This window comes from Trichosurus vulpecula, chromosome 3 (genome assembly GCF_011100635.1).
Source record: "Trichosurus vulpecula isolate mTriVul1 chromosome 3, mTriVul1.pri, whole genome shotgun sequence".
Lineage (NCBI taxonomy): Eukaryota > Metazoa > Chordata > Mammalia > Diprotodontia > Phalangeridae > Trichosurus > Trichosurus vulpecula.
In genome coordinates this window covers 440,860,509-441,004,687 of record NC_050575.1, presented here as the reverse complement: position 1 = coordinate 441,004,687, position 144,179 = coordinate 440,860,509, and the positions used below count along the sequence as shown (strand labels likewise).

At 37.0% G+C, this 144,179-nt stretch overlaps 2 protein-coding genes and 1 pseudogene across 2 annotated transcripts; 2 read left to right on the top strand and 1 right to left on the bottom strand.

The window, feature by feature from the left end:
- The first annotated feature begins 26,248 nt into the window (after nt 1-26,248).
- Nucleotides 26,249-26,881, top strand: LOC118843426 (ubiquitin-40S ribosomal protein S27a). The gene is made up of 2 exons (XM_036751073.1): nt 26,249-26,259; nt 26,354-26,881. The coding sequence occupies exon 2, from the start codon at nt 26,371-26,373 to the stop codon at nt 26,839-26,841; it is 471 nt and encodes a 156-aa protein (XP_036606968.1). The 5' UTR covers nt 26,249-26,259; nt 26,354-26,370; the 3' UTR covers nt 26,842-26,881.
- A 46,573-nt stretch (nt 26,882-73,454) lies between these two features.
- LOC118842855 lies at nt 73,455-128,878 on the bottom strand (annotated as a pseudogene).
- On the top strand, nt 128,868-129,444 carry LOC118843569 (ferritin heavy chain-like). Its single transcript, XM_036751262.1, has one exon. It carries the CDS (start codon nt 128,877-128,879, stop codon nt 129,426-129,428), a length of 552 nt encoding a protein of 183 aa, XP_036607157.1. The 5' UTR covers nt 128,868-128,876; the 3' UTR covers nt 129,429-129,444.
- The last annotated feature ends 14,735 nt before the right edge of the window (nt 129,445-144,179 follow it).

The window sequence follows — 144,179 nt, the reverse complement described above, 5'->3', positions numbered from 1 at the left end:
TACCTGGATACTCAGTAGATCTAATGGGAGAATAGAAATGATTAAAGAAAGTTTAAAAAGTATGTACTAAAATGGGTATCTGAGGGAAAACAATAGTACTCAATATACGCAGATCCAGACAGGTAAGTATTAGCCAGTAAGGCAAACTCACAATGAGCCTTGGCCAAAGAAAAATAGACATGGAGGAGGGGAATGATAGCAATATATTCTCCCAGGGAACTTTGTCAGGAAACAAGAATTAGTGAAATCAAAGGAAGGAGCACCACAGAAATTGTAGTTCTGGGAGACCTTCTGAACATTTGGGTAAATGGGGATAAATGGAAAGAGAGCAATGTAGTCAATTATTAAAATTGAAAATAAGGAGAGCCATTGCTTGGAATAGATCAAGGGAATGAAGGCTGCATAGGGGAAATACTTAAAAAGAACTAAGCAAATGCCCAGTTGTAAGCAGACTTGGAACAAGTAATTCTTTTAATTGGAGCAAAATCCCTTTTAGTCACTGAGATGAAACAGAAGACAATTTGACATTGAGTATAGTAAATGTGTGCAAGAGTGTCACTCATCTCCCAAAATAAATATTTTACCTTCCTCAGTGAAAAATAAGAAGATAAATTCTGGGAAAGAAGCCTCCCATTTATGGAAAGCTGCTGGTAGTTATTCTTTGTGGCACAGGCCAGAAAAGAACCAGGAGATGAAGGGTGGAATATTAGCTTGAGAAGGGACATAATTACAGTCCTTCCAGAAATAGACACTGCTCTCCTTCCTCAGTGATCAAGAATCTATGCAAATATTGGTTCTCTGGAGCAAAACTTTGTTTGTCTTGAAAAAATTAGTATTCTGATTTCTAGGATAAGCACACAATATCAGATGGTGATTAGGACCAAGATTTTGCTATCCATGTTCCATATTCAAGCACTGGATTCTTAGTTGAGGAGGGGGCTAAGTTTTGAATTGTCCACCATTGCACAGATGCAGGATTAGGGAGTTGGACATTTTATATTTTAGTGGACTTCTTACTTTCAAATGCATTTCCAGTGCATTAATCCTTTCTAATGTTCTAATTGTTAATCTATATTTGTAGGGACATGATTTTTGCCCAGGACAGCTTTTCCTACATGACAGAAATTAGTTCACTGTTTTATCATTATCATTTTCTTTTATGTCACTATTAATATGATTTCTTCTTTGATTCACTCAAAAAAATGATACTATCCCTACTAGGGATAATCTTCAGGAACATTTATAAAGAACAGGATAGAGACCGTCAGGATTAAGTGGATGAGCTCACATCTTTCAGCCTGTTAGGGGAAGTATGACTAAGCCTACAATGCTTTAAGATTTGAACATTTTCATACGATATTAGAATTTATCTGGCTAGAATCACTATTACTCTTCTTGTTGTATTTCAATCTGGTGAACCAGGCTTTACTTAATCTGAGTACCATCTTCCTCTTTGTTCCCAAAGTGTTTTCACAAACACACACTGACACAGTCACACACACAAACAGACACACTGAGTTGAAGAGAGTGGTACTACACAGGATCCAACACACTTGGCAGCTGTAGCTCCACAGGGTGCATGGAAAAGCCACATGGAAGTCAGAATTGAGCTCATAATGAGGCTGGATTGTAGTCACCACACAAAATAATATTCAGATGAAAACAGTAAAGATAGAACTAAAGAACTTTGGAGGCCAACTCAAAACAAAGGATGTGAAAACTCTCTCTCTCTCTGTCTCTCTCTCTCTCTCTCTCCCTTTCTCTCTCTCTCTCTCTCTCTCCCTTTCTCTCTCTCTCTCTCTCTCCCTTTCTCTCTCTCTCTCTCTGTCTCTCTCTCTCTCTCTCTCTCTCTCTCTCTCTCTCTCATATATACATATATTATATATACTCTTTTACCACTTCTCCAGAGGTACAAGTATCAACTTCTCATGTAGAGATGTAAAAAGTTTAACGTTATTGAATAACACGTTTTTAAATTTCCTGTTTACCTTTTTATGCTTCTCTTTATTCTTGTATTTCTATTCAGCTCTCAGCTCTGGTCTTTTCACCAGGAAAGTTTGAAAATTCCCTATGTCATTGAATATGCATCTTTTCCCCTGAAGGATTATGCTTAATTTTTCTTTGTAGTTGATTCTTGGTTGTAATCCAAGCTCCTTTGCCTTGAAGAATGCTATATTCCAAATCCTCTGATCTTTTAATGTAGAAGCTTCAATATCCTGTATAATTCTGACTGTTGTTCCACAGTATTTCAATTTTTTTCTTTCTGGTTATTTTCAGTATTTTCTCCTTCACCTGATAATTCTTGAATTTGGCTACAACATTCCTTCTGTTTTAATTTGGGGATCTCTTTCAGGAGGTGATTGGTGGACCATTTTACCCTCTGGTCCTAGGACTTCGAGGCAATTTTCCTTCATAATTTTTTAGAAACATGCTGTCCAGGTTCTTTTTTTATGAACATCACTTTCAGATGCTTGAACAATTCTTAAACTATCTGTCCTGGATCTATTCTCCTGGTTAGTTGATTTTCCAATGAAGCATTTTACATTTTCCTCTATTTTTTTTTTGTTATTTTGATTTTGTTTGACCAGTTCTTGAAGTCTCATAGATTCATTAGCTTCCATTTGACATACTGTATATTTTATGAATTTGTTTTAGTTTTTTTCTTTTGGAGGGTGTAAGGCAAGGCAACTGGAGTTAAGTGACTTGCCCAAGGTCACACAGCTAGTAAATGTGTCAAGTGTCTGAGACCGGATTTGAACTCAGGTCCACCTATCTCCAGGGCCAATGCTGTACTTACTGCACCACCTAGATGCCCCAAATTATTTTCTTTAGTTAGATTTTGTATCTTCTTTTTCATTGTGCTAATTCTACTTCCTAAGGAGTTTTTTTTTTCCTTCAGTGGATTTTTGCCCCATTTGGCCAACAATATTTTTAAGGAATTGTTTTCTTCAGTCAATTTTTGTCCTTTCTTTGCAAGCTGTTGCCTCTCTCTTGCATACCTCTCATGTCTTTTCCCAATTTTTCTTCTTCTTCTCTTATTTGATTTTTAAAATCCTTTTTGATCTCTTCCAGGAAGACCTTTTAGACTTAAGGCCTATTCATATCCCTCTTCTAGGTAGTCATTTTGACAATGTCATCTGACACCTTTGTAGTTTATGTTTTGATATTTTGTGTTACCATAGTAGCTTTCTATTGTCAAGGATCTTTTTTGTTTATTGCTCATTTTCTTTTGCCTATGTTGTTACTTTTAATGTTGAAGTCTGTCCTGGGGCACCAGGAGGACTGTCCCAAGCTTCTCATGCTGGGGTCTAAGGGCTTGCTCATTGGCTTTTATGGTCTGGTGTCTCAGGAGCTGGTGGCTTGATTACTGTGCTGGGGTGGCCTTGCCTAGTTATGTCTGTCGTTGCCTGGGATCTTGAGTTGGCTTTTTGCCTTCCGTGCTAGGGCTGAAGTCCTCACAGCCAGCCTGTTGAGCCAGGAACAAGGTACCTGGGTTGCTGATCTGTGTCGTTGGTAAGAGCTTCTTGCTGGCTTGTCTAGAAACTATCTCTGCTGGGTTCCACTTACCTTTTACACAAGTGTGATACACTTTCTTGAAGTCCTTTTAAGTTCTATGAAGCTAGAAAAGCATTTCACTCCATCTTTTGGTAGGTCCTATCACTCTAGAATTCATTTAGAGGCTTAATTTGATATTGTTTCTAAGGGAAAATATAGAGAGTTCAGGCAAGTTCCTGGCTTCTCTCTACGATCTTGGCTCTACCCCCAAATATTAGTCTGGAAGACTTGATGGGACCTGAGCATTCCAAGAAGAAAAGGTGATGAAGAATAGAATTCCAGACAGAAGATATAGTTTATGGAAATGGAAATGAGGCAGTTTACTGAATATTTGAATTTGGGAGACAGGATATAAACCACTTTTTCCCTAGAATATTCATGGGTGCTAATAAAGATTAGCCATGAAAGATATGTTGTAATAATATTGTGAAGGCTTTTAAATAGTAATAACTTATGTCACTAAAAAAGATTTGTAACACACAGTTAGTTAACTCATTAGACAGTGTGCTGGGCCTGGAGTCAGGAAGACTCATTTTCATGAGGTAAAATGTGACCTCAGCTACTAACTAGCTGTATGATCCTGGACAAGTAATTAACCCTGTTTGCATCAGTATCCACATCTGTAAAATGAACTAGAAAAGGAAATTGCAAATCAGTACAGTTTCTTTGCTAAGAAACTCCAAAATTGGGTCACAAAGAGTCAGGAATGAATGGAACATTTGAACAAAATCATGCTTTATAATTTGTGAATCATGTGGCATATATTTTTTTGTTTGATGCTCACTAAAATCCCATCAGGGAGTTATTATTATTATACCAATATTATAAATGAATAAAATAAGGCTAAGAAAAAGTAAATAACTGACCAGGGTCACACATAGCAAATACATTACTGAAGGAGAATTAAAACTCAGGTTTTCATGAATAGAACTCCAGCACTTTGCCACCTAAAAGATTTTGAAAGACTTTAGAATTCCTGGTTGCTAGAAGAGAGTCAAAAAGATATCATTCTGTTGGGGTCAAAGCACAAAGTGTGTGACTACAGCTGATCAGAACAATACATGCTCAAAAGCCTCTACCACAGGTTAGACACATGTAATTCATGTGAACTTCCTAAATGGAGAAGTTTTTAAATCTGTACGTCTTGCTTTTTTTAGTTGTTGCAATCTTACTGTGCTCACATACCTGAGTGGTTTTTTTTTTGAAGTGGGCACATCATGGTGGTTGTTCTGTGCCATTTTCTTCCATGTACCACACTTAATTGTAAAATGCTTCATAGAGATCATGAGAGTGTCATTGCATCGCTTCTTCTGACCTCTGTGTGAGTGTTTGCCTTGTGTGAGTTCTACACAAAATACTCTTTTAAGCAAACATACATTTGGCATTCAGTGTGGCCAGGTCATCAGAGTTGTGCTCCCTGCAGTAGAGTTTGAATGCTTGCCAGTTCAGCTTGAGAAAGGACCTCAACGTCTGATAGCTTATCTTGCCAAGTGATCTTCAGAATATTCCCAAAATGTGTCAAATGAAAGAGATTCAATTTCTTGGAATGATACTGGTAGTCTGTAAAGATTTCACAAACACACAACAATAAGGACAGCACCATGGTTATGTACATTGGTTTTGTAGGCAACCTAATACCCCTCCTCTCACTCACTTTCCTTTGGAGCCTACAAAAGACTAAGATAGCTCTGATAATGTGTGCATCAACCTCATTATCTGTGTGTACATCCCTGGAAAGTATACTGCCATGGGAAGTGAACTTATCCATAGCATTCAAAATTTCCTTATTTGCTGTAAGCAATGGCACCATGTATGGATTGCTTGGGGTTTGGCTTGTGGAAAACGAAGAACTTCTGGTTTCTTGATGTCAATTAGAAGACCCAAATTAGCACAAACAGAAAAGAATTGATCTGTTGCATTTCAGCCTCAGAAGCTGCATAAAGTTTGCAATCATCTGCAAACATAAAGTTTCACACAAATTCTCTCTCCACTTTAGTCTTGACTTGTATCCTTTTCAAGTTAAATAATATACCATCCGTATAGTGGCTAACCTTGGTTCATTTCAATTCTAATTGAAAACACCCAACACCACTGAAAAGAACATGTGAAAAAGTATGGGAGCAAGCACAGAACCCTACTTTAATCTACTGGTGATTGATAAAGCATGAGACCATGAAAGCTTAGGCCATGGTTAGTTGTTAGATTGGGAGGAATTCAGAAAGGTTAGTGACAGCATGCTTGCATGAGTTATGGATAAAACATGATAGGTATAAGCCCTACTCATGTAATCAGTGTGGGAAAGAATTCCATCAAATATCAACTTTATGGGAGGGAGGATTCTGGGAAGATGGTTGAGTAGGTCAGAAAATTCCAAGCTCTCAAGATTTTCCTCCACAGGATAGATAAAATAGTGCCTTAGGGAGAACAAAATGTGGGTAAAAATAAATAAGAATAGGGCACAACAGGGGTCTTCTTAGGACAATTTGAGAAGATCTAAAGAAAAATCCTGGGATGAGGTTTGGTCCTAGTGGAGAGTAAACACCTCCAGGCTATCGTCTACATTAACAACAAGGGGCAAGCTGCTTAAATAATAAGTAGCAAGCCCTGGGGTTAGTTGGTTTGAGAGGCTGCCTCAGCCCCAGCCACAGGAACTTTTACCCCCAGTATAGTGAGAGGATGTGAGTGTCTGAGCTGGGGAAGTTTGAGGGAACTTCTGCTGATAATGAATGCCAGACCAAACTGTTCTTTAAAGAACAGGGTGGGCAAGAAGGAACCATTATATTGTTCAGTGCAGAAGCAGTGGGGCAGAATGTCCCTGGCTGTGGGCACTTACAGAAGGCTGGAAGTTTGGTCTGGTTCCAGGCTAGAAGAAAGATCTGAAGATCTTAGGCATGAGGCATCATCCCCCATAACCCAGGGCTAGACCTCATTACATAAAAGTGAGTTATTATTACAAAATATGCACAGGAAAAATAGAAATAATCCAACCATAGAAAGTTATTATGGGAATAGAGAAGACCAGGTTTCTTCTTCAGGGGAGGATATTGAAGCAAAGAAACTCCCATCTACCCCAAAGAGTAATGTCAAATTGTCACCTGCCCAAAAAATAATTCATAGAACAAATAAAAAAACTTTGAAACTCAAATGAGAGATGGAGGAAATATATATATAGATAGATAGATAGATAGATAGATAGATAGATAGATAGATAGATAGATATAGATATAGATATATAGATATATGTATACATACATATATATGTATATATACATATATGTGTGTATACATATATGTGTGTATGCATACATATACACATATATATATACATATATATGTGTGTATGCATATATATATACACATATATATGTGTGTGTATGCATTTATATATATATATATATATATACACACATATATATGTATATGAATGATTCAAGAAAAAGAAGAAGAGGGTGAAAGGAATGTCTACCAATTAGAAAAGGAGATCCAAGTGAAGCTATGGATGGAAGTTAGAAGGCCTGTCTTCTGATTTGTGTTATTTGCTCTGTTTATGTCATTTCTGTTTGTATTTTTTCTGACGGTCGGGCTGCTGACTTTTCTTCCTGAACTAAGTGAATGATATATGTATATTTACTTAAAGTGAGATTGTAAACCCTTTAAAGTTGCTTTTCTTAGAAAAGCAGATCAAAGACCCTGTGGTAGCAGCCCTCCAGTGCATTAGTGTTTTTGGTTTTACACCTCCAGAGCAGCTGCATTTTTGCTACTGTATGTCTCTTAAATTCAGAAGAAATTAAATGGTAAGGGGATGGGGGGGAGAGGACAGGGAGGGATCTCTGGATGAGAGAGCGAAAGAATAGTTCATAGGGGTCTATAGAAAGGTATTTATATTTATGGAAATAGGAGGATAGGGGAGGGATCTTTCAAGGGGTAGGCTAAGTAATATGAGGGCAAGGAAGCAGGTAGAAGTAAAGCACAGGAATCAGGAGGGATCAGAACAAAAGATATGCACAAACATATAAACAAAGATCAGCAATAGAATTTGTTTGGGGAAGCATATATCTATATCTATATCTATATCTATGTATGAGTATAAATGTGTAGGTATATATCTACATCTATATAGAAATATATGCACACTTAATTATGCCTTTGGGGTGGAGGAGAAAAGGGTGAAAAAAGAACAAATTAAAAAATGCACAGCATAGAATAAAAGAAAACTTACAAGTAAGCAAAGAAAAGATGGACAGTTCTCAAAATGTGTAGTATTTATTACATGGGCTTTCTTGAAGTGAAAATTTATCATTACATATTTTGAAACCACCCTTATGTTTTGCTGTGCACATGATATGTTTCATTTCTTTTCTTACTTTGAATTTAAGTTAAAATATTTAAATTTATTATATCTTTTTTTTTCTTTTCCCTATTCTGTATTTGTGTACTGGTTTTTGACTCTAAAATAAAATTTACAAAAGAAAAAGAAATCTTATTGTTTGATGAGTTCAGGGAGCATTTCAGACATATTTCAAGTCCACCTGTTCATCAGAGAATCCACAAAGAAGAGAAAATCTATTCATGTAACCAGGGCTAGGAAAAGATTAGGTCAAAAACCAGTATTTTGTGTTGATCAGAGAGTCTACACTGGAGAGAAATCTCATTTGTTTGATTAGTGTATGAATAGTTTCAGTCATAATTCTAATTTATGTGTTCATCAGAGAATACAAACCAGGCAGAAACCATTTGAATGTGATGAGTGTGGGAAAACATTTATTCACAATATAATTCTTCATGCTCATCAAATGTTCGACAAAGGAAAGACACCTTAGGTATATGATATGTGAAAGAAAGAATTCAGTCAAAAATCAAAACTTCATTCATCAGAGTTCCCCATGAATAGGAAAAAAATATCACTATTCATAGTCAATGGAAGATATTATTAAAATGACATCTAAATAACCCTAGCCACGTGCACTAACTACTTTGATGCATTAATAATCTTTCAACACTCAACGTTTGGCAGTAAATTTTTTCTGTTAATAACAAACTTTCTGGTTATTTCCTGGTCAAGGGGAAAATTAAACTCATGGAATATATGCCCCAGCCTCTACTTACTCAGATTCCAAATTTCCTGAAAAGGAGGTCTTTTTGCAGTGTATTTCATGTATGTACTTTTTCTTTGACCTCATAATATTCCATGAAGCCTCACATACTACACTGAGTCTCTTGACCTAATTTTTCAATCTTCCAATATGTGCCCCTTTATACAAATTTTATTCCTGTATTCTCCTGTACATTGATGTCAGACTTTGCTCACATTTTTATAAGACAATGGAAAATTCCCTCTTTATCCATATTTATATCAGTTTTTCATCCATCATAACCCATTTCTCCTTTGTAAACTCTCAAAGAAGGAAAAAGAAAATACACAGCTCTCTCACAAACACATTTCCTCAATACTAAACATACCCTCAACTCCTCAGATTAAAAGTATTAAGCAATTGTCCACCTGAACAGCATTTTATCATACCAATGTAGTAGAGTTTTTGAGGTTGTGGCATTTAAGTTAGAGAGACAGAGAGAGAGAGATAGAGAGAGAGAGATGAAAAGAGGAAAGAGGAAGTAAAATAATATCAATTATAGAAAAAAGTATTGAAAGAATCAGGAAATATGATAAATCATAAGCCTGATAAAGAGTCATAATAGTCGCAAGGGGGAATATTTTTGGACATGTTCTGGGAAGCTCATTTCTAAAAGAAAAGTATGTAACTTTAGATTAACCATGTTCATCCTTCAAAAGGGGAAAGATGTAACAGTGCTTTAAGTGAGGAATAATTCAGAGAAAGTGATGTTCTGTTTTAAAAAAAATACTGATAGGGAAATAGAGGAAACCTGGACATACTCTGCCATGCACTGGAAATGTAGAGAAAGCTAATTTCTATTTTATTATTTAATATATTGAATTATCCATGACCCATGCAAGTATGCTTTTTTCTAAACTTTTAAAATTCTTACCAACAGCATGACTAACCATGAATACAGCACACTCATGGTGGAAAAAGCTACTTACTTTCTGACGGATATGAGATAGATATAATAAACAGAATGAGGTGAACATTTCTGCAAGTGGAAATGTACAAATTTGTTTTGCCTCATTATACATATTGATTATTTCTTATTTGTTTTTATCTCTTCTTTTTAATTGGGGTAGTGGGAGAGAATGAAATAAATGAATATTAGTGCAAAGCTGGAATTTTATTTGATAAACAATAAGGAGTCAACTTATTTTAGTAGTGAGAAGGCTTACTTAGACCTATGCTTTAAAAAAATGAATTTGGTAGCCATACGGATGATGGATTGAAGATGAAGACTGCAGGAGACACTATCCGTAAGAACCCTAATTCATAAAGAGTTATGAGCTGAAGCATTCATAAGAAGTGGGTTTTAATTTTTGTGTGAGAGAATTTCAAGTTTTAGAGAAGAAGAAATATGTTATCCAAGGATTTATGGGTTTAAACACAGAAGAGGAAGAAATGAGTTGTGCAAGATTGCAGGGATAGTACTTATTGCATCAGCTTGTTTTGCAAAGATTGGTTTGCTAAGAATGCAAGGCTCTGGAATGAAGAAGCAGACCTTAAATGGTGGATTAAGAGGTTTGCTTGGAATTCTGAATTCCATGTTGAATCTGAAGAGTAGATAGAGCAGAAAGATTGCATCTTCAAAACAGTTAAAATATTTTGTAATCAGAAAGGATTGTGAATATTTACTATGTACAGAAAATAGTGCAATTTTCTAATTTCCATCATAGAAAAATGACATTTATTAATTTTAAAAATTTGAATTTCATTGCCATCTTGGCCACTTTCATTTGATATGCTTTGGGGATAAACTTCAGAAATGTACTCTTAAAAGCATTATCAGTAGTGATGAAATACATACATACATATATATATATATATATATATATGTATGTATGTATGTATGTATGTATAATGCCACTGCAGAAGGCTCAGATTGTAGTCCCATCATTTTTATGTAGAGAAATTTAATAGTACTTTCTTTAAGTAAAATTTGTGTCTAAAAACAGACACTGCAGTGTGAGGAAGAGGGATTTCTAATGCTTTGTTGGAAGAAAGGACTGACTGCCAAGATTTACTCAAATGCCTGCTGAGCAGGGAGAAGACACAAGATGGTTCATTTTTGCCAACAGCCAAGCTAAATTCCATATGTGAATAGTCAATTGGCTGGAAGCTAATTAATCTGGGTGGAGATAACATCATTAGAAGAAATTCTATAAATTCTAAAGAAAAAGAAATAAGAGTAGACAGGGCAAGAAATTAGAATTGAGACAAGTCACTTCATGAAAACAGTGTTATCTGAATGCAAAGATGTTCATAGCCAACTAGCATTTCCTTCCCATTCACTGTTTTTCACACTTTCTTCAGAAAGGAAGCTAGGTGGTATAGTTAATAGAGTTCTATATTTTAAGGCAGAAAGACTTTCATTATACTTTTAGATAGCTCTAATTGTTAGGGAATTTGTTTTTTTGTTTGTTTTTTGGAGTTTTTTTGGTAGTATTGTTACTTTGTTTTGTATTTTTTCCTGACATCAAGCTAAATAGACCTTCCAAAAGTTGCTTTTCCTTACTTATGGAACCAAACAGAGCAAGAAAAAATCCTCTTCTAAATACAACACTTCAGATACAGATAGAAACCTATCATGTTCCTCACTCCTCTACCCTGAGGACTTCAATTTCTAGGCTAAATGTGCCAGTTTCTTTAACCAAGCCTCCTGTTACATGACTTTGTGAAACTTCATCATTATCCTCTTCTTGAAACTAGCTCATCAAGGGTATTCTTAAGCCACAACACTCAGAAAAGAATGTAGTGCTTGTGGTTACGTGTGATGGGGTGGGCCCATTGGCCCATATTCTTTTTGTTGTTGTTTTTTTTTTTTGGCAGGGCAATTAGGGTTAAGTGACTTGCCCAAGGTCACACAGCTAGTACATATGTTAAGTGTCTGAGGCTAGATTTGAACTCAGGTCCTCCTGACTCCAGGGCCGGTGCTCTACTCACTGTGCCACCTAGCTGCCCCTGGTCCATATTCTTAAAAGCTTTGCTACTCAATGCAGTCAAAACTTCCTGGAGATTAATTTTGTTTTGCCCCATCACAATGCTGACTAGTTTTGAACTTAGGATTTGCTAAATCTCCCAGATTGTCTGTTTATTTTAAAAAGGGCCGTCTAATCACACCTGCTAACTTTTATACTTCTGAAATATATTTGTTTCACTATATTGTATCATTAACTATTTTTTAAATAATTAACAGCGCTCTCTAGATTTTCCTGAAATTGTCAAGATATTTCTATACTTATTTTGGAAGAAAGACTTTTGATTTTAAAGATTTTCCCCATTTCTTTATTTACCTGCTAGTCATTATACACTCCTCACAGTTTATCTTTTTTCTGAGCTGAAGAACTATATTTCATTGTGTACCAAATTTACAGTAAACTACAATACTTATAGTATGTATATATGTGTTTTGCCTGTTGGAATCCATTGTAGCACAGTACCTTGAATTTATGCTAATAAAGAAGATATAATGGTCTTTTTGAAATCTACATCTACATAATGCACTTATTGTGCTATACATGGTATTATTTGTTATATATCAAGAGAAGTTAAAATAAGACATTTGAGTTTTAAAATTGCATCATTGATGAGTGGTTTTCATATGAAATCCCCTGACAATGGACTTCTGATAGGGTTGTCAAATGATTATAGTGATAAATTAGAGAGAAATCAATGAGTTGGGTGATGGCAGATTTATAGGAGATGTAAAGTCTTATTAAGCATTACAAAGAGACTAGCAAAGCTCTGTCTGTGTATGTAAACTGCTTCAGTTGCACCTAAAATATTTCTAAATCATCATTTAGAGAGAATACGTAAAAGATTATTTCTAAATCTCTTGCTGAAGGAAAGAATGGTAGAACACTCTAGAACTTGCTGGCAAAGCAAGTAGTCTAAACTTACCATCCCACACACGAATGTTAATTAGTTGTATGATGATGTAGGAGGATGAAACCTTGCTGGCATGGTGTTTAGAGTCTTGAAGACATATGTTCAAATGGAGCCTCAGACACTTGCTAGCTGTGTGACCCTGGGCAAGTCACCTAATTCTGTCTGTCTCAGTTTTCCTCATGTGTATATGAGCTGGAGAAGGAAATGGCAAACCACTACATACCTTTGCCAAGAATACCCTAAATGTGGCCATGGAGAATAAGACATGATTGAATAAGAGTGTCAACAACAATGAGATTTGGAAAGAAAGCTTTATACAGGTCACAGCAAGGATGCTGCGTCAGATATTCATTGCTCTTACTTCATGACTGTATTTTGTCACCTTTCAATTGTTCGTTTCTTGTTATCTTTTACTCAGCATCTCTTTCATAACTTTGTTTACAGTTAAGTATAGCTTGCTCACATCTACCATGTACTCTCCTTAGTCCTGTAAGTGACTCTCATTTCTTATTCTTCAGAGAATAGAAGGTTTCATGCTGTATAGTGACACAGTAACTACAGTATCCAATCAGTCAGTCTACTCTAACTTGGTAAAGTAACTCTACAGAAATGTCAACTACAAATATTAGTTTGACTGGTTTTACATCAAGGGTGTACATATGATGTACACTACCTCAGCCAAAAATGGCATAAAAATGAACCAAATAGCTAGTAACACAATTTGGCCCTAAATAAATGTTCTCCTCTCCTTGCCTCACCACTAAAACCTAGCCATCAGCACCCTATGATACTCACACACTATTGATTTCAACTTCCTAACACACCTGTTCTCTCTATTAATAACAAGAGATTCCAACATAATTTACTTAATAAATTTGGTGAATTGCATCTTACAAAGAGAACAAGCAATAGAAAAAATATACCTCATTAAAAGAGATAATTAAAGAAACTGTGGTTTCTAAATGGTAACATGGACAATGATACATTCCTCATGTGGGAAAATAGATATGACAATGAATTGTTGTAGAAGATGTGAAGTGGTCTGACTATTCCAGAGAACAATAAACTATACGCAAAGGACTATCAAACTGCACATATTCAGTGACTCATCAATATGAATACTAGATTTGTATCCCAAATAAAAAGGAAAAAAACACCCTGCATATGCACAAAAATATGTATAGCAGCTCTTTTGTGGTGGCAAAGAATTGGAAATTTGAGGGGATGTCCATCAACTGGGGAATGGCTGGGGGGAAAAAGACTGTTGTGGTATATCACTGTGTTATAAGAAATGGTGAGAGGAATGATTTTAGAAAAAAAAACTAGGAAGGACAATATGGACAGATGCAAAGTGAATTGAACAGAATCAGGAGATCATTATAAGTAGTAACAGCAATATTGTAATGATTATAGACTATGAAAGAATTAGCTACTTTTATTAATAAATTTATCCAAGAAGATTCAGAATGATTCATGATTAAAAAAAAAATTTCTATCTACCTCCAGAGAAAGAACTGATGAACTCTAAGTGGAAATTCAAGTATAACTTCTTACTTTATTTTTCTTGCTTTTTTTACAACATTGCCAACAAGGAAACAGGTTTTACACTAACCATATGGAAAAGACTAATACTTTTACTTCTCCTTCCATTTATTCCTAAGTTTCTTGAAATGGTTTCCTTTAGTTGCTGGCACAAACCAAATCTTTTCTTTCATCCTTGGAATATGACCACACTTTCTCTGGATGTTCTTCCAAATCTTCTAACCACAGGTATCTCTATTGTTAATGTATTTTTGCTTAGTGGGAAGATCTTTCCCATCCATTAATAGGCCCATGTAACCTGCTTAAATTGCATAGAAGTCTACATCATATTTGGTAGGAGGAGCTTACTGAAAGGATGGAGCAGGAAGGGTGAATCAGAGCTCAGCGGAAGTGGGATCAGAGCAGTTAGAGTGGTGGGACAGAGTGGAAGCATGGAAGGAGGCAGCTAGGATTGTGAGTGTTGGTGGGAAGGCCTGATCAGGGGGGTTGCTTTGGGATGGAGTTGATCTCTGCAGTTATAATGTCTATTAACTTCTTGGTTGCTATGATGGATTTGGTTTAATGGTATTGGGATTTCACTTTCTGGTGTCTGAATAAATGTTTTGCTTCTGCCTTCCATATGGACAGCCTGTTATATTTTCTGATTCAGAACCACACCAGCATATTCATAGCAATAGCAACCTCTGTGAATATTGCCTTGGCAATACACTATCCTTCTCCTCTGCTAGGCCATCTTCTCTTTTTACTCTATACTACTTCATTTGATGACCTCATCAGCTCCCACATATTTAATTAATATCTATATATGCTGATGATTTTGAATTCTAACTTTCCAGTCCCAGTCTTTCTGCAGACTTTCAATTTCAAATCTGTAACTGATTTACAGACATATTTTTGCATATAAAATCATATTAATCAACTGTCCACATTAGTCATGTTATGAAAGAAGAATCAGAACAAAGGGGGAAAATGATGAGAAACAAAAAAACAAACAAAAAAAGGAAAACAGCATTTGGCATTTGGACAACATACTTCTTTCTCTCGGTGTGGATAGCATTTTCCATCATAAGTTTTTGTTTTTTAATTGTCTTAGATAACTATATTGCTGAAGAGAGCTAACAGTGTCATAGTTGATCATCATACAAGGCTGTTTTTATAATCCATAATTTCTCCTGGTTATACTCATTTTACTCAGTGTGAGTTCATATAAGTCTTTGCAGATTTTTCTGAAATTTGCTTGCTCACTATTTCTTAAGGACCAATAGTATTGCATTACATTCATATACCACAACTTGTTCAGATATTCCCCAATATATGGACATCCCATCAATTTCCAAATCAAGAGGTCCTGGGACCTTTTTTATGATCTCTTTTGAATGCAGACCTGGTAGTATGTTACTTCAGAATTGTTTTAATTTAAAATTCTCTAATCAATGATTTGATTTCTCATATGACTATAGATATAGAGAGCTTTATTTTTTTCATATGACTACAGACAACTTTAATTTCTTCATCTGAAAACGGCCTATTCATACCCTTTGGCCATTTATTGATGGAGGAATGAGTTGTATCCTTATTAATTTGATTTATTTAACTATATGTTTTAAAAATGAGTCCCCTATGAGAAATACTGCCTGTAAAAAATATTTCCAAGATTTCTCCTTCCTTTCTAATCTTTGTTGTATTGGCTTTGTGCAAAAAATTTTAGACTTCAATTTAATTCCATTTGGAATTTCATAGTATTTTCTTTCTCTTCTTTGGTCATTCTCCATAGATTTGACAGGTAAACTATTTCTTTGCTCTCCCAATTTTCTTATTGTATCACTCTTTATGTCTAAATTTTGCAACCATTTTGACCTTATCCAGGTATACAGTGTAAGATTCTGATCTATGTCTAGTATCTGCCATACTATTTTCCAGTTTTCCCAGTTGGTTTTCTCAAAAAGTGACTTCCTATTCCAGAAACTGGGGTCTTTGCATTTTTCAGGCAGTAGATTACTGTGGTCCTTGACTACTTGGTCTTGTCGGCTTAATCCATTACATTGAAGGACTGTTAGATTTCCTAGCCAGCACCAAGTAGTTTTCATTATTGTCACTTTATAATACAGTTTTAGATCTGGTATGGATAGGCCAACTTCCCTTGTACTACTTTTCATTCCCTTGATATTCTTGAACATTTGTTCTTCCATGTGAATTTTGTTATTATTTGTCCTACCTCTATGAAATAATTTTAGTAGTTTTATTGGTACAGCTCTGAATGAGTAAATTAATTTAAGTAGAATTTCATTTTTATTATATTAGTTCATCCTACTAGTGAGCAATTGTTATCTGTCCAGTTGTTTATTTCTGACTTTATTTGTGTGAAAAGTACTTTGTAATTGTATTCGTATATTTCTTGGGTTTGTTTTGGCAAGTTTTGGCAGTCTCCCAAATATTTTATATTGTCTACTTTCATTTTAAATTGAATTTCTCTTTTTATCCCTTGCTGCTGGGTATTTTTAGTGTTATATAGAAATTTAGGTTAATAATGGATTTATTTTACATGGATTTATTTTATATCCTACAATTTTGCTGATGTGTTAATTGTTTAAAATATATATTTTTGTTGATTTTCTAAAATTCTCTAAGTATACCATCATATCATTTGAAAGAGTGGTAGTTTTGTTTCCTCATTGACTATTCTAATTTAATTCATTTTTCTTGTCTTCTTGCTAAAACTAAGATTTCTAGGGCAATACTCAATAATTATTGTGATAATGGGAATACTTTTTCAACCCCAGTCTTATTGGGAGAGCTTATAGTTTATGCCCATTTCAAATAACGCTTGCTGATGATGTTAGATAGAAAATGTAACATCATTTTAAGGAAAGTTCCATTTATTCTTATGTTCTCTAATGTCTTTAATAAGAATGGGTGCTGTAATTTGTCAAAAGGGTTTTCTACATCTATTGACATGTTCACATGATTTTTTTTTATTGATATGGTCAATTCTGCTGATAATTTTCCTAATAATGAACCAGCCCTGTGTCTCTGTAATAAATTGCACCTGGCCATAGTGCATTATCCTGGTGATAAATTGTTGTATATCTTTCTCAATTTTTTTTTAAATTTTTGCATGAAGATAAATTATGGAAGTGTATCTACTACATTTGTTCCCTCTTTTGGCTCTTTTGGGGTTAGGCATTAGGACCATATTTGTGGCCCAAAAAATAATTTTTTTTCTTACTTGTGTGCTTATTATTTTTTTCAAAGGAGTTCATGTAGTATTAGCATTAATTGTTCAGCAAATATTTGGTAGAATCTGACCATGGCAATATTTTTTTTCAGAGTCCATTTAATGTTTCATCAATTTTTTTTTTCTAAAATGGAGTTCTTTAAGTGTTTCATTTCCTCTTCCATTAATCTGAACAAAATTGATTTTTTAATGTTCATCTGGGGGCACCTAGGTGACTAGAGAGAGTGTTAATTTCTTCATCAAAAAATTGCCTGGTCATATACTTAGACCATTAAATAAATGAGGAATGACATGTATTCTTATATATTTGTCTCAGTTATCTACATATTTTAGAAATGAGGCCTTCAACAGAAACACAGACTGTAAAAATCTTTCACAGCTTTCTGCTTGCCTTCTAATCTTGGTTGCATTGGCTTTGTTTGTGAAAAACCTTTTTTTAAAAATTTAATGTAATGAAAATTATTCATTTTTTTCATTTTATAATGTTGTCTATCTCCTTTTTGGTCTTAAATTGTTTATTTCACCATAAATCTGACAGGCAAACTATTCCTTGCTCTCTCAGATTGCTTATAGTGTCAGCATTTATATCTAAATTGTGAACCCATTTTGACTTTATTTTGGTATATGTTGTAACATATTGGTTTATGCCCAGTTTCTGCCACACAATTTTTGAGTTTTCCCAGCAGTTTTCTGTCAAATACTGAGTTCTTATTCCAGAAGCTGGAGTCTTTGGGTTTATCAAAGAATGCTATAATCATTGACTACCATGTCTTGTGTACCATACCCATTCCATTGATCCACCACTCTATTTCCTAGCCAGCACCAAGTGGTTTTGATGATTGCTGTTTTATAATACAGTTTTAGATCTATTGAGGCTAAGCCACTTTCCCTTGCATTTCTTTTCTTTAATTCTCTTGATATTTTTGACATTTTGTTCTTCCAGATGAAATTCATTGTTATTTTTTTCTAGCTCTATAAAATATTTTGGTAGTTTCATTGGTATGACACTGAAAAAATACATCAATTTAAGTGGAACTGTCATTTCTTTTATACTCACTCAGCCTACCCATGAGTAGTTCATATTTTTCCAATTATTTAGATATGACTTTATTTGTGTGAAAAGTTTTTTAATTGTGTTCCTAGTGTTCTTGCTTTGTCTTGGCAATAAGACTCCTAAATAATTTATATTGTCTACTATTACTTTAAATGGAATTTCTTTTTTTTTCCTAATAGGTTTTTTTTTAATTTATAGAAATGTTGAAGATTTATGTGGGTTTATTTTTTTTACTGCAACTTTGCTAAAGTTTATTATTATTATTATTATTATTTCAAGTAGATTTTTATTTGAATCTCTAGGATTCTCTAAGGAAACCATCATATCATCTGCAAAGAGTGATAGCTTTGCTTCTTTATTATCTAAAAATAGTAACAAAATTTTAAAAGATCAAGAATATCAAATAAAATAATGAAAAAATTATAAAGAAGGATGTTTACCAGTACCAGATCTTAAACTATATTATGCCAGTAAGTATCTAACCTATCTGGTCCTGTCTACAAAAGAGAAAAGTAAGCCAATAGAATAGGGTATTTTTCTTCTATTTTATTAATTCAATTATTTTTAGTTTTCAGATTTATTTCCATAAGTTTTTGAGGTACAAATTTTCTCCCCATCTCTCCCCTCCCCCCAACCCAAAGATGGCATGTATTCTAATTGCCCCTTTCCCTAGTCAGCCCAGCCTTCTATAACCCCCCTCCCCTCTTATTCCCTTCCCCCTTACTTTCTTCTTTGGCCAGATAAATTTTTATTCCCTATTGCCTGTATATCTTATTTCCTAATTTCATGTTTTTAGGACTTTGAGCACCAAATTCTCACCCATCTTCCCTCCTCACACACCCTCCCTGATAAGGCAAGCAATTCAATAGAGTTTATACATGTGTCATTATGCCAAACAGGCCCAGGGCTAAAGCATGGCTACTGAAGCAATCCCCAGACTTCTCAGCCAAGGATGGGAATCTGTTGGAGCTATGTGAGACACCAGCACAGAGCCTGAGGCCATGGCCCTAGTTACTCCTGAGGCCTCCAGGTACAATAAACAGGTTTAAACCTGCCCTTGTGAGCTTCCAGGAGCAATGATGACCAGGTAAAATGGCTCTCATCCCTCCCTTTCTCAACCAGATAATACGGCCTCAGGAGATACTCTGAAATAGAGGAGCCAGAAGTGAGGGTTCAGTATCCTGGTAGCTCGGGAAGTTGGGGAGTCCCCCTATTGTGATGCTGGAAGGAGATGAGGGCAGGAAGAGTGGTGTCCCAGGGGGCCCCACCTCAGAAGAACAGCAGTAGTCCTTGAGTCCCAGGGGGTGGAGGCAACAATCATCAACACCGGGACCCCAGAAGTGCACTTGTACAGCCGAGGGAAGTGGCAGACACCAGCACAGACAACTGTCAAGATGACCTAGGCTGTCGTGCAGCCCTTGGGGAAGAGGAGACTTCCAGCAGTCAGACCACCCTTCCCCCACAACTCTTGAAACCAAAGGGCACAGCACACAAAGTCATTTAACCCCAGAATTAGAAATTCACTTTAGAATCCAGGGGGAAAAACACCATGAAAAGACAGAGAAAAAAAGCAGAGACTATTGATTCCTATTATGGAGACAGGGAAGATCAAAATGCCCATTCAGAAAAGGACAGCATTGACACTATACCCAAGTCTGAAACCTCTTAAGGGGATGTGAACTGGTGTCCAGTCCAAAAATTATTCCTGGAAGGGCTCAAAGGGAATTTAAAAACCAAATTAGAGAAGTAAAAGAAGTGAACAAATCTTTAAAAAGTAAAAGTGGCTAAACAGTTAAGGAGGGTCAGAATATGATTGGAGAGCATAATTCCATAAAAAGTAAAATTAATCAAATGGAAAAGGATATACAGAAGCTAAATGAAGAAAATAATGTGTAGAAAATTAGAACTGGGCAAGTGGAAGGAAATGACTCTGTGAGACAAAAAGAATCAGTCAAACAAAATCCAAAGAATGAAAAAGTAGAAAAAAAAACATGAAATATCTAATTGAGAAAACAACTGACCTTGAAAGTAAATCCAGGAAGGATAATCTAAGAATTATTGGTCTACTAGTAATCCATGATGAAAGAAAAAGAGCCTGTACATTCTCTTCGAAGAAATCATGAGTGACACTGTTCTGAGGGACTGGAACAGGAGGGTAAAATACTCATCAGAATAATCCACCGCATATCCCATGAAAGAGATCCAAATTGAAAACTCTAAGGAATATTGTAGCAAAATTCCCAAATTATCAGAGCCAGGAGAAAATAATGCAAGCAGTGAGAAAGAAATAATTCAAATGTTATGGAATTACAGTAAGGAACACAAAGGATCTTGCAGTTTCTACTGTAAAAGACAGGAGAAATTGAAATATGATATTCTGAAAAGCAAAGGAGATTGGACCACAACGAAGGATCAACTACGCAATAAATTTAAGCACAATTTTTAAGGCAAGGGGATAGACATTCCATGAAATAAGAGAATTCCATTCCTTCCTGATGAAAAAGCTAGAGCTCAAGGGAAAATGTCATCTTCAAATACAAAACTCGAGAGAGAGATAAATGAAAACAGGAAAAAGAACAAACCTATTTTACTCAATAAAGGAAAATTATTTGTGTCCTTATGTAGGAGTATATTGATTGATATATGTTTTATATATTACATGTATATGTATATGTGTATATATATATATATATATATATATATATATATATATATATATGTCAATCTTGAGATTGGTACAGTTATTATGAAAATGAAGAGGAATAGACTGATGCTGTCAGTATAAAGTAACTGATGTGATGATATAAAATAACGTAATTAAGGGGTGCAAAAGTATTGTTCTGGGAGAAAAGTTAAGGAGGAGGTAGAAATGGTTAAATTTTGTCATATGAAGAGGCAGAAAAACATAGAGGGAAAAATGGAGGAACAAAAGCAGTGATTGAGCTTTACTTTCATTTGATTTGGTTCAGGGAGGGAATAACATATTCTGATAAGTGTAGACATCAAACTTGTCCTACATGCAGTAGGAGGGAAAAGGGGAAAGAAAAGGCAGAATGGATAGCATAGAGGAAGAAGTAGGAAATAGAAAAAGGTTAGGATAAGGTAGGGGTGACATTAGGTGAAGAAAATTGAGGACAGTGTCAATATTAGGAAAATGGATTAATATTTACACAAATGCAAATTGCACAGATTAACAGAAGAAGTAAAATACCTAAATAACCCGATGTCAGAAAAAGCAATTGAGGAAGACATCAACCAATTCCATAGGAAATAATCTCCAGTTCCAGATGGTTTTATACATGAATTCTACCAAGCATTTAAAGAATAATTAATTTCCATGCTTTATAGACTCTTTGGGAAAATTGGTGAAGGAGTCCTACCAAACACTTTTTATGACTCAAATATGTTACTAATACCTAAACCAGGAAGAGTCAAAACAGAGAAAGAAAATCATAAACCAATTTCCCTAATGGATATTGATGCAAAGATTTTAAATAAAGTGTTAGTGAAAAGATTGCAACAACTTATCATGAGAATAATACAAAACAACCTGGTAGGTTTTATTCCAGGAAAGCAAGGCTGGTTCAATATTAGGAAAACTATTAGCATAATTCATAATGTCAACAACAAAGCTGGCAGAAACCATATGATTATTTCAGTAGATGCAGAAAACACTTTTGACATAATACAGCACCAATTCCTATTAAAAACACTAGAAAGCACAGGAATAAATGGAGTCTTCCTTAAAATCATAAGTAGCATATACCTAAAACCACAAGCAAGCGTTATATGTACTGACGATAAGCTAGATGCATTCCCAATAACATCAGGGGTGAAACAAGGATGTCCATTATGACCCCTCTTAATCAATTTGGTAGTAGAAATGTTAGCTTTAGCAATAAGAGAAGAAAAATAAATTTAAGGAATTAGAATAGGCAAAGAAGAACCTAAGTCATCACTCTTTGCAGATGATATGATAATTTACTTAGAGAATCTTAGAGAATCAAGTAAAAAACTACTTGAAATAATAAAAAAAAACTTTAGCAAAGTTGCAGAATATAAAATAAACCCACATAAATCCTTGGCATTCCTATATATTATTACAAAGCACAACAGCAAGCAATAGAAAGAGAAATTCCATTTAATGTTACTGTAGACACTATAAAATTTTGGGGAGTCTACCTGTCAAGACAAACCCAAGGCCTACATGAACATAATTAGAAAACACTTTTCACACAAATAAAGTCAGATGTAAAAAAATGGTAAAGCATCAATTCCTTGTGGTTAGGCCAAGTTAATATAATAAAAATGACAATTTTATATAAATTAATTCACTTATTCAGTGCCATGCCAATCAAACTATCAAAAATTATCTTACAGAGCTGGATAAAATAATAACAAGATTTATTTGGAAGAATAAAAGGTCCAGAATTAACCAAAAATAATGCTATGGTAGGTAATCTAGCCATACCAGATATTAAACTGTCCTATAAAGCAGCAGTCATCAAAACTACTTGGTACTGCCTAAGAAGTAGAGAGATGGATCAGTGGAATAGGTTCAGTACACAAGACTCAGTAGTTAATGACTATAGCAGTCTACTCTTTGATAAACCCAAGGAATCCAGCTTCTGGGTTAAGAATTCACTGTTTCACAAAAACAGCTGGGAAAACTGGAAAATAGTAAGGTAGAAACTTGGTATAGATCAATATCTTACATTGTAAGCCAAAATAAAGTCAAAATGGGTTTATAATTTAGGAATAAAGGCTGATACTATAAGCAGTTTGGGAGAGCAAGGAATAGTTTACCCATCAGATCTATGGAGAAAGGAAGAATTCATGACCCACCAAGAGACAGAGAGTATTAAAAATGCAAAATGGATAATTGTGATTATGTTAAATTGAAAAGATTTTGTATAAACAAGACCAGTGCAACCAAAATTAGGAGAGAAGCAGAAAACTGGGAAAGAATCTTTACAACTAATGTCTTTTATAAAGGCCTCATACCTAAAATATACTGAGAACTGAACCAAAATTATGGGACTACAAGTCATTTCCCAATTGAGAAATGGTCAAAGGATATGAAAAGGCTGCTTTCAGAAGAAGAAATTAAAGATATCTATAGCCATATGAAAAATGTTCTAAATCTCTATTGATTATAGTAATGCAAATCAAAACAACTCTTAAGTACCCCATTTGTCTAGTCAGATTGGCTAACATGACAAGAGAGGAAAATGATAAATACTGGTGAAGATGTCAGAAAATAGGATCACTGTTACATTGTTAGTGGTGTTGTGAACTGATCTAGCCATTCTGGAGAGCAATTTGAAACTATGCCCAAGGTGCTATAAAAATTTGTATACCCTTTGACCCAGCAAACCATTACTAGGGCTGTATCCCAAAGATATCAAACAAGTGGGAAATGGACCAGTATGTACAAAAATATTTATAGCAGCTGTTTTTGTGGTAGCAAAGAATTGGAAATCAAGGGGTTCTCCATCAACTGGGGAATGTCTAAACAAATTGTAGTATATGGAAGTAATGGAATATTATTGTGGTATAAGAAATGAGGAGCAGACAGTTTTCATCATAACTTTGAAAGACTTATATGAAGTGAGGCCGAGTGAGGGTAGCAGAAGCAGGAGTACATTCTTCATGATTACATACACATGGTATCTGTAGGGACTAACTTTGGTAGACTTGGTTCTTCTCATTAATGTAAGGTACAAAAACAACTCCAATAGGGTCATGATATAAAATGATATGCGCATCCAGAGAAAGAATTATGGCATCTGACTGCAGATTGAAGCAAACTATTTTCTCTCCTTTTTTTTTTCCTTTTTTGTTTTCATTTCTTCTTTCTCATGATTCATTCCATTGGTTATAATTCATCTTTACAACTGACCTATTATGTAAATAAGTTTAATATGAAGGTATAGGTAGAACCTATATTAGATTACATGCCATCTTCTGGGGGATGGGGAAGGTGAGGGAGGGAGACAAAACTTGGAACTCAAGAAGTTGTGGGACTGAGTGTTGTAAATAAAAATAAAAAGAAAATAAATTTTAAAAAGTTTCAAAAAGAAAGGGTTTTATAACTTTATCCTACACAAATGTGCCAGTGCATCTAAACACAGACTAGCCAGTCCAAGAGCTTATCTATGAAGTATCCTATAGACCCCCCCAGGAAAGTATTAGTTAATAAATAGTGAGTTTGAGAAATATGATAAATTTGGTATAAAGTTATGAGTTAGTTTTAATGATAGGCTTCAGTTAACCACACATTTGCTGTGCCTCTGATTATACTAAAGAGTATGAAAATAGTTCATTTTGTAGGAGCAAATAACTAGAAATTAATGGGGTGACCCCCAGTTTAGGAACAGTTGAACAAATTATGACATATGTATATATTGGAGTACTCTTGTGGTGTAAATAATTTATAAAGGTGGTTTCGGAGAGAACGACAAGACTGAGAGAACAGTTTGTAATACCAAACCAAAATTGCAAGCCTACACAATTCTGAAAGACTTGGTTGGTTATTTTTCTTCATTCTAAAAGAAGCCCAAAATGACATCACTGTATCAGGATCAAAGTACAGTGTATCTGACTCTGGAAGGTATACTGTCCAGGTTTCACAAGCATAAAATGATCAGACCAGCACAATGGCTCTGTGGACTTTCAGTTTGGTAAGCAGCCTAAGACATCTTCTCTCCCACAGTTTCCTTCAGAAGGCTCTGAAAGACTGAAGAACACTGTTGATCACAGAAGACTAAAAATGAGGACTGCTACTCCCATCATGACAGAGTTGCTAGACTAATAGGCAGAATGAATTCTACATTTTTTCTATATGAACAATCCAGGTATTTGTTTTGCTTGACTCTGTTTGCTATGGGTTTCTTTTTTTCTTTTTTACAGGATATAATAGGAAGGAAACAAATCAATTTGAGAATTACAAAATAACATTAATCCAATTAAACATCAGTTAGTAACTTCTAGAGTTATCATAGTAATGATTTCATCTGCCTAAGGTAGCCGAAGTAACAGGAAAAAATAGCATTCTAGATAATTAAACTGACTGTAAAGGGGAATAGATTTGATATCATTTACCAATATATTAATTTAATGCTTGAAATAGCAAATTGTTCTTTCCTGTGAAAAAAAATGAAGAGGAGTGAAATAGACATTAATCTATTTAGATTAATGTCTAAATTAATAGGTTCGATGTCTAGTTTCAACAAGCAGTTAATCATTTAATGTTAATATGGCATGTGGTCTCTAGTGGAGTTAACCTCCTCTTCTACTCGCTCGTGAACTTGTTCTCGACACTGCATTATTGAATATTTTTTAACTATTGAAAATAGAAGACTAGATGACATTTACATCAGATATTAAAGTGACATAAAAGTGTTTGGGATTGCAAATAAGCTGGATGACAGAATTAGAATCCACGATGTTCTTGGTAACCTCTAGTACCAGCATGAAATAATATAATAATAAAGCTTGACTTTGGGGAACAAAGCATGGGGTTTAAACGTAAATTATCAAAGAGGAAGTTTTAGAGATTTATTTAAAAAATAAATATATTAGAATTTAACCTCAATAACATTTGAATGTGTTGCAGCAACCAAAACATTAATTCAAACTTGTTTTACATCAGGAGAGGCAGAGCTTTCAGAAACAGGGAAGTGCTATGTTCTCTACAAACTGCCTTTGTTAGACATCACCTGAAGTTTTATTTCTAGACCTGGAACCCACATTTTTAGGAAAGTCATTCATTAGTTTCTAGATGAGGGAGACCAAGAGATTATATAAGTATAAGACATTTTTCTTAGAAAATAGATAGCTCAGGGATCCGCCATCAGCGGGTGAGTGCGTGCACGCTTTGCGCTCCTTTGCGGAGCGTCCTTGCTTCCCACCCGCTGCCTTTGACCATCCCTTTTACCTGTCCTCTGTCCTCAGGTGGACCCAGTGCCACGATGCAGATCTTCGTGAAGACTTTGACGGGGAAGACCATCACTCTTGAGGTCGAGCCGTCCGATACTATTGAAAATGTCAAGGCCAAGATACAAGATAAGGAAGGTATTCCCCCTGATCAACAAAGATTGATTTTTGCGGGCAAGCAACTGGAAGATGGGCGTACTTTGTCTGACTATAACATTCAGAAGGAGTCTACCCTTCATCTTGTTCTGAGACTTCGTGGTGGTGCCAAGAAGAGAAAGAAGAAGTCTTACACCACTCCCAAAAAGAACAAGCACAAGAGAAAGAAGGTTAAGCTTGCTGTTCTGAAGTACTATAAGGTTGATGAGAATGGCAAGATTAGCCGCCTTCGACGAGAGTGCCCTTCTGATGAATGTGGTGCTGGAGTCTTTATGGCTAGCCATTTTGACAGACATTATTGTGGCAAGTGCTGTCTAACCTACTGCTTCAACAAGCCAGAAGACAAGTAAATGTATATGTGTTAATAAAAAAAGTCAACTAAAAAAAAAAAAAAAAAAAAAAAAGAAAATAGATAGCTCAGAGTGGACATAGCTACAGTTTCCAAGTATTTGAAGCACTGTTATGGGGTGAACTAGGAGCAAAAGGGCCTTGAAAAAAAAGTCATAGCAATGAGACAAAAATTGAAACAAATAGAACAAGGAGGCCTGTGTTCCTTGATTATATAATATGTGGCAGAGGAAAATGTAAGGGAATGAGAAAAGAGGTGAGGGAAAATCCTATAAATTCTTTTAAAAGGCAAATAAATGAAAAATGCCAAAAGATTTATATGTACAAATATTTGTATCAACTCTTTTTTCACAGTAAAATTTAGAAATGAAAAGGATGCTCATCAGTTGGGGAATGGCTGAACTATTTATGGTATATGATTGTGATGAAATGCTACTGTGACATAAGAAATGACCAGCGGGATGCTTTCAGAAAAACCTGGGAAGAATTAAGTGAACTGACGCAAAGTGTAGTGAGCAGAATCAAGAGAACATTGTTCACAGTAACAACAATATTTTAATGAGGATTAACTATGAAACATTTATCTACTCTGATTAATACAATTATCCAATAAAATTCTGAAAGACATGATGAAAAATGTTATCCACCTCAAGAGAGAACTGATGAAGTCTGAATGTGGAATGAAGTTACACACACACATAGACACACACACGTGCACACACACACACACATACACATATATGTGAACAGTAATGAAAGAGAATATATATTGATTTTTGTTTTTGTTCTTTTTTGAGCATGTCTAAAATAGTAATATATTTTTCATTATTTCATATGTATAATTAATATTATATTGCTTGCCTTCTCAATGGGTAGGAGAGTGACTGGAAGGAGAGGGATTGGAAGGAGAGAATGAAAGAATTCAGAAATCAAATTTTTAAAATAAACATAAAAATGATAAATTTGTTAAAGAACAAAGGTAAGTAGATGGTTTTATGTTTGCTTCTGAAGGTAATAGTGAGTCATTGGTGGCTATGGAATAGCAGATAATACAAACAGACTGGTGCTTTAGGAAGATTCATTTGGCAGATGAGTACAGGACACACTGAAAGATGCAAAGACTTGATGTAAGGAGACCACATAGTCATCAGTTGCAGTGGCACAGGTGTGAGATAAGGAGATCCTGTACTAGGATGGTGACAATATCAGAGAAGAGAATGATATGTATACAAAAGAGATTAAAAAGATAGAAACAACCATAATCGGCAACAGGGTTCAAATGTGTAGAGAAAGCAAAAGGAGTCAAGAGCATATTGAACCTGAAAGCCTGGACAATTGTGACAATGATGGTGACCTCTATAATAATACAGTATCTTGGAAAAAGAGAGGGTTTGGGAAGAAAGGTAATGATTTCTATTCACTATATTCATTTTAAGGCGTATATAGAATACCCATTTTGAGATGAGCAGTAAACAGTTGGAGATGGGAGATAGGAAGAGGGGACTGGGAAAAAAAATTGATGTGAGAACCATATGCAGAGACATTGTATTCAAATCCATGGTAGGCAATGAGATAACTAAGTGAAATAGAATAGATAGAAAAGAAAAGAAAGCCAAGGCAAGAGCCTTGAAATATTCCTATACTTAATGTACATAACATGGATGAAGATCCAGCAAAGTCAGAGGAGAAGGAATCATCAGAAACATAGCAGGAGAGTCAAAAAGGTGCCATCCTAAAATCAAAATAGAACCAAACAAACATAAACACCAGAGAGAAGAAGGCTGAGGTCAAGCAAATGATCAACAGTGACAAAAGTTATAGTGACGTCAAGAAGGAAGATGATTTATCATAGCTGTCATTAGATTTCTGAAGAAAGGAATCATTGGTAACTTTAGACAGATAAATTTTCTTTTTTTTTCCTTTTTTTGGCTGGGCAATTGGGGTTAAGTGACTTGCCCAAGGTCACACAGCTAGTACATATGTGAAGTGCCTGAGGCCGGATTTGAACTCAGGTCCCCCTCACTCCAAGGCAGGAGTTCTGCTCACTACACCACCTAGCTGCCCCAGAGAGATAAATTTTAGTCAAAAGATGATATCTGCAGCCAACCTTCCTGGAATTAAGAAAACAACATGAGGGAAAAATTAGAAAAAAAAATGAATTGTATATGATTTTCATGAGTAAAATAATGAGAAGGAAGAAAGATGTCAGATGATATCTAGTAGAAATGAATGCATTAATTGATGGTAATTTTAAGAACGAGAGAAGATATGGACATTTTATTTAGCATAAAAGAAGCATTAAATGTGAAAACACTGCCAATTAAGGTAAAAGTGGAGATGACATAGAGGGAAATTAAAAAAAAAATAGATGATAGGATAGTTGGATCACCCATGAAGATAGAGGAATTTGTCTGGACAAGGAAAACAGCATCTCTTCATCTGAGCTGTAGATAAAAAGAGACAATGTGGGGAAGCATTTAGGGGAGAAAAACACCTTTTTTATCAGTCACTTTTGGCTAACCTAAAAAAAAACCTGGTAATTCTGTTCTCAAAGGTAAACCCTGTTCTCCAACTTGCTTATTCTTTACCAAGAAAAAAAGAGATGTCCTTTGTGGATTCATATCTCAGAAACCACAGAAACAACAGTAATTAGAAGTGGAAAAGGAAAATTACAAGATGTCCCTATATTCAGACAATGTAATTGTGCTTGTCTGTGTCTCTGGAGAGCACAGACAATACTGAATAAATGTTCTTATCTGTTAAAGCTAAAGTAAACTGAGAGAAAATCAGGGAGGCTGGTAATAAAATATTTTGTGGGATGAAAGAGGCATTGTGAGGCAATGAAAGTAACACCAAAAAGGATGATAAACCAATAGTTTCCAGTTCTAATCTCAGCTATGTCCTTTATTAGGTATATGACTTTTGTGAAATGGACAATATTGTTAGATGTAATTTTAAAATATATATATTTTTATACATTAATTCTTTCAACACATCTGTATTTATTGGCATTGGACTACTCTAATCACAATTCAATACAATCATGCCATTGATAATATACAACACTTATCTGTGTGCTTCCATAAATTCTTCAAAGTCAATCAAAATCATTTGCAAAGCACCTACTCTATGTCAAGTGTTGTGCCAAGTACTGAGATTACAAAAAAAAAAAATAAAAAGGTCTCAACTTCAAGAAGTTTACAGTCTAATTGGTAAGATTATGTATATTTGTGTGTATGTGTATACACACACACACACACACACACACACACACACACACACACACACATATATATATATATATATATATATATATATATATATATATATATATATATGTATATATGTATAATTAAGAAGGGTTAGGGAAGGCTTTCTTGTAGAAGGTACCATTTTTAGGTTGGATTTGAAGCTAGAAAGGTCACTATTGAGAGCAGAGGATGGAGGGCATTCTAGGCATGGGGACAGCTAGAGAAAATTCACAGAGGTGAGAGTTGGAGTATCTTATTCATTGAATAGCCAGAAGGCCAATTTCACTGGATCAAAAACACTGCAGGATATTTGGGAGCAAAGTGTAAGAAGATGGGAAAGATAAGAGGGGTCTAGGTTGGCAAGGGCTTTGAATGCCAAACAGAGGAATAAAGATTTGCTCCTTGATGCAATAGTAAGCTAATGTGGTCTGCTTAGTAGGGAGTAGGGTGACATGATCAAACCTATGTTTTAAGAAAGTCATTTCATCTCTGAATGGAGAATGGATTAGAGTAGGTAGAGACTTTAGGCAGTCTGATACAACAACAAGCTAATATAATCATCCACGTTGGGGGTGATTAGTGATTGCACTATAGTGACAACAGGATCAGAGAGGAGAGAAGGGCATATATTTGAGAGACATTGCAAAGATGAAATTAACAGGCTTTCACAATAGATTAGATAAGGAGAGGTTCAGAGATAGTGAGGAGTCTAAGATGCCTCCTAGGTTGTGAACCTGAAGAACTAGGAGGATGTAGTCGCCCTCCATAGTAATAGGGAAGGTAAGTGAGGTATTTAGGGAGAAAGATATGGAGCTGTGTCTTAGACATACTGGGTTTAAAATGTCTACTAGACATGCAGGTTGAGATGTCTGAAAAATATTTGGAGATGTGAGATCATAAGTCAAGAGAGAGATTTGGGCAGAAAAAAAAGATTTTAGAATGATCACCACAGAGATGGTAATAAAATCCATGGGAGCTGTTGAGAAAACCAAGTAAAATAATATAGAGAGAGAAAAGAAGAGACTACAGAACAGAAACCTCAGGGACACCAACAGTTAGAGTTTGTGATCTATAAGATCCAGTACAGAGGATTCATTCAATAAGTTGGGGGCTTTGCTCTAAAACTTTTGATATAATATTCATTGATTAGGCCTGGCTCCAATGCTAATTGATTTCCTTACATTCTTTCCTTTTCTCCTTCCTCTATTCCATTTTCTCTTTTCTCCTTTAAAGTATGTATCATATGTATCTCTGGTTGCATCCTTTAAAAAAGTTCTGTTTGTCACTGTAATGTTGTTCTCTACTTATGCCCCCTTAAAAACAATCCCCACAGCCTACTGGGTTTTCAACTTTAATTCGTTGGAAGAAAGAAGATTCAATGACTCATAGAAATACCATGTCACTAGAAGTCTTTATTTTAATGGACTTCCCTTGTGGTAGTAGTAAAGAACCTCAAACGAAGTAAAGAGATGTTAATTAATTGGGGTATGGATAAACATGTTGTGATGAAAATATATAATGAAATGTTATGTAAGACACTTTGAGAATGAACAATTCAGAAAAGTATGAGAAGATTTATATTAACTGAAACAAAGTGACATAAGTAGGATGAAGATATTAATATTTAAGTAGGATATAATAATGTAAATTTAAAAAAAAAACAAAGCAAAGCAAAATACTATGTAATATGACTTTGGAATAGAGTTGATAAAATGTTTTATGTCTATTAACATAAAAGCACAAAAACATGCACTTCTCCCTTCTATCATTGCAGAAGTAGGGAGTGTTTGGGGGATGAGCAATGCATAAACTTTCAAACTCACTTCACAAGAAGGTTTGTTTTGTTGAAATTATTTTACCTCATTTTTATTCATTTTTTATAGAAAATTGGTCAATAGGTGTGAAGAGAGGTGGAGACAAGATGGTGGTGTAAAAGCAGGTACTTGCTTGAACTCTCTCCCAAACCCCTCCAAATATCTGTAAAAATTTCTCCATACAATTCTCAAGCTACAGAACTGACAAAATAGCAAAGAGAAACAAATATCCACCCCAAGACACCCTGGAAGGTCAATAGGAAGGGTCTATCACACCAGGCTGGGAGCAGGCCACAATCCAGCATGGGCCGTGCTGGCAAAGATGGAACCAGAGCAGGCCTCAGGGTACAGAATCACTGGAAGCTGTGGCAGTTTCCTGACTTCTCAGCCCACAAAGCCAAGGATAAAGCAGAAAGTAAGTGACAAAACTCTGTTGGACCTAGGTGATAGAGAACCATGATTCAGTCCCAGCACTTGGGCAATGGAGGTGGCAGTGGTGGCTGCAGCAGCAGCAGCAGTAGTTGATTCTCGAGCTCCAGGTCCAAAGACAATGGGGAGATCAAGTGGTTGAACAGAGGGGAACTCCAGACCTTCCTGATGAAAAAGACAGAACTGAATGGAAAATTTGATTTCCAAATACAAAACTCAAGAGAGACATAAAAAGGTAAAAGGGGGAAAACCCCCACAAATCTTATTAATCAATAAGGGCAATTTATTTCCATCTTTACATAGAATTGCATCATCTTATTATGTTTTATATGTATACATATATATGTCAATCTTGAGAATAGTACAGCTATTATGACAATTGAAAGGGATATATGTAGAATGTGAATGTGTATAAAGTAACTGATATAAGGATAAAAAACAATTAAGAGATATAAAGGGAGGGCTTTTAGAGAGGAGGTAAGGAGGGAATAGAAAAGGGTAAATTACACCAAATGAAAAGGCACAAAAACACATTTTACTAGAGGGAAAGAAGGGAGGGAGAAGAGCAGTATTTGAGCTTTCCTGTCATCTGATCTGGTTCAAGAAGGGTATAACATAACCTGATAAGTATAGAAATCTAATTCATCCTACAGGAATTAGGAGGGGAAAGGGGGAAAAAAGGGAGGGGGGTAGTCAGAATGGTGGGGAGAAATAGCAAGTGGGAAAAGGTAAGACAAGGGAGGGGAATAAAGAAGGAGGGTAAACTGAGGAAGGCGGCAGTCAAAAGCAAAACTTTGTTGAGGAGTGGAAAGGGAGAAATAAAAGCATAAACAGGGGGAAATAGGATGGAGAAAAAGACACAGATAGAAATCATAACTGTGAATGTGAATGGTATGAACTCTCCATAAAACGTAAACAGATAGCAGAATGGATTAAAAACCATAATCCTACAATATGCTGTTTACAAGAAACATATTTGAAACAGGGGGATACACACAGGGTAAAGGTAAAAAGGCTGGAGTAAAGTATATATAAAATTGACCATGTACTAGGGCATAAAAACCTCACAGTCTAGTGAAGAAAGGCAGAAATAGTCAAAGCATACTTTTTAGATCATGATGCAATAAAAATTCTTTGTAACAAAGAACCATGGAAGAATGAGCTAAAAATTAATTGGAAACTAAATAGTCTAAATCTAAGGAATGAGTGGGCCAAAGAACAAATGAGAGAAACAATTAATAACTTCATTCAAGAGAATGACAACAATGAGACAACATACCAAAACTTATGGGATGCAGCAAAAGAAGTCCTTCGGGAAAGTTTTATATGTCTAAATGCTTACATGAATAAAATAGGGAAAAAGGAGATCAATGATTTGGGCATACAACCGAAAAAGCTAGAAAAAGAAAAAACTGAAAATCCCTAATTAAATACCAAATTAGAAATACTGAAAATCAAAGGAGAGATTAATAAAATTGAAATCAAGAAAACTATGGAATTAATAAATAAAACAAAAAGCTGGTGTTATGTAAAAACCAATAAAATTGATAAACATTTGGTTAATTTGATTAAAAAAAGAAAGAAGAAAATCAAATTACCTGTATCAAAAATGAAAAGGGTGAGTTCACCTCTAAAAAAGAGGAAATCAAAACAATAATTAGGAATTATTTTGCCCAATTGTATGCCCATAAATTTGACAACCTTAGAGATATGGATGAATATCTAGAAAAACATAAATTGCACAGGTTAACAGAAAAGGAAGTAAAATTTCTAAATAACCAACCCCATCTCAGAAAAAGAAATAGAGCAAGCCATCAATGAACTCCCTAGGAAAAATCTCCAGGCCAGATGGTTTTACATGTGAATTCTACAAAACATTTAAAGAACAATTAATACCTATACTTTGTAGACTATTTGGGAAAATAGGTGAAGAAGCAGTCCTACCACATTTGTTTTATGACACAAATAGGGTAATAATACCCAAACCAGGTAGAGTCCAAACAGAGAAAGAAAATTATAGACCAATTTTGCTAATGAATATTGATGCAAAGATTTTAAATAAAATATTAGCAAAAATATTGCAGCAACTTATCACCAGAATAATACACTATGACCAGATAGGAATGCAAGGGTAGTTCAATATTAGGAAAACTATTAGCATAATTGGCCATATCAACAACAAAACTAGCAGAAACTATACGATCACCTCAAAAGATGCAGAAAAAGCCTTTGACAAAATACAACACCCATTACTATTAAAAACACTAGAGAGCATAGGAATAAATGGAGTCTTCCTTAAAATTAAAATAGCATCAACCTAAAACCATCGACAAGCATTATTTGTAATGGGGATGAGCTAGATGCATTCTCAATAAGATCAGGGGTAAAACAAGGATGTCCATTATCACCCCTCCTATTCAATTTGGCACCAGAAACGTTAGCTGTAGCAATAAGAGAAAAAAAAGAAATTGAAGGAATTATAATAGGCAAAGAAGAAGCTAAATTATCACTTTTTGCAGATGATATGTTGATTTGCTTAGAGAATCTTATTTAATCAAGTAAAAAGCTACGTGAAATAATAAACAACTTTAGCAAATTTGCAGGATATAAAATTTACCCACATAAATCCTCTGCATTTCTATACATTACTAACAAAGCTGAACAGGAAGAGATAGAAAGAAAAATTCCATTCAAAGTTACTGTAGACACTGTGAAATATTTGGGAGTTTATCTGCCAAGACACACCCAAGGCCTATATGAACACAATTATGAAACACTTTCCACACGAATAAAGTAAGATCTAAATAAATGGAATAATATCAGTTGCTCATGGTTAGGCTGAGCTAATATAATAAAAATGACAATTTAGCCTAAATTAATCTATCTATTCAGTGCCATACCAATTGAACTACCAAAATTTTTTTTTTTTGCAGAGCTGGATAAAATAATAACAAAATTCATCTGGAAGAACAAGAGGACCAGAATATCTAGGGTATTAATGAAAAGAAATGCTAGAGAATTTGGCCTAGCAAGACCAGATATTAAACTGTACTATAGAGCAGTAGTCATCAAAACTACCTGGTACTGTCTAAGAAACAGGGTTGTGGATCAGTGGAATAAGATAGGTACACAAGATGGAGAAGTCAATGGCTAGCAATCTACTCTTTGATAAACACAAATAGGCCACCTTCTGGGCTAAGAATTCACTATTTCACAAAAACTGCTGGGAGAACTGTAAAATGGTAGGGCAGAAACTGGGCATAGACCAATATCTTACACCATATACCAAAATAAAGTCAAAATGGGTTCATAATTTAGGAATAAAAGCTGAAACTATAAGCAATTTGGGAGAGCAAGGGATAGTTTACCTATCAGATTTATGGAAAAGAAAAGAATTCATGACCCAACAAGAGATAGAGAGCATTACAAAATGCAAAATGCATAACTTTGATTAAGTTAAATTGAAATGTTTTTGTACAAAAAAAAGCCAATGCAAGAAAGATTAGAAGGGAGGCAGAAAACTGGGAGAAAGTCTTTACAACTAGTGTCACTGATAAAGGCCTCATTTCCAAAATATACAGGGAAATTAACCAAATATATAGGAATACAAGCCATTCCCCAATTGAGAAGTGGTCAAAGGATATGAACAGACAGTTTTCAGAGGAAGAAATTAAAGATACCTATCGACATATGAAAAAATGCTTGAAATCACTACTCATTAGAGAAATGCGAATCAAAACAACTCTTAGATACCATCTCTCTCCTGTCAGATTGGCTAAAATAACAAAACAGGAAAATGATAAATGTTTGAGAGGGTGTGGGAAAATTGGAACATTGTTACATTGCTGTTGTAGTTGTGAACTGATCCAGCCATTTTGGAGAGCAATTTGTAGCTATGCCCAAAGGGCTATAAAAATGTTCATACCCTTTGACCCCACAATACCACTCCTAGGGTTCTATCCCAAAGAGTTCCCACAAGTGGGAAAGGGATGTGTATATACAAGAATATTTATAGCATCTCTTTTTGTGGTGGCAAAGAATTGGAAATAAGGAGTATGTCTATCAACTGGGGAATGGCTAAACAAATTGTGGTATATGAATGTAATGGAATACTATTTTCCTGTAAGAAATGAGGAGCAGACAGACTTCATTACAACCTGGAATGACATATATGAACCGGTGCTAAGTGAAGGGAGCAGAACCAGGAAATCATTATACACGAAGACAGACCCATGGTATCTGTAAGGACTACCTTTGATAGAACTGACTCTTCTTATATATGTGTATATGTGGAACCAACATTAGATTTCATTCTATCTTGGAAGGTTGTGGGGAGCAGTGAGAGCAGAGAATATTTGGAACCTAAAAACTTGTGGAACTGAGTGTTGTAAACTAAAAATAAAGAATAAGGGTGTGGAGCTAAGATGGTGCTGTGAAAGGAGGGAAGTACTGGAGCTCTGTGACCAGAATGGTCTTTGTTTTCTTTGGGTGGCTCAGTTTACCTCATTGGGCCTTGCTGGGTCTGTTGCTCCTCTTCTGGGACAGGAAGCCCAGACAACATGCCAGGAAGCAGAGAACTTCCTGTTTGCTGAGTCATGGGGCTGGCTGAGGGGAGGTGTTAACTCCAGAGCAATGCCCTGTTGGGTGTTAACCTAGGGGAGGGGCCAACTCAAGAACCAATAGGCCCCAGTCATTCAGGCGGCGCTTGATGATGTCAAAAACTTTATAAGAGGGGAGAAGATGGCTTGAAGATTCCTCTTTCCTTTTCCTGTTGGCGCGGGAGCAGTGGCAAGTGTGACTGTGGGGCAGCCCTTACTGTCGGGCTGAGTTCAGATGTTGGTAACTATGAATTGTATTGGGTCTGTCTGTTGATATTCGTAATTTGTTTGCCTTTTATTCTGAAGTTCAGGATGCTGGTTTTGTTTTCCCCTAAACTAAATGAATGTTCTGAACATCAGGGTACTGGCTGTTTGTTCCCCTGAACTAGCTGACTGTAATCTGTATTTGGTCTGTCTCTTGATGCTTTCCTGTATGCTTCCCTGAACTAACTGAATGCTGACATTTTTTCCCCTGAACTAAATGAATGTTGTCTGTATGCTAACTGAACACTGGAATAAAGTAAGCTTTCCTTGTTTAAGCAGATAAAAACAACCTGTGCTTTCCAGGCGTGACAGCAGCCTCCTGGGTGCTGACTTTGGGGGAATCTTATGCCCCCACAAGAGTTGCTAGCTGGATTGTTAAAAGAAGCTTTCACACAAATTCTGTCAGATATGTCTAAAAAAATGAATCTGATAATATTTGAGAGAGTAAGAAGCCACTCAGTGATTGAGAGGGGAAGGAGGGCTGGGCACACTGAACGGCACTAGACCACACCACCGGAGAACAACAGAGGAACCTTGCCAGTGCACTGGTCTTTGAAAGTGCAGGGTGAGCAAAATGCAGAAATAGGAGCAGGCCCAGGGAGGAAGTACCGGCTTGTTTCAACAATCTGTCTAGTAGCTGTTGTGGGGGTGAAAGAACAACACAAGCCCAACAACAATAATGCTACCAGCACGCTTAAAAAGCCCAGCATCTTTTGATCTGCTTTACTAAGGAAAGAGACATTAAGGGGTTGACAATCTTACTTTAATTCAGCATACAAACTCCATTCACTTAGTTCAGGGAAAAAACCAGCATCATGAACTTTGGAGTAAATACAAACAAATTACAAAGATCAACAGACAGACCAAATACAATTCATAGTTACCAAAATATAGGTTCAGCCCAGGAACTCATAACAAGGACCGGCACAGAGTCATGCATGCCACCGTGGCTGGGGTAAGAGCTCAGTGTGTTGGTAAACAAAATGGGCTTCTAGCACTCAGTTCAACCAAGTGCCCTTGAAGAGTTTGGCCTTTGTTTCCTTGATTAGATTTGGGTGTCCTTGGTGCCTCCTTGCCTCAGGGGAGGGCCTAGTTTACACATGAGTTTGAGTGACATGTTTTGGACATCAGAGGCTTTTAGACAATGTGGCTTTAAGTCACGTCTTTGTGATGATTCTGGGTCACGTGGGTGAGCCACAGGTGTGACTCACCCTTAACCCTGAAAAAGACATAAAACCAGGGGTTGGTGTTCTCTTTTTCAGAGCTCTTACCCACAGCAGTGGTGGCACGAGTGACTCTGGGCCAGCCCTTGTTATGAGCTCCTGGGTTGAACCTAGATGTTGGTAACTATGAACTGTATTTGGTCTGTCTGTCAATGTTTGTAATTTGCTTGTATTTGTTCCAAAGTTCAGGGTGCTGGTTTTTTCCCCTGAACTAAGTGAATGGAGTTTGTATGCTGAATTAAAGTAAGCTTGTCAACCCCTTAACATTGCTTTCCTTAAGAAAGCAGATCAAAAGAACCTATGCTTTTTTAGCATGCTGCTATCATTCTTGCTGTTGGGCTTGTGTTGGTCTTTCACCCCCACAACAGCTCCAAGATGGATTAATGAAACACGTCTATGACAGCAATTGAGCCCCAGTCCTTCAAGACCAAGACAGCAGTCTGTGGGAGCTATGGGAGACACCAGTGCAGAGTCTGCAGCCACGGGAGCAACTACCCTGGAGGCCCCCAGCCCACACACAGTCTAAAGATTTGAAATTCGCCTTCTTGAACTGCTGGGAGACATAATGGCCAGGTAAATTGGCTTTCCCTCCCTCCTTCCCACACTTAGAGAATTCTATCTCAGGAGAAACCAAGGAGCCAGAAGTGGGGCCTTGGTAGCCTTTCAGCAAGAGAATTTGGGGAGAAGACCCTTCCTGTGGTGGCAAGAGACTAGTGAAGGAAGAGAGGTGTCCCAGCAAGCCCCGTGTCAGCAGAGCCCCAGGGTATTGGAGAGAGCAAACGTCAACACCAGGACCCCAGATGTGCCTTTGGACAGCCAGGGGAATTGGCAGACCCCAGCACAGACAACAGCTGAGAGCACCCTGCTGTAGAGCAGTCCCATGGAAGAAGAGGCCTCCATCAGCCAGACCACCATTTCCCCAAACCTTACAAAACCAGAGGCCATAATGCACAAATCCAATGAGCAGGCCCACAAAAAGCCTGGTACAGAGCCCTCTGAGCCCCAGAAGCAGAGATCCACTTTAGAAGACAGGAGGAAAAAACACCACCATGAAAAACCATAGTAAAAACCCAATGACCATTGAATCTTATTATGTAGACAAGGAAGATCAAAATTCAAATTCAGAAGAAGACAGCATGGACACTATACCCACATGTGAAACCTCAAAAAGGTCTCCAGGCCAAAAAACATTCCTGGAAGAACTCAAGGAAGACTTTAAAAAACAAATTGGAGACATAAAAGAAGAAATGGAAAAAATAGAAAAAATCGCCAATAAAAACAAATGTTTAAATAGCAAAATTGGGTAAATGGTTAAAGACATTCAGAATATAAAAGGAGAAAATGTCTCATTGAAAAGAAAATCAACCAAATGGAAAAGGAGACACAGAAGCTAAAGGAAGAAAACAATACATTAAAAATTAGAATTGGGCAAGTAGAAGCAAATGACTATGAGACATCAAGAATCAGTCAAACAAAATGTAAAGAATGAAAAAAAAAATAGAAGAAAACGTGAAATATCTAATTGGTAAAACAACTGACCTGGAAAACAGATCCAAGAGAGACAATCTAAGAATTTTTCATCTACAGGAAACCCATGATGAAATAAAAGAGGCTGGGCAGTATCTCCCCCGAAATCACAAGGAAAACTGCCCCAGGGTCTGTTTCAACAATCTGGGTAACAGCTGTTGGGGGGTGAAAGACCAACAGAAGCCCAACAACAAGAATGCTACCAGCACGCTGCAAAAGCCCAAAGTCTTTTGATCTGCTTTAATGAGGAAAGCAACATTAAGGCATTGACAAGCTTACTTTAATCTGGCATACAAATTCCATTCACTCACTTCAGGGGAAAAAAACCAGTATCCTGAACTTCAGAGCAACATACAAACAAAGTACATGTATAGACAGACAGACCTTCTCTGATTCAAATCCCAATACACAGTTGCCAGAGTTTAACAAAGTCCCAGGATCCAGGGATTATGAGCTGGAGGGCCCTTAGCTATAGCTGCCCAGAGTCTCTGCATCAGCACGCCACCAAGAGTGAGTGCCCTGAGCAAATAGCTCTGTCTTCTCTTCTTATACCATTTCAGACATCATGAAACCTCATCTGAATGACCAGAACCTAGGCTCCTATGATTGACTCTTGAGTTAGCACCTCCCCTTAAAAGCCTGGAAGCTTCACACCCACATAGGCTTAGCACCTAATAGTGGTTTGGGCCTGGGGCTTAGTACCTAGTAAGACTCAATGAAATACGCTGAATTAATCAAAGGAAACAAAAGCCAAACTCTTCAAGGGCACTTGGTTGAACTGAGTGCTAAGAGTCCATTTTGCTTACCAACACAGGGTCTTAGAACCAGAGCACAAAATCATTATTGAAAAACTCCGTGGATCACCCCCTGAAAGAGATCCCAAATTGAAAACTCCAACAAAACTAGTGGAAACAATATGATTATCTCAATACATACAGAAAAAGCTTTTGACAAAATACATTCATATTAAAATCACTAGAAAGCATATGAATAAATAGAGTCTCTCTTAAATTTATAAATAGCATCTACCTAAAACCAGCTAGCATTATACATAATGGGGATGAGCTAGATGCATTCCCAATAAGATCAGGGATGGAAGAAGGATGTCCATTATTACTTCTTTATTCAACTTGGTAATAGAAATGTTAGTTTTAGTGATAAGAGAAGAAAAAGAAATTGAATAAATTAGAATAGACAGCAAAGAAACCAAGTTATCACTCTGCAGATTATATGATGATTTACTTGGAGAATTCTAGAGAATCAAGCAAAAAAAACTATTTGAAATAATAAATAACTTCAGTAAAGTTAAAGGACATAAAATAAACCTACATAAATCTTTGGCATTGCTATGTTTCACTAATAAGTGCCAAAAGGAAGTGAAAGAAAGAAAAATTTCTTTTAAAGTTACTGTAGATACTATAAAATATTTGGAAGTCTTCCTGCCAAGACAAACCCAGAATCTGTATGAAAGCAATTACAAAACAGTTTTCACACAAAAGAAGTTACATCTAAATAAATGGAAAAAAATCAGTTGCTCATGTTCATGCCTACCTAATATAATAAAACTGACAACTTTACATAAATTTTATTTATTTAGTGCCATACCAATTAAACTACCAAAACATTATTTTACAGAGCTGGATAAAATAGTAAAATTCATCTGGAAAAACAAAAAGTCCAGAATATAAAGGAAATTAATGAAAAGAAATGTTAGGGAAAGTGGCCTACCACAACAGATATTAAACTGTATAATAAAGCAGCACTCATCAAAAGTACTTGGTACTGGCTAAGAAATAGAGTGGTGGATCAGTGGAATAGTTTAGGTACATAAGACATAGTACTCAATGACTATAGCAATATACTCCCTGATAAACCCAAGGTGTCTGGCTTCTGCATTAAGAATTCACTATTTTGAGGGGCAGAGCCAGGATGGCAGCTGGAAAGCAGGGACTCACTTAAGCTCTCCCCCATATCCCTCCAAACACTTGTGGAAAATGCCTCTGAGCAAATGCTAGAGCTTCATAACCCACAAAATAGCAGAGGGAAGCAGGTCTCCAGACCAGGGCAGCCTGGATGGTCACTGGGAAAGTCTATCACATGGCGCTGGGAGCTGAGCACAGCCTAGAGTGGACTGCACCAGTAGAGACAAGACCCAGAGTTGGTCTGGAGCAGGCCTTAGGGCTATGAATCATTGAGCTCTGGCAGTTACCAAACTTCTCAACCCATAAACACCAAAGACCAAGGAGCATGTTGTTTAGAAAACTGCTAGATCTCCTTAGAAAATTGTCCAGCCCCAGCATTGGGGGTAGCAGAGGTAGTGCAGCACTGTTGCCAGCAGCAGCAGAAAGTTCCTGCAGCTGCTTCCAGAGTCTCTGGCTCACACTGTGGGAGGAATCAAGCAGCAGCCCACAGCAGGAATTCAGGGATTGCTTTGCCTTCATTGGATCTGGATAGCAATCCTGGTTGGCACTTCTTGGGGGAGGAAGAGTGCTGCTGTGGCAGAGCTGGAAGTGACAGTGGAGTAGAAGTAGCTCTGAAAACAGCAGCACAGTCCCTAAAGCTTGGGACAAAGAACTGTCTACTTTACAAGCAGTCATACCCTGACAAAAGGCTCAAAGGTCAAGTAGTTGATTGGGAACACGGCCAGGCAGTGTAAAAGGAGGCAGACTGAGACTCAGACTCAGACTCTAGAATCTTTTTGTGGTGACAAAGAAGATCAAAACATACAGCCAGAAGTCAGCAAATACAGACAGCTGACATCAAAAGCTTCCAAGAAAAATTTGAATCAGTCTCAGGCAATGGAAGAGCACAGAAAGGATTTGGAAAGGAAAGCAAGAGAAGGAGAAAAAAATGGGAAGTGAAATTAGAGAGATGCAAGAAAACTATGAAAAATAAGTCAATGCAAGATGGCAGCTGGAAAGCAGGGATTTGTGTGAGCTCTCCCCCAGGTGCCTCCAAACACCTATAAAAAATGTCTCTGAAAGAATTTTAGAGCTGCAGGACCCACTAAATGACAGAGGGAAGCAGGGCTCCAGCCCAGGAAATCCTGGATTGTCATGGGGAAGGGTCTATCACACAGAGCTGGGAGTGGAGCAGAGCAGAGCTCAGCATGAGCTGTGCCAGGACCAACCAGACTCAGAGCTGGGCAGTACAGGCCACACAACCCTGAATCATTGAGTTGTGGCAGTTAGCAGAATTCTCAATCCACAAATGTCAAAGACAACCAAGAAGGTTAGTGTGTAGAACTGCTAGAAAGGAGTGAAAGGAGTGCGGGGTCGGGCCCAGCCCTGTGGGTGCAGAAGTGGTGCATTTCTGGGGCTGCTTCCAACTGCAGTTGATTCTGCAGGTGGGAGTAATTAAGCGGTGGACCAGAGCAGGAGTGAACAGCCTGCTTGGGTCTGAGTTGCAGTCGGGGTTGGCAGTGCTTGGGGGAGGAGGAGAGCTGGGGTGGCAGAGCTCGCTGTGTAGAAGTAACTCTAAAAACATCAGCACAATGCCCCTAAAGCTTGGGACAAAGTCCTCTCTACTCTACAAGCAGTCATACCTTTACAAAAGGCTGAAACAAAAAGCTGGAAACATGAACTGGAAGCGAAAACAGACCCAGATTCAGAATCACACTTTGGAATCTTTTTAAGGTGAGGAAAAGACCAAAACATACAGCCAGAAGAAGTCAGCAAAGTCAAAGAGAAAAGCCTCTAAGAAAAATATGGATTGGTCTCAGGCCATGGAAGAGCTCAAAAAGGATTTGGAAAAGCAAGTAAGAGAAGTAGAGGTAAAATTGAGAAGAAAAATGAGAGTGATGCAAGAAAATAATGAAAAACAAGTCAATGACTTGCTAAAGGAGACCCAAAAAAAACTGAAGAAGAAAAAAAAACCTTAAAGATAGACTAACTCAAATGGCAAAAGAGCTCCAAAAAGCCAATGAGAAAAACAATGCCTTGAAAGGCAGAATTAGCCAAATGGAAAAGGAGTTCCAAAAGACCACTGAAGAAAATACTACCTTAAAAATTAGACTGGAGCAAGTGGAAGCTAGTGAATTTATGAGGATTCAAGATATTATAAAACAGAAACAGAGGAATGAAAAATGGAAGACAACCTGAAACATCTCATTGGAAGTACCACTGACCTGGAGAATACATCCAGGAGAAATAATTTAAAAATTATAGGACTACTTGAAAGCCATGATGAAAAAAAGAGCCTGGACATCATCTTTCAAAAAATTATCAAGGAAAACTGCCCTGATATTCTAGACCCAGGGGGAAAATAGAAATTGAAAGAATCCACAGGGAGCCAAGATGGTTGCCAGAAAGTAGGGACCTGCATTAGCTACAAGCCAGGTCCCTCCAAACACCTATAAAAATGGCTCTGATCAAATTCTAGAACTGCAGGACCCATGAAATAATAAAGGGAAGCAAGGCTCCAGCCCAGGACAGCCTGAATGGTTTGTGGGTAACATCTATGGCATAGACCTGGCAGCAGAGCAGAGCAGAGCCCAATGTGGGCCATGTGGACCAACCACAAGTGAGAGTTGGGCAGGACAGGCCCTAGCGCCCTGAATCAGTGAACTCTGGCAGTGACCAGACTTCTCAACCCACAAACACCAAAGACAACAGAGAAGGTTACTGGGAAAAGCAGCTGGGACAGAATGAAAGGAGTGGTTCAGCCACTGCTCCAGGGCCGTGCTGGTGGTGCAGCTACAAAACTAAGGCTGCAGTTACTTTCAGCCCCAGGCCCACCCGGTGGAAGGAATTAAGTGGTGGATCTGAGCAGGAGTGCAGAGCCAGCTTAGATCTGATTCCCATCTGGCTTGGCAGTTCTTGGGGGAGCAATAGTGCTGGTGTGCCAGAGCTTGCTGTGTAGCTCTGAAAATGATAGTGCTACCCCTCAAGCTTGGGGCAAAGTACTCTCTACACTACAAGCAGTCATGAAAAACTAACGGGTCAAGTAGTTGGCTGGGTACATGGCCAGGCAGCAAAAACAGACTGAGATTCAGATACGGACTTTGGAATCTTTCATTGGTGACAAAAGAGACCAAAACATACAGCCAGAAGAAGTCAACAGTCAAAGAGCCTACATCAAAAGCCTCCAAGAAAAAAACATGAACTGGGCTCAGGCCATGGAAGAGCTCAAAAATGATTTGGAAAAGCAAGTCAGAGAAGTAGAAGAAATATTGGGAGGAGAATTGAGAGTAATGCAAGAAAACCATGAAAAACAAGTCAATGACTGGATAAAAGAGAACCAAAATATACTGAAGAAAATAACACCTTAAAAATAGACTAACTCAAATGGAAAAAGAGCTCAAAAAAACCAATGAGGAGAAGAATGCCTTGAAAGGCAGAATTAGTCAAATGGAAAAGGAGGTCCAAAAGACCACTGAAGAAAATACTAGCTTAAAAATTAGATTGGAGCAAGTGGAAGCTAGTGACTTTATGAGAAATCAAAACATTATAAAACAGAACCAAAGGAATGAAAAAGTGGAAGACAATGTGAAATATCTCATTGAAAAAAACACTGACCCAGAAAAAGATCCAGAAGAGATAATTTAAAAATTACTGGACTACCTGACAGCCATGATCAAAAAAAGAGCCTAGATATCATCTTGCAAGAAATTATCAAGGAAAACTGCCCTGATATTCTAGAGCTGGAGATTAAAATAGAAATTGAAAGAATCCACGGATTGCCTACTGAAAAAGATCCCCAAAAGAATACTCTTAGGAATATTGTTGCCAGATTTCAGAACTCCCAGATCAAGGAGAAAATACTGCAAGCAGCCAGAAAGAAACAATTTGAGTATTGTGGAAGCACAATCAGGATAATACAAGATCTAGCAGCTTCTACATTAAGGGATGGATGGGCTAGGAATATGATATTCCAGAGGTCAATGGAGCTAGGATTAAAACTGAGAATCACCTAACTAGCAAAACTGGGTATTATGCTCCAAGGCAAAACATAGATTTTCAATAAAATAGAGGACTTTCAAGCTTTCTCAGTGAAAAGACCAGAGCTGAATAGAAAATTTGACTTTCAAACACAAGAATCAAGAAAAGCTTGAAAAGGTAAACAAGAAAGAGAAATCATAAGGGACTTACTATATTTGAACTGTTTTGTTTACATTCTTACATGGAAAGATGATGTTTATACTTCATGAGACCTGTACATTAGGGTAGCTGAAGGGAATATACATATATATTGACAGAGGTCACAAGGTGAGTTTAATATGAAGGGATGATATCTAAAAAAAAATAAGGGATGAGAGAGGAATATGTTGAGAGAGGCAAAAAGGGAGAAATAGAGTGGGGTAAATTCTCTCACATAAAAGTGGCAATAAAAAGCAGTTCTGTTGGAAGGGAAGAGAGGGCAGGTGAGGGGAAATGAATGAGTCTTGCTCTCATCGGATTTGACTTGAGGTTGGAATAACACACACACACACACTGAATTGGGTATCTTACCCAACAGGAAAGTAGAGGGAATGGGATAAAAAAGGGAAGATGAAAGAAGGGAGGGCAGATAGGGGGATGAGCTAATCAAAAGGAAACATGTGTGAAAAGCGACAAGGTCAAGGGAGAAAACTGAATAAAGGGGGACAGGATAGGAGGGAGGGAAATATAGTTAGTCTTTCACAACAGGGGTATTGTGGAATGGTTTTACATAATGATATACATGTGGCCTATGTAGAATTGCTTGCCTTCTTAGGGAAGGTGGGTCGGAAGGGAAGAGGGGAGAGAATTTGGAAATCAAACTTTTAAAATCAGATGCTCGAAAGAAAAAAATCTTTTTGCATGCAATTGAGAAATAAGATATATAGAGAATGGGGCATAGAAATCAATCCTGCTCTATAATAAAGTAAGGTGAAAAGGGAATGGGGGGGTGAGTGGGGTGACAGAAGGGAGGGACTTACTGGGGAACAGGGCAATTGGAAGATATTCCATCTTGGAGTGGGGGTAATGGCAAAAAAGGGAAGAAAATTTGTATCTCAAAATCTTGTGGAAATAAATGTTGAACATAAAATATTAAATAAATAATAAAATTAAAAATAAAAGAATTCACTATTTCACAAAACTACTATAGCAGTAAATGAACATAGACCAATATCTTGCACCATATACAAATATAAAGTCAAAATGAGTTTATGATTTAGGTATAATGGCTGATACTATAAGAGATTTGGGAAAGCAGGGAGTAGTTTACCTGTCAGATTTATGACAAAGAGAGTAATTTATGACCAAACAAGAGAGAACTAATGTTACAAAATTCAAAATGGATAATTTTAATTATGTAAATTTGAAAAGTTATTGTACAAACAAAGCCAATGCAACAAATATTAGGAGGAAAGAAGAAAATTGGGAAAGAATTTTTGCAACCATTTTCTCTGATAAAGGCTTCATTTTCAAATTTTACAAGAATGGAATCAAATTTATATGAATACCAGTCATTCTCCAATTGAGAAGTGGTCAAAGGATATGATCAGGCAGTTTTCAGAGGAAGAAATTAAAGATATCTATAGTCATATGAAAAACTGCTCTAAATCACCCTTTATTAGAGTAATAAAAATCAAACAACTGTTAGGTACCACATCTCACTTGTCAGACTGGCTAACATGACAAAACAGGAAAATCATAAATGCTGGAGAGGTTGTGGGAAAATTAGAACACTGTTACATTGTTGGTGGAGTTGTGAACTGATCTAGCCATTCTGGAGAGCAATTTGGGATTATGTCCAAAGGGCTATGAAAATGTGCATATCCTTTGACCTAGCAATGTCACTTCTAGGGCAGTGTCCCAATGAGATCACAGAAGTGGGAAATAGACCCGTATGTTGAACAATATTTATAGCAGCTCTTTTTGTAGTTGCAATGAATTGGAAGTCAAGGGGATGCCTATCAATTGGGGAATAGCTAAACAAGTTCTGGTATATGAATGTTTTGGAATGGCATCGTGCTGTGAGAAATGGAGAGCAGACAGATTTCATAATACCCTGGACATACTTATGTTATCTGCTGCTGATTGATGGGAGCTGAACCAGGAGAACATTATACATGATTACAGATACCCAGTATCTGTGATGACTGACTGACAGAATTGGCTCTTTTCATCAAAACAAAGTTCAAAGACAGCTCCTAAAACTCAGGACGGCAAAAGCTATGCACATCCAGAGAAAGAATTATGGAGTCTGAATGCAAATCAGGGAAACTTTTTTTTTCTCTCTTTTTTTTTGTTTCTTCTTTGTTGGTTTTGTTTCTTCTTTCTCATGATTCATTCTAATGATTATTATATTTTTTAACACTCGACTATTTGTAAATAAATTTAATGTGAATGTATATGTATAACCTATATTGGATTGAATGCTGTCTTGAGGGCAGCGGGAGGAAAGGGAATGGGAGAAAATTTGGAACTCAAAAACTTGTGGAACTCAGTGTTGTAAAATAAAAAATAAAAAAATACATTTAAAAAAAACAATGAAAAAAATAAAAGGAACATAAAACTTCTACTTGGAAGAGCAACTGACATGGAAAATAGATACAAAAGTGACTATTTAAGAATTATTGACCTACCTGAAAGCCATGATCAAGAAAAGAGCTTGGATAGTATCTTTCAAGAAATCATCAAGGAAAACTTCCCTGAGGTCATAGAACTAGAGGATAAATTAGTCATTGAAAGGATCCACAGATCACCTCCTGAAAGAGATCCCAAAATGAAAACACCAAGGAATATTGTAGCCAAATTGCAGAAATATCAGGTCAAGGATAAAATACTTCAAGCAGGTGGAAAGAAACAATTTAAATATGGAACCAAAATCAGGAGTACACAGGACAACCATTCAGCAGAGCAATTTGGATCTGCTCCCAAAGGGCTATAAAACTTTGATACACTTTTGATCAAGTGATAGCAATATAAGGTCTGTATCCCAAAGAGATCAAAAAAAGGGAAAAGTACTCAAGTGTACAAAAATATTTATAACAGCTCTTTTTGTGGTGGCAAAGAATTGTAAGTTGAGGAGATGCCCATCATTTGGAGAATGTCAGAACAAGTTATGGTATATAAATGTAATGGAATACTGTTATCCCATAAGAAATGATGAGCAGGAAAACTTCCATAAAAGCTAGAAACACTCACATGAACTGATGCAGAGTGAAGTGAGAAAAAACAGAAGAATATTTTACATAGTAACGGCAAGATTGGTTGATGACTAACTTTGATAGGCTTATTTCTGCTTAGCAATGCAAAGGTCTAAGAAAACTCCAAATGACTCACGATGGAAAATGCTATTCACATCCAGAAAACAACAACAACAACAACAACTGTATACTTTAAATGGAGATTGAAGTATAGTATTCTCTCTCTCTCTCTCTCTCTCTCTCTCTCTCTCTCTCTGTCTCTCTCTTTTTCTTTCTCATGGCTTCTCTAATTGATTCTAATTTTTCTTTGCAACATGGCTAATATGAAAACATTAATATGTATGTATGTATATACATATATATGCATATATATACATGCATATATATATATACAGAGAGAGAGAGAGAAAGAGAGAGAGAAAGAAAGAGAGAGAGAGAGAGAGAGAGAGAGAGAGAGAGAGAGAGAGAGAGAGAGAGAGAGAGAGAGAGCCTCTATCAGATTGCATGCCATCTTGGGGTGATGGGGGAGGGGAGAGATGGCGAGAAATTTAGGAACCTAAAATCTTAAGGTAGTGAACACAGGAAACAAAAAATATATAGATAAATATATTTTAAAAAATGAAAGTGAAAAAGAATACCTATTCTCTGTATTACAAATCCAACAATTCAAATTTCCTGTTTTTCCCTTTGATCTTCAAAAACAAAAGAGCAAGAAAGCACAAATAATAACAATCAATCCAATCAATAAATATGCTGAAGGACCTACTACGTGTCTGGTTCTGTGTTAATAACTGAGGATATAATGGTACAACAGTCCTTGACCTCCAGGAGCTTATATTCTAATGCCTAAGGCAACAGAGATATATGTAGACACTTAAAAATGCACATAACACATATACAAGGTAACTTTGGGTAGGAAAAAAATGAATAGGTCACCAGAAGTACCGTATTGCTGACTGTCTCTTCAAAAATCTATAGTCTTTACCTAACTTTAGTGTCTCATTTTCTTTTAGATATCTTCATTTTGTAGCTAGATTTTTTGTTTTAAATCTTTTTTTTAAATGCAATTTATTTATTTAACATATTTGGTTTTCAGCATTGATTTTCACAACAGTTTGAATTACAAATTTTCTCCCCATTTCTACCCTCCCCCCCACTCCAAGATGGCTTATATTCTGGTTGCCCTGTTCCCCAGTCAGCCCTCCCCTCTATCACCCCCCCTCCCCTCTCATACCCTTTTCCCTTCCTTTCTTGTAGGGCAAGATAAATTTCTACGCCCCATTGCCTGTGTATCTTATTTTTTAGTTGCATACAAAAACTTTTTTTGTTTTTGAACATCTGATTTTAAAACTTTGAGTTCCAAATTCTCTTCCCTCTTCCCTTCCCACCCACCCTCCCTAAGAAGTTGAGCAATTCAACCTAGGCCACACATGTATTATTATGTATAACCCTTCCACAATACTCATGTTGTGAAAGGCTAACTACATTTTGCTCCATCCCAACCCATCCTGCTTTATTGAATTTTCTCCCTTGACCCTGTCCCCTTTCCAAAGTATTTGTTTTGATTACCTCCACCCCCATCTGCCCTCCCCTCCATCATCCCCCCGCCTTTTATTTTTTTTTTTATCTTCCTCCCTCTTCTTTCCTGTGGGGTAAGATACCCAACTGAGTATGTATGGTATTCCCCCTCAGGCCAAATCTGATGAGAGCAAGGTTCACTCATTCCCCCCCTCACCTGCCCTCTCCCCTCCTCCCATAGAACTGCTTCCTCTTGCCACCTTTATGCGAGATAATCCACCCCATTCTATCTCTCCGTATCTCCCTCTCTCAGTATGTTACTCTCTCATCCCTTACTTTCATTTTATTTCTTTTAGATATCTTCCCTTCATCTTCAACTCACACTGTGTCTGCTCTCTCTCTTTTACATATATATATATATATATATAAACACACATATATATACACATACATACACATACATACATATACACATAGATACATACATATATACACATTCACTTATACATATACATAAACATATATATATCTACATATATATATATATATATATATATATATATATATATATATATATATATATATATATATATATATATGCATATTCCCTTCAACTACCCTAATACTGAGGTCTCATGAATCATACTCATCATCTTTCCATGTATATTGGAGGTCAATGGAGCTAGGATTAAAACCTAGAATCACCTACCCAGCAAAACTGAGTATCATGTTCCAAGGCAAAATATGGAGTTTCAATAAAATAGAGGACTTTCAAGCTTTCTCAGTGAAAAGACCAGAACTGAATAGAAAATTTGACTTTCAAACACAAGAATCAAGAGAAGCATGAAAAGGTAATCAAGAAACGGAAATTGCAAGGGACTTACTAAAGTTGAACTGTTTTGTTTGTTTTATATCTTAATTTGCATCAACTACTTAAAAGTGTGTGCTTAATATATTCCTTAAGCAGGTTTTTAAAAAATCTATTCAACTTTTAAAATTTAGATTTTAATATCATCAATCCACTTTAGAAGTGATTTTACCTTATTGTAATCTTAGTCTCTCTTTAAACTTCTTATGAGAAATTAAGGTTTTTAAATGGAAATATAAAATGATACCTATATCATAGAAAATAAAATGAGGGACTTTAAATCCTTGAATTAATCTTGTTGTCTATGTCTCTATCCATCTATTTCTACCTATCTATCTGTCGTGTATCTATCTATCTACATATATATCTACATACATATGAGTATATATATATGTATATTTATACGTGTGTGTATACAGATGCATATAAATGTGTGAAGGAAAACCCCAGCCAAAAAAAATATCCGCAAGAACTGATTTTATGTAATATCTAAAGAAAGAGACAGAGGAGAAAGAGGAGAGAGTGAGAGAGAAAGAGAGAGAGGGAGAAACAGAGAGAGAGAGAGAGGGAGAGAGAGAGAGAGAAGCAGAGAAAGACAGAAACAGAGTCAGAGACAAAGAGAGAGGCAAAGACAGAGAGACAGAGACAGATAGAGATTACTATAACTCAAAATGGTCTATTATATTTTTGGACAACTTTGTTAAAATGATTTTTTTCAATTCCAGCTAGAATCTCTCTCTACTCTTTCCAAGAATTTCTCCAAAAGTTTGTCCTTTGGACCTAACTGTTCAGGTCATATCTTTCATCAACAGGAATGATTTTTAAATGCTTGAAGACAGTGATTTTGTTAGAAGAACATAAAGGAAAAAGAAATGTTAGGTTGTAAGCAAGAGTCTAGTTTAAGTAATTATGATGTAGAAAGTAACGATTTAATTATCATCCAGACTATGTGATTAATGCAGATAGTGGGAATCTAAAATTAGCTCTTTCAATTTACTCTCATTTGATGTTCTTGTTGTAATAAACAACAAATAAAAACATTGACATTTAAAGGTCTTTGAGGCAATGGGACTATTTATAATATTATTTGTATTGCCAACATTATTATTCATGGAGAGGTAAGTGACTTTGCCAGGGTCGTGTAGCCAATAAGTGTGGGAGGAAAAATTTAAATTTCGAGCTTCCTTATTCCATGTCCACTAGTCTTTCTAATTTGAGCCACCCTAATTAACATATGAGAATACAACTATTATGCTTCTTTAGCCATTGAGGAATGAAGGAGTTTATAGGAATGGTGGAAGCTGTCCTTTTGGTATTATTTTCCTCTTTTTATTTTTTAATTTTATTTCTTTTTAGCTTACAACAGTCAGTTACACAAGTTTTTCAGTTCTAAATTTTCTCCCTATCTTTCACCCCCCCCCCCCAAGGTAGCATGTAATCTGATATAGCTTCTACATATACTTTCACATTAAATTTATTTACATAATAGTCAAGTTGTAAAGAAGAATTATAACCAATGGAATGAACCACGAGAAAGAAGAAACAAAACCAAAAAGAAGGGAAAAAGAGACAGAGCATATAATTTGCTTTAATCTGCATTCCAACTCCATAATTCTTTATCTGGATGTGGATAACTTTTTCAATCATGATTCCTCTGCAGCTGTCTTTTAACCTTATATTGCTGAAAAAAAAAAAAAAAACAAGTCTATCATGGTTAGCCATCACAGTCTTTTATCCTTGTTACTTCTTCCCTCCATTCTAACCACTGCTCCTGCCTTTCCTTTTCCCTTTCCCTGCCTACTACCTGTAGGACTAGTTTGATTTCTATACTTCTCAGAGTATGTTATTCCCTCCTTGAACCAAATCCGAAGACAGTAAAGCTCAAACACTGCTCTTCTCCCTCCCTTCTTTCCCTCTACTATAATATATTTTTGTGCCTCTTCATGTGATGTAATTTACCCTTTTATACCTCCTCCTTACCTCATGTCCCTGAACCATCCCTTTGCACTCCTTAATTACGGTTTTTATCATCACATCATTTAATTTATGCTCACATCTTCTATATATGTATACCCCTTTTAATTGTTGTAATAACTGTAACTTTATCAAGCTTGACATATATATGTATCATATATAAGACAGTAAAATCCTGTATACGGATGTAAACAATTTACCCTTATTGAATAATAAGGTTATTTTTTCTCCCTGTTTACCTTTTTATGTCTCTTTTGAGTTTAGCTTTTGAAGATCAAATTTTCCATTGAGTTCTGCCCTTTTCATGATGAAGATCTGGAAATCCCTTATTTCATTGAATGTCCATCTCCTTGCCTGAAAAAGTATGCTCAGTTTTGCTGTGTAGTTGACCCTTGTTTGTAGTTCAAGCTCCTTTGCCTTTCAGAATATCATATTCCAAACCCCTGGTCTTTTAATGTAGAAGCTGCAAGATCCTGCATGATCCTGACTGTAGTTCTGCAATATTTGAACAGTTTCTTTCTGATTGTAGCATTTTCTCTTTGTCCTCATAATTCTGTAATTTGGCTACAGTATCCTTTGCGGTTTGGGATCTCTATCAGAGCGTGATTGGTGGATTCTTTCAATGACTATTTTATTCTCTGGTTCTAGGAGCTCGGGGAAGATATACTTGTGATTTCTGGGGAGATACTGTGCAGATTTTTTTTTCATCATGGCTTTCTGGTAGACCAATAATTCTTAGATTATCTCTCCTGAATCTATTTTCCAGGTCAGTTGTTTTTTTCCAATCAGATATTTCACTTTTTTCTATTTTTTTCATTCTTTGGATTTTGTTTGATTCATTCTTGATTCCTCATAGATACATTAGCTTCTACTTGCCCAATTCTAATTTTAAAGAAATGTTTTCTTCATTTAGCTTCTGTACCTCCTTTTCCACATGGTTAATTTTACTTAGTGTTACTTTCAAGGAATCATTCTCTCCCATTAGATTCTGAACCTCCTTAACCATTTTGCCAATTTTACTTTCCAAAGATTCATTCTCATCAGTGAATTTTTTCCATTTTTTTATTTTACCTCTCTAATTTGTTTTTTTTAATCATCCTTGAACTCTTCCAGAAATGATTTTTGGACTTGAGACCTGTTCACATTCCCTTTTGAGGCTTCATATATGGGTAGTTTTACAGATTTAGATAGTGGGCTGAAAGACTCAGGAGTAGATGTTACTAATCCCACGGGCTCTGAGCTGCTGTGTCAACTAGCTACAACAGACTCCTGTCCTGGGTTGGGAGCCCTGGGGATGGACTCCACAGCTGGTACTTCAGTCCTGGGTCTGCTCCCACTCCTTCTCTGGTATGGTTTACTTCCAAGTGCTCAGTACTCTCCTCCCCCAAGTTTATTTTTCAAGGAATCATTTTCTCCTATTAGTTTCTTTAGTTTTTATTTTACCTCTCTAATTTGGCTTTTTAAATCTTCTTCTATTTCTTCCAGGAAAGCTTTTTGGGCTTGGGACCAGATTTTGAGGTTTCAAATGTGAATATAGTGTCAATGCTGTCCTCTTCTGAGTTTGTATTTTGATCTTCTCTGTCCCCAAAATACAGTTTAGTGGTTTTTTTTTTAACTTTTCTAGCTGGGTTCTTCATGGTAGTTGCATTTTTCCTGGAGTATTAAGTTGGTCTCTGCTTCTGAGGCCCAGGGTCCTCCATTCCAAACTTCTTGTATGGGGAGCTAGAGGCCTATTTACAGGCTTTGTGTGCTGTGGCCTCTGTTTTTGTAGGCTAGAAGCTATATACTGCTACAGCTCACCTGGTGCTGAGCAGGAGCTTGCTGGTGTGCCAAGGACTAAGGCTGTGTTTGTAAACAAAATGGGATCTTAGCAATCAGTTCAACCAAGTGCCCTTGAAGAGTTTGACCTTTGTTTCCTTGATTTGATTTGGCAGTGCTTGATGACCTCCTTGACTCAGGGGAGGGCCTAGTTCACACATGAATTTGAGTGACATGTTTGGGACATCAGAGGCTTTTACACCACATGGGTTTAAGTTGCCTCTTTGTGACGATTCTAGGTCACTTGGGTGAATCACATGTGTGACTCACCCTTGAGCCTGAAAAAGATATAAAATCAGGGATTGGCTTTCTATTTTTTGGAGCTCTTACCCCTAGCAGTGATGGCTTGAGTGACTCTGGGCCAGCCCTTGTTATGAGCTCCTGGGCTGAACCTAGATGTTGGTAACTATGAATCATTATTTGGTCTCTCTGTCGATGTTTGTAATTTGTTTGTATTTGCTCCAAATTTCAGGGTGCTGGCTTTTTCCTCTGAACTAAGAGAATGGTATTTGTATGCTGAATTAAAGTAAACTTGTCAACCCCTTAACATTGTTTTCCTTAGTAAAGCAGATCAAAAGAACCTGTGCTTTTGCAGCATGCTGGTAGTGTGCTTGTTGTTGGGCTTGTGTTGGTCTTTCACCCCCACAACAGCTGCTAGCCAGATTGTTGAAACAAAAGCCCAGTGATGTCTTTCTAAGTTTCCCCAGAGTGAAGGTGTCACAGAGTGAAGTGTGGGGGATGGAAGGTCTGGCTCCTGGAAGTCTCTTTCCCCTAGGACTCTGCTAGTTAGCACGGGTGGTCTCAGCTGTAAGTTTTTGCTGATGTCTTCCAATTCCCCTGGCTATGCAAAGTCACACCTGCATTCCTGGCGATGGCACTTGCCACCACCACCCCCTGGAGCTTCAGAACTCCCACTGGTCTGATAAGGTGGGGCTTAGTGGGATGCTTCCCTTCCTTCACTGGTCTCCTTCCACCACCACAAGAAGGGCCTGTCTCCCTAACTCCCAAACTAAAAGACTTTTGAACCCCAACTTATGACTCCTCTATTCCAGGGTTTTTCCTAGGGCTGTATTCTCTGGGTTACTTAAGATCAGGAAGGGAAGGATAATAAGACCACTTCCTCAGTCATCACGGCTACCAGAAATTCAAGACAAAATCTTTAGCCTGTAGGCTAATAGGCAGAGGAGCCGCAGCTGCTCTTGCTGCTGCAGGCTCTGCACTTCTGCCCCTTTTAGCTCTGACATGCTCCCATCCTGTGCAGAGAGTCCTGGGGATCGCCACCACAGCCTGCAGGCTGGGCCTGCTCTCATTCCGGTATGGTGCTGCTGTATGTTCTGGGGTGTTTCTGCCCCGCCCCCACCCCAGCACTCTCCCAGCATGGTACAACGGATCCTTCTCTTTCTGGACTCTCCAGGCTTGGCAATCTGCCACACTCTGTCTCTTAGTGGATCCTGCCTCTCTCAAATCTGTTCATATTCACTTCTGAAAAGGTATCTGAAAGAATTTGAGTCCTCAAGCATGTCTCTGTTTTTACTCCGGCATCTTGTCTTTGCCCCCATTTTTCTCTTTTTCTAAGGTTATATGTGAACAGTCATGAAAAATATAGTTTCATGTTATTCATGTTGTAAAAGAAAACACAGATTAAAAAAACAAGAAAAATAAAGAAAAAGTATGCTTCAACTGGAATTCATACTCTATCATTTCTTTCTCTTGAGATGAATAATATTTTCATCATAGTTTATTCAGAATTTTCTTGGATCATTGTATTGCTGAGAACAGCTAAATTATTTGCAGTAAGTAGATCATAATACAATGTTACTGTTTATTTACAATGTTATGCTCATTTCACTTTATATTAGTTTATGTAAGGCTTCCCAGTTATTTTTGAGAACATCTTGCTAATCATTTCCTACACCCCAACAGTATTCTATTATAATCACGTACAACAACTTGTAAGCTATTCCCCAATTGATGGAAATACCTTCAATTTCCAGTTTTTTGCCACCATGAAAATAGCTGCTATAAATATTTCTGTATATGTATTTCCTTTTCTTATTTTTATCTATGTATTTCTCTCCATCCTATTTCCCCCACTTCTTCCTGCTCTCTCTCTCTCTCTCTCTCTCTCTCTCTCTCTCTCTCTCTCTCTCTCTGTCTCTCTCTCTCTCTCATTTCACCCCATCCATTTGCAAACATGATCTACTTCTGACTTTTACATTCCCCAATCTGCTGTCCTTTCTATCAGTCCTCCCACCTTCTTCTAAACTCTTCCTCTCCTATTCTCATGTATGGTAAGACAGATGTCTATATCTGACTGAGTATGTTTGTTTTCACCATTTTGAGCCAGTTCTGATGAGATTAAGGTTCATATACTCCCTCCCACTTGAGATTAAGTTTCATATACTCTCTCCCACTTCCCCAATCTTCCCCTCCACTGTCAAAGCTCTTTGATTGAATTGTTGTGCTTCATTTACCATTTGGCCTATTCTGCTTTTTAAGGTGTGATTTCTTTAGTATTGTATGTATGTGTATGCCTCCTTTATGAAACTGTTGATTGTTTATTTTCATGAATGTATTATATCACTCTCATTTAATTTCCCATTCTTTCCTCTACCTCTCTTACTTCATTTCTAAAATCTTTTTTAATGGATTCCGTGGCCTGAGGCAAATTCATATTTTTTGATACTTCTGATATAGTTTTTTGATGTCATTGTCTTCTGAATTTGTGTTTTTATTTTCCCTGTCACCACAGTAATTTTTATAGTCAGTATCATTTTTTCTGCTCTTTGCTCATTTTTGTAGCCCATTTCTTTATTTTTAACTCTGTGCTAAAGGCGAACTCTCACTCTGGAGTGGGAGGGGCACTGTACCAAATGTCAGTATTTCTATACAGCTATTTTTAGATATAATTCTGGGGACTTGTAAATTTTCTGTTATTCCAAGGTCATGTGATCTAAGGAGAGGTATGTTTACTACTCTCCTTGCTTGGGTTTCATCAGTGAGCAACTACAAACAGTTTTTTTTTCTGCCATGAAACTGTGACCAGGGTTTCAGCATCCTTGTGGCCAAAGGGCAGGTTTGTGCCATAGCACCCTGGGACTGAGCCCTAGGAAAGTGACTCAAATCCAACTATGGGTAATTCAACAGAGTACTACCTCCTGTATATCAAAGGAACCCCTATAATGTTCCTCTGACTAGTTGTCTGATTCTCTTACCATCTAAGAGCTGAGATGTCTGATAACTGCCACTACAACCACTAGCTCAGTTGCCTCCAAGTCCTATTGCTGGTTTGCTGGGGCTTGCCTTCACTGGACTGCATTTAAATTTCACTCTGCTGTGAAAGACTTTTTCTGCAGACCTTCTAAGCTGCCTTGGGTTGGAAAATCATTTCAACGTTTTGTGACTTCTGCCACTCCAGAATTGGTTTTGAAATATCATTTAAAGTTGTTTAGAGGGGTATTTAGAAGAGCTCAGGCTAGTCCCTGCCTTTTCTCTACCATCTTGGCTCTGCCCCTCCATCTAGCGTCTTTCTTTAGTAATTTTAGGCCAACCGCATTTAATCAAGCTTTCTGTAGAGCTTGGTTATTTTTTGTTGTTGTTGTTGCTGCTGCTGCTGTTGCATCGTTCTGCTTTAAAAAGTAATATTAATATCATCTTCTGAAATATTTCACCAACAATGTTTATGTTATTGAGAAGTATTTCCCTTCACTTCTGTGTTCCCCCGCATAATAATGGCATACAGGGTGTTGGTTTCTATGTTTTAGTTTCTTTTTTTGCATTCACTTATTTGGATGTCCTTTAGAAATTCTGATATCCTTTTTAAATATCCATTCCTTCACCAATTTCACATTAATTTGTATTAAAAGGCTTGCACGAATTAACTTTATCAATTTTATATGCGATTTTCTCAATTTATACATTATTTATATTGATATTTTATGTAAGTAGTGGACTATGTGACTTGATACATAGACCTTCTAAGGGAATTTTTTTCAGTGTTAATTACTTTCTTTCTGTTAAAATATAGTCAAGGTCTTTTCAATTAAGTGTTTACAAAGATCAGAGTTCTTCAGCTTTCCTCTAGAAGATGATTCAGTGAAATATATATTAAATGTCTTATGGGGCAAACCTACTCTGGTAGGCACTGAGGATGCAGGACAAAAAACAAAAGATACTATAATCAAGGAGTTTCCAAATACTGAGTTAGTAAAAACATGCACCAAGTTAAAACATGTACCAAGTAATTATGAATTTAAAGAGCTATTTCAAAGTTCTTCATAGAATGTGACCTTCCAATGTTGGTCTAAAGGAAACTAGGGGTTCCCAAAACTAGAGGATAGGATGGAAGTATATATTGACATGGGGGAACCACATTTGTAAAAGTACCAAATTGGGGAATTCAAGGATAAAATGAACAATGAATAATACTGTTTCTTGCACTGAAGGGTTCATGAAGTGGAGTGATAAGTAAGACTTTAAAAATTGTTAGAATTCAGATCTTAGAGGTTTTTAATTGCCAGTCTGAATATAATTTTTTAAAGAGCCATGACAGATCCAATGAAAATTTCTGAGTGCTTATAGAGGTGACATGTTTACATCCATGTTTTAGGAATACTTGTTTGGTAACAATGTACAAAGTATTAAAACAGGGTAAAGACAGAGAGACTATCTCAATTTTACAGATGAAAAGTGATGAGAACTTGAACTGTGAAAGAAGCCCTGTGAGTACATAGATAGAAATGGGTAGGGGAGATATTGTAGAGCTAGGAGACACAAGAAACAAATTGTGCGTACGATATTGGAGAAGACAGTCCAACTATATCCCAAGTGTTGAAGCTAGATTTCAGAAAAGGTGGTGGTAGCATCAACAGACTTGGAAAAAACTTAGTGCCATGTGAGTTTGGGGTAGAAATTTGAAATGTGTTTTATTTTTGATATGTTGACTTCATGATGTCCTTGAAATATTTAGGTGGAGATGTATAAAAATTGTTTCAAAATATGTATTTATTATGTAGGCATGTATGTATTTATTATATAGGCATGATGACTATGAATGCTGAGTGACTTGTCCGGGGTCACACATCTAGTAATTATCTCAGGATAGCTTTGAAATCAGGAAGATTAACCTTACTGGTTCCAAGCCCAGTTTTCTCTCCAGTATACCATCTAGCTGCCCCACAACAATTGTAATATGAGGATAATAATGTATCCCATTAAATAATATATCTTGTTGATCCTGAAGACATGACTAAAAATACCCCCATGTTCTGTGATTGATTTATGCCTGTGTTTCAACAGTCTGGCTAGCAGCTTCTGTGGGGGTGTAAGATCCACCCACAGCCAGCACCCAGAAAGCTGCCAACACCACAGGTTCTTTTGATCTGGTTAACTAAGGAAAGCAAGGTGAAGGGGTTGACAATCTTACTTTAATTCAGCATACAAATATCATTCACTTAGTCCAGGGGAAAAAGCCAGCACCCTGAACTTCAGAGCAAATTACAAACAAAGTACAAACATCAACAGACAGACCCAATACAGATTCATAGTTACCAACATCTTGGTTCAGCTGCGGGAGCTCTGAACAAGGGCTGGCCCAGAGTCACACGCACCACCACTGCTGCGGGAATGAGCTCCAAGGAAGAGGAGACCAATGCCTGGTTTTATATCTTTTTCAGCGTCGGGGGGAGGGGGGTCACACATGCAACTCACCCATGTGACCTAATATCATCACAAAGAGGCGACTTAAACCCACATGGTCTAAGAGCCTCTGCTGTCCCGGACATGTAAACTAGGCCCTCCCTGGAGTTAGCCCTACCTTGGGCCCCACCTTAGTTGCCAATCCACACCCACTAAGGTTTTACAACTAATAGGGGTTTGAGCCTGGGGCTTAGCACCTAGTAAGGCTCAATGAAATACATTGAATTACTCAAAGGGAACAAAAGCCAAACTATTCAAAGGCACTTGGTTGAACTAAGTGCTCAGGAGCCCATTTTGCTTACCAACACACCCTGGAAAATATGGCAGCTAATTAAAAGAGTAGATTTCTATAGTGGTTGACTATTGTGTCTTGTGTACCTATCCTGTTCCACTGATCCACGACACTGTTTATCAGCCAGTACTAGCATGGTTTTATAGTACTGTTTAATATCTGGTATGGTTAGGCCACCTTCCCTCACATTTCTTTTCATCAATTCCCTAGATATTCTATACATCTTATTCTTCCAGATAAGTTTTATTATTATTTTATTCAGCTCTGCAAAATAATTTTTGGTATTTCAATTGGTTTGGCAATGAATAAATAAATTAATTTATGTAAATTTTCATTTTTATTATATTAGCTCAACTTAACCATGAGCAACTGATATTTTTCCATTTATTTAGATCTGACTTTATTCTCACGATGAATGTTTCACAATTATGTTCATATAGGCCCTGGGTTTGTCTTGGCAGATAGACTCCCAAATATTTTACAGCATCTACAGTAACTTTGAATGGAATCTCTCATTCTATCTTTTGCTGTTGGGCTTTGCTAGTAATGTTTAGAAATGCCGAGGATTTATGTGGATTTATTTTATATACTGCAACTTTGCTAAAGTTGTTTATTATTTCAAGTAGATTTTTACTTGATTTTCTAGGATTCTCTAAGGAAATCATCACATCATCTGCAAAAAATGATAATTTAGCTTCTTCTTTGGCTGTTCTAATCTCTTCAATTTCTTTTTCTTCTCTTATTGCTACAGCTAACATGTCTATCACCAAATTGAATGGCAGGGGTGATAGTAGAAATCCTTGTTTCACCCTTGATCTTATTGAGACTGCATCTAGCTTATCCCCATTAAAATAATGCTTGTTGATAGTTTTAGGTAGATGCTATTTATAATTTTAAACAAGGCTCCATTTATTCCTATGCTTTATACTGTTTTTAATAGGAATGGGTGTCGTATTTTTTCAAAGGCTTTTTCAGTGTCTACTTAGATGATCACGTGGTTTTTGCTAGTTTTCTTGTTGATAGGTTCAATTATGCTGATATTTTTCCTAATATTGAACCAGCCTTGCATTCCTGGAATAACTCCTACCTGGTCATAGTGCATTATTCTCATGATAAGTTGCTGCAATCTTTTTGCTAATATTTTATTTAAAATTTTTGCATCAATATTCACTAAGGAAATAGGTCTATAATTTTCTTTCTGTGTTTTGAGTCTTTCTGGTTTGGGTATTAGTTCCATATTTGTGTCATAAAAAGCATTTGGTAGGACTCCTTCTTCACCTAATTTCCTGAATAGTCTATGAAGTATAGGAATTCATTATTCTTTAAGTGTTTGATAAAATTCACATATAAAACCATCTGGCCCTGGAGATTTTTTCCTGTGGAGTTCATTTATGGCTTCCTCAATTTCTTTTCCTGAGATGGGTTTATTTAGGAATTTTACTTCCTCTTCTGTTTACCTGGGCAATTTATATTTTTGTAGCTATTCTTCCATATCCCTAATGTTCTCAAATTTATGGCCATACAATTGGGCAAAATAATTCCTAATTACTGTCTTAATTTCCTCTTCAGTGGTGGTGAATTCACCTTTTTCATTTTTGATACTGGTAATATGATTTTCTTCTTTCTTTGTTAAATCAAATTGACCAAAGGTTAATCAATTTTATTCATTTATTCATAAAACCAGTGCTTGGTTTTATTTATTAATTCAATAGTATTCTTGATTTCAATTTTATTAATCTCTCCTTTGATTTTCAGCATTTCTCATTTGGTATTTAATTAGAGATTTTCAGTTTGCTCTTTTTCAGTTTCATAACCAATTCATTGATTTCCTTTTTCTCCATTTTATTCACGTAAGCATTTAGAGATATAATACTTCCCTTAACATCTGCTTTTGCTACATACTGTAAGTTTTGCTATGTTGTCTCGTTGTTGTCATTCTCTTGAATGAAGTTCTTAATTGTTTCTTTTATTTGTTCTTTGTCCCACTCATTCTTTAGAAGTAGATTATTTAGTTTCCAATTAATTTTTAGCTTATTTGTTCATGGTTGTTTATTAGAAAAAAATTTTTATTGCATCGTGATCTGAAAAGGATGCTTTGACTGCTTCTGCCTTTCTGCACTGGATTGTGTGGTTTTATGCTCTTGTACATGGTCAGTTTTTGAGTATGTGCTATGTACCACTGAGAAAAAGCATATTCCTATTTATCCCCATTTAGTTTTATCCAGAGGTCTATCATTATCTGCCTTTTCCAAAATTCTGTTACCTCCTTAAATCCTTTCTTATTTATTTTGCGGTTAGATTTATCAAGTTCAGAGAGGGGAAGGTTGAGGTCTCCCATCATTATAGTTTTGCTGTCTATTTCTTCCTGTAACTCCCTTAACCACTCTTTAAGAATCTGCATGCCATACTACTTGGTGTATATATGTTAAACAATTATATTTTTTCATTGTTTATGGTGCCTTTTAGCAGGATGTAGTGTCCTTCCTTATCTCTTTTAATTAGATCTATCTTTGCTTTGGCTTTGTCTGAGATTAGGATTGCTACCCCTGCTTTTTTTTTCACTTTAGCTGAAACACAGTATATTCTATTCCAGGCTTTTACCTTTACCCTGTGTGTATCCTACTGTTTCAAATGTGTTTCTTGTAAAAAGCATATTGTAGAATTATGGTTTTTAATCCATTCTGCTATCCACTTCCGTTTCATGGGAGAGTTCATCCCATTCACATTCACAGTTATGATTACTGTCTGTGTCTTTTTCTCCATCCTATTTCGCCCCTGTTTATGCTTTTATTTCTCCTTTTCCCCTTCCACTCCTCATCAAAGTTTTGCTTTTGACTACTGCCTTCCTCAGTTTACCCTCCCTCTTGATTCCTTTCCCTTATTTTAACGTTTTCCCCTTGCTACTTATTCCATCCCTTCTGACTACCTCCCTCAATTTTTTCCCCTCTTTCCCCTCCTAGTGCCTGTAGGACGAGAAAGATTTCTATAATTATCAATGTATGCTATTCCTTTCTTGAACCAAATCCAATGAGAGTAAAGCTCTAATACTGCTCTTCTCCCGTCCTTCTTTCCCTCTACTACAATATGTTTTTGTGCCTCTTCATGTGATATTCTTTACCCTTTTCTACTACCTCCTTACCTCTTCTCCCAGAACCATCCCTTTATATCTTTTGCTTACTTTTTATCCTATCAGTTATTTTATACCGATATCCGCAGTCTAAGAATATCCCTTTCAACTGTCATGAGTATACTGTTCTCAAGATTGGCATTTTTATATATCACACATAAATCAAAATAGTCTTGAATAAGGATGTTATTAATTAGCCTTATTGAGGAACTGGGGGGTCCCCCCCCATTTACATTTTTATGTCTCTTTTGAGTTTTGTATTTGGAGATCAAATTTTCCATTGAGCTCTGGCCTTTTCACCAGGAAGGTCTGGAATTCCCTTATTTCATTGAATGTCCATCGCCTTGCCTGGAAAATTATGCTTAGTTTTGCTGGGTAGTTGATCCTTGGTTGTAGTCCAAGCTATTTTACCTTTCAAAATATCATATTCTAATTTGTCCTGTCTTTTAATGTAGAAGCTGAAAGATCCTGTGTGATCCTGACTGTAATTCCATCATATTTGAATTGTTTTCTATCTGCTTGCTGTATTTTCTCCTTGACCTGGTAGTTCTGGAATTTGGCTATAATATTTCTTGGAGTTTTCAATTTGAGACTTTTTCAAGGAGTGATCAATGGATTCTTTGGATGACAAATTTTCCCTCTGGTTCTAGGATCTGTGGGCAATTTTCCTTAAGGATTTCATGCAAAAACCTGTCCAGGCTTCTCTTTTCATCATAGCTTTCAGGTGGACCAGTAGTTCTTAGATTGTCTCTCCTGGATCTATTTTCCAGGTCGGTTATTTTTCCAATCAGATATTTCACATTTTCTTCTATTTTTTTCATTTTTTTTAGATTTTGTTTGACTGATTCTTGATGTCTCATAATCATTAGCTTCTACTTGCCCAATTCTCATTTTTTTAATGTTTTGTTTTCTTTCTTTATCTTCTCTATTAACTTTTCCATTTTGCTGATTTTACTGTTCAATCAGACATTTTCTCCAATTATATTCTGATTTTCCTTAAATAATCTCCTGATTTTAACTTTTAAAGATTTATTTTCCTCATTGATTTTTTTTCCATTTTTTCTTTTACCTTCCTAATTTGATTTTTAAAGTCCTGCTTGAGTTCTTGTAGTAATGCTTTTAGATCTGGAGACAAGTTCACTTTCCCTGTTGAGGTTTAAGCTTTGAGTGTAGTGTTCATGCTGTCCTCTTTTGAATAGGTATTTTGATCATCCCCATCTCTATAATGTGAATGAATAGGCTTTGAAAGCTTCTTGCTATTTTTTTTCATGGTGTTTTTTTTTTCCTCTTGGTTTCTGAAGAGGATTTCTACTTCTGGGGCTCTGGGGGCTGTGTCCCAAGTTTGATGTGTTGGGATCTAGCTTTATGGCTATGGCCTCTGGTTGCATGAGGTGTGGGGTAGGGGTGGTCTCACAGCTAGGGGGTCTCCTCTTCCCCAGGACTGTCCTACAGAATGGGTGATCTCAGCTCTTGTCTGTGCTGGTGCCTGCCACTTCCCCTGGCTGTACAAAGCAAAGTCTGGGGTCCCAGCACTTAAGTTAGTTAGGTCCACCCCCTGGGGTTCAGTTATTCTCCTTGTTCTGCTGAGGTGGGGCCTGCTGGGACACCTCTCTTCCTGCACTAGTCTCCTTCCACCACCACAGGAAGGCACCTCTCCCCCACTTCTCTCGCTACTGAAGCCCCCCTTCTAGCTCCTCTGTTTTTCCTGAGGATTTATTCTCTGGGTTTACTCAAGGGAGGGATATGAACCACTTTACATGGCCATCATGGCTCCTGGAAGTTCAAGAAGGTGAGTTTCAAACCTTTAGACTGTGGGTTAGAGGCTTCCAAGCTAGCTGCTCCCACAGTCACAGTCTCTGCACTCTGACAGACTCTTGTCCTTGCCTGAGAGGCCTGGAGCTCCATCACAGCTGTAGCCAGTACTTCTGCCCTGTGCCTATTCCTGCTCTGGTGTGTTGCTCACCCAGCACTCTCCCAGAGCCACAGGTTGTCTGGATTCTTCTGCTGTTCCAGGTTGGTTTGGTCTGGTGCCAATCTGCGAGCCCAGCACTCCTACCTCTCTCAGTCTACTACTGGCTTCTGACACTCGCAAATCTGCTCAGATTTACTTTTTTAGACATATCTGACAGAATTTGTGAGAGAGCTCTGGTACTTCTTTCACAGTGCCATCTTGGCTCCACCCCCAACATTGTTATTTTTAGATCCTAATTTCAGGCTATCATAGATATTCATTGCCTTGGGGGTAGGGATACATCATGCAGAATAAGAAATATTATGACAAACACACACACACACACACACACACACATGCTTATATGCGTATGTGTGTGTAGGTAGACAGGTATTCAGAGACACAATTCAAAATATAAGGCAAGGTCCTCACCACTTGCTAATCTTTAAGGACCACAAACTGAGTTAAATAATGAGCAAACTAAAGTATAGGAAAGAAAAATTTGAATTGACAAATTATAGAGTTTTAGTTGTCCTGAGGGTCCACTTAATCCAAAATGTTCCTGAATAAGAACCTCTTCCGTAATACCTCTTATTAAAGATCTCTAATGAAAAATGTAGTACATTTTCTTTCTTCATTTTTTTTAATCTTCCTAGCATCTGGAACATTGATTAGCATATAGCATGCCTTCCACAATTGTGTGTTGGTTTAATACCATGCAGGAAGATTCCCTTCATATAGAGCATGAATTCACATATTCAATGGCAATCTGATGATTATTCCATGATGTCTCTTACTAGTAAGTCTTCTCTTCTCTGATGGTGTTGTCATGGAATAATATAATTACAGCTCAAGGAACCTTTGTGGTCATCCACTTCATCTTTTTAAATTATGGTTGAATTAAGAGGGCGTTTTACCTCTATGATTTAAAAAATAGAAAGTAGCAAAATAATGCTTCAAACTCTGATGATTTGACTTAAGGATATGCATTTTTTTCTACTCTACAATACTTTTTTGGCCATAAGGACATATTTTAAGTTTATATATTCAGAACACATAATTCAGGAAAATGATTTGAAGATAAAATTTTTGGCTCAATTCGTTGAAAAGCATAAAAAGACAAGATTGTCCAATAACGAAATTGCATACTTAAAAAAGGGCCTTGTCCCTGCAGATATTCAAACATGCTCAGTGATCTATCAAAGAATCAGTTAAAATAATTCAGAAATACTCTGCGGGATAAGATTGTATACTGGAAAGTGCACTAGATTCCATTTGATTGTAAGTTCCTGGAGGAAAGGATCTGCTTTTGCTTCTTTTCACATACCCAGGATTTAGCATGGTATCTTATGTAAAATTGGCACTTAAACTGTTTATTAATCATTGATTTATTTTGTTCAAAATCAAAATATCTGTGTTAGAATTTCACCTGTCATCTACTTGTGTGATTATGAACAAGTCACTTAACCTAAATATTCCTATCTGTGAAACAAGAGTGTTGGCATGTTCAATCTCTACTTCTCCCTGCAACTCTAAATCTATAATCCTTGTGTGTTCAGTACCTGCCTCTAAGGTATCTCTACATGTTGTTTTCCCATTACCTTGTATTCTCTGTCTTGTCTCAGTTCCTTTTCATAAGTTGTCCCTCTTATCTGGGTCCCTTCCCATTCTTATCTACACATCTTAAAATTCCTCATTCTAAATTTTTGTCCCATTGTCTCCTCACAATAAGATCTGTAATGATTACCACAATTGTTAGTACCTCCCTCATAAATTAATTTGTATTTATTTTGCATAATTTCGCATTTACTTATGAATATATTTGTTGTCTCCCCCTCAGCAAAATAGAAATTTTAGAGACCAATGCCAAAATAAGTGGCATATAGCAAGCATTTAATAAATTCTTCTCAAATGCAATTGAATTATTTTTAGAATGCAACAGTAATATTTAAAAAGTCACTCATGAGTATCCACTATGGGCCTTGCATGGTAACCAATTACATCAGAGACAGAAATGAAGGAAAGGATCAGGACACTGCTTTAATGTAGTTTTCTATATACAAGAGAAACCTTTAAAAACAACTCTGTAAACAGGTCTGTCTTGCTGAATACATTTAAACATTCAAAAAACTCAGTCTCAAGATAACATGGAAATGCTAAATAAATATACACAGAATTATTTTTATTGGCATATTAGTAATGGAATTTGAATGGAAATAAATCAGTAAACTATACTTGCCTTTAAAAAATTCAATTAGCTGACTTTTCACACTTTGACTCTCTTTGAAAGTTTATTTATTCCCGTTAGATAATTAAAAATCTCAAAGTGGTGATTGAGAGATGCATTAGCACTGTGGAATTTCCAGAGGGACCCTGTAACACCTTTACTTGATTATGTGATTTGAGAAAGTTTTTTTTTTCTATCAAAGTCCATGTCTTGCCATTTGTCACTTTACAAGCAGCAAAGCTATGCATCCCCAAATTAATTTAATATTTCAACCAAACACAGATTGATGGATGAGATGACCTCTCAAGATTCCTTTCAATTCTAGGATTATGGGATTCAATGGCTGATTCATTGGGGACAATAAATAGAAGTGGCTGATTTTGACAACTTTTGCAAAGGTTTGAAAATTGAAGGGGAAGGTTCTTGATGAGAAAGTGCAGGAGAATTTCTCTAATACTGAGTACAAGGCTTACTAATCTCATTGCAACCAATGAAACCTATTTTCATTAGTACTTTCTTATTGAGATGCTGTGATATAACCAAACTACCTTGTATGTATACAAATCTGTTTTCTCAATTCAGAGTTCCTAATTTTAGATCCTAGATCTGAAAGGAAATAATGGATTCTTTAAGGCAGACGTGTCAAAAACACCATCCATCATCAGTAATATTCTCAAGTGGGTTCTACCTATATAAAAAATGTAATTAGGAAACATTTAAGGAAATAAAAATATAATAGGTAATATTAACATGTAGTTTTCTAAAAAACATGAAGCTGGAGAGATACTTATTTATCATTCAGTGCCCTGTTACTGAGTCTAACACTGTTTAAGCCAACAGAACTGAGAGGGCTAAGAAATATTTCACAACTGATACATAATAAAAAAGGAACAAAGAGATTTTAAAATATTACAAATTTTCAGCAATTTCACCCAATTGGTGTAGAGGCATATTGGTCCAATTACTATGTAAAATAATTTAGAATTGTATAAGAACAGTGATTAAAGTATTTACACATTTTGATGCAGCGATCAAACTTCTGGACTTGGAATACATTATGAGCATGATTTTTTTTTAATAAAAGAGATGTAAGCAAAGATTGAATATATACCAATATAGTGGAAGCACTTTAGTGGTAAATAGTGAATAATAACAGACTGGGTTCCAATAAATTGAGGAATGAGTAAACAAAGAACAGCATACAAAGGTAGTATAATATTATTATACTGAAGATTGAAAAATTTCTGACAAATACAAGTAGTATAATATTATTGTACTGATGATTGAAGGATTTCTGACAAGTACAAGAAGATTGATATGAAATCACATAGAATGAACTAAGCAAAGTCACAGAATATATGCTATGTATAGAATAAGGTAAATGAACAGAACATCCATAGAAAAACAATGTATGAGCAATCCTAAAAGCCAATTTGGTCCTAGAGACAGGTATTTTAAGATATCTTCCTCTTCTTGAAAAGCAGTTGGAGGTGATGGTGCTAGGAGGGTAGAATGTGGCAGTAACTATTTTGGTTGTTTTTCTTAGTATTTTCATCTTTTTCGTCTGTTACAAGACAAGTGAGTGGCCATTTCAGGAATGAAGGTAGTGTATATCAATAAATTATTTTATTACCTAAAAAGAATAAACAAAGCATTATCAAATAGGGAGTATGCCTAGTCAAAAGAACGTTGTGTATATGTATGCACATAAATAAATTCAACAATCGTCACATTGTTAAACACATGTATGTTTGTCTACATATGTCTTTGTAACAACAATATTACTTGCAGCTGTTGTGGAGGTGTAAGGCCAAACACCAGCACACAGGAGGGCTGCTAGTAGAGGTTCTTTTCTATTCTTTTCTAAGGAAAGCCACTTTAAAGGGTTTATAATATCACTTTAAATATATATACATATATATATATATATATACACACACACATATATATGTGTGTGTGTATACATATATATGTATGTGTGTGTGTGTATATATATATATATATATATATATATATATATATATATATATATACACACACATATATCATCCACTTAGTTCAGAGGGAAAACAGCACACTGAACTTCAGAGAAAACTCAAATATAAATTACAAACAGAAATTATATAAGCAGAGGAAACAACAAACATCAATAGACAGGTCTTCTGACTGTCTGTCCATAGCAATACATACATAGTTACCAGAGAGGGAAGCACCAACATCTGGGTTTTCAAAGCCGGGGGTGGGGGTGCTCCTTAATGAATACCCAGAGTTCTGTCTGTTCAAATCACATGAACACTCTTCCAGTAAGTGAGCCCCCAAAGCAAAATGCTAACCTCAGAGTATATATACACTTCTTCAGGGTCAGAGAGTGTCACAACCATGTGACTGAAACTCATGTGATTTAGTCTTTCTTGTGACTTAAGCATGTCGTCAGACATTCTTGTTTCAATCAGACTCTTGATTCAAACAAAGACAAGGCTCAATCAAAAGCACTGAATTGCCTTAGGGCTGAGAAGCACTCGAAAAGACAAAAAAAAACATCAAAAAGTCCCACTTTGCTTGCCATTACAGTGTGTGATAATGTCACCTCGTGATCACTATTTTATTTTTACATTCCCTGGCTATTGCTCTAGTTACTCTGCTGTAGGTTTCCTTTGGTTCTTGGCCTTTCTTTCAGTGGGGCCTATCTGGCTTACCACTTCACTTACATATGATTTTGGTAGTGGGTTTCATTATCAATTTAGTTCCTTCAATCTGACAGCTGTCTTTATTCTTTGCTAAGTATCTAAATGAATGTGATACAGAAAGGGTGACACATATTTAAAGAAATGGACTAGGCAAAGGATAACAACAAATTTGAGTTAGAAATGAGAATACCTTTCCTAGGTGAAAGGGTTGGTTAGAGAATACTTCCTATAGAAGGTGTTACCTTAGCCGAGCCTTGAAGAAAGGGAAGAGCTTTAGTCAGATTATAAGTAATTCATTTGGAGTTGTAATAACAAACAATTCCATGTTAGACCACCATGGGAAGGATTTCAAGGTTCTGATTATTCCCAGAGAAGCTGATCATGGAAGTTCTAAACCTGCAGAAAGATAGAACACAAACTTAGAAATCCATGTTTTTTCTACCTTCAATTTACCTTTTCTCAAACTACCATAAAGACATCTAGTTTTGGGATTTGGTAAAAATCTTAGAACTTTTCAGAGTCTAACTTTACAGGAATCAAAATCCTTTAACTCAAACTGAGAGCAAACTGTAAGTCCTGTGGAATTAATTGGAATTAATGGCAAGCCTTTGGGTGACTCCACCAGGGCCATGGGACCTTGATCAGCATAATAAATATAAAAATATGCTTGAACAGCATAATAAAAATATTTCTGATCATGTACCAGGCCACTAGTGACATTATAGAAACATTACTGAGTTCCACTCAGATGCTGGTTAAGGGCAATCATGCTGACATTTGGGCATGTAAGTGATATGTGAACTCTTATTTTCAGAGACAGATTGATTTGAGTTTTCATGTTCGGGAGATCTACCTGCTCTTTTTGTGACCTCCTAGGAGTTCTTATGAAACCCAAACAATCAGCTTTTGACAATCAGTCTACACTTGAGTGAAAACTGAAGGATGTTCCCATCCCTCTTCCTAGAGGAGGAAACTGATGAATCATTCTTGTTTCAATGTGGGGCATGTGGGATGGGGCAGGTTTTGTTTTTTTTTTTTTTTTTTTCCCATCTTAATACTTCAGATTTCCTGGGATTATGCTTACAGGAAATTCCACTTAAGTACCTAATGCTTTCCTGGCCATATGATATACATTAGATATACAAAGCCAAAAATGAAACAGTTCCCTCTTTCAAAGAGCAATCATCATAATTTGTTGACATGGCATGTCTATAGATAGGTAAATACATTATTTAGCACAGTTTTATAAGATCATTTCAGAAGGTAGAGAATAATAGCATTTCAGGTGGGACAGGACAGGGAAAGCATCTTGTAATTAATTATACCTACACTTTTCTTTAAAAGGAAGAGAAGAATTTATTTTTCCCTATTTTTAAATTGAATTTTATTTTCACTTCCACATTCTCTCTCTCCTCTCTCCAACTTCCCTATCACATTGAGAAATCAAGAATAAGTTAACAGAAAAATTCTACTTTCTGAACTGGGAAGAGAGTGAGCACATTTCGTGGTGAGCATTCATATTGTGTTTATGGGTATCAAATAGAAAATCATGGATTGCTCAAACTTAACAGAAACTGAGGAATGATCAGTTCCTACTTTCTTATGTTGGGGAAACTGAGAATCAGATGCCATAGAAGATTTACTGAAAATCAAGTCATTGGCACACCATACTAGATTATGTCTCCTGACTCATTCTGAAACCTTGAACCTTTGCTGATGCAGCCTAACATGAGTTGCATGAAAGGAGAAAAGGTAGATAATCCTCTTCCTCCCACTATTCAGATCAAGATACGCACTGATGCTTGACCTTAAAATATTGAGGTTATTGACTAAGAAATAACTCTTCTCCTCTTCACTTAATCTCACCTCACTCAAACATGTTTGTCTATCATTGCTCCTTTTACCACTATTTCATGTGAATAAGCCCTTCTCCTTATAAGGCAAAGCCACTACATACAGCCTTTAATCCCATGTTTTCATTTCTTCCTCAGAATATTACCCTGTTATCCTCATTTTCTTTCTTTATAAAAAACAAGTAGGAAATTTTATTAGTATTTTTCTATGATTAGTTTAGAATGATCTTTTCTCTTGCCTGATTGATAATATTTTTTGAAGCTAAATTACAATCTTTTTGTTTTCCACTTTTTCAAATGCACTGCATTCTTCTTATAAACTGAATTCTCTGGTTTTGTTATCCACCTACTTAAAGGAAACACATGTATTTAATATGATTCCTCAAAATTTAGCCCATACAACACAGTTATTTTATCCAAATATCTGAGTTGCAAATTGAGCCTCTCCCTCCGGTGAAAATATAGTTGAAGAGCCAAGACCACTAGGCATTTGAAGTGAGGACCATACATCCTGAGCTACCCAATCAGTTGTAAGTGGAGGAGAGCTGACTACTCAATATGCAGAGTTACCAGAAATTACTGGTCCCAAACCATTGCTTCTGCCAACTATCGCCATAAATACAGTAGGAACACCATCTCCTTCACACTCTGCTTTAATCTTTAGAGTTTCACCTGTTCCTCTATGGGCAGACATTACAACAAGTACACAGGGAATTACATAGTTTCCAGAAGTCTTCTTAATTTTTTTTCACAATGACCAAGTTCAGAAATTGAGCCCATCAATACCACAACTCTGCGTGGACTTTCCACTTTATGAAGCAACTCCAATCTTTATGCAACCCATTCAAAGTTTTTCTTCACCATCTGAAGGCCTTCATGAGTTACTTCCTTAAGGTCCCAATATGACTGTTTTTGGGTTCGATCACCAGATGGCCAGAGCCTCCAGGAATCATTATCAATAACATCAGAAAGAACAATTTATTTTTCAGTTACATCAACAACAAATTGAAACTTTATGTCAACCAGTGTACAGTTCTGAGGTAACGAAGATTGTTTCCAGTATTTTAAAAATAGCCTTTGTGGAAAGACTAATGACATCCACTTCAGTCTGACCTATGTTAAGTCCAGCAAAACATCATTTTGCAGAAATACCCTGTTTTTCAGACCACTGTGTATCATTGTTGGCATTATCTTTGAAAAAAACTCCACTTTAGGTGGGTAGAACTCATATCCTTCTTGGATACCAGAATTTCTTTTGATAAACGGAACCAGTTACAATTCTTCTAGATACCCATTCCATTGAAATCATTTCACATTGAGGTGTAATGAAAGCTATCTCCTCACATTTTGTAATGAAAGAAGTTTTGACGCCTGCTTCCTGTAACAACTCAAAAATACAGCCGGTAATTTTGTTTGAGTTTGCAGCTTTTCCATCCAGGTGACTTTTTCTAGCTGCATTACCTGCTGTAATCTGGTCTTTAGATTGCAACAGGACTTTCCCAAAACTAGCCAACAATACACAGACTTCTTTTGTTTTAATCCTCTTAGAGCTTCTTACCAATCTCCAGTACTTTGGCAGTTACAATTTCTCTAGTTGTGGTGGTACCTAATGGGAAGACAGGAACCTGAGGAAAAGAATAGAGTATCCTCCTTTTCTCTACATTATTTAGCTGTTCTCCTTTTTCTTACAAACATGTCCATGTATTCCCCATAATAAAACAAAAGAAACAAAAACAAACAAAATTATACTTGATGTAAGTAGCATTTTATATCTCTCTTCCTTTTTGTGCCTAAATTCCTTAACCTTAACAAGACATCTATAACAGGTACTTTCACATTTTATTCTGTCACTCACTTCTAAATCCTTTGCAACATACATTTTAACCTTATTGTTCAACTGAAATATATTCCTGCTAAGTTTGCATTGCTTACTTGATTTCCATATCTGAGGAAATAAATTTTTTCATTCTTCCTCCTCATGATCTGTCTATATCTTGTGACATTGTTAAAGACATACTACTAGATCCTAAGTCTTCTCTAGGTTTTATTAATACTGTTTTCTTATGAATTTCCACCCCATTCTCTAACCACCCCTGTCTCCTTTGTTGGTTTTTCATAGAAGTCATGATCACTAAATGTTGTTTTATTCTAATCCTCTGTATCTATATGCTGTCTCGATTGCTGATCTCATCAGCTCCCACAAATTCAGTTTTTATCTCTACACAGCTCATTTGCACATCTATATTTTAATTAAATTTAATTTAATTTTAATTAAATTAAATTTAATTAAATAATCTCTCTCCTGAATTTCAGTTTCTCATCATCAATTTTTTTTTATGTCTTACACTGTGTGGGGTGGATTCAGTTCGGTATCAGGGAGAAAGACCTTGATTTGGAGTCAGAGGAACTGGATTTGATTCCTGACTGTGCCATGTAATATTTTATTACAACCCTCAAGAGTCACCTTATCTCTCTTGACCTCAGTTTCCTCTTCTTTAAAGCAAGGCAAGTGATGCCTGACCAATGTGAAATGTGTATACAAATGCATGCAGGCCAATCAGAGAAATAATTATTTGGGCTCTCTCACATTTTGTTGGTTTTGTAACTGTGCATTTTGAGTACTTCATTAACCAAGATTACAAACATCCAGAACTTCTCATACTGAGTAAATGTTGGGCGTACATTTCTCTGTTATCCGTAAAGACTCCACTCGATGGGATAGATAGTCATAAAAGAGCTTTCTTTTAATATCTCAATGTTAATGATGTACCTCTTGGGCCATTCATACATTCTCACTCATCCATATATACTCACTCAACCATATAATTCTCATTCATAATTCATGATAAACCCACAACCAATTCATACTTACATGTTTTCTTTAAATGTATATAAAATGATTCTGGGACCACTTCCTCACTTCCATTTTCTTTGTCACGCCAGGTCCATAGAAGGTAACTTACTGGCATCACTCAGTATTCTGGAAGTGACCCTGAAAGGAAGAGTTAATGGTTACTGTTGTAGTTTTTGAATATTATTTTTCCAACTTACATGTAAAAGTAAATTTCGCATTCATTGAAAAATTGAGTTTCATATCATCTCCCTCCATTCATCCCCTCCCCACTTGCTGAGATTGTAAACAATTAGATATGTTATTCATGTGCAATTATGCAAAACATTTATATATAAGTCATGTTTTAAAAGAAAACACAGGCTAAAAAGCAGAATAAATGAAGAGGAAAAGAGTGTGTTCTAAGCTCCATTCAGACTCTACCATTTCCTTCTTTGGGGACAAAGAGAATTTTTCCTCCTCAGTCTTTGGGAATTGTCTTGGATCATTGAATTATTTAGAATAGTTAAATAGTTCACAGCTGATTATCATGCAATATTGCTATTACTATGTACAATGTTCTCCTGATTCTACTCACTTTACTTTACATCAGTTTCTGCAAGTCTTTCCATTTTTTGTGAATATAATCCTGGCAATCACTTCTTATAGCACAATCGTCTTCCATTACAGTCAAAACCACAACATGCTCAGTCTTTCCTCAGTTTGCAGAACTCCTCTCATTTTATTTTGCCAATACAAAAAGAACTGCTATAGATATTTTTGCACATAGGAGTCCTTTTCTTTTTATTTTGTTTTAAATCTGTCTGGCATACAGAGCCAGTAGTGGTATTACTGGGTCAAAAGGTATACAAAGTTTATAGCCCTTTGCACATAGTTCCAAATTGTTCTTCAGAATGGTTAGATCAGTTTACAACTGCACCAACAGTGCATTATTGTTCCCATTTCCCATATCACTCCACCATTTATCATTTTCCTTTTCTGTTATATTAGCCAATATGATAGGTGGTAGCTCAGAGTTGTTTTTTTGTTTGTTTGTTTCTTGGTACTTGATTTTCTTTAATTGATTGTTTATTTATTTCTTTGTTTATTTATTTGTTTACTATTTTGAGTTTTCAGCATTGATTTTCACAAAAATTCGAATTACAAATTTTCTCCCCATTGCTACCCTCCCCCCCACTCCAAGATGATATATATTCTGATTGCCCATTTCCCCAACCAGCCTTCCCTTCTGTTACCCAACTCCCACCCATTCCTTTTTCCCTTGCTTTCTTTTAGGGCAAGATACATTTCTAAGCCCCATTGCCTACATATCTTATTTCCTAGTTGCATGCAAAAACTGTTTTTGAACAGCTGCTTTTGAAACTTTGAGTTCCAAATTCTCTCTCCTCTTCCCTCCCCAACCTCCCTCCCTATGGAGGCAAGCAATTCAACATAGTCCACATGTGTATCATTATGCAAAACCTTTCCACAATACTCATGTTTTGAAAGAGTAACTATATTTTGCTCCTTCCTATCCTGTCCCAATTTATCAAGTTTTCTCCCTTGACCCTTTCCCTTTTCAAAACTGTTTGTTTTTGAAAACCTCCTCCCACTACCTGCCCTTCATTCTGTTGTCCCCCCTTTTTTCTCTCCTTCCTCCTTCTTTCCTGTGGGGCAAGATACCTAATTGAGTGTGTATGTTATTCCCTCCTCAGGTCAAATCCAATAAGAGCAAGATTGACTCATTCCCCCTCATTCGCCCCCTCTGCCCTTCCTACAGAACTGCTTTTTCTTGCCACTTTTATGTGAGAAAATTTACCCCATTCTATATCTCCCTTTCTCCCTCTCTCAATATATTACTCTTTCATCCCTCTGCCCTCTGCCCTCTGTCTATATATATATATATATATATATATATATATATATATATATATATATATTCCCATCAGCCCTTAAACTACCCTAATACTGAGATCTCATGAATTATACACATCATCTTTATATGGAGGAATGTAGACAAAACAGTTCAAATTTAGTAAGTACCTTGTGATTTCTCTTTCTTGTTTATCTTTTCATGCTTCTCTTGATTCTTGTGTTTGAAAGTCAAATTTCCTATTCAGCTCTGGTCTTTTCACTGAGAAAGCTTGAAAGTCCTGTATTTTATTGAAAATCCATATTTTGCCTTGGAGCATGATACTCAGTTTTGCTGAGTAGGTGATTCTTGGTTTTAATCCTAGCTCCATTGACCTCTGGAATATCATGTTCCAAGCCCTTCAATCCCCTAAGGTAGAAGCTAATAGATCTTGTATTATTCTGATTATGTTTCCACAATGCTCAATTTGTTTCTTTCTGGATGCTTACAGTATTTTCTCCTTGATCTGGGAACTCTATAATTTTGCAACAATATTCCTAGGAGTTTTCTTTTTGGGATCTTTGTCAGGAGGTGATCAGTGGATTCTTTCAATTTCTATTTAACCTTCTGGCTCTAGAATATCAGGTCAGTTCTCCTTTATAATTTCATGCAAGCTGATATCTAGGCTCTTTTTTTTATCATGGCTTTCAGGTAGTCCAACAATTTTTAAATTATCTCTTCTATATCTATTTCCAGGTCAGTGGTTTTTCCAATGAGATATTTCACATTGTCTCCCATTTTTTCATTCCTTTGGTTCTGTTTTATAATATCCTGATTTCTCATAAAGTCACTAGCTTCCACTTGCTCCAATCTAATTTTTTAGGTAGAATTTTCTTCAGTGGTCTTTTGGACCTCCTTTTCCATTTGGGTAATTCTGCCTTTCAAGGCATTCTTCTCCTCGTTGGCTTTGTGGAGGTCTTTTGCCATTTGAGTTAGTCTACGTTTTAAGGTCTTATTTTCTTAAGTATTTTTGGGTCTCCTTTAGCAAGTCATTGACATGTTTTTCATGGCTTTCTTGCCTCACTCTCATTTCTCTTCCTAATTTTTCCTCTACTTCTCTTACTTGCTTTTCCAAATCCCTTTTGAGCTCTTCCATGGCTTGAGACCAATTCATATTTTTCTTGGAGGCTTTTGATGTAGGCTCTTTGACTTTGTTGACTTGTTCTGACTGTATGTTTTGGTTTTGTCACCAAAGAATTATTCCAAAGTCTGAGTCTGAATCTGAGTCCGTTTTTCTTGCCTGGCCCTGGTCCCAGCCAACTACTTGACCCTTTAGTTTTTTGTCGGGGTATGACCGCTTGTAGAGAATACTTTGTCCCAAGCTTGAGGGTCTGTACTATTGTTTTCAGAGCTATTTCTACACATCAAGCTTTGCCACACCACTGCTCCTCTTCCCCTAAGAACAGCCAACCTAGACTATGACTCAGATCTAAGCAGGCTCTACCCTCCCGCTCTGATCTGCCACTTAATTCCTCCCACCAAGTGGTCCTGTGGCCACAAGCAACTGCATCTCTAGCTCCTCAGAGCTGCACCACCTCTGCTCTCCATGGGGTGGGGGGTGGATGAACCAAGAACTCTTTTCATTCTATCCCTGAAGGTTTTTTCCCACTAACCTTCTCTGTTGTCTTTGGTTTCTGTGGGTTAAGAAATCTGTTAACTCCCACAGCTCACTGATTCTGGCCGTAAGACCTGTTCAGCCTGGCTCCCAATCTGGTTTGTTGGGGCGTGGCCCATACTTGGCTCTGCTCCACTGTGTTCCCAGCTGTTTGATAGACCTTACCCAGGGGCCATCCATGCTGTCCTGGGCTGGAGCCCTACTTCCCTCTCCTATTTCATGAGTTCTACAGTTCTACAGTTTGTTCGTAGACATTTTTCATAGGTGTTTGGTGGGTCCTGGGGGAGAGCTTTAGGCAGGTCCCTGCTTTCCATTTGCCATCTTGGCTCTGCCTCCCACAGTTGTTTTAATGTGCATTTTTCTAATCAATACAGATAGAGAGACTTTTTCACATGACTATAGATACAGTTATTATTGTTTTTCTTATGAAAATAGCCTCTTCATATCTTTTGGACATTTATCAATTGAGGAATGACTTGTATTCTTATAAATTTGACTAAATGATCTGTACTTTTGAGAAATGAGGCCTTTATCTGAGACATTGTTTTAACAATCCAGCTAGCAGCTTCTGTGGGTGTGTAAGATCCACCCACAGCCAGCACCCAGAAAGCTTCCAGCATGCTGGGAATGCACAGGTTCTTTTGATCTGCTTAACCAAGGAAAGCAAGGTGAAGGGGTTGACAAGCTTACTTTAATCCAGCATACAGACAGCATTCAGTTAGTTCAGGGGAGCATACAGACAGCATTCAGTTAGTTCAGGGGAAAAAGCCAGCACCCTGAACTTCAGAATAAATATAAACAAATTACAAGAATCAATAGACACACCCAATACAATTCATAGTTACCGACATCCAGGTTCAGCCTGGGAGCTCGGAACAAGGGCTGGCCCAGAATCACACTCGCCACCACTGCTGCTCCAACAGAAGAGGGATCTTCAAGCTGTCTTCTCTCCTCTTATAGAGCTTTTGACATCATCAAGCATCATCTGAATGACCCGAGCCCAGGCTCTGGTGATTGGTTCTGGACTTGGCCCCTCCACCCAGGACACTGGGAGGCTCACATCTACATAGATTAGGTCAACACCCAATAGGGCATGCCTCTGGAGTCAACACCTCCCCCTAGCCAGCCCCATCCTGGGCCCCCCCAGTCACCAATACGCACCCACATAGGTTCCACACCTAATAGGGCTCTGGGCCTGGGGCCCATCACCCAGCAAGGCTCAATGAAATACGCTGAGTCACTCAAAGAAAACAAAGGCCATTTTGGTTGCCAACACACTCTACCCCTTCTGTTCTAGGATACATGACTGATTAGATTATGTATCCTAGAACGCACATTATGATTTAATTATGAAGGGAACTAAAACAGATCATTTACAATAAAGCAAAACATATCATTCAGTGACATTCCCAAATATTGGTTTACAATTCAAATGTGACCCACCCCTAGGTCCTAGCAAGATAATCTCTTCAATCAATCATTCCCAAAATACTTGTTAATAATTCAAATGTCCCCCCTAGATCTTTCTTTTCATTACATAGGATAAATAATATTACAACAATAAAACAATACAGCAAGGATAATACAAAATAAGTAAGCAGAAGAGTATCATCATCCAACACCCCCCCCGAACTATTGGGGCTCAAAATCTTGGGGTAATGGGTGAAGGTCTCATTTTTCATAGCTGCTTCTTGCTAAAATTGGATGTAGAGCTGTCCCTGCCCCAAGAGTCCCATTCCAGAGGTCAGTTCGTTAGCGAGTTTGCAGGAATTCCAAGAATGGTACGTGCTTAGGCAGTCACCGGAAAGTGCAGGGTGCTTAAGCCTAAAGAAGACAGAACTAGCAACAAGGTTAACCAAAACAAAGAGCAAATAGAGTAGGCAAGTATGGGCTATTATCCTTCAAATAAAATCATCTCCAGTTTGGTTGAGATTTCAGTTATGCAAAGATCCAATATCAGAGCCAAACTCAGATGGGAAATGTTTCTTTTCAAAAGGAACACCAAGAGGATCCCATCCTAGATAGAGACTAAGATTGTCCTCCCAGCCTTTCCCCGGATGTACAAGCTTTCATCCGTTAATCACACAAGGTCACCTTCCCTCCGAGTGGCTTGTGGCATTTATCAGCATCAGCCATAGTTATGGAGTCCATGACTCTGTTATTATAGTCCTATTCACGGTAAAATATACAAAGGGTATTTTTTCACAGGGGATAATAATCACTTGAACTATCCTATCATTTCTGCAAAATTGTACAGGTTTTTCACCCTTTCAGCACAGTCCCCCGGGGCCAGACTTATCAGCTTAAGCCCTGGGTAGAAGGGATTATCTCCTGCTCTGGGTGTCTGGGAAACCTCTCCCAGCACTTCCACTCACCTGTTTTCCTTCCGGCCTTCCTTGTTCCTGAGACTCCACAGAACCATAGCCACCCCAAGTACAAAGAGCAGTCCAAAAACAGGGAAACATTCAACCAACCCAGTACCCAAAACACCATGCTTTCCTGTTAAAGGCTGATCCTGACCACGACTATGCCATTTGATTTAACAATCCATCTAGCAGCTTCTGTGGGGGTCTAAGATCCACCCACAGCCAGCACCCAGAAAGCTGCCGGCATGCTGGGAAAGCACAGGTTCTTTTGATCTGCCTAACCAAGGAAAGCAAGGTGAAGTAGTTGACAAGATTACTTTAATTCAGCATACAGACAGCATTCAGTTAGTTCAGGGGAGCATACAGACAACATTTAGTTAGTTCAGGGGAAAAAGCCAGCATTCTGAACTTCAGAACAAATACAAACAAATTACAAGCATCAGCAGACACACCAAATACAGATTCATTCACTTACTTCAAGGGAAGAGACCAGCACCCTGAAGTTCAGAACATTCATTTAGTTCAGGGAAAAAAGCCAGGACTCTGAACTTCAGAACAAATGCAAACAAATTACAAGCATCAACAGACAGACCCAATACAATTCATAGTTACCGACATCCAGGTTCAGCCTGGGAGCTCGGAACAAGGGCTGGCCCAGAATCACACTCGCCACCACTGCTGCTCCAACAGAAGAGGGATCTTCAAGCTGTCTTCTCTCCTCTCATAGAGCTTTTGATATCATCAAGCATTGTCTGAATGACCAGAGCCCAGGCTCTGGTGATTGGTTCTGGACTTGGCCTCTCCACCCAGGACCCTGGGAGGCTCACATCCACATAGATTAGGTCAACACCCTATAAGGCATGGCTCTGGAGTCAACACCTCCCCCTAGCCAGCCCCATCCTGGGAACACCCCAGTCACCAATACACACCCACATAGGTTCCACACCTAATAGGGCTCTGGGCCTGGGACCCAGCACCCAGCAAGGCTCAATTAAATACGCCGAGTCACTCAAAGAAAACAAAGACCATTTTGCTTGGCAACACAGACATTGAATGTAAAAAAGATCCCCACGTTTTCTTCTAATCTTGGTTGCACTGGTTTAGTTCGTATATTTTTTTTTAAATTTCATATACTCAAAATTTGTTTGTTTTCAGATATCATCACATCGTTGACTACGTACATCCACACTCTCTGTTTAGATTGAATCCCTATAAATTCCTCATAGGATAAAATTCTAAAGTGTTACAAGCATCATCTTCCTGTTTAGGAATATAAATAATTTAATCTTATCTAATCTGCTACGTTTTCTCTTCCCTGTTTTCCTTTTTACTCTTCCTTGGGTCATATATCTGAAAATCTAATTTTCTGTCCAGATATGATCTTTTTTCAGGAATGTTTTGAAATCCACTATTTCCTTGATGACCCATTTTATTCCCTGAAGGATTACACACTGTGTGATTGGGTAGGAGATACTTGGTCATAATTCAAGCTCCTTTGCCCTCAGATCCTGTAATGTAGAAGCTGATAAATCCTGAGTAATTCTGATTGTGAGTCCACAATACATAAATTGTTTCATTCTGGCTGCTTGCAGTATTTCCTCATTGACCTGACATTTCTGGAATTTGGCAATAACAGTTTGGGAAGTTTTTATTTTGTAATCTTTTTGAGGAGGTGATTGGTGAATCCCTTCAATTTCCATTTTACCCTCTGGTTTTAGAAAATCGGATTTACTTGATAATTTCTTGAAAGATGCTGTCTAGGCTCTTTTTTTGATCATGTCTTTTAGGTTGCTCAATAATTCTTAAGTTTCCATTCCTGGATCTATTTTCCAGGTCAGTCATTTTTTTTCCAATGAGATATTTTACTTTTATTTCATTTGTTTTATTATTTTGATTTTGTTTGTTTCCTGATGTCTCATAAAAATCATTAACTTCCCCTTGCCCACTTCTAATTTTTAAGGAAATTGTCTTTTTCATTAAACTTTTGTACTTCCTTTTCCATTTGGTCAGTTCTGCTTTCCAATGCATTGTTTCCTTCAGTGAGTTTTTATACTCCTCCCCCCATTTTTGTGCTTTCTTTACTAAGCTGTTGTCATTTTTTTTATGATTCTGTCATGTCATTCTCATTTCTTTTATCAATTTTTCTTCTACCTCTCTTATTTTTAAAATCTTTTTTGAGCTCTTCCAGGAGTTATTTCCTTTTTTGGTGGGGAGGAGGGTGAGACCAACTCAGCTTTATCTTTGAAACTTTGCATGTGGGCATTTTGACATTTTGGTTAAACGTTTCATTTTTTTTTAAATTGTCCCTATCAATGTAGTAACTTTCTGTAGTCAGATACTTGTCACTTTTTTGTTGTTTCATAGGGGTTTCTTTTTGCTTATTTTCCCAGCCCATATTGTGACTTTTATGTCTTCCAGGAGCCAAGATGGTGGATCAAGCAGTAAATCACCATAACTCTTCCACATTCACACCCGTAAAATAGCACCCCAAGAGAAATCTGTGAACAGCATAATCAGTGAAAAAAGACACAGTGAAATAATCTTTTAGCCCAAAAAACATGGAAGATCAGCAAGAAAAGTCTGCCTCACTGGAGTAAAAGAGAAGTGCATTCTAGGATAGGAAGTGTTCCAGGAAGCCCCACATCAGCAAACCACTGGGAGATCCTGAGCCCCAGTGTGGTGCAGCAGGCAAACACCAATACCAAGATCCACTACACACCTCAGAATAGCCAGGCAGATACAGCACACTCTAGGTGGGAGAACTACCAGGTGATTCAGTGTAGCCCAGGGCAGATAGGTATCCTCCAGCAGCCAGAGCTCCACATCCTTCAGTGTATCTCCAGTGAAACACAGAAATACCACACCCCACTTGAGACCCCAGCTCAGCACCAGGTAAACTCTCACATTTCTATGGCCTTCAGAAATGACAGGTACCACCCTCCACACCCTTAGCAAAGCACCAGATACTAGCATCAGCAGGGGCCTCAGGGTAATATCAGTGCAGCACCAAGTAAATAGACAGGAGCTGCAGCCACTGGCACAAGAAGCATGAGACAGGGTCACTTTCACACCATGTGCAAAGCCAAAATTTGAAATAAGGGTAAGAGGCCAAAAATGAGCAAAAAATAATATGGCCATAGAAAGTTATTATGGTGACAGGGAAGACCAAGACACAAACTTAGAAGAGAACAAAACTATCAAAACATCTATGGATAGAACACCAAACAAAAAATGTGAAGCAATCTAATCCCAGGAACAACTCATGAAAGAGATCAAAAAAAAGCTCAAAAGTCATAAAAGAGATATGTAAGAAAAAAATATAGTCAACAACTTGAAAAACTGCTTAAAAAGTAGAATTGGCCAATTGGAAAAGGAAATACAAAAATCTACTCTAAAAACACCTTAACAACTACAATTGGCCAAATGGAAAAAAAAAGAGTACTAAAGCTAATTGAGCAAAACGACACTTTAAAAGTCAGAATTGGGCAAATTGAAACTAATGATTCTATGAGACATAAAGACTCAAACAAACAAATCAAGAAGAATGAAAAAAGGTGGAAGAGGGGAAGATGGCGGCTGGTAAGCAGGGACTAGTGGGAGCTCCGTACGGTATCCATCCAAAAACCTATAAAAAATGGCTCTGAACCAATTCTAGAATGGCAGAACCCACAGAACAGCAGAGGGAAGCAGGGCTCCAGCCCAGGACAGCGTGGATGGTGTCTAGGTGAGGTCTATCCCACACGGAGCTGGGAGCTGGGAACGGAGTGGAGCAGAGCCCAGCCTGAGCGGCGTGGAACAACCAAACTTAGAGTCGGGCGGATGGGGCCCCTAGAGCCCTGATTATGTGAGCTGTGGCAGTTACCAGACTCCTCAACCCACAAACACCAGAGACTGAGGAGAAGGTTAGTGGGAAAAGCTGCGGGAGTGGAAGGAGTTCGCGGTTCAGCTTCCAGCCCCGGGGGCAGCAGAGGTGAGGCAGCTACAGCTGTTGTTGCTTCTGGGCCCAGGCCCACCTGGTGGGAGGAATTAAGTGGCAGATCAGAGCAGGAGTGCACAGCCTGCCGAAGATCTAAGCCCAGTCTGGACTGGGGGTCCTTGGGGAAGGAAGAGTGTGGCTCTGACAGAGCTGGCACCTCCCCCACAAACGTGGAACATAGAACTCGTTAGTCTACAAGCAGTCATACCCCACTGAAAAACTCAAGGGTCAAGTTAGTTGGTTGCGAATATGGCCAGGCAGAGAAAGCACACCCAGATTCAGTCTCAGACTTTGGATTCTTTCTTTGGTGACAAAGAAGACCAAAATATACAGCCTAAAGAAGACAACAAAGTCATAGAGCCTACAACCAAAGCCTCCAAGAAAAACATGAACTGGTCCCAGGCCATGGAAGAGCTCAAAAAGGATCTGGAAAAGCAAGTTAGAGAAGTAGAGGAAAAATTGCAAAGAGAAATGAGAAGGATGCGAGAAAACCATGAAAAACAAGTCAATGACTTGCTGAAGGAGACCCAAAAAAATACTGAAAAATACACTGAAGAAAACAACACCTTCAAAAATAGACTAACTCAAATGGCAAAAGAGCTCCAAAAAGCCAATGAGGAGAAGAATGCCTTAAAAGGCAGAATTAAAGAAATGGAAAAGGAGGTCCAAAAGACCACTGAAGAAAATAGTACTTTAAAAATTAGATTGGAGCAAGTGGAAGCTAGTGACTTTATGAGAAATCAGGATATTATAAAACAGAACCAAAGGAATGAAAAAACTGGAAGACAATGTGAAATATCTCCTTGGAAAAACCACTGACCTGGAAAATAGATCCAGGAGAGATAATTTAAAAATTATTGGACTACCTGAAAGCCATGATCAAAAAAAGAGCCTAGATACCATCTTTCAAGAAATTATCAAGGAGAACTGCCCTGATATTCTAGAGCCACAGGGCAAAATAGAAATTGAAAGAATCCATCGATCACCTCCTCAAATAGATCCCCAAAAGAAATCTCCTAGGAATATTGTCACCAAATTCCAGAGCTACCAGATCAAGGAGAAAATACTGCAAGCAGCCAGAAAGAAACAATTTGAGTATTGTGGAAACCCAATCAGAATAACCCAAGATCTGGCAGCTTCTACATTAAGAGATCGAAGGGCTTGGAATGCAATATTCCGGAGGTCAATGGAGCTAGGATTAAAACCTAGAATCACCTACCCAGCAAAAGTGAGTATCATGTTCCAAGGCAAAATATGGAGTTTCAATAAAATAGAGGACTTTCAAGCTTTCTCAGTGAAAAGACTAGAACTGAATAGAAAATTTGACTTTCAGACACAAGAATCAAGAGAAGCATGAAAAGGTAACCAAGAAACGGAAATTGCAAGGGACTTACTAAAGTTGAACTGTTTTGTTTACATTCCTACATGGAAAGATGATGTGTATGATTCATGAGACCTCAGTATTAGGGTAGCTGAAGGGAATATGCATATATGTATATATGTTTATGTATATATATATAGGTGAATGTGTATGTACGTATATATCTATGTGTATATGTATGTATGTATATATATGTGTATATGTATGTGTGTGTATATATATATATATATATATATGTAAAAGAGAGAGAGCAGACACAGGGTGAGTTGAAGATGAAGGGAAGATATCTAAAAGAAATAAAATGAAATTAAGGTATGAGAGAGCAACATACTGAGAGAGGGAGATAGGGAGAGATAGAATGGGATGGGTTATCTTGCATAAAGGTGGCAAGAGGAAGCAGTTCTGTGGGAGGAGGGGAGAGGGCAGGTGAGGGGGGAATCAGTGAACCTTGCTCTCATCAGATTTGGCCTGAGGAGGGAATACCATACATACTCTGTTGGGTATCTTACCCCACAGGAAAGAAGAGGGAGGAAGATAAAAAAAATAAAAGGCGGGGGGATGATGGAGGGGAGGGCAGATGGGAGTGGAGGTAATCAAAACCAACACGTTGGAAAGGGGATAGGGTCAAGGGAGAAAATTTAATAAAGCCGGATGGGTTGGTAAGGAGCAAAATGAAGTTAGTCTTTCACAACATGAGTAGTGTGGAAGGGTTATACATAATGATACACATGTGGCCTAGGTTGAATTGCTCGACTTCTTAGGGAGGGTGGATGGGAAGGGAAGAGGGGAGAGAATTTGGAACTAAAAGTTTTAAAAACTGATGTTCAAAAACAAAAAAAAACGTTTTTGCATGCAACTAAAAAATAAGATACACAGGCAATGGGGCATAGAAATTTATCTTGCCCTACAAGAAAGGAAGGGAAAAGGCAATGAGATTGCAGGGGGGTGATAGAGGGGAGGGCTGACTGGGGAACAGGACAACCAGAATATATGCCATCTTGGAGTGGGGGGGAGAGTAGAAATGGGGAGAAAATTTGTAATTCAAACTGTTGTGAAAATCAATGCTGAAAACTAAATATGTTAAGTAAATAAATTTAAATTTAAAATAAAATAGGGGGGAGGGGAGCAACATAAAGAGAAATCAACCAAAAAAAAAAAAGAAAAAAAAAGAAAAAAGGTGGAAGAAAATGTAAAATACCTCACGGAAAATTAATTGATGTGGAAAACAGATCCTGAATAGACAATATCTGAATCATCGGACTACCTGATAGCCATAATCAAAAGGAGGACCTGAACAGCATCTTTTAAGAAAATGTCAAGGAACACTGTCCTGCTGTCTGGGAACCAGAGGGCAAAACAAATAATGGAAACTAAGGGTTTGTCCATCAATTGAGGAATGACTGAACAAACTGTGGTATTAGAATCTGATGGTGCAATAAGAAAAGAGGAACAGGCAGATTCTGGAAATAACCTAGATAGACTTCTATAAGCTGTTTCACATTTAAATGAGCAGAACCAGGAAATCTTTGTCCACAATATCAGCAACATTGTGTGATGATCAAATATGAATGACTCAGCTCTTCTCAGCAACATAGTGATCTAAAACTAGTAAAAAGTACTCAAGAAGGAACATGCTATCCATATCTGGATAGAGAACTGAATGCAGATCAAAGCATATTTTTTTCACTTACTTGATTCCTTCTTGTAGTTTTTTTTTCCTTTTGATATGTTTCTTCTTTCACAAACATGACGTGTATGGAAATATTTTCTCATGATAGCCCATGTATAAACTATATCAAACTGCCTACTCTTTTCAAAATAGGAGAGGTGAAGAAAGAAGGTAGGGAGAAAAATTTGGAACTCAATATCTTGTAAAATTGAATGCTAACAATTTCATTTGCATGTGAATGGGGTGGGGGTGGAGGAAGGGACAAAATACCAAACATAAAACAAACAAACAAACAAAAATCTTGGGCTCTGCTCTTGTGTTGGATGGGGCCCTGTCCCAAGCTTCTTATGTAGGGCCATGGGCCCTCACTGTTGGATTGAACTGAGGGCTGTAGGCCTCACCTTTGGTTTGCATAGACGACTATGGGACCCCACTGCTTTGCCTCATCAGGGCTGAGGCCTGCTGAGCCTGGCTGCTGCTCTGTGCTAGAGTCTGCAGGGCCTCATCACCAAGCTGTCCCTCAGCTCTGAATTTGGCGATTCACTTGATCAGATGCTGCTTGTGCTGGACTGCACTTCCCTTTGTGCACCAGTGAAACAGACCCCTTTCTTTGCAACATTCTAAATTGTCTTAGGCTGGAAAATTGTTTCACACTCTCAAGTTTGTTGTTTCTGCCCCTCCAGAATTCATTTTGAGAGGTTTTTTTTTTGTTTTATTTTTTTGTTGTTGTTGTTGTTGTTGTAGTTGTTTGGTACTGAATTTGGGTGATTTCAGATGAAGTCCTTCCTTACTTTCCTGCCTTACTTTGTCCTCTACTTGCCTTGACTTCACCCCCTCTTCTTTTGTAATGGTTGTTCATGTGTCTCAACCATTGTGGATCCTGTTGATTATCAATAATTCAATTATATTTTTGAAAATTGATTTACCAAGAAGGGAGAGCAAAGATAATTTTATAAAATCATTTTCTACATAGTAAGGATGAATTATTCCCTTGAACACATAAAGTGCCTGAGTTCAAAAATAAATGAACAAAGTACTGAGTACATGTAGAGAACACATGGAAAAATAAGTAACTCCAAAATCCTGGTACCTTGGGATCCCTTTTCTTGATAAAGGCCTCATGATGTCTTTTTAGAGGTAACTTCCTTCTGTGCTACTAAATTCAGTGGTTTTGTGAGGACAATAACCTTAATTTCTCTTTATCACAAGGACTTGGTATATCCTTAAAGTGGATTGATTTTACACATCCATTATGGATCCTTCCTAGAAGTATGAGATGTTCAAGGGGTACTAGTATCTTTGGTGTGAGCTTGTTGAGATCTTTTCAGGGATGCTAATCCACCTTTGGTGACAACTCAGCTCTCACCTGTGGCCATATCCTGGTAAACCATCTTGGCTGATGGGATAAACCATGATGATGGTAACTGATATACCTCTCATTGGTGAGGTGGGAGAGTGTCTACTCAAAGCATGTAAAAACATCCCCCTGTAGAGTGGGCAAATGAAAGCAATTTGATTTAAGGGCAGTGAAGGCAGCTGAAGGAGGCACTGTGGAGTGCCTCAAGTTTGGTCAGACTTTGAAGACTTAAAGGTCATCTACTGTTTTCTGAGTCATTGCCAGGCTTTGATGACTCTGGAAGAGAGTGAGTCTGATGACTTTGTGCAACTGCCTTACTTAAATCCAATTCATGCAGTGATGTCACTGGTTCTCTTCAAAAAGGAAGGACAAACAACATCAACAACACATCCTTCCTCTGTTACCAGCTACATAGGGAAGGGGAATGAAAGTGGGAGGTGAGGGAGAGTGAAAAGAAGAGGGAGAGGGAGAGGGAGAAGGAAAGAGGAGAGCAAGAGGGACAGGATCTTCTCCTGCCCCAGGTAATTCCTTATAAGTAATGCTTCCCAGCTTGTTTCAACCACTGGATCAACTGGCTGTCATCTACTTAGGTGCCTTTATAAGTAGTCCAAAGATATGTTTTCTTCTATCCACTAATTGCTGTTTCCTGTATAACTTCATCTCTCTTTATTCAATGACCAAAGCAATTTATTCCTATCAAGGTGATTAATTACTTGTTCACACATAGTATAAACTTTTGATTGATTAATTTAATCAAATCAAGTTGTCTTGGCTCTCTGAGATTAATTAAGATGAGTGTGAAACTCTACAATTAAATGTATAATTTCTTTCATAACATTTCTAACATTCAGTGTATCATTTTTAAAAGCTTATCACCTGATCCTTAGTCCATAGACTTCAAAACCTATCTTTTTCACTGCTGTCTTGTCCTGGAACTTCTTTCAGTAACTGGGGCCTCTTTAGCTTAGACCTTGTAATAACCTACTCTCACTGTGGCCTTATCCAACTGGAAATCCCTGCTATGGCCTGACCACACGTTTTCCCATTGGTAAGATTCTCTTGGACCCTCCATTTTATGGAGAGTCCCAGGCCAGTCTGCTATCATTATTTCTAATGGTCTGTTCCTGACTTTGGAGATCCAAACCATGCCCACAAGTGAGCATTCATCCCTCCCCCTACCCCATCCACCACTCCTTGCTTTCCAGCTCACTTTTTGTGTTATCTTTCCCTATTAGAATGAAAAGACCATGAAGGTGAGGACTACATTTATTTTTGGTTTTAATTTGTATTCTCCAAGCTTAGCACAAGTAGATGTTTAACAAATATTTATTTCCTTCCATATCTTCACATGAGTAGACCAGTATTCTTAACAACCTCCTCATCCCCTTCATGAAATATCATTCTTTGTTGTGAAGAAATATATCCTGATTCAGAAATTTCAAGAAATTTCTATGCACAATGGCAAGGGTAATTTCTGCATCACTGTGGGTTCCTTGTACATTCAATTAAACATGTATTTTCCATAGTAAAAGTAGAAAACAGCTTGGCAGAAAGTTGACTAAGATTAAAGTTTTACATAACATTTTACAATAATCTGCAAATATATACCTGAATTGAATATTAAAAATTATCCCATTTAAAAATGAGATCATCTATCTTTAATAGGAGGAGAGGAAATTGTAACCAATAACAGGATAGGCAATTAAGATACATAAGAGATCATTTGGATCACAACAAACAGATAATCTTTGGCAAAACAAAATTAACAATTCTAGAATAAGAGGAAACAGTATTGAATATGTCACAAGAATTTTATATGTGAAATACATAGACAAATAAGAAGAATAGATAAGACCAAAATTGATTCCCCAATGCAGAAGTAGTCAAGAAATATGAACAAACCATTCTCAAATCAAGGATTAAAAATTGACAATCACATGAATAAATGCTCTGTATCATAAATAATAACTGCCATAAGAATCAAAACAACCATGATACTTTATATTAAACCCAGAAGATTTGGAAAGATAACAAAAGTAATGCTTACTGTAGACAACATAGGGAAAGGTTCTGAAAAAATAGGCCAGATGGCTCATTAGCGATAAAGATGTGATTTGATTTAACCAATCAGGAAACCTATTTGTTGTTATGCAATTAGAATGACTGAAATGTCCATAATTATTGATCCAATGCTTGGTCCACGAGGTACATACCCAAAGGAGTTCAGTGAGAAAAAAAGGACTCCATAAAGAATGGATTATTTAAAATAGAAGTTTTTGGGGGAATGAAGAACAGGAGGAAAACGTGAATGGCCATTAATTTGAAAATCACTAAATAATGTGCGGTCTATGTTTATAATGTAATACTGTATGACTATGCTAGATGAAACACTAAACATATTGAATACAGAAAAGCATGGAAAGACTTACACAAATCGATACAAAATAAAGTAAATAGAGCCAAGAAAAAATACTCAGCAATTGCAACCCCTTTTCTTTGAAACAACAACATTCATGATGCTATCATAAAATGAATGCTGTGATATTAATAAGAAAAACTATGGTCTAAAGAATAAATATGAAAAGATACATTCCACACCCTTCTTTGTTGATGTGATCTTCCCTAAGTGTGGAGTCTCACATGCTTTATATTTTTCAACGTCTTCATTAGTCTTTTTTTTAAATTTTCTTTCTTTTTTAAATAAAAAGCAATATGTTATAATGGAAATACATGTATATGTTCATATTAAATACTGTTTTTCAAGCAATCCACAGGCATTTTTTCTGTTGATTTTTTTCAGGCACTGTACTAATAATTGGAGACACAAAGAAAAATTAAAAAAAAATTCTTATGAGTCTATAATTTATAACTCCTTTTCAAAGGGTTGTCTGCCATAAGCAATTCAAGGCAGGCAACCACATCGCCTTCTTCAGCCTCATTTAATCCTGGTTTTGTGTTACAGTGTGCCAACATTCAGATTGACTCTTCATTAGTGGTTCCACCCAAACAGCCAAATACATGGTCAAAATCAGACCTCTTAAAAAAGTTTGGAGCAGGGATTTCTCCATTAATTTAATCACTTCCTCAGGCTCTTTATGTGAAGATTTAAATCCTGGGTGATAAATATCCTCATGTTTCCAGTCCCCAGCCCTTCTCTATGTAATTGCTTTCTTGGAGGAAGAGACACTTGGTAAAGGATGGATGGAAAAGGAGATAGCTTCAGAAGTTTCTTCCTCATAATATGCCTCTTCTAATTTACCTTTGATGGTTCACCCAGGATAAGTTTAGTTTGGTGAGACACTGTGTACCATATTATTATTGACGAGTAGGAAAACTGCCTAGGGATATATGATATTTTAACCTCAAAGTAGAACAGAAATTATCAGAGAACCTGAAGAACTTCCATAATGGGTATTGCAAAGCACCAGTGAGTGACAAGGAGGATAACAACTAGTGTGTTGATTTACTACTTGAGTGCCACTCCATTCTCAATGCTTCCAGTTATAGAAGAAATTTTACAAGTATGCAGTGAAGGCATGGTATGATTGACCTTTCATATGAGTACTGCTTAATTTCATCATTATATCATCATTTCCCTCATATTTTAAAAAGTTCTATAGTTTAATTAATACCAAAAGTATGTATTATGCATGGAATATTATCTATGCATTTCTCTACATCCTAAGAAAAGATCTTTTTTAAAAATTTACATCACATGAAATTTTAATTTTATCGGGGAAGATGAATGCATTCAAAATACATACACGATATATGTGTAAGGTAATTAGGAAAGAAGGACTCTCACTGACCCAAAACATAACCTTTCCATAGGTTGGTAGAAATATTTTGAGAATCGCCTTTAAAAATATCATGCCCCAAGACATCATAAGGTTGTTATAATATAGCTTGACTAGTCCCTGGATAACAAACCTGGAATCTAACACCCAACTACCCTATCTTATTGGTAGGAAATTCCAATGCTTATATTCCACTGGCTCAGCCTTCAAAAACCCAAGTTCATCTCTGCCTCAAAAAGAAACATCAGAGTAATACTTATTTTTTTATTGTTTAAAATATTAGTTATTATTCAATATATTGTTAAATTTAGCAATATATTAAATATAGTAAGAGTAAGTCATTGATAAAAAGCCTATTTTAATCAAAAATCTAATACCTCCTCCAATTATTTTCTATTTGCGTTTCATAAATTTCTGTATCTATCATCACCCAAGCGCTTATCAAGTTGCTACTAAGTATGAATATGATGTTAGGCACTGGGGATACAAAGAAGTCCTCAATCACATTGGACCTTTTTACAGTTGGTTCATTATGTTCATCTGCCTCCCACTTGAAATGTAGAACCTGACTTGCAGTCCCTATCATGGGTGGGCTTTCATCTTGTCTTACAGGGATCCATGCCTCATCAATTTCCTGACCATTTCCTTACCATTTCACTCTGTGGCTATGTATTTTACCAAAACTAACACCTCCCACATGATGATTAATTTTTACTTCTCCTTTATGTGTTTTCTTTCTGTATTAGCATATAAACAGGGGAAATATTGCTTAATTTTATTTGTATTCCTAGTTGTTTAGCTCACTTCTTGGGGAATACTAATCACTCATAAATTCTTTCACTGATCTAATATGCCTCTCTTGTCTAAGTCTGTCTTTATGTTTATCAGTCCAGGGATCTCCCTGTGTCATTTCTCATAGTGTAGTGCTTCAGACTGCAATAATAACCTTGGTACATTTATTTGGAGACAAGATTCATTATAAAGTAGAGATAAAAATATGTAAGTTTTAAAGAAATTGGAAACTTCCTGTGAGTAAGATAGGATGTTTGACCAAGCAGTAAGAATTTTGGAGGGATTCAGGGGTAGGAGAAAGCTAAAAGGACAATATAGAAAGAGGATAAATTCACAAGGTCACAGAGAAGCAGCAAATTTGGTGCAGGCAATTTACACATTCAGGTCAGTGTCACAGACAAGGCTACAATTGATCATCATCATATTCAATTTGGTGTAGGTGCCCACTTCTTGTATAATTCACTGTACACTGGCATGGAACTTATATGAACACTGAGGTTTGGAAGTCCCCAGGCTTTGCTCTTTCAAAGGCTTCCACATCACATAATCATTCATACCCTTCTGAGGAGGAGGAAACTACACCTTATATTACCTCCTTTAATAATAATGGAATATAGAGAGATAAATACATATAGATACATACACACATGTATTTATGAGCATATGCATGCATGTATGTATGTACGTATGTATGTATGTATGTATGTATAGGGAAGGAGGAGCAAAAAGATCTTATACAGGAGGATGTTAATGAACCAAATTTTAAAGATTATCAGGGATCCTAGAATAATGAGATGAGGGAGGAATGTGTTCCACTCATGCACAACGGCTCACTTAAAGGCATAGAGAGGACACACAATGTTTTGTTTAAAAATAACACCAAATAGTTTTTGTTTATATTTGTTACTTCAAAAGGAATCCAAACTCACTGAGGCCAGAGAAATTTTCATTTTTGTCTTTGTATCTACCATTACTACACACAGTTTGTGGCCTATAAAACACACATAGAAAATGTTGGTTTAATGAATCAATGTTAAAGTTAAAGAATGAAATTCCATGGCTACTCAAATATTTTGTCAACAGTGTGGCCCTTTATACTACATTTCACAACCCACAACATGTGTTAAAGATTCTTTAAATGATATTTGAGAGAAGCATAGTAACTGGGCTTCTGAAGAGGAAATGATGGGAGGAGATCTTTCCTCCTCATGCTCCTGTTTCCGATGGCCACATGTATCTGTACAGTATTATGAAGTGCCTGGCCAACAAGGACACCAAAATAAGTGATGAATTTCTCTTTCCTTAACAGCACTCAGCCCCTGATTTGGTGTGTCAGGAAAATTCAAATTTGTGAATGTACATGGACTGTAGCTATGCTATCCATAAGATCCATTTCTGTCTATCCATTCAACGGATTGGAAGAGGAGGAGATAAAATGGCAGACAAAACTCACTTGAGCTGTCCTCAAACTCCTCTAAATAACTTTAAATGATGCCTCAAAATAAATTCTACAACAGCATAACTCACAAAAGGACAAAGAAAAACAATTTTCAGCCCAAGACAACTTAGAATGTCAGCAGGAAAGGTCTGTTACACCAGGATGAGAGTGGAGCATAGTCCAGCAAAGGCCACACCCCAGAAAACCATCAGTAGACCTTGGGAGTATTTTAAATATTGCTGGCATTGGCTGTTTACTGAACCTCTCAGCCCACAGATTGTAAGGCAAGTAGACAATTGGTCAGAAGGAGATTATAGGGGTCCATTTGCGTGCACTAGGTGCAGGACTCTGTTGCATTACACATATTTTGAACTGGGTTGCAGTACTATGTGCCAGTCCCATGACAAGGAGGAGCATTAATACACCAGAACCTGCAGTAGCAGGGGAGCTTGGACCAGGTCACAGTTAGAGGACAGAAAAGATGGCTTGTGATCACTCACAGACTAGAGAAGAGGCCAGGAGAGTAGTTAACACATCTCTCTTTAGATCATACCACCTAGCATGAACTAAAAACTTTCAGATTCTCCAGAATTATCTCTGAAACAAGGTGCACAGAAATCCTATCGTACACCCCCATTCCAGAATGAGACGCTCACTGTAACTTAGAGTAAAAAAAAATTTAAAAAAATAGGCAGGAAAAAAGAGCACACAGAAGAAAAAGATCCTGATTAAATAAAGTTACTGTAGTGACAGGGAAAATAAAAACACAATTTCAAAAGGAGACAACAAAGTCAAAATTGTCACATCCAAAACCTCAAAAAATGTGAATTGGTCTTAGGTGATAGAAGAGATCAGAAAGGATTTTAAAATTCAAGTGAGAGAGGTAGAGGAAAAAATGCGAAAAGGAATGAGAGTGATGCAAGAAAATCAAGAAAAAAAGTGAATAGCTTGTAAGTACAAAATATGCTGAAATAAATAACATGTTTAGAAAAAAATAGAATGGGGCAAATGTTAAAGAAGACACAAAAGCAGAGCAAGGAGAAGAATGTCTTGAAAGTCAGAATTGGACAAGTAGAAAATATATATATGTATATATATTTTAAATATCACTCAAGAGAACACCTAAAATGTAGAATTTACCAAATTGAGGGGAAAAGGTAATTCAAACTCTCTCTGAAGAAAATAATTTCTTAAAGATTAGATTTTGACACAGGGAAGCTAATGACTTTATGAAACATCAAGAAACAATCAAAGAAAATGAATTTTTTTTAACAGAAGAAAATGTAAAGTGTCTCATCGGAAAAAATACAACAAAAACAAACCAAAAACATCATGATCTAGAACATAGATAGAGAAGAGATAATTTAAGAATTATTGGACTACCTTAAAGCTATGATTAAAAAAGAGACTAGACATAATCACTCAAGAAATTAGCAAACAAAACTGCCCTCATATTCTAGAACCAGCAGGAAAAATAGAAATTGAATGTTTCTACACCTCCTGAAATACATACCAAAAGGAAAACCCCCAGGAATATTAAATCCGAGTTTCAGATCTCCCAGATCAAAGAGAAAATATTGCAAGCAGCCAAAAAAGAAACAATTCTAATATCATGGTGCCACAGTAAGGGTAACACACAATTTAGCAGTTTTGATATTAAAGAATTGGAGGGCTTGGAATGCAGTATTACAGAGGTAAAAAGAGGTAGGATTACAACCAATCACATACCCAGCAAAATTATATAATCCTTCTGAGGTGAAAATGGATGTCAATGAAAAAGAGGACTTACAAGCCTTCCCCTTGAATAGAGTAGAGCTGAATAGAAACTCTCACTTTAAATTATGAGACTCAAGACAAGCGTACAAAGATAAAGAGGAAGGAGAAAGCATAATAAGGTTAAACTGTTCACATTCCTATAAAGGAAAATGATACATGCATCTCCTAAAAACTTTAAAAATTTTGTCATTATTAGGGCAATTAGAAGTATATATAGAGGATGCAGGCATGAGTTGAATTATCTTAAAAAAAAGTAAGGGGTAAGAAAGAGGAATTCAGTGGGAGGAGAGGAAAAGGAGAATGAGAAAATGGTAAATTTTTTGACATAAAAGAGGCATGAAAGAACTTTTGCAGTGGAGGGGAAAATGGGGGAGGTATGGAGAAGCTTGTGAACTTTACTTTTATTGGAATTGGTTCATATACGGAATAACATGCACACTCAGTTGAGTATAGACATCTATCTTGCCGTACAGTGAAGTAGGAATGGAAGGGGATAAGAAATGAGGGTGATATAAGCAAGAGTAGATTGGATGAGTAAAAGGTCAGAAGCAAAACACTTTTGGGAATCGACAGGCTAAAAGCAGGGTGAAAGATATTAGAATAAAATGGCAGTAATAAGATTGAAGCAAATACATAGTTAATAATCATAACTGTAAAAAAAATTCAAAAAGCTTCTCTGAAAAAGTCTTCATTTGTCAAATATATAGAGAACTGAGTCAAATTTATAGAAATAAGAAGTATTCCTCAATTGATAAATGGTCAAAGGACATGAATAGGCAGGTGTTCTGGTGCAGTAGTCAAACCTATCTATCTATTGATCGACATATACATATGCATATATATATATATATACATACTGCTCTAAATCACTATTGACTAGAAAAAATGCAAATTAAAATAATTGTGAGCTACCACCTCAAATATTTCAGATTGGTTAATACGACAGAAAAGGAAAATGACAAATGTTGGAGGGGATGTGGAAAAACGGAGACACTAATTCACTGTGGAGGAAGTGGAATATGGATTCAATCATTTGTCAGAGCAATTTGGAGGTATTCCCAAGGGCTATAAAACCATGCATACACCTTGACCAAGCTATGCCACTACTAGTTCTGTATGTCAAAAAGATAAAAACAAACAAAAAAGAAACTATATATGATAAAATATTGATCATAGCTCTTTTGGTTATGGCAAAGAATTGGAAATTGAGGGGAAGTCCATGAATGGGGGAATGGCTAAACAAGTTGCACATGATTTGATGTAATTGTATTGTGCTATACGAAACGATGAACAGGATTCTTTCAGACAAAGCTGGAAAGGCTTATACGACCTGAAGCAAAGTAAAATAAGTAGAACCAGAACATTGTGTACAATAACAGCCATATTGTGTGAGGATCAACTACTTAGCTTTTCTTAGCTATTCTCAGCAATAAAATTATTCAAGACAATCCTGTAAGGCTTACAATGAAAACTTCTATCCACCTTCAGGGAAAGAATTAAGTTTGACTGCTGATAAAAGTATATTTCTTATATCCTTCCTTTCCTTTCTTTTTTGGTCTGCTTTTTCTTTTCACAACATGGCTAACATGGTGAGAGAAATGATTATTAATAAGTAATTAATATGTGGGTGGGTGGGTATTCAGTGCTCTTTTTTTTCTTCCCATCTCCTCATTCAGAAATCAGGCCGAGTAGATTACTCAGGCAGGAAGGACAGGGCTGATGATTAGACTGGGTTAATATTCCCCTCAATCTCGGGTGGGCCCTCATTCAACTGGGAAAAGTTCAGATTCCATTCTAGACTTCAGGCCCATTATCCAACAGTATTTGTCTGGGTGAGGGAAGATATCTTTCCTAGATCATCCTGAGGTATGTGTGGTCTGCTTGATGATAGGTCTCTTCATCCAAGAGTGACCTATTCAGTCACTTCCCCCACCCCTCATTAGAAAAAACTCATCTCTCATTATAATATTCATTCTCACATTAATTGTTCACCAATCAGAGTTGATTTCTGCCTGTTGGGAGTATCTACTCTTCCAAATTTATTTAAGGATTCAGAGGGTTTCAAGGTAGGGCTTTGGTTTCCAAAAGGATCACTGACTTCATTTTATTGATTATTTTTGAGTCATAATTAATAAATAGATTATTAATTACCCAGAAATTGTGTCTCTCTCTCAGACTTTTCATTCATCAAAATGGAAATACGCTTTGCATGACTGCACATTTATGACCCATATGAAACTGCTTACCTTCTGTAAGGTGGGGGGAGGAGAAGGAGGACAGGGGAGAGAATTTGAAAATCAAAAATATTTAAAAATTAATGTTCAGGGAGCAGCTAGATGGTGCAGTGAGTACAGCACCAGCCCTGGAGTCAGGAAGACCTGAATTCAAATCCAGCCTCAGACACTTGACACACTTACTAGCTGTGTGACATAGGGCAAGTCACCTAACCCCATACGCCCTGCTCCCCCCCCCAAAAAAAAATAATGAACATTAAAATTGTTTTCACATTTAACTAAGGATATCTATATCTATATCTATCTAAAGAGAAGATATTGGCAACTGGAAACTTGAAATACAGACCCAGAAATGACCTAAGTAAATAGTATTAAAATTTTTGAGAAAATTCCAGTTTGATGATCAAATAATCAAGAAGGAGAATAATCAATAAAATATGAGACTTTGAAACTACTTTTTTGTCCTTAGAGGGAGAAGGCACTACAAGGAATCAGAACTTTGGGGTATTATTATGAGCACCAACTGTTAATTACATCTTAGATAAGTACGAGTGATAATTAAAAGAGGATTTTCATTTTTTAGATGATGGATAGCAGAGAATTAACCCCAATATAGGGAATCCTGCCCTTGGTGTCCTAATTCATTTAAATGCCTGAGGTTTCCTTATTATGTTGGGATTCTGGCTTTGGGACAGCATTAGGCTGAAAGCATTTAAGAATAACATGTTGTTCTAACACTTAAGGAAAGTTCAAGATTCTAATACTGAATTCTTCTAAAGAGTAGTTAGTGTGAAATCAAGATTCTAGTTTATTATCAGCTGAAATTTGGTTTAATGGGATTTATATCTGGTAGGAATCTTAGCAATTATAGAGCCCAATTTCCTCATCTTACAGATAAAACTTTACTCTGTAAATATTAAATAGACAAAAATTATATATATATAGTTAATGATATTAATGATAATTTTAAAAAATAATAAATAACATCAACATTTATATTGTGCTCATAGGTTGCCAAGGAATATACAGGCATCATCCTAAATCCAGGTTTTGACCTGAGGTTCCTTAATTCAAATTTCAATGCATTTTCCACTGTTCCTCCTTCACTTTTTTAGAGTGATAGGAACTTCGACTCACCATTTGGATAAATGTCTTAAATCATAAAATCTAAATCAGAAAATCAATTTCTGTGTTTAAATCAATCTCAGCAGTCAGTTATTCCAACCTGCAGGGGGAAAAAGAATCATTGCTACAACACACCCAAGAAGTCATGATTTGTCATTGCTCAAAATTTTCCAGTAAGAGTTAAACTAATAGGACTCAGTACAATGTAATCTGCTTTTGCATTTATAGCGAGTGTTCTCTTGAAAAAAATAACTAATAACCCTTTGTAGCTTCAGCCTCTTGCTTCTAATTGATGGTTGAAGCCTAAGAAAATAATTATAATTGCTGTTCCACAAAGCAGTCTTTCCAGACTTAGTAACCATATCCATGACAAGAGGAATAAGTAAAATCATTTAAATGGACAGTGCTCAAAATTTAAACTCCTTACTCTCATGTTTTGTGAAAGAAATTGTGATAGAGAAACAGGGAAGTCCAGCAAGTTGTAGATAAGAGAAAGGAAATCAAGTGGGAAGAACAAAGCCACTGCAAGTGAAAAGGAAACTGGTAAGAAGATTTGGTCACAAGGAGTTGCCAAAACAAAAACTGTGGTATCCTATTAGTTTAGCCTGTTGACCTTTCCTGAAGTAAAGCACTGGTAAGAAAAGTAGTGCCAGATATCCCCAGCTTTCATGCAGTGAGAGTCTATTTGATGAGCTCAATTTTTTTTTCTAATTGCTTTCACCTCCTATCAATGCCACTTGTCCCTTTTCTTACTATTTATCCAAGTATCTGAGTGTGAAAGTTTGCTTTCCACCCTTATCTGCTACTTTCAATTTAGATTTTATTTACCTACTATGAAAACTTGTTGGCCAATAGAGAACTTTAATCAGTATCTCATATTTTATTTAGTGTTGATGTATCTAGATCAAGAGAAAGGAGGGAGAATATTTTCTAATTTAGAGAAAATATTTAGTCTAGACATGTAGATGGCTAGGCTGGAATCATTAAAGAAAAGAGTGGGGAGTTAAGTGTGAATGCTTAACTGTAGGAAGCTGAAAGACTAATACCCAAATATTCTTAAATTTTTAAAAAAGTGTTTCTAATAAGTATAGGCTAAAAACCACAATGGCAGCCACAACCACCACTGCCACAACAGCAGTAATAACAACAAAAGCAAAACATAACTATTTTCCTTTCCCCTTTCAGAGAAGCTATTTGTTAATAGTAATTTTGAAAAGAAAGTTATTCTCCTATAAAAAGACGATTGTGCTATTCTGAGTGGGAAAGTCATATAACTGAAGGAGTCCAATAGTAGTATAGCACATGCTCTGTGTTGACTGCTTAACTGATTCCCGTGATGAAACGACTGAGTTTCCAGAGCATAGTATGCTCACTTGCCTATGGGGTCCAAGGTTAACCTTGAGGGGTTTGAAGTTGTATTTCTAACACCTGCATGCTTCTAACAATGTTTATAGGTTTGTTATCAGTTTTTAGGATAGGATATTTATAATGGTGTCATAGTAAGAAGAATTCTGTAAGCCCCCAGCCCCTCAAAAAGTCTGCAAGATAGTTTCCCAAGAGTAAACATGGAACTCATAGGAAAGTGCACTATGAATTAAAGCTCACATCTGGCAAAACAACAGGCATTTCACTGGTGCTTTCAACATATTTCCTCTAGATATGGTATCATCTTCTGCTCTGCTCTTCTTAGTTTATTTTTTAAATCTACTGTATTTTATTTCTAGTTCCATATTATCTCTTCCTCCCTTCACCTCCACCCAGAGATGATAATAAAACAACAGTTATTGAAATATGTTTAGACATGTAAAATAATTTCCCGTATTAATTGTGTGAAAGAAAGAAATATTAAAAGAAATAAAAAATAGTTATGAAGAAAGGAAGGATGGAAGGAAGGAAGAAAGGAAAGAAAGAAGGAGGGAAGAAAGGAAGGAAGGAAGGAAGGAATGGGAAAGGAAGGTAAGGAAAGAAGGGAAAAAGAAAAGGAAAGAGAGGGAAAGAAAGGAACAGAAGGAAAGGGAATTTTTTTTTCTTTTTGAAGCAATGATGATTTTGTGTGCTCATATCTTCTTTATTGATACATTCAACAATCATCTTTACATTCTAAAATTTCCAGAGCAATCAAATTAGTCTATTGGTCTGTAGCTTGCAGGCTCACTTATTTTGCTTTTCTTTTAATTTGGGGAAAATATCTTCCTTCAGTGCTGTGGTATTTCCTATAGTCCACAAGTTTTCAATTAGAGCATTCCTTGCCTCAGCAATCATACCTAATATATTATTGTGTTAGGGTTTGGTTCAGACTGTCTGGACTAGCAGCCATGATCTGAAAAACATCAGGTACTCTCTTACTATGGACTTATTTGTCCACCAACTCTATAAATAATACATACGTACATATATACACATATATGTATGTATGTGTATATGTACATATGTATATAAATGGATATGTGTTTGTGGAGAGCGATGTATGTATGTGTGTATATATATGTACATATATATATACACGTGTGTATATATATATATATATATATATATATATATATATATATATATACACGTATATATTTGTTTTGCTTTAAATATGAAGTCATTTCCCATGGCAGAAAAACTGAAGTAATATAAATTTTGAATAGCTCTGCCTTCTATCTGTCATCAGTTACTTTTTTATTAATTTTGAAAATCCTGATTTCCTTCCTTCTCAGACAAAAGGGTCTTATTTTCAGGACTAATGTGACTGTTGTCCTCTTGTTAATTAAGAACACACTGGTTTGGTAAAGATCTACTTTCTCTGGGGCGGGATGTTGCTAGCTCTCCTCTGGATGTCAGAAATTTTGGAAGCTATCCATCTATGCAAGACAAGAAGGAGAAGACCATTTGGTTTTGAAACTTGTTGAATCATGTAGCTTTCATGTACCTCCTCAATGTACAAAACTTAGTGATTCCAATGTCCCTCAGTGAAAACTCAACTGCAACCTTGTGAATTTGCATTCCATCTGCATAGAAAGCCACATTAAATATGAAGTTTTTATTATTTATTTAAAACATAAACTATAACTACTTTTCTAAGCTCATGTAACAATTAATTTTAAAAGTGTAGAGGAATTGCTTTGGTAGCAATACTATGGAAACAAAGTGTGAGCCCATCATTTGAGAAATGACTAACCAACCTACGCATAGAGATCAAATGGAGTGCTACTGATCTTTAAGGGATAATGAATGTCAGGGATGCATAGAAATGAAGGAAATCTTGTGTTAACTGAGACAGAAGAAAGAAAGCATAAGTATAACAGTCTATATGTGGACAATAACGGAAATGAAAAAAAACCAAGTAATAGCTAAAATGTTGCTATAGGAAATAAATGGAAATAAATGATATGTACAACATTAATTAATAGCTAAACAAATAATGGCATGTGAAAATAATGAAATTTTTATGCCCTAAAAATATCCATGTAGTACTTCACTAGGGACATTGAAAAAATATTAATAAAAAAGTAGTTTGCATATATGTGAAAGTGGTGCAAAAGATGGCCTATATGGAGTAAAATGGGGATTTTCATCATCAGCTGACAGTAAGGCATTAATCCTTAAACTATCTGGATGATTTTTAAAATTTTATTCCTGTTCATTAGTAAATATTCACCAGTTTACAGAACCTGCTATTTTACTGGCATGGTGATACAGATCTAAATGATCCTAGCCCTAAGACACAGTTTTCTAACTTGCAACGGTTAAAAATTTTCATCAACTGGTGAGCTACCTGCTTTCAGTGAGTCTCTTTAAACTGACTAGATCTCAGAAAACGGACACCAACATAAGTCTCCCCTGAATTGCAAGAGCCTTCCAACTACTGAACTTATCTTCAATAACGTATAGCCTAGGCAAATAAGTTGTTGGAAAAGGATCGGGGTAACCAATATTTATGTAGAGATGACGAAAACACAAGCAGAATGAGAACAACAGTGATGCTGATGATGATGTTGGTGAGGTTTTAGAAAGGAAAGCACTAATCACTAGCATAAAGTTCACTAACGATGTCATGTGACAATAGACTATTTTTCTTTTTTATGTAATTGCTAGTTTAATATATCAACAAAATTCTGTAGACAGAGTAGATCTTGACACCAACGAGGCATTTATTAAAGAGTGTGAGGATAGTCCTGAGGATAATGTAAGCTAAACTGGACAGCTCTTGGTACCGGATCCCTGATTGAAAAACTGAATCAAGGAAGCATTCTTTCACAGGTCTAAACTATCTCTTGGATTTCCAAACTTTAGCAAAGTCAAGAGGAGATAATTGCTATATTCGCGTTAGAAGCACCTCTGGTATTCCTGAGCTGAAGCAAACAGCCTGAGAGAAACGTTTTTGGACTCGCCAGTGCTTGCTGTTTTTTTTTTTTCTTTCCTGCTTTTCACTCTAAACAAGTGAGACATCAATGATATGGAGAATGAATCCATACAATTTTAAGTTTACCTTGTGGGAAATCTTGTTTTCAAAAGGCTATGTAATACACACACACACACACACACACACACACACGCACAAATGCACTCACTTATCACTACGGATCTCTATTGTGTAAAGCGATAATGTCAAACTGAAATTGAAATGCAATTCTGCAGGTCGTGTACAGACTCAAAATGTAATAAACTAGCATTATATAATGCCATATTGTGTTTTTATTAATTTTGTTCAATATCGTCCATTTACCTAACAATATGGTTGTGTAAGGGGATTTGCAGAGGGTGTCGCGTTGCATATGTGTCATGCACAGCTTACTTTTCTTCCTTTTAAATATACTTTCAACATGTAACATTTAAAGCTTTCTCATTTGTCTCTGATTTTTGTCTGCCCTGTTATTTTCTGTGCATTTAAAATATTTCGGGGAAGACAGAGTCAAGATAGCACATAAAAAGCAGGTACTTCCCTGAGCTTTCTCTAATTCTCTGCCAAATACCTTTACATAATGCCTCAAAACAAATTCCATAGTGGTAGAACCTACAAAAAGATAGGGTGAAATAATTTTACAGGTAGAGACACCTTAAATCAGCTGGAAAGGTACATTACACCAGGGTGAAAGTGGACCATAGGTGGTGCCAGCACAGGCTGAGCTCCAGCAATCCAGCAGCAGGCCTTGGAGGCCACTGAATCAGCAGTGGATTTTCTAGCCAAGGCCAGAGAGAGTAAGGGGGTCAGACAGCAGGTCAGGAGATTATATTTTCCCTTTGCTGACAGTGGGTGCAGGACTCTGTTGCATTACCCATACTTGGATCTGTGTAGCCATCCTGGGTCATTGCTGTATACCTGTGAAACCTGGGTAGTACACCAGCACCGAGCCAGGAAATTAAATCACTTTCATTTAAATTGTCTTAGGAAGATTGTAAAGATCACCCAGCAAGATAAGGTACTAGACACTAAGGTCCTTTCCTGAACTGAACTACCAAGCATTCAAACTCTGCTGCAGAGAGTACAAGTCTGATGGGTTGGCCACATTGCTCAAATGCCAAACCTATGTTTACTTAAAATACCATTTTATGGAGAACACACATAGTGGTCAGAACATGTAACACAAGGAGGTATCTCTGAAGAACCTCGGGATTGATTGGGAGACCCTGGAGACACTGGTACAGGATCATCCAGCATGGCATGCCTACATCAATGAAGGAGCTGTGCTCTGTGAAGAAAACAGAACTGTGATAGCTCAAAAGAAATGGGATATGCACAAATTTAGAGACATCTCCCTCCAAATGCTCATGTGAACTATTTGTGCACCTGGGTTTATTTTCATACTATCGGCCACAGCCAGACACATTATACATTGACCACAATATCATAATGTCTCTCTGGTAGGATCTTTGAGTAGTAAGGACAAACAACTTCAGAAATCAATTCTTCCCATTTCATCATAATCAGGTATAGATTATCAGTTTTCTTCAAATATTTCTCTACCTTTAAAAAATGAAATGATTAAGCAGATAAGCCCTTTTCCTTAAAATAAGGATAAAAGAGGTCATGAACTGGCTGAAATTAGTGGTTAGGATGACCTTAAATTTTCTTTCCAATTCTAGGACTTCAAGATCTCTAATGCTGATTCAGTGTCAGTGCATGTGTTTGTTCAGATTATGCTTACATTATGGCTACAAGTCCCTGGCATATATTAATTTCTTAATCATAGTTTTGCATATGAGAATCTGCTAACTCAGTCTATGTCTCTTAATCATGTTTACTTTATATATATATATATATATATATATATATATATATATATATATATATATATTTGCTTATATTTCCCTGTCTCTAATGTCATCCCTGAAGTCATATCTGTGACATCTCCCTCACGGTCTTCTGTGGTCTCTGACATGCTCCGGAAACTTTCTGAACATATTGCTCAAGTTCAGACTCTTTAATGTGCCTTTATTATTTTTAACTCTGATTAATTTCCTCATTACTCAGAATCTAACCTGAATTCAAATACAGCTTTAGAGGCTTTGTAGATGTGAGAAACTTTTCCAGTTAACTAATCTTTCCGGACTTAATTTCCTCATCTATAAAATGAGAGATTTGGATTCAATGTCTTCTGAAACAAACAAAAAAACCCCAATAGAAACTATATTGACTTAAAAAACCATATATTAACATTATCTACCATTTTGTATTTCTTATTCATTTTGTTAAATATTTCCTCATAGCATTTTAATCTGCTTCTAGACTGACTCACGATTTCTTTTTTGTGTGTGTGCAACATGTCAATTTTTTATACCTGTCATAAAGTCTCTTCCAACTGTAACTATATGTTCCTGTGGTTTATTTCTGTCTAGGCTTAAGGTTCCTCATCCATACAATAAGGAGGTAGGCTTCAATTGCTTCCCGATTTCCTTCTGTCTCAAAATACATAATGCTATTGTGTAGTGCCACATCTGAAAAGAGAGGAAGTGCAATTTAATTCCAGCTTCCTTTTACCTTACTCTATTGAAACTTGGTCAATTGAGCTATACTCTCTGGGACTGAGTGCACTGTTATTTAAAATGACAGGGTTGAATTATATGACCTCCAAGGTCCTATCTAATGCTACGTCTTTGATCTCATGCCTTGGTCAAATGGATGCCTTTATAGCCTCTAAAGATGTATTTTCTTTCCTACCTTGAGTTTATCTTTACAACTTTTTATTTTTACTCCTTTGAATAATTCAGAATATAGTTTTCCATTGTTTAACTTCTTTGTAATTTAGACTTTTAGAGAGTTGCCTAGAGCACTGAGAGGTGAATTGAAGCCCAATGGACACAGGAGAAACCCATACACAATGTCTTGCAATCATTTCCCAGCCGTGATCTATACAGCAAAAGCGAGAGAGAGATGACCTTTTGCCCTAGAAACACCATAAGATTTCTCCTCAGCATCTTGAGGGCAAAGGAGACGAGGCGAATTGGACTCAAAATAAGAATTGTAAAACAAAAATAATAGCAAATTTCTGTTGAGCTATGTGGTGGTGGAACTTCTAAAAAGTTCAGGCTGCCTTTAAAAAAAGAGCAAAGAAACAAAAAGAAAGCAGTTTTCAATGATCTCTTCTGTCTATTGCCTCTTCTGTGAGTAATTCCCTATTTTTGAAGCAATGAAGTAAGGAAAGAGGCAGCTGGTATTTGTCGGTGCATGGAGAGAAAGGGTATGTGTTTTCCTTTGAGTCTCCATATCCAGTATAGGTCTGACAGTTGGGCCATCTGTCATTTTGCCCTCAGTTACAGGTCCTCTTCCTTTTGTCTCCTAGCACCTGGTGGCTGACTCCTTGACCAAGTTCACAACTTCACCTTTTCCAAGGACACTAGCCTGAGTCAGAGCCATGGACTTGTAGCACTGTGGGGCTTCCTGTGGCCTAAATGAGCATTCAGTGGACTGAAGAAATAGGGAGGACCCTCAGGGCATAGAGGAGACCAAACAAATCTATTCTTTAAAGTTTTTAATTCACATTCCAGAAAATAATAGCAAGAGATTCTAATCTGACTCTATGGAAGGCATTTATCTTTATTATTTAATACCTGCCATCTCCCTGTATGACTTAGCCTCTCTCAGTCTCGTTTTTCTCATCTACAAAATAATAAGAATTAAGAAGTTAACTAGTGATCTACTTTAAAGATTTTTTTTATTCATTAGATAATACTCAGTCTAGAGACAGTGGGGCCTAGGTTCAAATACCACCTCTGAAACTTATTAACTATGCGATTCTGGCCCCATCATTTAATTTCACTGAGCCTTAACTTCTTCATCTCTAAAATAGGAATTATTATACATATGGAACCCATTTCCCAGTGTTGTCATGCGTTAATAAGTTACTATGCATTAAGTATTGTGAAAGTGGCATATAATTATAATTCTTTCCAACACTGTTGATAACTAATTCCTATTTTTATAGCTGCTTGAAAGTATTAAGAAATTTTTTAAACCTCTTATCCAAACATATTTATCCTTCTGACATTTTTTTCTTTTTTAGTCCAGATTTATTGCCAGCACTTATAATCTTGGTAATGCTCACAATCCAGAATATTCCATTCCTTTCCTAGGTGCCATTGCATAGGTTATGCCCATGTCTAACATTCACTTCCTCTTCACCTTTACCCTCTAAGATTTCCTAGTTTGCTTCAAAGTTAATCTCAGATACCACTTCCTTTTAAATGAAGACCTATCATCATCTCTCTCTCCCTAGATATACTACTAGCATACCACCTCTTACTTTCTTGAAGGGAAGATACCCAGATGAGAGTGTATGTAATTCCTTCCTTAAGCCAAATCCAATGAAAGCAAGATTCTCTCATTCCCTTCACCTTCTCCCTCTTCCTTCCATTATAACAACTTTTGCTTGCCTCTTTTATGTGAGATAATTTACCCCATTCTACCTCTCCCTTTCTTCTTCTGCCTTAATATTCCTCTTTCACCATTTAATTTTGTTTTTAGATACCATTACTCCATATTCAACTCACTCTGTTCTCATTCCCTGTGTGGTTATATGTGTGTATATATATATAAAACACATGTATATATATATATATATATATATATATATATATATATGTATAACACATGTATATATATATATGTATGTATGTATGTATATTCACTAATATTGAGAACAGTCTCATGGGCTAAAAATATAAATTTCTAGGCTCTTTTCTTGATCATGGCTTTCTGGTAGTACAATAATTATAAATTTCTCTCCTGGATTTATTTTCCATGTCAGTGGTTTTGCCAAAGAGATGTAACTTCTATTTTTTTTTTCATTCTTTTGGTTCTATTTTATTGTTTCTTGGTTTCTCATAGAGTCACTAGCTTCCATTTTCTCCATTCTAATTTTTAAGGAAAAATTTTCTTCAGCGAGCTTTTGGACCTCTTTTTCCATTTGGCCAATTCTGCTTTGTAAGACATCATTCTCCTCTTTCATTTTTGGATCTCTTTTGCCGTTTGATTTAGTCTATTTCTAAGGTGTTATTTTCTTCAGTATTTTGGGGCGGTCTCCTTTAGCAAGCTGTTGACTTATTGTTCATGTCTTCCTGCATCACTCTCATTTCTTTTCCCAATTTTTCCTTTACTTCTCTTACTTGATTTTCAAACTCCTTTTTGACCTCTTCCATGGCCTGTAACCAATTCATATTTCTCTTGGAGGCTTTTGATGTAGGATCATTGACTTTGATGTCTTCTTCTGGTTCTACATTTTGATCTTCTTGGTCACCAAAGTAAGATTCTATAGTCCGCGGTTTATTTAATGCTATCTTCTTGTTTCCCCAGCCAATTACTTGACTTTTGAGCTCTTTGTCAATGTAGGACTCTGCTTCCAGAGTTGAGAGTACTCTGTCCCAAGCTTCAGGGGTTTTATATAGCTATTTTCAGAGCTACTTTTAGGCACCTGTAAATTTTCAGTTCTTCTGAGGGAATATGATCCAAGGAGAGGTGTTTATTCCTCCCCTGGCCTGTGCTCTAGTCTGTGAGTGACGTCAAGCACTCTTTTTTGCCTTGGAACTCTGAGGAGGACTTCCTCTCCACAGCTGCCACAAGCTCTTCCACGCCTTCATTCCTCCTTGCCTCAGGACCACCATCTAGGACTGTGACCAAGATCCAAGCAGGGCAAAGTGAGATAATCCTGCCTTAGCACCAGCAAAGAGATCCCTGCACTCCTACTCTGATCAACCACTTGATCTCCCCACTGTCTGTGGGTCTGGAGTCCTGGGAGCAGCTGCTGTCACTACTTTAGCCACCTCCACCATGACTGGGCTGGGGTCAGACAGTGCTCTCTACTCAGCCTGGTCCAACAGAGTTTTCCCACTGACATGGTAAGTTGTCTTTGGTGTTTGTATGTTGAAAGGTCTAGAAACGACAACAGCTGTCAGTGATTCAGTGCTCTAAGGCCTGTTCTGCCTGGTCTTCTCAGTCCCAGTGTGTCCCGGGCTTGGCCCATTCTCAGCTGTACTCCACTCCCAGCACCATGTGATAGAAATTCCCATTGACCTTCCAGGCTGTCCTGGGCGGGAGACTTGTTTCACTCTGTTAGTTTGTGGCCTCTTTCACTTTAGAATTTGTTTAATCATTTTTTTACATTAGTATGGAGGCATTTGGGGGAGAGCTCAGCAAGTCCCTGATTTTACTCTGCTCTCTTTGCTTTATCCCCACTGCACTAAGCCTTTTCAGATACTCTGTATTTGACAGGGCTGAGGAGGACTGTCTAACATAAAGGTGAGAGCTATCAATAATTCTCGAAACCATCCCTCTCTGCAGGAGTTTAATTATCAGGTGTAATCTTGGAGCTTCACCAGCACGTATGTATAGCAATTGAGACAATGGCTTGCCACCTATCATATACACTTGATACCTCCCCAGCCTTCAATTTTTTGCCAACAATAAAGCTGTGGATATTTTTTTTTGTCCAAAGCTAAATTATTTTGAATTTTGTTAGCTTTCTCTTATTTTTCTGGCCCACCTCATCTTTCACTTTCATTTTGCTTTGAGGACTGTGTGGGTGTTGCAGCAGCAATAAATCAGTGAGTTAATTAGAAGGGGAGCCAGAATTTAATCCAGTACTGTGTGCCTTAGCAGCTCATGTAGGACAGAATGAAAGGATACTCAGAATAAATAAGACACCCTAAATAAAGTTTATTGTTGCAGTTGGTAGAGTATTTAATGGGCACTAAAAAAAAGACTCTAAGGTAGGACAAAAGAGCAATTCAGGTCCTCTAAGCAGTATGTTCTATACTGAAGATTTAGCAATGACATTTTACCTTAATGTCCCTTGGTAATGGTATCAATGATCTAACATTCTGGGAGGACTTTAGTGCTTCATTTCTTCTCTTTTAATTTTTCTACCCTTGTGTAAGCACTAAATTAGAGAGTTTGCTTCCTATTCATAAGCTTGAGTGTTTGCTAGTTATTTTTCAATTCAGAACATTGCTGGGTTGGTTAAGAGGGTTCCTTGGTAACAAGTGAGCATGTCCTCCCGGAAAGATCTGTCAATACTAGGGCAGATGAGCTCAGCTGGAGAGGGAATGTTCTTCTTGTTAACAAGGTCATGTAGTTGATACCCATGCAAAGAGTTTACCTTTTTTAGGAAAAAAAAAACAAACTTTCATCCTATATCCTCCCACTCTACCCCTGTGCCTCTATAGGTGACTTCAAGTCATGGTCTCGTTAGTTACAGTGAACATTAGATTGTTAACTTAATTGAAATAAGCTTCACTCTTTTCAAGAAAAATCAATACAAGTAACTGTAACAGGTAATGGAGATAAAATGAGAAAAGCAAATAGTCACTCCCCTCACAGAGTTTATAATGCAGTAAGCACATGAGCCAGGAATATAGATAATTATCTGGCAAGTTGAGATAAGATGAATACAGAGGGTGAAGTCAAAGAGGTATGAGAGATTCCTATTTGGTGAGAGGGGAAGAGAAAGTAAGATTAAAGGATGACTCCATTATTGAAAAACAAAATGATTTGGAGATTGGTGGTGCTCCCTACCAAAGAGAGGCAATAAGAAAAGAAAGACTTGGTGGATATAAAGAAATCCAAGATTAAAGAACAGAGGCAGAAACTCAGCCAAACTCTCCCAACATTCTCCTCCAAACAATTTAAAAATAATTGTCAAACCAGATTCTAGTGTGGCAGAGCCAACAAAAAGTTAAAGTGAGTAATTTTTTTCCAGTCCAAGAGAACTTATGAATTCAGCAGAAGAGGTCTTTCACATTGTGGTTGGGCATGACCTGGAACACCACAGCAGCAGTACCACCATTGGGTCTTGGAGGTAGCTGTGGCAGTGGCAACAGAAGTTTGTGGAGTTTTCAGCTGAGAGGTAGTAAAAGGCTCGAATGTCTTGTCTAAAGAGCATACAGAGAACATTGAGCTGACACTGGAAACAGGATCCTGTTGCATTGTTTTTTGTGATATGTTCCAGGTCACAGGTCAATGGAAGACAGGCAGAATAGCACTATGGGCCAAAGTGGACTGAGGACCCTTGTCACAGTTGCAGGGCCAAGAAGACTACTGGCACTGGACGTTGCAGGGGAATACAGGAATTTAGGTAAAGACCAGAGCACAGGCCACAAAAGCAATAGTCATACATGTCCCTGGAACATACCTCCTTTGAAGCACTGAAAATTTGCAGAACCCCAGAAGTAGCTCAGAAAATAGCACCAAAAAGCCTAAAGCTTGGGACACTGGCTTCCACAACACCCCCCCACAAACACCCCCAAAACAGAGACCAAATTTAACTTAGAATTAAAAGTCAATAGTGAGGTTGTAAAAATGAGCAAACAAGGAAAAAAAAAAGAATTTGAACATAAAAAAGCTACTAGGATGACAAGGAAGAGCAAGATAAAACTTAGAAGTAAACAACGAGAACACAGCTACAAGCAAAGCCTGAAAGGGAAAAGCATGTTGGACACAATATGAACAAGAATTCCTGAAAGAACTAAAGAAAGAGAGAGGAATGGTAGAGGAAAAATTGGGAAAGAAACAAGAATGATACAAGAAAATTATGAAAAGAGAATTAACAGATTGGTAAAAGAGGCACAAAAAGAGGCGGGGAGCCAAGATGGCAGAGTGAAAGCAGGAAAATGGCCTACTTCTTTCACAAATTCTTTTAGATGCCTCTGGAGAAGTGAATCTGAACATATTTGAGAGAGGTAGAATCGACTAGTAGACAGAGTGTGCAGATTTCGATTTCCAAGCCAGGAGAGTCCAAAAAGAGAGGAATCTGTTTCACTGGGCTGGCAGAGCACTGGGCATGTGGAACTACATTCAACCATACCAGAGCACCATACTGGAATGGGAGCAGGCCCAGGCCACCACTTGTGGTGATTATCCCCAGGCCTCTCTGCACAGGATGGGAGTCTTTCAGAGCTAGGAGGGGCAGAAGCACAGAGCCAGTGGCGGCAACAGCAGCAGGTAGTCCTGGAGCTATCAGCCTACTGTCTAAAGGTTTGAAACTCACTTTCTTGAACTTCTGGGAGCCATAACGACCAAATAAACTGTTAAGAGCTCTCAGTCCTCCCTTGATAAGCCAGAGAAAACTGCCCTAGGAGAAACCCAGGAAAAGAGGTGCCAGAAGTGGGGGTTGAGTAGTCTTTCAGATTGGGAAAGTAGGGTGACCTCCTCTCGCATTTACAGAAAGAGATCAGTGCAGGTTGGGAGGCATCCCATCAAGCTCCACCTTATCAGAACACTGGGAGTTGCTAAGCCTCAGTGGGGTGGAACCAGCAAGCACCAACACCAGGAACCCAGGTGGACCTTCACACAGCCAGGGGAATGGGCAGAAACCAGTTCAGAGCAATGGCAAGACCATCTATGACATAAAAAGCAGGAAGAGGAGTCTTCCAGAAGACAGACCACCCTTCCCCCACACCTAATGCTGTGAGCTACAGTGTAACACTGGGGAAAGACTTCACTAGGCCAGGATCCATGGCAAATACCAGCCAGGTCCAGCTTAGCACCAGGAGAGATGCAGCAGTATATAGCTTCTAGCTGACAAAGCAAAAAGACACAGTCAGCACACAAAGCCGGTAATCAGGCCCCTAGCTCTGAATACAAGAAACTTGGAACAGAGCCACCAGACCCCGGAAGCAGAAATCCACTTTAAAAGCCAGGAAAAGGTAAACACCATGAAGAAGCAAGCTAGAAAAGCAAAAAAGACTATTAAATCATATTATGCAGACAGAGAAGATAAATACACCAATTTAGAAGAAGGAAGCATTGACACTACACCCATATCTGAAACCTCAAAAAGGAATATTATCTAGTCTCAATCCCATAAAACATTCCTGGAAGAGATCAAGGAGGATTTTAAAAGACAAATTAGAAAGGCAAAAGAAAAATTATAGAATTGGACAGGAATAAATGAATCAGTCATCAAAACTACTTGGTATTTTCTCAGAAATACAGCAGTGGATCAGTAGAAAGTTAGATAAACAAGACAAAGTAGTTAATGACTATAGCAATCTGCTCTTTGATAAACCCAAAGAGTCCAGCCTCTGACTTAAGAATTCATTTTTTCTGGGGGCAGAGCCAATATGGCGGCTGGAAAGCAGGGACTTGCTGAGTTCCCCACCAGGTCCCTCCAAAAACCTACAAAAATGGCTCTGAACAAATTCTAGAGATGCAAAACCCACAAAATAGCAGAGGGAAGAAGTGCTCCAGCCCAGGACAGCCTGGATGGTTGCTGGGTAAGTTCTATCACACAGAGATGGGAGCAGAGCAGAGCCCAGTGTGGGATGTGCCTGGAACAACTAGACAGGGAGCAGGGCAGAACAGGCCCTAGTGCCCTGAATCAGTGAGCGGTGGCAGTTGTCAGACTTCTCAACCCACAAACACCAAAGACAACAGAGAAGGTTAGTGGAAAAAGCTGCAGGGACAGAGTGAAAGGAGTTCTCTGTTGGGCCACCTCCTTGGGGGCAGAGGAGGTGGTGAAGCTCTGAGTACAGAACTAAAGCTGCAGTTGCTTCTGGGTCCAGGTCCACCTGGTGGGAGGAATTAAGTGGCAGATCAGAGCTGGAGGGCAGAGCCTGCTTAAGATCTGAGTCACAGTGCAGTTTGGCAGTACTTGGGAGAGGAGGAGTGCTGGTATGGAAGAGCTTCCTGTGTAGAAATAGCACTGAAAACAACAGCGCAACACCTCAAGCTTGGGACAAAATACTCTGTACTCTACAAGCAGTCATACTCCAATAAAAAACTCAAGGGTCAAGTAGTTGGCTGGGAACATGGCCAGGCAGTGAAAACAGAATCAGATTCAGAATCAGACTTTGGAATCTTTCTCTGGTGACAAAAAAGACCAAAACATACAGCCAAAAGAAGTCAACAAAGTCAAAGAGGCTATATCAAAAGACTCCAAGAAAAACATGAAGTGTTCCCAGGCCATGGAAAAGCTCAAAAAGGATTTTGAAAAGCAAATTACAGAAGTAGAGGAAAAATTGGCATGAGAAATGAGAGTGATGTGAAAAAACCATGAAAAACAAGTCAATGATTTGCTAAAGGAGACCCAACAAAATACCAAAGAAAATAACACCTTAAAAAATAGACTAACTGAAATGGCAAAAGACCTCCAAAAAGCCAATGGGGAGAAGAATGTCTTGAGACACAGAATTACCCAAATGGAAAAGGAGGTCCAAAAGTCCACTGAAGAAAATACTACCTTAAAATTTAGAATGGAGCAAGTGGGAGCTAGTGACTTTGTGAGACATAAAGATGTTACAAAACAGAACCAAAGGAATGAAAAAATGGAAGACAATGTGAAATATCTCACTGAAAAAACCACTGACCTGGAAAATAGATTCAGGAGAGATAATTTAAAAATTATTGGACTACCTGAAAGCCATGATCAAAAAAAAAAGAGCCTAGATATCATCTTTCAAGAAATTATCAGGGAGAACTGCCCTGATATTCTAGAGACAGAAGGTAAAACAGAAATTGAAAGAATCCACTGATTGCCTCCTCAAAAAGATCCAAAAAGAAAACTCCTAGGAATATTGTTGGCAAATTCCAGAGCTCCCAAATCAGGGAGAAAATACATCAAGCAGCCAGAAAGAAACAATTTGAGTATTGTGGAAACACAATTAGAATAACACAAGACCTAGGAAATTCTACATTAAGGAATTGAAGGGCTTGGAATATGATATTGTGGAGAAGAATGGAGCTAGGATTAAAACCAAGAATCACCTACCCAGTAAAACTGAGTATCATGCTCCAAGGCAAAATATAGATTTTCAATAAAATAGAGGACTTTCAAGCTTTCTCAGTGAAAAGACCAGAGCTGAATTGAAAATTTGACTTTCAAATACAAGAATCAAGAGAAGCTTGAAAAGGTAATCAAGAAAGAAATCATAAGGGACCTACTAAGGTTGAACTGTTTCGTTTACATTCCTACATGGAAAGATGAGGTGTATAATTCATGAGACCTCATTATTAGGGTAGCTGAAGGGAATATACATATATACATATGTGTGTATATATATATATATATATATATATATATATATATATATATATATATATATATACACACACACACAAATATATCTATATCTATATCTATATGTCTATATATATATGTATATGTATAGACAGAGGGCACAGGGTAAGTGGAATATGAAGGCATGATAGATATCTAAAACAATAAAATAAAATTAAGGGACGAGAGAGGAATATACTGAGAGTGGGAGAAAGGGAGAGATAGAATGGAGTAAATTATCTCACATAAAAATGGCAAGAAAAAGCAGTTCTGTAGGAAGAGAAGAGAAGGTAGGTGAGGGGGAATGAGTGAATATTGCTCTTATCAGATTTGACCTGAGGAGGGAATACCATACACACTCAATTGGGTATCTCACCCCACAGGAAAGAAGGAGGAAGAAGATAAAAAAGGGGGTATGATAGAAGCGAGGGCAGATGGGGGAGGAGGTAATCAAAAACAAACACTTTCAAAAATGGACTGGGTCAAGGGAGAAAATTGGATAAAGGTTGATAGGTTAGGAAGGAGCAAAATATAGTTAGTCTTTCACAACATGAGTATGGTGGAAGGGCTATACATAATGATACGTATGTGGCCTATGTTGAATTGCTTGACTTCCTAGGGAGGGTGGGTGGAAAGGGAAGAGGGGAGAGAATTTGCAACTCAAAGTTTTAAAAACACATGTTCAAAAACAATTTTTTTTGCATGCAACTAGGAAATAAGATACACAGGCAATGATGCATAGAAATTTATCTTGCTCTACAAGAAAGGAAGGGAAAAGGGGATGGGAGCAGAGTGGGGTGACAGAAGGGAGGACTGACTGGGGAACAGGACAACCAGAATATATGCCATCTTGGAGTGGGGGGAAGGGAAGAAATGGGGAGAAAATTTGTAATTCAAATTCTTGTGAAAATCAATGCTGAAAACGAAATATATTAAATAAATTAAATTTTAAAAAATGAAACAAAAAATAAAAATAGAAATAAAAATAAAAAAATTAACTGAAAAAGAATGTAAAAAACAAAGAAATAGTAGACTTTGAAGCATTACTGATGAAAAGATAGAAACTGAATAAAAAAACTTGTCATTCAAACACAAGACAAAAGAAGTATAAAAGTTTCACATAAAATAGAAATTACAAGGGATTTATTAAGGTTAGCATGTTTATATTTTATATTGGAAGATGATACATGTAACTCCTGAGAATTTTATCATTATTAGAGAAGTTATGGTTCTAAATAGAGAGAGAAAAAGTCTTAATTATTTTGGAGCATTCTCACAAAATGATAGGGTGAGGAAGGGATGCAATGGGAGAAGAAAGAAGGTAAAGGAAGAACGTGGAAAATTATTTTACATAAAAGATGCACAAGGAAAAGTTTTAACTGTAGAGGGAAAATGAGAGGGGATGACAGGCACTCCTTGGATGTCACTCTCATTAAAATATGTTCTTAAGGGAAAAGGTAGATGAATTGCGGAGGAAGTAGTAAAACTCAGTAGTAGTAGGAGGCCTCAAGTTTTCCATCTCAGAACTAGATACTTCTAATCATAAAATACATAAGAAAGAAGTTAAGGAGATGAATAGACTTCTAGAAAAGTTAGATACGACAGAACTCTAGAGAAAATGTAATAGGAATAGAAAGGAAGATAACTTTTGCTTAGGAAACTACATCTTACTTAAAGTACCATAGATAAGAAGTAATAATAATACTAAATGGAGACAGAGGAGGGGCAGGGAGGGGGGTACCAAAAGGTATAGCATCTAAATTGTTAAGGAAGAAGTTAAATGAGTTACAAGAGAAAATAAGCAGCATAACTTTATTACTCAACTTTTCCCTTTCAGAATTAGATTAATCTAACCATAAAATATATGAGAAATAAGTTAAAGAGAGGAATAATTTTTCAGAAAAGTTAGATATGATAGAAATCTGCATAAAATTTAATGGGAATGGAAAGTAATGCATCTTTTTTATCTTAGTTGTGTATGGCACCTTCACAAAAACTACCACGTATTCAAGCAACAACCTCACAACAAAATGCAGGAAATCGGAAATGTTAACTTCATACTGTTTAGGCCTTAATGCAATATATATTAAATAGCACAGTGTGGAAACATGGATGAAAATTTAAGTGGAAACCAAATAATGGGATCCAAAAAATGAATGGACCAACAAACAAACCATAGAAACAATCAATAAATTCATTAAAGAGAATGATAATAATGAGACAGCATACCAAAAAGCCAAAGCAGTAATAACAGGAATATTTTTATCTCTAAAACATACATCAATAAAAAAGAAAAAAAACAAATAAATTAATTTGGAATACAAATGAATCTAGAAAAAAGCAAATTAAAGCCCCCAATTAAATACCAAAATTGAAATCTTACTATCAAAGGAGAAATTAATAAAATTCAAAGTTAAAAAAAACACCGAACCAATAAATAAAACTGGTGTTAGTTACATGAAAGAAATAAATATCTAAACATTTCACTACTTGATTTATTAAAAATGAGAAAACTGAACTTCCAATATCAATTTGTTTAAAATGAATACACCACTAATGAAAGGAAATTAATTCCATTTTAGGATTTACTTTGTCCAATCATATGCCAATAAATTTGCCAAATAAAATGCCAAATATATGCCAAATAAAATTGTCCAATCATGTGCCAATAATTCCAAGTGAAATGGATGTATATTTGTAAAAAGGTAAATTTCATAGATATATGGAAGAGGAAATACAATCCTTGAATAATCCCATCTCAGAAAATTGAACAAGGCATATATGAGTTCCCTAAGGAAAAAAAAAACAAAGAACTATCCAAATAATGATAGTCCTAGCACAGCGTATTTATGTATTTCTGTAGTGTTTCTGAATGCTTGCTTGTAGTGTTTCTGAATGCTTGCCTGATCCCCTTAATGTCTCTCCTTTGAAAGTCCCTGAAATTGTCGGCACTGTTCTTGTGACTTCCAAGCCCCAACACTGTTGTTGCTGCTACCTGAGTTTTGGGCCAGCCCTTAGTCCAGTGCAACAGATAGTTTGTTCTGACCTCTGCATTTTCTTGGGCTGTAAAATGTTTCACCCACCCTGATTTTTTGTTGGCTTTGCTTCTCAAGAATATGATATGAGCCATTACTTTAATGTTGTTTGGAAGAGAATGTTGGGAGAGTTCAGCTGTTGGGCTTCTGTAGCAACAAACTGCTAGCAGCTACTGTAGGGGTGTAAGACACACCAACAACTAGCATTCAGAAAGCTGCCAAAACAGGTTCTTCGATCTGCTTGTCTAAGGAAAGTAACTTTAAAGGATTAACAATCTCAGTTTAATCAAATATACAAATATAATTCACAGTTCAGGGGGAAAAGATCACCCCCCTGAACTTCAAGGCAAATACAAACAGAAATTACAAATGTCAACATACAGACCTTGTCTGATTCAAATCACGATACACAGTTACCAGAGAAGAACCAACCTCTGGTTTGCAAAGCTGGGGGGAAGTTACAGTTTGCCCAGAGTCTCCACACTCCTTCCATGAGCGTGCCCCCAAAAGTCAAATGCCAAGCTCTCCTCAATTATGTCCTGTTTGGAGCCCTGAGGTCTCTGACCTCAACCAGGCTGGGTGTAGGAAAGTTCCCCATCCCCTGTAACACGTCAAAGTACAAATCAGTGACTCCCAATTGTCTCAGTGCTGTAAAAAACTCCAAGACAAAAAGATCCCACTTTGTCTGCCCCATTCAAACAGAGGCCATAATAATTAAAGGCTCTTAAGGGAAGGACAGCAAAAAGTCCCACTTTGATTGCTATTACAGCTTCTTTTACTCTGCCATCTTTGCTCTGCCTCCAGAAATGAAGTTAAATAATTTATTCAATTTCACACATCAAGTAATTTGCAGTAATAGGATTCAAGCTCAGAGTTTTCTTATATGATTGCAGTCCTGACAACATTATGTTTCCACTCAACAAAAGCCAGTGACACCTTACCACTTTCAGAATCAAATACAAAATCTTCTGATGTTCAAAACCCTTCATATCCTAGCCTCCCTCGACCCTGTCAGCTTTCTTAGAGTTATGCCCTTAACACCACCCCTGAAACATTCTTTGATCCAATTTTTCTGGCATCCTTGTAGTTCTATGAACAAGATATTCTATTTTTCACACGTGGCCATTCCCTAAGACTGCCTTCCATCCTTAGAATACTCTCCCCAATCAATTCTGTCTCCTACATTCCCTGGATTCCATCAAATCCCAATTAAGTTTTACCTTTTGTGGGAATTTTGTTTCCTTACTCTATCTCAATTGTAGGATCTTTCCTCTATTAATTATTTCTATGTATCTTCTATAAAGTTTGTTTATATTTCTTTGTTTGCTTGTCTCTCCTATGGAGCTCCTTAAGGAAAAGGTTCTTTTTTTCGTTCTTTGTATCCTTAATGCTTAGCATAGTGCCTGATATTTAGTAGGCTCTTAGTCAATACTTAATGATTTGCCTCCCAAGCGTAGGATTCTATAAACCATGTACCCTGCATCATTCAGAATGATGTCAAATGAAACATATCATATGAAAATCAAATTATAGTATTTTCAAGATTCTGCTTTAACACCTAAGGTAACAAGCCATGGATTATTTTGAGTCACATTGTAAGCTAGAACCCCTAACTAACATCTTTCTAAATTAAGAAGAATTGTATTTACATACCGTGTTGGACATTTAACAGTTCTGTGACCCTAGGAAAGTACTTTAATCTCTCTGTACCTTGGTTTTGTCATGTGTAAAATGAGAGTTCTGGACTCAATGACCTTTGAATTTTCTTTCAGTTTGGAAATACGATCCCATATAGAGTAATGAGTCAACCAGCTCTTGATCCACTGCTAGTCTAGTGTACTTTTCATGAGATTTTAGAAGAGTCTGCTCCTTCTGCAAAGATTCAAGGAATCTCAGATTCATAAGGAATATCAGAGGTTGCTTAGGATAACTTATACCTGAGCAACAATCCCCTCCACATCATATACATTGTGGAGGTCATCTAGCCTTCGTCTGAAGAGGTCCACTTAGGGTAAACACATTACCTTCTGGAAGAACCTGTGCAACATTTGAATATCAGTCCACTCTCAGTGCTTTCAAATTTCCATGATCCAATTTCTCGTTGCTTCTACATGGCCAGAGCAATCTCTTTTGGTTCAAATTAGGATAGTAGTGACCCTGATTTTTATCTTATCTAGCTGAGACTTTGATATTGTGTCAGGAAAGACTTGGAGAGAAGAAAGTTTTCTTCCTTATGTTTGTCTCTGGGGGATAGTAAAGTGTGGATAATTTTGTGTTCCACGTATTTAGATTTCCCAAGTTTCTAGTGGATGAGCAGTAATTCATGGAGATAACCAGCAAGAAGACAAGAAGAATATAATGTTGTTCTACCAGGTGCTAAAATATGGTGAAGAAAAATAGTACCTACATCTGATATGTACATAGGCATAGATTGATGAACTGGAGGGGTTAAGTAAATGAAAAGTTAGCATTGAAACAAGTATATTAATATACATTTAAAATGAATCATTTAGGGTAGTTTACTTTCTTTTTGACATGAAAAACTCTAAGTAATTTAAATTTATCATACTCATACTATTTTTTTATTATTCATAGTTTCATTAAGTTACTCAGAATAAAAGAAAATATGTCGATACAAAAATTTGCATTATTTACTGTTCCTATGATATAATTTTATTTTAGTGTCATAAGATATCTTATATGTTCAGAACGAGTTTTGTTTCAAGACTACATCCTGGCCTGCCTTCTCCTTTCTTTCTATGCAATCTTACTCAGTTATTTCATTATCCAGTATGGGTTCAAATTTTTATCTACTCTGATTATTATTTGAGCTTTATAGTAAGCCATATTCTCTCCTCTGAGCTCCAGGCTTGCACTATGAACAGTCTTTTGGATGCTCCAAATTTGATCACCCATAGACATACCAAACTCAACATGTAAAAAAAAACTCATTGTCTTTCTCTCCAAACTCATTCCTTACTAATGCTCTATCAATATTAAGGACATCACTGTTCATATATTTCCTATTTCCTCTATAATCTGGAACCATCCTCTATGAACTTACGTATTATAGACTATGTGTATATTTTCTGTTTAACTGTGTTAGCTTGCTACTGACAATACCGTTTATCATTTCTATAACATGTTCACATACAATTGTTTGAATGCCATTTTTTCCATTAAATTGTCAGCTCCTTGAGAAAAGAGGCTGTGCTTTTGTCTGCCTTTGTATCCTTAGAACATAACATGGTGCTTGAAATAATCACTTAATAAATGCATATTGATTGGGTAATTAATAATTAGGAGAAATCATTCTTTTTAAATTATTCTTCTTTGTATATAAGGTTGTCATCTATTGGTGGTGTCTCACAAAAGGAATGGAAATGATGTGAGTAAGAGAAATGGGATGAGGACTACAACTCTACTCATGATGATAGTGGTTATTATGATAGTAACCATAGTGCTGATTGTGAAGATTGTAGCACTATCAATGCTGGTGATGACAGTGATAACGGTAATGTCTACAATGAAAATAACGCTAGTAATGACAATGGCAATGGTGATGGCACTGATGATAACACATTTATTATCTCCTGAAGTTCACAAAGCAATTTCCTAAAATTGGTCTCAAGAAACATATTATAAATCCTGTTTAAGAGAATAGAAAACTGAATGGAGAGTGGTAAAGTGATATACCGATAGTCACATGTCAAGTAAACTCATGATTTAGACTTGAACTTGACTTTTTCTCATTCCATTGATTTCCATTCTATGCATCATATGACTTTTTAATTAATTAATTAATGTATTTTTAGTTTTCAACATTCACTTCCACAAGAATTTGAGTTCAAAATTTTCTCCACATCTCTCTCCTCCCCTTATGCCAAGATAGCTTGCATTCTGATTACTTCTTCCCCCAATAAGCCCTCCCTTCTATCATCCCCCTTCCCCTTCTCTTAACCCTTTCACCTTATATTTTCCTGTAAAATAGCCTTTGTTTCCTTTGAGTAACTCAGTTTTTCTCATTAAGCCTTACTAGGTGCTAAGCCCCAGGCCCAGAGCCCTATTAGGTGTAAAGCCTTAGTGGGTGTGGATCGGCAACTAAGGTGGGACCCAAGGGGGGGCTAACTCCAGGGAGGGCCTAGTTTACAGGTCTGGGACAGCAGAGGCTTTTAGACTACATGGGTTTAAGTCCACCTCTTTGTGACGATTCATTGGGCTGGCTAAGGGGAGGTGTTAACTCCAGAGCCATGCCCTATTGGGTGTTAACCTAACTTATGTGGATGTGAACTTCCCAGGGTCCTAAGGGGAGGGGCCAACTCAAGAACCAATCACCAGAGCCTGGGCTCTGGTCATTCAGGTGACACTTGATGATGTCAAAAACTCAATAAGAGGAGAGAAGACAGCTTGAAGATCCTTTTTCTTTGGAGCCAGAGACAGCTACAGCCAAAGCTGAGGCAGGGGCTGCCGGTAGCAGAGCAGACCAACCTGTGGACCAAGGAGTGCTGAGCAAGGACTTGAGGCCAGTGGGTAAACTTCTTACCGTAGAGGGGAAGCATGTATATGATTTTGCTTTATACCATCATGCTTCTCTGTGGCCTCCTGGTTACTCTTGTGAGGCGGACTTATTGAGCCTGGAAGCTTTTGATCAAAATATCAAAATGGGGAAGCTGGTTCGTGGGTCTGTTACTTTGGAGCTTAAATACATGCTTTAATTCTTCTGCCTTTTACCTAGAGAATTCCTTATATCCTGCGGTTCCAAACCTTTCAGACATATATATGATTCTCTTTGAAATCATAAATTCTGCCTTTATAATACACCTGTATGGAACAATAGATTTCTATACCCCATTTCCTGTATCTTATTTCCTAGTTGCATGTAAAAACAATTTTTAACATTCCTTTTTTTAAACTTTGAGTTTGAAATTCTCTACCTTCTTCCCTTCCCACCCACTCTCATTGAGAAGGCAAGCAATTCAATATAGGTTATACATTTGTAGTTATGGAAAACACTTCTGCAATAGTCACGTTATGAAAAACTAATTATGTTTCCCTCTATCCTATCCCACCCACCCATGTATTCTATTCTCTCCTTTGACCCTGTCCCTCCTCAAAAGCTTTTGCTTCTGACCACCGACTCCCCCAATCTTTCCTCCCTCCTATCATCTCTTCCCTTTTGCTGCACCCCCCTTTCCTGTAGGGTTAGATTACCATGCCAAATTGAGTGTTTATATCATTTTCTCCTTAAGCCAAATCACATTAAAGTAAGGTTCATTCATTTCCTCTCACTTCCCCACTCTTCCCCTCCACTGTGAAAGCTTCTTCTTGCCTCTTTTATGTGAGATAATTTACTCCATTCTACCTCTCCCTTTCACCATGAGTTACAAATATCATCTTTCCATGTAGGAAGGTAAACAGTTCAACTTTACTAAGTCCCTTATGATTTCTCTTTCCTGTTCACCTTTTCTCGCTTCTCTTGAGTCTTGTATTTGAAATGCTTATTTTCTATTCAGCTCTGGTGTTTTCATCAAGAATGCTTGAAAATCCTTTATTTCATTGAATGCCTAATTTTTCCCTTGAAGTATTTTACTTAGTTTTGATAGGTAGGTGATTCTTGGTTTTAATCCTAGCTCCTTTTCCCTCCAGAATATCATATTAAAAGCCCTCTGATCCCTTATCTTGTGTTATCCCGATTCTGTTTCCACAGTACTTAGATTGTTTCTTTCTAGTTACTTTCAATATTTTCTCCTTGACCTGGGAACTCCAGAATTTGGCTATAATAGTCCTAGGATTTTTTGTTTGGGGATCTCTTTCAGAAGGTAATATGTTTATTCTTTCAATTTCTATTTTCCTCTCTGGTTCTAGAATATCACGGCAATTTTCTTTGATAATTTCTTGAAAGATGATGTCAAGGCTCTTTTTTTGATCATGGCCTTCAGGTAGTCCAATAATTTTTATTTATCTCTTCTGGATGTATTTTCCAGGTCACTAGTTTTTCCAATGAGATTTTTCACACTGTCTTCTATTTTTTTTCCATTCTTTTAGTTCTGTTTTATAATTTCTCGATTTCTCATAGAGTCATTAGCTTCCATTCGCTCTGTTCTAATTTTTAAGTAATTATTTTCTCCAGTGAGCTTTTGAAACTCCTTTTCCATTTGGCCAGTTCAGCTTTGTAAGACATTCTTCTCCTCATTGGTTTTTTGGACCTCGTTTGCCATTTGAGTTAGTCTACTTTTTAGGGGTTATTTTCTTCAGTATTTTTGGAGTCTCCTTTAGCAAACTATTGACTCATTTTTCATGATTTTCTTGCATCACTGTCATTTCTTTTCCCAATTTTCCTCTACTATCTTACTTGATTTTCAAAATCCTTTCTTAGTCTTTCCATGGCCTGAGTCCAATTCATATTTTTTTTCTTGGAGACTTTGGATGTAGGAGCTTTGACTTTGTTATCTTTTTCTGTTTTGATCTTCCTTGTCACCAAAATAAGATTCTACAGTCTAAGGTTTTTTTTTTTACATTGTTTGTTCATTTTCTCAACAAATTACTTGACTTTTGAGCTCTTTTTCAAGGTAGGACTCTACTTCCAGTGTGGAGATTATACTGTTCCAAGTTTCAGGGGTTTTGTGTAGCTCTTTTTCCTAGGAACATGTAAATTTTCAGTTCTTCCAAGGTGGTATGATCAACGGACAGGTTTTTACTCCTCTCATGCCTTGTGCTCTGGTCTGTGAGTTACCACAATAACTTTTTCATGCCTTTTAATTACGAGGAGAATTCCCTCTCTTCTGCCACCACAAGCTCTACCACAACAGTGCTCCTCTTCATCACAGGACTTCTACCAGAACTCCAGCCCAGATCAAAATATGGAAAAGGAAGAGAATCCTGTCTCAGCACCAGTGAAGAGATCCCTGCAGTACCCCTCTGATCAGCCATTTGATTCCCCACCCTATGCAGGCTGGGAGCTCCAGAGGCAGCTACTGCTATTGCAGGCCCAGGGCTAGTGCTGGACCATGCTGCTCTCCTCCCAGGCCGTACAGGCCTTTCCTACTGACCTTCCATGTTTTCTCTTTGTGTTGTCTCACCCCATTTTGGGGTTGGGAAGTCTGGAAACTGCCACAGCTGCCAGTGATTCTGTCCCCTGAGGCCTGATCTAGGTTTATTGGGGGGCCCAGTCTCTGCCAGTGAGGCCCATGTTGGACTGTGCTCCTCTCTTAGCCCTGCACAGCACACCACTCCTGTCAACCTTCCAGGTTTTCTTAGGCTTGAAATTTGTTTCACTCTGTCATTTTGTGGGATATTCTGCTCTAGATTTTGTTTAGAGTCATTTTAACAGGTGTTTTAAGAGGCTTGGGGGAGGGTTCAAGTGAGTCCCTGTTTTTACTCTGCCATCTTACCTCCACCCCCCTCATCATTTGACTTTTGAAAGAATGCCAGAATCATGCTTCATAGTCATTTTGAAATCAAATGAAAAAATATTTGAAAGTGCTTAGTTCAGTTTCTTGTAAATAGTAGGCTATTCTTTTTCATCTTTCACACAATTTTGTGGAGGGCCAGCTCTGCCCTAACCTTTGGACAATTCCTGTTACACTTATACTTAAAATCTTTATCTTAGGGTAACATGTGCCTAGGGGCAGTTTGCAGTTTTTTTTTTTTTTCTGGCTATAAAAATGTTTATGATGGTATATATGTACATAACTCTTGAGTTCACTTGCATCTCATGAAAGCAGTTAATGGAAGCAGGGTTCTACGTGACAAGACTGCTATACCGGCCAGAAGCACAGGGAAGGAGTCGCTGCGGTTTCCTGCTTCAACAGTGCTTGAACGGAACCCGCTGCTCCATTCCCGGCCGGAGCCGCCCTTAGCCACCTCTCCACCTTCACCTCGACTAACCAACACTTCTTCCGTCCTGCCGTTCGAGTAGCAGCCACTCGTTCAGCCGCCCCGCGGCCGCCGCCGCCGCCCCAGCCTCAGCCGCAGCCGCAGCCGCTGCGCAGCCGCCTCCTCCTCAGCCTCCATCGCCGCCGCCGCAGCCATGACCACCTCGTCTCCTTCTCAGGTGCTGCAGAACTACCACCAGGACTCGGAGGCCGCCATCAACCGCCAGATGAACCTGGAGCTGTACGCCTCCTACGTGTACCTGTCCATGTCCTACTACTTTGACCGCGATGACGTGGCGCTGAAGAACTTTGCCAAGTATTTCCTACATCAGTCCCAGGAGGAGAGGGAGCACGCTGAGAAGCTGATGAAACTGCGGAACCAGCGCGGGGGCCGCATCTTCCTGCAGGACATCAAGAAACCAGACCGAGATGACTGGGAGAGCGGGCTGAACGCCATGGAGTGTGCTCTGCGCTTGGAAAAAAATGTCAATCAGTCGTTACCGGAATTGCACAAGCTGGCAACTGACAAGAATGACCCCCATTTATGTGATTTCATCGAAACCCACTACCTGGACGAACAGGTAAAGGCCATCAAACAACTGGGTGATCAGGTAACCAACCTGCGCAAAATGGGGGCCCCCGATTCTGGCATGGCGGAATATCTTTTTGACAAGCACACCCTTGGAGACAGTGACAACCAGAGCTAAGCCACACCTGGCTTCCCCCCCACACCTGGGAACTGTGGGCGTGACTCCTGCTGTCTTTCAGTGCATGCATATTTTGGTTATCTGACCTTTTCATAATCTGTACCAAAAAACTACCATCGGGCAGCTAGGTGGAGCAGTGAGTAGAGCACTGGCCCTGGAGTCAGGAGGACCTGAGTTCAAATCCGGCCTCAGACACTTGACACATGTACTAGCTGTGTGACCTTGGGCAAGTCACTTAACCCCAATTGCCCTGCCAAAAAGATAAAAAAAAAAAAGAAGGAAACAACCATCATTTAAATCCCAATAAAGTGACTTGGTACTGATGAAAACAAAACAAAAAACAAAACAAAAAAAAAAAAGAAAAGAAAAGACTACTATACCACTGGTAGTCAATGTTTCTTTCATCTAATCACTCTTCTTCCATGAGATAGCTCAGTATATTTGGATCAGACTCTTTATCTCTTTAACTTCAATTTCGTCATCTATAAAATGAGGGTATTGTATTCAATGACTTCTACAATCCTTTACAGGAAAAATATTCTATGATCATCTAAGGTACTTATTCTTTCACACTCGAATCATTTAGTTTTTGAAAGGGACAAACAAAAGAAATTTTTTTTTAAATGACACTGATAAAAATTTAAAGATATGAATACTTTCAGAAAATGTTTGAGAGACATGTTTTTCTATGGACTAGATAGAAAACTGTTTCTTATATGAATTTAGGAAGACTTGAAAGGAGAGCAATGGCTCCGGTAATCATGATTTCTGGGCATAGGTAATTTGCATAGGGACATTATTAGAATTTTAAAACTCTAAGAAATGGGAGAGTTGTGGATGATATATAAATATTGGGTTTTCACATGACAGATACTTGATTAAAAAGATGAGACACAAAATTGAGATAATAATAATTACATGCCAGAAAGAATTGGACAGAGGGGAGATAGACAGAAACAGACTATGAAAGTAAGCTGAGTTCAGGAGAAGACATAATTAGAATACATGGAAGACAATGGAGAAACCGTTTCTAGCTAAAACAAATGGAATTTCAGTAGATTTTCAGGGAATCTACTGATTGCAAGAGATACGTTGCTTTGCTGATTGGTTGAAGAAAAGATGGGCCACCTGAAATAAACTCTTCAGATATACTGATTGAAAGAGTCTAAAACCTTTTGCTGTGGACATAACAGTCAAAGTCTATTACTTTTGTTGTGATCTGTGTCCTTAGAGAAGGAAACAACGCAAAACTCTCAGGAATGGATTGTTGCTCTCTATATGTTTCTATAACTTGAGAGGGAGGAATTGATTCAAGCATGTAGATATTTCATAAGTTTTTTTTCTTTGTTTTGTTTCTTTGTTTTCCAGTGAGACTTGCATTTTGGAGAGAAGGCTTTACTTTCTTAGATAATAATTTTTTTTTAACATTTCATCTACCCAAATATATGTAAAGAAAAATTTTAACACCTATTTTTACAAAATTTTGAGTTCGAAATTTTTCTCCTTCCTTTGCTTCCCCTTCCTTGAGATGGTAAGCAATTGGATATAGGCCATATGTGTGCAATCATGTAAAACATATTTCCATATGAGTCATATTTTGAAAGAATAAACAGAAAACAGACCAAAAATGCATAATTCATTTGAGTGAAGAGTTGGTTGTATTTGTCTGAGTTCCACTGAGAACTACACTGAGATGTTGGCAAGTCTTTGACCTCAGGGAGCTCCTCATTTCAAGCTTATTGTTGAAGCTTCTGTATGTGAATGTGCCTGTGTGCATAAATGTTGTTATTTAAAAAAACACAATGCTTTCCTCAGTTAATGGTGGATGTAAGTTAAAAGAGATTTTCATCTCTTCATCAACTAAAACTCAACAGAGTTCCTCAACAGAGGAAGATGTTTGCCCAGTGGGAGAAGAGTGAGTAATGGAAGGAAAACAGACATCAAACAAGCACATTTTTGTGGTATAAATTATTCTTGAAGAGACCAAAGACTTGCAAATCTTCAGGACAGAGCTGTCCATTGCTTGAGCAACATACATTTTCCCATCCATAAACCCCTGCAATTATTTTGAGTATACTGACTCTTCTCCATGGGCAGTGTGCTCATTGGTTGGAAAGTATCTCCTAGTGAGTGGACCATCATGATTTGAGTATTCCTACTTTTACTTTATAGTGAACAAATGGCAACTCCAATGTTTATAACCACTTCCTGCTTATAATTCCAGCATGGAACACTTCCAGTCATAAAGGAGTAAGAGGTTTGAGGAACAATAACACTTGTGGTTCTAAGGGAGCAGAAGTCCTTGATGGGTAAAAACCAGATCACAGACCGGAAAAGCATTGATCACACCACTTTGGAAGCTCTGAAAACTTACAGATCCTTAGAAAAACTGTGAAAACCTGAGGGGAAAAACCATGAAGCACGGGAGAGTGATCCTATCTCAAGATAAGAGGAGCCCAATTTTAACTCGAAGTACAAAGTCAAGAAATAGGGTGAAAAAAATGAACAAAAAAGAAAGAATCTGACCACATAAATCTATGATGGTGACAGAGAAGACTAAGATAAACTCAGAAGAAGAGAACTATGTGAAAATAGTTACAAACAAAACTTCAAAGAAAATTGCAGGTTGGACACAAGCCCAAAATTAATTGCTGGAAAAAATAAAGACACAGCAAAAAAATAAAAATCAAAATCAAATAAGAGACATAGAGGAAAACTTGGGATAGTAAATGACAGTGAGACAAGAAAGTTATGGAACGACGATGCCTTGGTAAATGAGACAAAAAATCCTGAAGAAAATGAATGCCTTAAAAGAGTATTGGCCAAATGGCAAATACATACATACATATACGTATACGTATACGTATACGTATACATATATATACACACATATATGTATATATACACACACATATACACATACATACACACACATATATGTATGCATGTATATATACACATATACACACATACACACACATATATACATACACATATATACACATCTATATATACATACACATATATACACATCTATATATACATATGAAATATATATGGAATATATACATACATATACATACATACATATACATACATACATACATGCATACATACATACATACATATATATATATATATATATATATATATATATATATATATATATATATATATATATATATATATGAAACCTCACTGAAGAAGAAAAAAAAATCTTTAAATATAGAATTGGCCAAATGGTGAAAGTGGTACAAAACATTATTGATGAAACCTCACTTGGAAAATAAATAAATAAAAATTAGATTTGAGCAAGTGAAAGCTAATGACTCCACGAGACAGCAAGAAACAATTTTAACAGTCAAAAGAGTGAAAAATGGCAGAAAATGTGTAATATATCATCAGAAAGACATCTAAACTTGAAAATGGATTGAGGGGAGACAGTTTAAAAATTATTGGACTACCTGAAAGCCATATTTTTTTAAAAGAGAGCCTAGTCATTATATTTTAAGAAATTATAAAGGGAAACCTCCCTGCTATCTTAGAAGCAGAGGGGACATATAAAGACTCCACAAATCACCTTTAGAAACAAGTCCCTAGACAAAAAAAAATATCTTAGGAGTATTTTAATTAAATTCCAGAACTCCCGAGACAAGGAGAAAATACTGCAAGCAGCCATAAAGAAACAGTTCAAGTGCCACGGAGTGACAGTCAGGATTACAAAATATTTAGCAGGTTCCTAAAGAAAAGAAGGGCTTAGAATATGATAAGGAAAAGTGGAATATGGAAGAAGCTAGCATTACAGCCAAGAATAACCTACCAAGCAAAACTGAGTATAATGCTGTAAGGAAAAGAAAATCGAAAATAGGGGACTTTGGGGCATTCTTGATGGAAAGATCAGCACTCAATAGAAAATTAAGCATTCAGACACAACACTCAAGATGTACATAAAAATGTAAAAAAAAAATGAAGGAAAAATTTTAAGGGAATTAATAAAGTAAAACGTTTTACATAGAAAGATGTTCTATGTAACTCCTGAAAACTTTATTATCATTTGGGCAGTTAAAAAATTCTACCTAGACAGATGGCATGGGTACAAGTTGATTATGTTGTAATGATCTCAAAAAATGGAGGGGGTGAAAAAACAGGAAGCATTGGGAGGAATGGGCAGGTTATAGAAAGAATTGAAGAAATAATCTTACAGTAACAAAGGGCATGGAATTTGAAGTTTTACAATGTAGGGGAAAATACGGACTGGCAATGCTTGAATCTCATTCTCCTCTGAACTGATTCAAAGAGGATAGAATATATATAAACAATTATTTGGGTATGGAAAACTATCTTGCCCGAAGTGAAGGTGATTAGAGGGAAGGTAGATTAAGGAAGGCAATGGTCAGAAGCAAAATAGACTTTTGAGAATGGACAGAGAAAAAAGAAAGATTGATAAACAGAAGAAAATAGAATGGCTAACATGATAGAAAAGGATAACAATAGATGATGGAGGAGGGTGGAAAATTATGATGCTAATACATTGTTGGTCTAATTTTGAACTGGCTCAACCATTCTGGAGAAAAAAAATGGAACTAATACTCTTTCACTCAGCCATAGCAGTGCTATATCTGTATTCCAAAGAGATCAAAGAAAGAAAAAGGAAAATATTTACAGTAGCTCTGTCATGGTGGCAAGTAATTGAATATATAGGCCATGCCCATTAAATGAAGAATGATTGAACAAGCTGTAGTACATGATTTTGATGGAATACTACTGTGCTATAAAAGTGATAAGAAGGATGTTTTCAGAAAATATTGGGAATTCTTATGTTTTTTTTTAAATTTATTTATTTAACATATTTGGTTTTCAGCATTGATTTTCACAACAGTTTGAATTACAAATTTTCTCCCCATTTCTACCCTCCTGCTCACTCCAAGACGGCGTTTATTCTGGTTGCCCCGTTTCCCAGTCAGCCCTCCCCTCTATCACCCCCCTCCCCTCTCATCCCCTTTTCCCTTCCTTTCTTGTAGGGCAAGATAAATTTCTACACCCCACTGCCTGTGTATCTTATTTTTTAGTTACATGCAAAAACTTTTTTTTTTGTTTTTGAACATCTGTTTTTAAAACTTTGAGTTCCAGATTCTCTCCCTTCTTCCCTTCCCACCCACCCTCCCTAAGAAGTCGAGCACTTCAACCTAGGCCACGCATGTATCATTATGTATAACCCTTCCACAATACTCATGTTGTGAAAGGCTAACTACATTTTGCTCCTTCCCAACCCATCCCACTTTATTGAATTTTCTCCCTTGACCCTGTCCCCTTTCCAAAGTGTTTGTTTTGATTACCTCCACCCCCATCTGCCCTCCCCTCCATCATCCCCCCCCCCTTTTATTTTGTTTTTATCTTCCTCCCTCTTCTTTCCTGTGGGGTAAGATACCCAACTGTGTATGTATGGTATTCCCCCTCAGGCCAAATCTGATGAGAGCAAGGTTCACTCATTCCCCCCTCATCTGTCCTCTCCCCTCCTCCCACAGAACTGCTTCCTCTTGCCAACTTTATGCGAGATAATCCACCCCATTCTATCTCTCCCTATCTCCCTCTCTCAGTATGTTGCTCTCGAGTGCCTTAATTTCATTTTATTTCTGAACAGAGGCAGGAGAACATTTTACAGAGTAACACCAATATTGTACTGATGATCAACTTTGAAAGACAACTACTCTTATCAATTCAGTGCTCCAAGATGATTCCAAAAGACTCGAGATAAAAAATGTTGTCTTCATCTGGAGAGAGAGTAAGTATAAACTCTGAGTTACGGTTGGAGCATAGTTTTTCTTCATTTATTCTAGTTTTCTTCCTTTTTTCCAACAAGGTTAATATAGAAATATGTTTTTCATGACTTCACATGTATAACTGATATCATATTGCTTGCCTTTGCAGTTGGTCAGGAAAACACAATAGGCAGGAAGAGATTTGGAATTCACATTTTTTCACAATGAAGTTTAAAGTTAATAAAGTATTTTAAAAAATAAGGGTGCCATGCTCTCTCATTTAATGCAAACAAGAAATACAGCATTTGGGCCATATCGTACAAGAGTGAATAGCAAGAGTACCATTCTTCCTTTCACATTTAAGTTACCACTGAGAGAGAGAGAGAGAGACAGACACACTGAGAGACAGACAGACAGAAACAGAGGAACAGAGAGAGAAAGACAGAGGGACAGAGACAAAGAGAGAGAGACAGAGAGAGGGACAGATGGAGAGAGACAGAGAGACAGAGACAGACACAGAAAGAGAGAGACAGGCAGATAGACAGACAGACAGATAGAGACATAGAGGCAGAGACAGAGAGACAGAGACAGAGAGAAACAGAGTGTATTGGTAACTAAGCTGGGACTTTTTTTTTTTTTTTTACTGTTTTCTCTTTTAGAAATGCTAGAGTAATCAAATGGCTTTGATTAAGCCTTACTAGGTGCAAAGCCCCAGGCCCACACCCTTTTGCTAACTAGGTACTAAACCCTCCTTTTGCTGATCAGGTGTGAATCCTTCGGGCCCTGAACAGGGTATAAAACCTCAACAGAATGCCTCATCATTCTGTCTGGGTCTCTCACTCACTGGAGGAGTGTTGATGTGGAGACTTGTAATATCAATTAAGCTGGGACTTTTTTTTACTGTTTTAGAATAATAGATTAATTGTCTTTGATTGAGCTTTACTAGGTGGAAAGCCCCAGGCCCAAACCCCTAATTACTAGGTTCTAAGCCTATGCAGATGTGAAGCCCTCAGGGTCCTAAGGGGAGTTGCTAAGACCAGAGGCAATAGTAGGAGCCTAAGTTCCGGTGGCTCAGATGACCTTTGATGAAGGCTAAAGAGTGTATCAAAAGAGAGAAGCAATTTGCTTGGGGCTCTGAGCCACAGGAGGAGTGGTGTGTGACTCTGGGCCAGCCATTGTTATGAGCTCCCAGGCTCCTGAACTCAGATGTTGGCTTCTTGGTAACTATGAAATGTATTTGGTCTGTTTATAATGCACATTTGTAATTTGTTTGTATTTACTCTGAAGTTGCTGGCTTTCCCCCCTAAACTAAGTGAATGATATTTGTATGTTGGGTTGAAATAAGATTGCCAACCCCTTAATGCTGCTTTCCTTAGTAAAGTAGATAAAAAGAACCCGTGCTGGAAGTATTCTTCTTGTTGGGCTTCTGTTGGTCTTTCACCCCCACAGCAACTGCTAGCTGAATTGTTGCAACAATTTGTTGAGCACCTCAGCTTGTAAACCCATATGTTGGAACTTTGTTAAACCCTGGCAGCTATGAATTGAGATTTGAATAAGGCAAGGTCTGTCTGTTGATGTTTATAATTTATTTGTATTTGTTCTGAAGTTCAGTGTGCTGGCTTTTCCTCCTGAACTAAGTTAATGATATTTTTATGTGTGATTAAAGTGAGATTGTTAACCCCTTAAAGATACTTTCCTTAGTAAAGCAGATCAAAGAACCTGTGTTATAAGCCCTTCTGTATCCTGGTTGTTGGTGGTTCTACACAGCCACAGTAGCTACTAGCCAATTTGTTGCTACAGAGAGACAGAGAGAAAAACAGAAAGAGACACATGGACAGATAAACAGAGAGAGAGAGAAACAAAGAGAGACACATAGACACACACATGCGAGAGAGAGAGAGAGAGAGAGAGAGAGAGAGTGAGAGAGAGAGAGAGAGAGAGAGAGAATTTATTTTTCTGGGGAGGGGCAGGGAGAAAGGAAACCACCTCTTCATGTGAGGACAGGTTAGAGTGAGAGAGTGAGTGAGGGCATAAAGAGAGAAGGGGGTACACATCTTCTGGCATAATTAGAGTGGTGACAATGCATATTGAAGATGCTGACAGTACATCCATCAGACATCATGCCTATTTTCACTACAATCTAGGTGGCACAGTAGCTAGTGTGCTCAGCCTGGAATAAGGAAGACCTGAGTTCAAAATCTTAGTATCTTCATAGTTGTCTGATCCTGTTAAAGTCACTTGACTTTTCTTTGTTTCTTCAGCTTAAAATAGAGACAACAGCACCTATTTCACCAGTTTGCTGTGAAATCTAATGGGATGATATTTATAAAGCATGCACATATCCTGGTATGTAGTAAACACTGTATAAATACTTATTCTGTTCCCTACCATCCTAAGTGTATTCTTCGTCGTGTGTTAGGAAGCTAAGAACAGCAGCTGACTCTTATTACTTTTGAAGTCAAAATCTAAAATACCTGAGTGAGGCTGCTTTTGTCAACACATTTATTATTTTATTAACATTTTTAAAAGAAATCTCTGTTTCAATGTCTTATCTCTTCCTAATAGAACATTTGCATAAGAAACCAAAAAAAAAATAGAGAAAGCCACCGGACGTGACCACAGGGTGGTCTTTCTTTTTTGCAATGTATCCCTTGCCCACAATTTCTTTGTGTTTAGAACTTTCCCCTTGAATACTAGATTCAAATCCTGCCTCCAACCTTAAGTGACTTGCCTGCATTCAAAGTCAAAGCCTCATGTTCCTCGTCTGCCCATGGGAAAAGTAGCATCAGCAGATATGATGTTGTCTTTGCTGCACAGCATCTGTGTGCTTGAGAAAGTAATTCCACATCTCTGAGCCTTAGTTTACTCACTTGGATGGTGAGATGTCAACTAGACTAATGTCTCTTCTGTGTTTAAATCCATGAATTCATTTCATTTTTCATCTTAACATCCCTATCTTGGGAAGTAATGGATCCTCCTTTTCTGGAGCACTTTGTATAGATGCGGGATGAAAATTTATAGCCTATCTTGTGAAAGGGATTCTGACTTGGATATATATTACAGTAGACAGTGGTATAATTAGAGTGGTGATAATGCATATTGATGATGCTGACACTACAATATTTGCCATGGTTCTGCACCATAAAACTAATAGAATGTAGTTCCTATTTAACAAAATGGAGAACAAAAGGTAGCTTTAGGAGTTTCTATAGGGAACTTTTGAGCCCCACAGTTCTGGTCTCTTCATTTGTCACCCCTTAGCCCTGAATCTGGCAGACATTTCCTAGTGCTCTTCATTGCTTCCAGCTTATATACTATTTGACCAGAAATCGCAAATTACTGACTTTCATACAAATGCTACATGATTTCTGATGTCCCTTCCAGAATGTTATGAAATTTTGTGATTCTCGGAATTAATACTCTATTCAGGTTCGTGAGCATAGAGTTCTCCGATTGTTCATTTAATCCAATTTAATTGAATTTATCTTATACCTAATTTAATCACAGAATATGGTCAGGGATTATGAAACTTCTAATTTCTTTGAAAACTCAAAGAAATCCTTTGATAAATGTTACAACATTTTGAAAGTATTGTGATTCTGAGCCTTTTATATGAGATGCATGACACAAAAAGAACTCAGGCTAATCTACAAAGGGGAAAAAGTAGGTGAAGAGCAGTTGCCTTTTAGAAGGCTTCATGCTATTGAATAACCCAAGAAACTTTTCTTCCTGTCATACATCTTGTGGATTATTCCTCTTCTACCACTCCTCGTATACTGGTTCTTCCTGGGAAAATGCTAAAGCCTGTCTATGACCTCTAGAAGTCTCTCAGTTACTCTTCACATCACCTACTCAGAATTCTTCACCTCTCTATCAGGACATGGGTAGTATGCATCATAATTAGTCCTCTGAAATCATTGCGGGTGATTATGCTGAGAAAATTGCTTGCTTTTGCTATATTGTTATAGTGATATAAGTTCTCCGGCTTCTGTGCACTTCACCTTGAATTGGTTCATATAAGTTTTCCAGGTTTCTCAAAATAATCTCATTCATAATTTCTCATAGCACAAGAGTATTACATCATAATTATATACCAAAAATTATTTAGTCATTCCTTGATGGAGTGCTGCCTCAGAATCCTTTTCTTTGACACTTTCATTTTGATTAGAAATACCCCTACTTTAAATATTTCCTCCTAATCCTCCCTTCTCCTCTTTTCTTCCTATTTCCCGTGTGGTATGAAATGTATTTCTGTATCCATGTGCTCTACTTGTGCTCTTCAGAGCACAAGTTCAGAGGACTTTTAAGTGTTAGCTTCTCCAACCATCTCCAACATTTTTAAATTAATATCCAGTTCAGTATCTTGATTGTACGAAAAATTTTTCCTAAGCTTCCTTTTTCTCCTCACCCAAGTATATTCCTCTTCTCTTTCCATTATTCTTTTATGATTATCAAGACATCACAAAATCATTATCAGACTTTCCAGAAAATCTTACTCCCTCTTTGATCCCAGATGATGATTGCATCCATAGTGGGCATATGTATCAACTCCCCAAATTTGAAATTTAGCAATTTATCTTTGGTTAGTCCTTTGTCAGTGTTCATTAATGTTTACCTTTTTAATGTTTCTCTTAAATCCTGGGTTTGTTCTGCTTTTCTACTCAGCTCTAGTCTTTCCTTCAGGAATGCTTGGAAGTCTTCAAACCATTAAATGCCCACTTTTCCCATATAAGATTATATACAGCTTCATTAAACACATTATTCTTGACTGTAAACCTATGCACTTTTTTAAAATTTCATATTCCAAGTTCTCCTGTAATATATAGCCTCTATGACATCATATTATGCTCCTTTATGGTGATGGCTACCATTGTCTTGTGTCATTCTGACAGAGGCTCCTCAGTCACTGAATTATTTTGTTTGTCTCATGGTATTTTTCTTTTGATCTAGAACTCTGAATTTTAACTATAATATCCCTGGGAGCTTTTACATGGAGCAGAGGTGTCAAACACAGTGTCTGTAGCCTACAAGCTGTCTACAACACACATAGTTGTAAAACAAATAAGATTAAAACATACCTAGAAAATATGTAAAAAATTAATAAAATACAATAAAACTTAAATATTATAACATTTTAAAATTAATTTAATATGTGGCCTACAGGGGTCTTTATGCATAGTTTAATGGTTCTTATTTCTATTTCAGTTTGATTCCACTAATTTGGAGGATTCTTTCTAGTGAATCTTTTCTATTTCTCCTTTGCTTTTTCATTCGCAAAGATCTGAGTAGCTTTATTTTAAGATTTCTCGTAGTACAATTCCTAGATTGTGATTTTTTTGAATGTAGATTTCAAGTCATTTAATACTTTTTCCCTCCCTCATCTACTTTTAAGGTCAGTTGTTTTTGCTATGAGATATATTAAAATTGTATACTATATACAAGATAATGTATTCTTACATGTTTTCAGTCTTTGAAATTTTTGAAATTTTCTGTATCTCTGGTTGTCTTATGAAGGTATTGCCTTCTAATTGGTTTATTTTAATTTTCAGGTACTTTGTTGAATAAATGAGGTTTTGCCTTTCTGCCAAGCTCTTATCTTTGTTAACTCTCATTTCTTTCTCATTTTTCATCTAATTCTAGTTCTCATTTCAATTATTTAAAAATTATTTAAAAAATAACTTTGAAAACTCTTTATTGCTTCTTGAAATTCTAATTCAGTCTGTAATGGCAAGCAAAGTGGGACTTTTCCCTGTTTTTTTCTTCTTTTGGAGTTTTTCTCAGCACCAAGGCAATCAAATGCCTTTTATTGAGCCTTGCCTTTGATTGAATCAAGTCTTTGACGACCTACTTAAGTCATAAGAAAGCTTAAGTCACATGAGTTTGAGTCACCAGGTTGTGACACCCTCTGACCCTGAAGAAGTGTATATATACTCTGAGGGTAGCATTTTGCTTTTGAGGCTCACTCATTAGAAGTCTCCATGTGATTTGACCAGACTAGACACTGGGTAGCTGTTGAGGAGACCTCAATCTGGATGTTTGTGCTTCTTTCTCTGGTAACTATGTATATATTTCTGTGGACAGACATTTAGAAGTTCTGTCTGCTGATTTATGTTAACTGCTCTGTTTATCTAATTTCTGCTGGTAATTTCTGTTTGAGTTTTCTCTGAAGTTCAGGGTGGTGACTTTTTCCCCGAAACTAAGTGAATGATACATGTATGTTTAATTAAAGTGAGATTGTAAACCCCTTAAAATTGTTTTCCCTAGAAAATCAGATCAAAGAACCTGTAATAGCAACCCCCGTGTGTGTTGGTGTTACTGGCCTTACACCCACACACCAACTGCAAGCAACATTATTGTTACACAATCTTAGCCCAGTCTGCTGTATTTTTAAGTTTTGTTTGTAATGTTGTAGAGTCATTTTCTTTTATTGGGTTTGTGTCTTGAGCATCAGTGTTACCATAATAGCTTTTTATGATGGGACACTCTTTTTGCTATGAATAATCTTTTAGCCTTCTTGGCTTGGTACTAACAATAGGACCAGATCCCTATCCTATACTTTTGGAAGGAAGGTCTGTGATGGTCCTGTTCTTGCCTTCTTAGATTAACCAATTTTATAGTATTCTAGGATTATAGGGATAATGCACGTTTCCATTGACAGATGGGATAGTGCAAACTTTCATTGGATTAAAAATTAATAGAGTCACCCCACCTTCCCATGCACTATCAGTCTGAGACTCTCAATTCACCGGTCTCTCATTATTGATAATATTGAGTATGCTATTGTGAGTATTTCCATTCCTTTCTGGGTTTTCTGTAACTGTGATTCTTTTGGCATTAGAGGAAGGAAGAGTCAAATAACAATATTAACAGCATAATGATGTCATTTAAATTGTGCATCAAATTCTTTAAAGGACATTCAGTAGATGATCAGTTTAAAAAGATGCGGTCAATCAAAAAATAATCCTTGAAGGTAGTTTTTGCACTGAGGTAAGTCTTAAACAGATAGACTAACAGATAACATATTGGAAAGCACATTGGTTCAGATTATTGAGGTAGTTTAAGAACTGTCATTCCCCGTGGATTTTAAAAATTGGATAGGTACTCATCAGCTAAGAAAGGTTCATGCCCAGGCCTGTTTGCCAACAGAGTGAATGAACTCTATGACCACTACTAGCTTTTTTCATCCCTGGTATCCTGTGAGTCACTGAAACCCACTCACCCTTCCTTACCTCAGGTAATGAGTTTTGGAAAGTCCAGATTTAATACTGGACAAGAAGCTCGTTAAATCTGATGTAATTTGAAAATGTTCCATGTTATTAAACTGTGGTAGTACAAAGCACAAAGGATGGTGATTCAGCCGTAGTTCTGGTGGGTACTATTTCACTGAAGATTACCCATTTTATGATCCACACAAAAAGGCACAAAGCTATCTAGGTGTAGTAAATTGAGCAAATTGGCTGTTATACTTAGTAGAGAATAGAGTAGATACGGTTTATGGATTAAAATATAAACAGCAACCTTTTCCACATCAGGGGGATTCTATGTGGAGCGCTAACTACTTATTTGTAGTTTAATAAATCTTCATTTCCACAGTACAGCTGGAGGTGGGTAACTTTCCTCTAAACTGTACATAACATTCTCTGATATCTGGGAGGTTGTGATGATTGGCTATAAGCGATGCACTGCAGAGAGAAAATTTGACAGTAAAGGACCTGAGTTCAAAACTCATCTGCATAATTTTGGTTTAGGAACTCCACCTCTCTTGGACTCACTTTCCTGTTTTATAAAACAGGAATATTGAATTACAATTACTCTGAGGCCTAAGCCTATGCCACATAAAGACAAAAACTAGATGAAGAGAGAAAAATACAGCCACTGCCCTTGATGGATGTTTTGTTCAAGTCCAAGTATTTAGAGATTTAAAAGGAGGTAAAGTAACTAAAAATGCAATTGTTTGACTATCAGTCAATCAAGAATAATTTAAATGCCTACTCTGTGCAGGGTACTACATTTGCTGTTAAGAATATCAACACAAATATCAAAAACATCCACAACCCCAAAGAGCTTGCATTCTATGGGGAGAGACAACATAGACACATATGCCCATTGCCTAGACTAATGCCCAGGATAGAAAACACTGTTAATAAATGATTTTTAGTCAATAGAAATTCATAGCAAGTATACATATATACATGTATATAGATATACATATAAATATATATATGTATATATGCTAATTTTCAATGTATACAATCACTATGAATTTCACTTATATAGTTATATATGTATGATATATGTATATATATTATGCATGTAAATACATAATTAAAATTAACAATTATTTAAAGCAATTTTATTTTTTTCTCTTTTTTAAAATTTATTTTTAGTTTTTGACAGTCATTTCTACAAGATTTTTACTTACAAATTTTTTCCACATCTCTACCCTGCCCCCCACCCTAAGATGGAATATATTCTGATTGTCCCTTTCCCCAGTCTGCCCTCCCTTCAATCACCCCACCCATCCATTCCCATTCCCCTTACATTCTTATAGGGCAAGATAGATTTCTATATCCTGTTGCCTGTATATCTTATTTCCAAGTTGCATGTAAAAACATTTTTTTTAACATTTGTTTTCAGAACTTTGAGTTCCAAATTCTCTCCCTTCTTCCTTCTCCATCCACCCTCCTTGAGAAGGCAAGTATCAATATAGGTTTTACATGTATCATTATGTAAACACTTCCATAATACTCTTGCTGTGAAAAAATAACTATATTTCCCTCCATGCTATCCTTTCCCTCTTTGTTCAGTTTTCTCCCTTTACCCTGTTCCTTTTCAAAAGTGTTTGCTTTTGACTACTTCCTCCCCCAATCTGCTCTGCTTTCTATCATCCTCTCCTCTTCTTATCCCCTGCCCCCCTACTTTATTGTAGGGTAAGATACCCAATTGAGTGTGTATGTTATTCCCTCCTTAAGTCAAATCAGATGAGAGCAAG

Bases quoted from the DNA above. Each gene is read 5' to 3' on its own strand.
- LOC118843569 (XM_036751262.1), top strand. From the start codon at position 128,877: ATGACCACCTCGTCTCCTTCTCAGGTGCTGCAGAACTACCACCAGGAC.
- LOC118843426 (XM_036751073.1), top strand. From the start codon at position 26,371: ATGCAGATCTTCGTGAAGACTTTGACGGGGAAGACCATCACTCTTGAG.